At 36.2% G+C, this 144179-nt stretch overlaps 1 pseudogene; it reads left to right on the forward strand.

Moving 5' to 3' along the window:
- Positions 1 to 90087: 90087 nt before the first annotated feature.
- Positions 90088 to 90579, forward strand: LOC127490923 (S-adenosylmethionine decarboxylase proenzyme pseudogene; annotated as a pseudogene).
- The last annotated feature ends 53600 nt before the right edge of the window (positions 90580 to 144179 follow it).

The raw sequence follows: 144179 nt of genomic DNA on the forward strand, positions 1-144179 counted from the left end.
GCACCAAAAACATTCCATAGGGAAAGAACCTGATGTAAAGGCAACAAAACTGCCCTTATGCTTGTTTGGGTTGTCGAGCCAGCCCAAGGATTGGTTAGTTAACGTAATGCACGGGGAGGTAAAGTTCACCTCATCCCTGCTTGGCAAAACTTCAAAGCAGAAGGAGCCTTCCAAAGCAGTAGAAAGATTTAAAGCACCAGTTTCGGACAGGGGCTTATCTACGCTGGCAACTCCAAACCTGCAAACAGAAGTATTATCAGCGAAAATTATAGGCAAATACTTAGAGGTATTTGACAAAGGCATGAGCCAGGGTAGGGCTCTGAGCAGCCCCAATACACTCCCTGATCCTGACCCATAACAGCATTACTAAATATTACAATGCAAAATATTCTAAACAGCATTATTGGTTCTATTATTATGAATTGCAATTATCAACAGTAAATAAGCAATCAATACTCCAAATGGCATGTGAATAGTACCACCCTGAGCATGAAGTATAACATTCCCCGTAGGCGAGCTGAGGATATTATAAAATCTTGTGAAAAGTGTGTAGTTTCCATGGTTCCCAGAATTCCGACAGGCACCAACCCCCGCGGCCTTAAGCCGTGTCATATTTGGCAGATGGATGTTACTCATATTCCTTCTTTTGGATGGCAAAGTTGTGTTCATGTGACGGTGGACACGTATTCAGGCGTGGTTATGGCCACGGCCCTGAATAAAGAAGGAACACAAGTTATTCAACACTGCTTGCAGTCCTTTGCAGTCTGGGGAATTCCTCAGGTCATCAAAACTGATAATGGACCAGCTTACACGTCAGCTCGCTTTGCTACCTTTTTAAAGGAATTTGGCATTGTACATTTAACTGGCATACCATACAACCCCCAAGGCAGGGCTGTTGTGGGACGTACTCATTTGTATCTCAAAAATTTAATTAATAAACAAAAAGGGGGAATCGGGGAATATGCAGTATCCAATAAAGATGCCTTGGCTTTAGCATTTTAAACTATAAATGTTTTAAATAAAAAGAAAAATGGCAAAACTCCAGCGGAAATACACACTCAAGTAATGGATAAAGAATCAGTACAATGGATTATGTGGTACTCTTTGGCTTGATCAATAACAGTACAGGCAAGCAAAAAGCGCGAGTAGTGATCAGCTAGCATATTGCGCCGGCTAAGTGGTCTCGGTAAATTTGAATGTGCTCTTGTATGCCCAATAAATATAGGATGGTGCCTTTGTGTTAACAATTTTTGAATTTCCGTTAAATAGGCATATATCATGGACAATCTGGAAATACTGCATGCTTTATCCAATAATTTTACTACATTAACCACATAAGCACTATCTGATAACACATTTAAGGGACCCTTTTCTTTCCGTAATACAGTTGCAATAATGGCTAACTCTGCATGTTGGGGAGAGGGAGACGCAGTTAGCACAAAATACCGCTGATCGCCAATTACCGCGGCTCCAGTTCCCCCTTTTGCCCCATCAGTAAACACTGTGGGGGCCCCTTCTATTGGATGCTTGCACACCTTTTGTACCTACACAATTGGATTGTGCATGCAAAATGAAACAAAAGGGTGAGTTGGATAATGATTGTCTATTTCTATGTGTAATACCAAAGTTATATATGCCCATGCCCAATTCTCTCTTGTCCACGCTTCCACTGCTTCCTTGCAAAAAGGTATGACACATCATACAGAATGTTTCCCTGAGATCTCCATTGTCTTTTTTATTGTGGTTAATATCAAGTCTGCAAAGGCTGAACTCTGAGTGTATAGCACTCAAGGTAAATGTGAATGTGGATAAACAAATAATAAAGGGCCTCCTTGCCAAATTACTGCAAAGGGATACAATTGTTCTACAAACACTAAGATTTCTAAAGGCTGTGATAAATCACATCTTTGCATTTGGGTAGCCTTAAGACTTGTCTCAACCTTTTGTAAAACTGCAGCTGCCTCTGGAGTCAGCTCTCCTGGTGATGTAAGTTGTGAATCACCCTCTAAAATTCTAAAAAATGGAAGCATTTCCTCAGTAGTCAACTTACAATAGGGTTGTATCCAATTTAAATTTCCACATAATTTTTGAAAATCATTTAAGGTTTTTAGTCCTGTTGTTGCAATGGTAAATTCCAAAGGGGCCACATTTGTTGGCGTTAGCTTAAGTCCTAAATACTGAACTACTGTGTCCTTTTGAACCTTTTCTGGTGCTATTTGTAATCCTGCCTCCTGTAGGCATGAGCTTAATGTCATAAACGCTGCTTCCAATTGATCTTCCCTAGCAGATGTTAATAACAGATCATCCATTTAATGGAAGATTTTTACTTCTGCATGTTGTTGACGAGCAGGCTCTATTGCTTGTGACACATACAATTGGCATAAGGTGGGGCTATTGCCATGCCTTGAGGGAGGACCCTCCACTCATACCTCTTATTTGGATTTTGATGATTTATGGCAGGCACAGTAAATGTGAATCTTTGGGTATCCTTTTCATGTAATGGTATACTAAAAAAACAATCCTTAAGGTTGATTACAATCAAAGGCCAATCTTTGGGAATCATGGTTGGTACTGGTAGACCTGGCTGCAATGCCCCCATGGGTTGCATTTGTTGATTTATAGCCCTTAAATCATGTAGTAGACGATGTTTCCCTGACTTTTTTTGATAACAAAAATAGGAGTATTCCAAGGGGAGGTGGATAGTTGAAGGTGACCTGCCTCTAGCTGTTGTTGAACTATTTCATGTACGGCAGTCAATTTTTCCTCAATAAGGGGCCACTGCAGTATCCACACAGGCTTATCATCCAGCCAAGTTAGTGGCAGCGGCTGCCTTACAGTGACCCCTACGAAAAACCCAGACCTTGTCTTCCTCCCTATTCTCTCAGTGGGGTCCTGAAGTGCCTGTTCAATGAGTTGCCATAACCTAAGTATTTCTACCGGCTCTCCAGCTGCTCTCAACAGTCTCCCTACCCTCTGCCACTATTGCTCATCTAATTCACCACTTTCCACAAACCATGGTGATGTCTTGGCAACGGCCCTAGTGAACACGCATACTGTAGCCGCCTTAACGGGCGTCCCCGCAGTCTTTAACAAGCGGCTCAGTAGCACGCGCAACCTAGTGGTGGACGGAGTATTACTCATTGGAGATAAGAAGAACTTCCGCCTATTTCCCGGCGTTCCTAAACACTCTGTACTCCCGCCTTTTAAGGGACTCCTTTACCCCTTTTCTGGCGCTTAATTCCCCCATCTTCTTCGAGGGAACCGCGGTCTCTATTCTTATTCCTTTACTAACTGAATTTCCGTGCACACGCACACTTACCTTTGTTCCTTGCCTATTCCTGCGATTAGTGAGGCGATCCAAGTCACGGCACCACTTGCTGTTCCCTTGCCCGCAAAGGAAGGATGATACTCGCAGCTAATTGGTCTTCAGTAGACTTTTATTAAGAAAATAACAGCGACAGAGAAAGCATGAAAGGAGGAAGAGAGGAGAGAGAAAAAAGCCCCCTCCTTCCTGGGCACACAGCTTATATACGAAATTCAACCAATCGAAAGCGGGCTCTAGTCCATGCACGGAACACTCCAATCCGCTGCTTGTTCATGCGGTGTGCACACGTCCTCGGGCCAATCAGATGAAGTGTCATGCAGCAGGCAGGCTCGCTGCACAGTCCTCGGCGCCATCTTGTTGTTTACGAGACAGGCTCAACTTCTCTGGAAAGTCCTGACTGCTGGAAAGCATTGCCCTAACCGAAACGAGCAACATCCGCCTTGCAATAAAGACACAACGACAGCTATCAGACCAAACCCTGACATGGGGACCCCATGGCTGGCCAGCCCATGGGGCCCCACAAGTATATACATGGAAATATCAGAAATATCCTCAGACCAAAATCAAGTCACTAAAAGGTAAACTCATTCAAAGGTGGAACACAACAGTCCCAAGTTTGTCTGTCCTCTTGTAGGAGCATCTTATTATCTCCATGAGAATAAACAAATGAATAAAGAACATTACAATTCTCAAATCCTGCCCAGTATGTTGGGCTTATTTGTGCATTTAATAATGTATTTCCACAATTACACCTTGTGCTCTCAAAAATGTACATAGAAAAGTATTTAGGTAAAGGCAGTATGAAGGGAAAGATTATAAAATTATCAGACTTTTCTGAATTCCCTGTTGTAGCCCATATGTTCATATCAACACAATAGGAGTCTACTCCAACTTTTCTTCTACACCAGAGATGTTGTTATAGTTGTTTTTGTTGCTGTTGTTGTTGCATACAATGTGAACTGATAATGTTTATATATTTTTCCTACTAATGGTAAGAAATTAAGGAGGTGATAAAAACTTCACTAATGTTAGTAAAAATCATTCACCATTGATGGTATCTGGAAGTGATGTTTCTGAGGTGGCCTTTCACATCATCTCCATGGATGGAAGTTAGATTAAAAATTTTTGCATGGATATTTTCTTATGTGAGAGCAGTTTTTTATTTAATTTTTTAAATTTATATAAATGGAACAAATTTCATGCATCCCATACATTCACTTTTAAGTACATAGTGACACTTCCCACACCATCCTCCCACCCTCCCTCACTTCCACCCTTTCTGCTGCTTTGTTTCTTATTTTTCTTTCAATTTTTGTGATAATATGCTGTTTTTTTCTTTGAGAACAAGTTTTATCATTAATCAAAGAAGCACCTAAGGAAACAAGCAATAGAGTTGGACACTTAGGCTTATTTATTTATTTATTTTGACAGGCAGAGTTAGACAGTGAAAGAGAGAGACAGAGAGAAAGGTTTTCCTTTTCCCGTTGGTTCACCCCCTAAGTGGCTGCTATGGCCGGCGTGTTGTGGCCGGCGTGCTCTGCTGATCCGAAGCCAGGAGCCAAGTGCTTCCTCCTGGTCTCCCATGCAAGTGCAGGGCCCAAGGACCTGAGCCATCCTCCACTGCCCTCCAGCGAGGGCTGGACAGGAAGAGGAGTGACCGGGACAGAATCTGGTGCCCCAACCAGGACTAGAACCCAGTACCGGCGCTGCAGGTGGAGGATTAGCCTAGTGAGCTGCGGCGCCTGCCTGGACACTTAGGCTTATTTAAAACTTATGAGACATAAGAATATCCTCCGCTTAATACACTAAAATGAAGTGAATCTTTGAGAACAAGTTTTATTGTCAGTGGTCACCCGAGGCTCTTGACATGAACTGCCTAGGCTATGGAAGCCTTGTGAATCCACAAACTTCTTTAAGATTTACACAAGACCATAAGCAAAGTGGAGTTCTCCCCTCCAGTCAGAGAAAAATACATCCTTCTTTGATGTCCACTTCTTTCCACTGGGGTCTTTTCAATTAACTTTATACACATCTGATTAACTTTATGTTGAGTAAAGGGTTCAACAAATAGTATTAAAAAAAAAAGTGTTCTTCAACAGTCAAGACAGTAGTATTAACATGGTAGATTTTTGACTTATCTATTAAGATGCATAGAAAGCCAGTATAGCATATCTGAGTGCCTACATTTTAGTTTTGGTTCCACGTCTTATTACAGCTTCCTGCTAATGTAGATCTTGTGAGGCAGCTCAAGTATTTGAGTTCCTGCCACCCATATGAGGAACCGAGATTAAATTCCTGGCTCCCAGCTGTAGCTGGTCCTAGCTCCAGCTATTCAGGCATTTTTGGACTTCGCCAGCAAATGGGAGATCATTGTGTCTCTATTTCTTTCTCACTGCCTCTACATCTCAAATAAATAACATAATAAAATACATAAATACTATTAAAAACTATGTTTCTGAAAAAGAAAGCAGTGGAATATTTGAGAGGATACAATAAATTATGTAATTGCTACCAATGTCTTAAATCCCATTAATGCGATCTTAAAGCAGCAAAAATAACCTTACATATTTTTAAAGATTTTTTAATCATTAGACATACATACCATTTTTGAATTTTTATAAGCTTATCATTAAATGTTAGTCTTCAGGTTACAAATTATTTATATCTATGGTTGCTATGTAAATTTTTAATTTTAGAGATCAAAATAGTCCTAACCTGCTTAGAATAAGTTAGTTCGTCCTGAACCATTTTTGTTTTGTGTCAGAACCCTTCTAGTGTTCTTTTCTTTTTCTTCCCTTTTGGTTGGTATAATAAATAAATAAGTTATTGTGTCCAAGGAGACTTGTCCCACTGTTTATCAGATAGCAAAACAGCTAAAATGACAATTTTGGTAATAAAAGGTAAGACTTATGTGTCACTAGCACTTTTCTAATCACCTTATATGTTGAGCACATTTAATTTCTTGACATCTTCCTGAGCTATTTTAAACACATGAGTTACATATCTGTGCTAGTATTATCATATTCTGTTCAGTAAGGATGGCTTTAGTCATTTTAATGGATAATTTTTATCTTAAAGCATTCCTTTCCATACTTTCTAATGATCTCCATTAACTAAACTTTGCAAACAATGTAATGCATCTACTTTATGTGTTTTAGGGCACCTTTATGTGTCTTTTTTTTTTTTTCAACACTGAACTATTTTTACATTTATTGGTTTTTGCAAAAGTGTCCCTCCAATAGTTTTGTGAGTATTCACTACCAGCTGAAGGTAATGTGCACAGTCTGTGAAGGACAGGCAAAATAACAAGTGATGACTTGGCACTTGCTGAAAGGAGACTTCGAGTTAAGAGAAACGTTTATAACTTATAATTATCCACTGAGTAAAATTACAAATGTGTTCTATTGATGCTGTAAGCTAATGCTTGAGGTTTCTTTCCCATTAAAAGAAACAGTGTCATCTTCATGTTAATTATAATGAGACTTAATGTACTCATAAAAATTTTTACCTGCTGGAACAAATTTGGGACTGAATAAAGATAGAATGAGAGCTTTAAAGGGCAATAAAATTGCTAAATTTTTACTTATGAAACTTTATAGTTAATAAGATGAAAAAGAAATATAAAAAGAACAAGAAAAATGGAGATATAAACAGATAATCTTATTCCCTAAACTAATTAAATATGATTTGATTATGGCAAAATATGGTATTTTAAAATGTCATTTATTTATGTGCCTTTGAGTTTTGACCTAAAGCCTGTTCACATTAAGCACAATGTAGAATGTAACTGATTTCTTGGATGGTATTATGTTCATCTTTGAATGCAATTCTGAAACAGATCTAATTTTAAGATATCTACTTCCTTGTTTGATTGTACTTTTCATTATATTGTTCTCAGTCCAGACAACTCTCTTAAATTGCACAATATTCTGATGGATTTTCTTTATAATTTGTATGATTGATTTCAAATTTTGGCTTTTAGAATGATAGTTTTATGTGATTTATTTTTTACTAGGGATTTTCTTAAACAAGGATTGTCCATTTTTAGTCTCACTTGCATTTCTGCAATAATAATGCAAGCATTTTGGTATTTACTTATATTTCTTTCCATTTTTTGAATGACAACTTGTGACCATTTCACTGATTACCAGTTGGTAATATAATTATTACATTGTTCCTTGTCAAGTCCATTGTGGAGTTAGCAACATTACATCAGTCAAAATCTTTATATTTTCAGATTGCATAATATTAATTTCATTTTTTATATATTTCACAAATTTCAACTTAAGCCTTAAATTATATTTTAAGTGAATTATATTCTTCACCAAGCATATTGACTTTGCAAACTTTATATGATAGATTTATGAAAATAATAGATCATCTTTATGGAATCTTTGGCCTCAAATTCGTGACCTCATTCTGATTCTCAGAAAATATTGGGCAACTATTCTCAAAAAAATGGTATATATATCCACATTTGATTTAAATGTGTCAAAATATTTTTAAAATGGCCGATTTGAAAACTAATACAATAATACAATTTTTATTAAAAAAAGAAAACATTAGACAAACACCAATTAAGCAATAAAACCACTAATAGATCATAACTGGTCAGTATTTTTCAAAAGCATCCACCAGTGACAGGAAGAATTAAGAGGAAGAAAAATTCTTACATCATGGAGAAATGACTGTCAAATTACTAAATGCAATGTGGGCGTCTAGATAGGATTCCTGCATAATGAAAGGACATTCAATAAAATTGGTGAATTTGAAAATATATACATTTTAGTTAACAATATTATGCAAATATTTTCTGTTTTTATTGTATAATAGTTGTATGAATTGTTAACAATAAGAGAAATCCAGCGAAGACCAAAGTGGGGCTCTTTGCTATTACTACAAAATTTCTGTAAGTTTATAATTACTCCTACATTTTAAAATAATTTTAGTAATATAATGTTAATGTATTATATTTTAAAATATTCAGCAGGCCGGCGCCGCTGCTCACTAGGCTAATCCTCCGCCTATGGCGCCGGCACACCGGGTTCTAGTCCCGGTCAGGGCGCCAGATTCTGTCCCGGTTGCCCCTCTTCCAGGCCAGCTCTCTGCTGTGGCCAGGGAGTGCAGTGGAGGATGGCCCAAGTGCTTGGGCCCTGCACCCCATGGGAGACCAGGATAAGTACCTGGCTCCTGCCATCGGATCAGCGCGGTGCGCTGGAAGCCCTTTCTCTCTGTCTCTCTCTCTCACTGTCCACTCTGCCTGTCAAAAAAAAAAAAAATCTAAAAAAAAAAAATAAAATAAAATATTCAGCAGTTACTAATATAAAATGACACAGTCCTGAATTTTCGTTTTGAAAAAATGCTTACAGTATGCTTCATACTGTGAGATAAGAAAGGAAAACATATCTACAATTTCTACAACAACAGAAAGAAAAGAAATAAAGCAATGGTAGTGGGAAGCTAACCTGATCACTGGGAGTCAATGTCTGGGAGAAGGCACACTTCCACATGCCAGCTTATCTTCTGCATGCAGGACTGGTATTACCCATGCAGGATAGTGACCCTGTCCATTGTATTTTGTGGTAATAGTGAGCCCTATTCACGCTAAGGCCAAGTGAATGATTGTCTCAAGTTGACAGAGGAAAAGGCTATTAGTTCCTTTAAAAAGAGGTGAGCAAATTTTGCTAAGCAGAAATCTCTGCATTGAGCAAGTTATGCAGAAGCAATTTCAGATAGGAGTTGTCATACCTCACAAGATTCAGGGAGCAGACCTGTGTCATTGACACCACCTGAGTGGGTAGAGATGCGAATGCAAGGTGGTAAGAAGCCCATAGGTTCTTCCAGAAGATCTCACATGGATAGCTATTTCTCTCCATGAATTCTCTGGAGACTTTGGACATTTCTGCCCAGTTTTGCCAGTCACAGTTACAGCATCAATTCATATTTTCTATCTGTCCTATTGGGTAAAGGAAATTCAGTATTTGTGAGAAGTATTTTCCTCATAGAGGTACAGTCATCTGAAGCAATGCTAAATGTTCTCACCATGGCTGCTGGGAAGGCTTACTTCTGTCTCACACTTTCTCCCAGCCCCTACAAACATTTCTTGTTTTAGGCAAAAATCAAAGCTAGTGTCAGTATTATCAGAATAAGTTGTTTATCCACCCAAAGGTGGCAGTATATTTTATCAAATGAATTAAAATTCAAAATATTTTGACTTCATTTGCAGATTGAATGATTCTGTTCCTTCTCTCATTCACTCCACATCTCACCAGTTAAGGAGAAAAACAGGACACCATTTGACATTTTAAATTTCAGGACATCATTAGTCCAGAATCAGGTTAAACAAAAGGCCTCAAATAACACCACATTTAGACCTGTTGGGCAGTTTATAAAAAAACTGTGATGCCCACAATGTACCACAAAACAACAAATCAGCTTGTCTTGGGTAGAGATTTGGGCAACAATATTTTAAAGCAACATTTCAAACAAACCAACAGAACTCTAAAAGATTTCTTCCACAAAATTTTGAATAAAATAAAATATTGTTCAAAGATGTTGTGGAGGCTACTACAGATCAAGGCAAATCACAGCAGAGGAGACCCAAAATATCAATAATCATGTAGAAATTGCTCAAACTCATTAGTAATTAGGAAAAATGCAAATTAAAACAATAATTACCTATAATTTCACACCCATTAAATTAAAAAATTTAAAAATAGCAATAATTAATACCATGATATAAGGCAAAAGAAACTTTCCTATACTGCTGGCAGAGCTGTAAATTGGAACAGTCCCTTTGGAGAGCAATTTCGGACTCCCCAATGAAGTGGAAGATGCACATATATTACAACTCCGCAATTACGCTTCCCCAGAAACAGCCACATGTGCCCAGGCAGATGTGTGCAGGACTGTTCATTACAGGGTTGTTTGTGATATAGAAACATTGCAAATCATCTTAATTTTTGTTCAAGAGAGTAAATCAAGAAGTTGTATTATGGGCTGGCATCATGGTGTAGCAGGTATAGCCACCACCTGCGATGGATGCCAGTTGTGACCTGGCTGCTCCACTTCCAATCCAGCTCCCTGCTAATGGCTGGAAAAAGCATTGGAAGATGCCCAAGTGTATGAGCCTCTGGCACCCTCATGGGAAATGCAGATAAAACTCTTGACTCCTGGCTTCAGCCTGGTGCAGCCCTAGCCATTGCAGCCGTCCAGGGAGTGAATCAGAAAGCTCGCTCTCTCTCTCTCTCGCTCTCTCTCTCTCCCCTTCCTCCCTGTAATTCTGATTTTCAGAATCAATCAATAAATATTTAAATAAGTTGTATTATTCACAGATAGTAATGTATAGTCAGTAAAAATAGGAAAAAGGATTTCTTGTTTTAATGTTAATAATTATTTTTAAAAAATGGGACCAGTATCTGGTCTAGACAATGTTTGAGACATTGATATCCCATATTGGAGTGTCTGGGTTCAAGTCCTACCTCTACTCTTGATTCCTGCTTCCAGGGGAAGCAGCAGGTGATTGCTCAAGTAGTTGGCACTCTGCATGCAAGATATAGATTTAGTTCTTTACACCTGGCTTCATTTTGGTTCTATTTGGGATATTTTGAGCACTTGGAGAATGAACTGGTGGATGGAAAATCAATCTCTTACTCTCTTTCTCTCACTTCCTGTCTCTCTGTCTCTACTCAATCTGTCTCCTCTCATTCTCTGCCTTTCAAATAAATTAAATTTTAAAAACTGAGTAAAAATTAAATTCCTGAGTGAGCATAAAAGATACTAAATACAATTTTTTCATGCAAAAGAAATTGCATGCTGTTTGGAGATTACTACATGTGAGACAAAACACAAAATATGCATGAGAATTTAAATGCCAAATTTAGGATGAAGTTTACCTCTTAGTGGGGACAATGGAGATAAGATTGAGAGGAATGAGTCAGGGGCTTCAACTGCATTTTATTACTTAGATTTGCAGATGAGAAAGTACATATTACATTATTAAATATATTTTCATTTGTCAGAAACAGTTTAGCAAGCAATACTTTGCTTATTATGCATTTTATTCACAGAAAACTTAGTGCCACAATTCTGTACTTTTCTTTTGCAATTTGGAAGTCTCTTAGCTTACATAGATAATAAAATGTGAGGCACCATCTTTTTACATTTTTTAACCTGTATTTAAAATTGCCTAAACCAGAAAGTTTTACTGCACAGGTTTGGATCAAGATCACTGACAGTTCATCTTTTAAACTATAATTATTTCTCAGAGTGAACAAGTAAAAATTAATTTTTTCTTAAAATAATTCCATTACTTTGCTTCATGCTACCTCTAATCTCACAGATATCATTTCTTTGACCACTTCTGAAGAGAGAGAAACTTGCACAGGGACTGAAGAATTTCTCAGCACTACTCACTCGCATGAACGATGCATTAGCAGTCACAGGACATCTGCCAGGATCATTTCTGACTGCTACTCCAGGGGGGGCTCAGAAGAGTCCTCCGGCCCTCTGCCACACTCAGCGTGACCACTCCAGATAATTCTACCTCAAGGGCAGTAATCCAGGATTTCATTTCTAGTTTATTTTATAAGTCAGATGCCTTTTTAAATTGTTTTCTACCCTCCATTCCTGTTAATGAATTATTCACTTCTAGTTTTAGCAAGAGAGTACTATGTTCCTAAAGTTGTATTTATGAAATGCATGCAAATAAGTAAAAAAAAAATCAGTTCAACTGTTAGGCAGTTATTATATGCCATCAAACTTTACAGTGTTACAATGGTGTGTGAGTGTTTGAAAAATGACACTTTAGTGACAGTGAAAAAGTATCCAATTATCTATAATAAACCTTCATAGAAAAGGCTAGTAAGAGAGACACAAAACTATTGTATTTTAAGATTTTATTTATTTGAGAGAGTTACAGGGAAGAGGAGCGAAAAAGACAGAGACAAAGAGAGATGGGAGCGGGAGCGTAGAGAAACAGAGATCTTCTATCCACTGCTTCACTCTCCAAAAGCCTGGACTGGCCAGTCTGAAGCCAATAGCCAAGAATTCCATCCAGGTCTCCCACATGGGTGACAGGGACCCAAGTACCTGAGCCATCTTCTGCTGCTTTCCCAGGTACATTAACAGGGAACTGGATCAGAAGCAGATCAGACAAGATTGCAACTGGCATTCTGATATGAGATGCCTGCTGCAGAAGCCACAACTTAACCCACTGTACCACAACACAGGCCAAAAGCAATTCTGTCAAATAAGCAAATTTCCCTGTCGTTCAGACCCTGAACATGCCACCAACTGGTAATGCAACTATATGGTCAGGTGAGAATGTCTTCTGGTTCTTCAAGATTTCTTTACAGTGCTTCTAAAATTTCTATTAAGTCTTAATTGCTCTGAAAAGTCTCCTTATATACCCACCTGACCACCAAGTGAAGGCAAGAACTCTAGCATAGTCCCGATCCTTTACTAATACATAAGGAAAAATAAATTCTGCTTTAAAATTTCCATGTTAAATTTTCTAAAGTAATTATTTCCCTAGTGAGTTCATATTTTAGGAGTACTTTAAATATAATAACTTAAAATTACTAAATTTTCATGTAATTATGCTCCAGGATTTTTCAAAAATAAATAAACCTTGGAGTTGACAATAGGGAACTTGAAGAAATTCATAGATAAATGGAATTAAAAGATGAATTTAGAAAGGAGGCGATAACCACCGCAGTTCAGATGTTTGGGATGCCTGCATCCCATCTTAAAGTGTCTGGGTTTGAGTCCTGGCTCCTTCCTGATTCCAGTTTCCTGCTAATGTGCACCCTGGGAGGCAGTAGATATTGGCTCCATTAAGTTGGGTCACTGACACCAAATGGGAAACCAGGATCCAGTTTCCAGCTTTTGATTAGTCCTGGCCTACCCCTGGCTGCAGTGGGCATTTATGGAATTAATCAGTGAATGTGAATATGAATGTGTGTGTGCACTCTCTCTCTCTCTCTCTCTTTGCGCTTGTTTGCCTATATGCCTTTTAAATAAAGTAAAATTTATAAAAATAAAAGAAAAACAGAAATAATTGTATTTTAGTTCAAAATATTTTGAAAGTATGGTTAGATTTTTCATAGCATTCATTTTCCATAAAAGTTTTAGAAAACTCTAGTAAATGACTATTTGTGGTCAGAATTCTTTCTTTAAAGATTTATTTATTTGAAAGTCAGAGTTTCAGAGAGAGACAAAGGCAGAGACAGAGAGACAGGGACAGAGACGGAGACAGAGACAGAGACAGAGACAGAGACAGACAGACAAACCTTCCAACTGCTGGTTCACTCCCTAGATGGCTGTAATATCCGGGGCAGAGCCAGGCTGAAACCGAGATCCAGGAGCCACATCCAGTTCTCCCAAATGGGTAGCTGGGGGGCAAACACTTGCACCATCTTCTGCTGCTTTTCTCAGACCATTAGCAGAGAGCTGGATCAGAAGTGGAGCAGCTGGGACAGGAACATGTGCCCATATGGGATGCCAGCATAACAGGTGGCAGCTTTATCCATTATACCAGGACGCCAAACCCTTGGTCAGAATTCTTGTTATGAAACAAATAAAAAATTACTAGCAGAAGAAACTTACAAATATAACTATGTCACAGCATTTTTCAATGTGGAAAAAATTCTAAAGTGAGATTCTAGAATTGACTTTCCACCACATACTGCAGAAGTGGCTAATTAGAAGAGCTGTACCTCCACCATCATCAGAGATCTAAAAATTAAGACAGTGATTCCGGTCCTGAGGTTTCAGAACTCTTTGAAAATTGGCACAAAGATGAAATATCTAATTCTTCAGACATATTTCTAAGAAAACTTTCTACTAGATATATATGAAAGGTGGAATCTAAATTTCATATTTGAACCTTAGCAACAAGGAAGACAGTTTATTGAATTGGAAGCTTGGGTTCAGAGGAAGCTGCTGTACTGGTAAAGCAGAAATTTTTGATGATGTATTTGAAAGAGAGATCTAAAGCTAGAGCGAGAGTGAGAGAGAATGAGAGAGCGCTCTTGCATCTGCTGGTTCACTCCCCAAATTGTTACAACAGCTTTGTCTGGGCCAGGCCAAAACCAGGGAGTCCCTCATGGTCTGCCACACAGGTGCCAAGGGCACGACCATTTGGGCCATCTTATGCTACCTTCTTAAGAACATTAGTGGAAGCAAGAGTGGAAGGCGAGTAGCTTGAACCTAAATCAGCACTTCAATATGGGGTGCTGTTACAGCAGACTGTGGCTTAAACCACTGCACCACAGCACTAGCCCTGTGAAGGCAGAAATTTATTCTGTGGGCACTCATAAAATGTGAAACATGTAATTACCAAAGTAGGCCACAGCACAGATGCGTTTATACAGTTACTAAACAAATTTCCACCGTACTCACTTTTGACTGCCCATCAAGAGTATCTTTGAACATAATATATTGCAGCAGTCCCACATGCAAATACAAACATGTTCATCCTTCCCCAAATGCAAGGCCCTGATTTCATCAATTTCTGAATATAGTTTCAAACCTGCGATTTCTAATCCATGGCAATTCATTTCTAATTTATTAACAGATTCATGCCAATGATCTGTAACCTGTGTATTTAGTAATAAAATTAACCCCAGCTAACATATCCTATATAAATAGAAAGTAGAAAAGCATGTCGGGAAAAATCAGTTAATAGAATTAACACATGGATATTTCTTTGCCCTTCATCTTTTAAACTGCTCCCAAGGGCAAAATATAAACTTCAATTGATTTCTGATGTGATATGATATTCCCTTTGATTTCAATCAGTACTTCAGTTGACTAACGATATCTTGCAGTCATGCACTGCATAATGATATTTCATTTAATGTAGAGCTACCTACAAACCAGTACACCCATAAGATTACAATGGAGCTGGGAATTTTTTATCACGCAGTGATATCATAGCCATTGTAACATCATAGCACAAGACATCACGTGTATTTTTGTGGTGATGCTGGAGTAGGCAAGCCTACTATGTGGCCAGACCTATAAAAGTAGAGTGTATACCATTATCTACAGCATAAAATACTTGATAATGGTAATAAAGTACTATTTTACTTTTTGTCTACTTACTTTACTTTTAAATAGTTTTCTATTATTATTCACCTAGTTAGAAAGAAATTTACTCTGAAATACGTTATACCAGTAGCACCCTCATACCTGGCATGTCTCTTGATTGCATTAATGCATAAAGAGACCACAGTAAGTGACTGACCCATACCATCTAGGTCCGTGTAGCTACAATATATTATGTTCAGTGACAAATTTACCTAATGACACATTTCTCAAATTTACTCCTGTCATTAAGTGATATATATGGCTGTAATTGTTTGGATATTTGATTATTCCTAAAGGATCTGAGCTTCTGTCAGTATTACTAAATAATGGTTGCTGTTATTATATTCCATTAACTTTACCCACTAGAATTTCTTGAAAGCCACTTAGATCCTCTGTCGTTACATCTTTCAACAGCAACAGTTTTTTTTCTTTATTAATTGGGAATGTCCATTCCAGGCAGTATGATAAAGCTCTTTTCCTCTTTGGTCAGTGACATACCAAGCCCAAAATGGCCACTGATAGTAATTTAGCTAAATTCAAAATTCAATAGAAACATGTTAAATCTCCCAGTGGAAGCTGTATTGTTGGTTTTGTTCTACTAGTAAGTAGAACATAGTAAGATCTCTAAGGGAGTGGATCTCTAGGGGCTGGAGTTGTGGGCATAACAAGTTAAGCATCTGCCTACGATGCTGGCATACCATATGGGCACTGGTTTGTATCTGGCTGCTGCACTTCATATCCAGCTCCCTGCTAATGTGCCTGGGAAAGCAGTGGAGGGTGACCTAAGTGCTTGATCACCTACATGGAAGATCTGGGTAAAGCTCCTGTTCTGACTGTTGCTGCCCAGCCCATCATTGTAGCCATTTGAGAAGTGAACCTGCAGATGGAAGATATCTCTCTCTCACTGTCTTTCTCAATTCTGCCTTAATACAGCTTAAAAATAGTGAAATTCTAAATATCATTTATAAGAAAGTCTATATTTCATAAGTTTACCAGGAATTGTAATTGGAAGATGCTAGTGTAGTTTCTAGTGCTTGGAGTTTGGGCACATATTTCTAATGCTATGAAAAACAGTACTACATAGTTAGCAAGAGTACATAGCCCATACCATTCCGGAAAGCCAGAAGTATTACCTCTATGATATTTTAACTATGTATTCTATATAATAGTCCACCATTTTTTAAAGCTAGATGGATTTGTGTGTTGATACATATGGAAAAACTGATGTGATTGCGATCACAAGTATGATTTGTTTCTGACCTTGTTGTAAGGATAGGTTCTTTATTAGAAAAACATGTATTTATTTTCATTTTATTTGAAAGGCAGAGAGATAGAGGGAGAGATATTGAGAGACAGATTGTGAGAGAGTGAGATCTTTTACCTGAGGGTTCACTTCCCAAATGCCTACAACCATGAAGTTGAGACAGGCCAAATCTTGGAGTTGGGAGCTAGGAACTCAATCTGGATATTAAATTCAAGTTGTGAATCTCCCACAACTTACTATTTTCTCTTATACATACTTTTGCATCATAACTCAGGCCCTTCTACTGCCTAAAACTTTGTAGGAGAATACAGTGAATATGGAAAAGAAAAAAAAATACTCAGAAAATACAAGAGAAAATTGTACCTTTCTAATACTATGATATTAACAAGACATTTTAGGAACAAGGTTTTCATCAGATTATAACAGAAAAAAAGTTCTTGAGTTACCTCAATAGCTCAGAGACCACAGTGTAAATCAGAGACTATTTCTCAAATTGACATTATTTTTGATAATCATTAATTTGTGTTACTGTTTGTGGCTGAAGGAATGTGTTGTAAATACATGTTGAATTACTTATGATTCAATAAAATGTACCATCTTTGCTTAAGCATAATTTTTAACCTGAAGAGAGTGATTCAGAGAAGCATATCAGTGCCAGGGTGAGATATTTAAGGGGGTTTTATCATTGATAATGGTCAGTGCTATTAACTAGTTGAAAGAACGCTTTGTTAACCACTTATTATTTATGATTCATACAGAATTTCCATGTATAGTTTTTATGGATCTTTGTTCCCAGAAGTCCCTAGAATATTACTCTTCAATTTGCAACATAAAGTATTAATTGAATTCTAAACTAAAATGTATAAAATAATCCTAGAAATAATGGTCACTTTAGCCTTAATGATCATGATTATCTTCACACTTAATGTCGCCATCACTCATTCTCTTTGTCTTAGGCTCATAGCATACTTCATTTTACATTTTAGGTTTTTTTTTTAATAAGATATTTCTGTTGTCTGAATAAACTGGTTGTATTTTTTATTTGTATTTATTTATTTTAAAGATTTATTTTATTTATTTTAAAAGTCAGAGAGAGAGAAAGAAGGAGAGAGAGAGAGAGAGAGAGAGAGAGAGAGAGAGAGAGAATCTTCCAATCTGCTGGTTCATTCTTCAAATGGCCACAAGGGCCAGGGCTGGGCCAGACCAAAGCCAGGAGCCCGGAGCTACACCCGGGTCTGCCACGTGGGTAGCAGTGGCCCACACACTTGGCCATCCTAGGCTGCCTCCCAGACACATCAGCAGGGAGCTGGATTTGAAGTGGAGCAGCCGGTATTGGACCCAGCACCTATATGTGATTCCAGTGTCACAGACAGTGACTTTACCTGCCACGCCACAATGCCAGCCTCAAACTGGATGTATCTTTATTTGGGTTTATTGCTGGTTGAAAGAAGCAGTATTTATAGGATTTTTCTGGTAGTGTTAGTAACATGTGATAGGACTCCAGCTCTCTGTGGTAATGAAGCATAAAAAAAGCCAGTGTATCAAGAAAATATTATATCAAATTAATCAATATTGAAACAAGAATATCATAGCTTGAAGTTATTTTGACTGACATCTAGAATAATTCATTTATGTTTGTCAGGTGAATAAACTTAGCAATAAATAATTTTCCTCATTAATGTAAAGATTAATTTCACTGTTAACCAAATCTTTCATATTTAGATGACTCATATTTTTCTGTTGCTAAGAGTATATTAATCATTACAGATGAGGGTTCTGCTAAGTCTAATTAGCAAGCAGATAATGCTTCTAATGTGTTTTCTTTGGAGTCATGCTGCTTAATTTTCTACCTTCATCCTATGATGTGTGCCTCTCATTGTATAAGGGTAATGGGGCAAACTGGATAAAAAGCAGAGCACAACTAAGATTTAGCTTTTAATATCAGTGCTCAACTAAGAAAATAACGCAACCTGTACCCTTTTTCTATATCAGCTTTCATATAAGTCTGTTAAATCAGATTGGAATAAATAAACAAAAAGAGAAAAGGTGAGGTTTTTGTGGTGATGCAGCCAGTAATGATGCTGTAGGCAATGCCGGCATCTCAGTTGGGTGCTGGTTCATGTCCTGGCTGTTCTACTTCCATGCTAGCCCTCTGCTAATGCACTGGGCAAAGCAGCTGAGGATGGATGCTGTGTTTGGACTGTTAACCCACATGGGAGACCCAGATTAAGCTTCAGCTTGGCCTAGCATCAGGCATTGTGGCCATCTGGGAAGTGAACCAACAGGTGGGAGGGCTTTATTTCTCTGTCTCTCTGAATTTTGGAGGATTCCTTCCCTTTCGTTTGTTTTGAATAGTTTGAGAAGAATTGGTATGCCAGTATATTACAATGCAAAACCCAAGGATCCATCATCAGGTTTGAGAGAAGCAGTACCTCTAATTCTGAAGATTCTTTGAATGTAGTGCTTCTTATTCCCAAAGACCCCAAGTGTTGTTCCTCCTACTTCTGTATTTTACAAGTGAAAATATAAGTAATATATTAGATGTCTTACTGTCTTATTTGCATAAAGACTTATAAAAAAACATAATACTATGAAATGATTATATTCTTTTTAATATATGATATTTTAATGATCCATGTTTGTAATGCATTTTCTATTATACAACATAATTTAGCAGAGATTGTTTCATTTCAATTTTCCACCTCTCATTTAATGACAAGGACAGGTATTACTAATTCAATTTTAATAGAACATGAGGCTGGTAAAGCAAAATTAATGAATTTGTTCTAAGCTAAATAGTAATTGTAAGAATCATAGTTTCAACTCAGTTCTACAGGTTTCAATTTAGTTCTCTTTGTTTTACAAAATATACATAGTTTACCAGTATACCTGTGATTTTTTTTTCTTTTTTCTTTTGTTTTAAGTAATAATCACGTAATATTTTTGTCAAATCATCACTGGCTTCAATGTAACAGTCAATTGTTTAATTATTTGAAATTAAATGATGTTTAAAATTTGAATCAAAAATCAATTCATAGATTATTCATGGGTTAAATTTTTCTACATACATGCCTGCACACTAAACAAATGAATAAAAACATGATAAGAAAATGTGTACATCCTAATGCTGCTGATTATTTTTAAGAACAACAACAAAAACAAATGAAAAATGTTCATATTTGCTTTATTCAGATTCACACCTAGAGGAGTATCTAAGAATTCAATGGCAAACGTAAATAAATAAATACAGGGGCCAAATGAATTCAGAGAGACAAACAACAAACCTGGTAACTATGTGTCTATAGCTTTTATGTGAATTCCATTAAATGGCATTATCTTACATAACTAAAGTAAGACTCTGAGCAACTTTTATAAAACAGCTTTTATAAAACTATCATTGCTTGATAGCTTCTTAAAAGTTATAATAGTGTATAAAATAGAGGGCATTTTAACATTTCTCTTAAGTGTACATGCCCTGAATTACTAACTTACCAAATGTGACACCTAGAAATGTGGCTTGCAATACATGTCCATCTGTGCTTTCATAATTCTTTCTAGTGATTTTGGCTTTGTCAGCTGTTTGCTTTCTCTGCTATACTAGATTTCCAACTGCTGAGTTGGAAATTACATTACAGTGCATTACAGATGCTGGGTGCATTGCGTATGGGAAGAATGCTGCCCATTTTTCAGATGTGCAAATCAAGTCCTGGATGAATAAAGCAGCGTACCAGAGGTTATACAGCTAGAGAATAAATGAACCCAGATGTCTCTTGAACTCAGAATTGCTGACATACATTGGTCTTACAGTGCCATATCTGAAATTATTTATTCAATTTCCACATTTTTATTGGCTGATCACTCCTGGACAAATTTCTAAAGCTGGAAAAGTAGATTTTTTTTCTATTTCTCATTTCAGAAAAATTCTGCTTCTTTTGCCACTTTGATACCTGAGGAGATCACAAATGAAAGGGGAAGATAGATTGCAAAACCAAAATTATGAGACATTTAATTAAGAATTAAAGCAGTAACTTTCTCTTTTCCCCAAGTCCTAAAATGAGAGAACTTCTTTGTTATTAATACATTCCTTAACTATTTTATAATATTTGTGGGTAATATTTTATGACATAGAATGTTTCAGAATATTAAGAAGTATAACTACTGTGATATTCTCTGTATAACATGGAATCCCTGTAAGGAAATTTTAAATTTCCTGTAAGGAAATTTTGAATTTTAAATCCCCGTAAGTGCAAAACTCAGGCAGAAAGTATTAATGACTTAATTTTACAAATGAGAAAAAGTAATTCCCATTGAAGTCAATAAATTCCCTGAAATCAAGTACATATATAGACTCAGAATTCAAATACAAGTTTGCTTCATGTATATTAAGTATACAATCTTAACAATGTTGTTTGATTGCTAATGATATTAATTATATACAGTGGATAGCCTTGGGTGATCACTGACATCATACATAAGAGTGTTAATTGTTAAATTACCAACAGGAGTCACTGCGCACTAACTTCCCACGCAGGACTTCTGCACTCGAAGAGTTGTATTATGAGAGTTAACAGTAAAACTTGTTTCTCAAAGATTTATTTTGTTTTAGTGTATTAAGTGGACATTAGTTTTAGTATATTAAGTGGATATTCCTATGTCTCATAAGTTTTAGCTATGCCTAAGTGTCCAACTCCATTGCTTGCTGTCTTAGGTACTTCCTTTTTTTTTTTTTTCTTTTTTTTTTTTTTATTTTTTTGACAGGCAGAGTTAGACAGAGAGAGACAGAGAGAAAGGTCTTCCTTCCGTTGGTTCACCCCCCAAATGGCCACTATGGCCAGTGCGCTGCGCGGACCCGAAGCCAGGAGCCAGGTGCCTCCTCCTGGTCTCCCATGCGGGTGCAGGGCCCAAGCACTTGGCATCCTCCACGGCCCTCCCGGGCCACAGCAGAGAGCTGGACTGGAAGAGGAGCAACCAGGACAGAATCTGGTGCCCCAACTGGGACTAGAACCCAGGGTGCTGGTGCCGCAGGCCGAGGATTAGCCTAGTGAGCCGTGGCGCCAGCAGGTACTTCCTTAATTAATGATAAAAACTCATTCTCAAGGACTTACTTTCTTTTAATGTATTAGGTGGAGGATATTCTGATGTTTCATAAGTTATAGTTGTGTCTAAGTGCTCGAAAAAGATGTATCAATCTAGGATGCTTCTCTAAAGTTACTTAAGTTTCTTTAAAAAAAAAAAAAAGTGAAATTAGCTTTGAGATGCATTGACTTTGAACAGCCCTTATCTCAACTGTTGAGGAATAGTTTTTTTTCTTTTTTTTTTTGTGCAAATTGTTGAACTCTTTATTTAGTATAGAGTTGGTCTTCTGTGTATAAAGTTAACTGAAAGTGAATCTTAGCTGACAATGGGACTGGGAATGGGAGAGGGTGGAAGTGAAGGGGTGGGAGTGTGAGAGGGAGGGCGGGTATGGTGGGAAGAATCACTATATTCCTAAAGTTATATTTATGAAATGTATGAAATTTATATTCCTTAAATAAAAGGTTTCTTTGAGGAAAAAAATTTAAAAATTATATACAGTGTCAAGTCCAATGGTGTATCTACATTTAAAATTTTCATTTTCCATAAAAATATATTTAGAACAAATTGACTTTCAAAAATTATAGGTGGACTTTCAAAAGTCTGGAGATGTTATTGCTTTTTATAACATTGATAAGTAAGTCACTTCAGCAATGTAAATAATTATTCAGCTACAAAAATATGAAATTATACCATTTGTATCAAAATAGATGCAAGTAAAGGACATCAAGTTGAGTGAAATAAGCTGGATCCAGAAATACAAATATCCCCTTTATATGTGGGAGATAAAATATTTTTAAAAATTTTAAAAACAAAAACAGAATGAGTGTGTGTATCAGCATTTCAGCAAATATTGTTTCATCAAGCTTTGTTTTATATCTTTCTCAAACCAATGGTTAGACATCATACAGTGTTTTAGTTTTGATTATCTGTGTTTATTTTAAAATTTGCTGTTTATGGTTAAAATGGGGATCTTTTCAAAAGATTACTTCTTATAGCTCTTGCCTATATTACCACTGAGCTTTTTCACGTTTTACTTTTTGAATTTTTTTTTTCGTGGAGTATTGAGAGAGAGAGATAAAAGCAAAAGAAAGAAAAGGGCCAGTGCCGTGGCTCAATAGGCTAATCCTCCGCCTAGCGGCGCCAGCACACCAGGTTCTAGTCCCGGTCATGGCGCCGGATTTTTGCCCCTCTTCCAGGCCAGCTCTCTGCTGTGGCCCGGGTGTGCAGTGGGGGATGCCCCAAGTGCTTGGGCCCTGCACCCGCATGGGAGACCAGGAGAAGCACCTGGCTCCTGGCCTCAGATCAGCGTGGTGCGCTGGCCTTGGTGGCCATTGGAGGGTGAACCAACGGCAAAGAGGCAAAGAAAGACCTTTCTCTCTGTCTCTCTCTCTCACTGTCCACTCTGCCTGTAAAAAAAAAAAAAAAAAAAAAAAAAACCCTATAAAGGCATTCAGATGGAAAAAAAAAGAGAAAGAAAAGAAAGGGAGGGAGGAGGGAAGGAAAGGAGAGAGGGAGGGAGGGAGGGAGGGAAATATTGTATTCTTAGAATTGTTATCTAGGAACTACATTGAAATCTGTTCTGTTTATATGAATATCACATTTGTTATATATTAATGTTAGCCGTCGCAAAACACACCGAACACCAGAGTAAGGGAAAGGATTTATTGGGGAACACCCAACAGACTGGAGTGAGGGGGCGGCGAAGAGAAAGAGAGAAATAGAGTATAAGAGAGAAACAGAGAGGAGAGGAGCTAGCAAGGAGAGAAGAGAGATGAGAGGAGCCAAGAGAGAGAGCAACCAAGAGACCAGAGAAGGAGGCTAGAGAGAGGAACCGAGAGAGCACAGGAGAGAAAGGCCAAGAGAGCAGGAGGGAAGAACCAAGAGAACAGGCCCTTTTAAAACTTCGCCAGAGGGTGGGCAGGGAAGCAGGAGCAGCGAATCTCATTAGGATGGGGGTGGAGCCTGGCTCAGGTAGCTGGGCCATGAGGCCACCTGGCTAAAACTGCACCAGTTTCCTAACAACATTAAGATGAGAAGTGATAAGTGTGCTGTAGTAATTATCTTGAATTTTCTCCGACTCTGAGGATCTAATGTATTAATACATTTCTTTTAAAGATAAGTAAATTTCCAGATGCTGGCATTGTGGCATGACAGAGAAAGCTACAGGCCGGAATGCCAGCATCTAATATGAGTGCCAGTTTGTGTCCAAGCTGCTCTGCTTCTGATCCAGCTCCGTGCTAATGGCCTGGGAAAAGCAGAGGAGAATTGCCCAAGCGTTTTTGGGCCCCTTGCGTCCATGTGAGTGACCAAAATGAAGCTCCTAGTTCCTGGCCATTGCAGCCATCTGGGGAGTGAGAGTGGGTGGACGAGCTCTCTGCCTCTTGCTCTTTCTAACTCTTTCAATTAAATAAATAAATCTTTAAAAAGTAATAAATAAATAAATAAATGCATTTTCCCGATGAAAGAAAAAAGAGTGCTTCCATCCACTGACTGGATATTCAAGATTACGAGTTACATTTTAAATAATTCAAACTATCACATTTCAGAAAAAAAGTTAAGTAAATTTAGCCACAAAGAATCAGCATATCAAAGTTGATAGAATATAAGTAAATACATTTACTAAGACTATCAATATTAGAATCATCTTACCTAGGAATAGTGATAACTAGCATACATTAACCTCTACCCTCTTACGTGAGAAGGTGTTCTCAACCTTTTGTCAATGACTTGTGTCAGTGGTTTTTACTCTTGCCACATTCTCAACTGACACCTCTTCTTTCATCTACCCAACCCCCCAACCAAGTTCTTTGAAAATAATTCAATGTGCATTCTATGTGATAAAGAAATCCGGGCTAGTCCCTCTCTATAAAAATTTCTTCTAGTACTCTTTATAAGTTTTATTTCAGTATTGGTTTCATTATTATTATACTCTGTTACTCAAATGAATAAAAACCTATTCTTTGGTTTTTCTAGAATAATTGTTTTATGTTTTAGAATCCACATTCCTACTCAGCAGTGGGAGAATATAAAAAAAAACAAATTAATAAATAAGTTATATTTATGGGCAAATTTTTGTAAATTTTTATTTAAAACTATTTCAGGCTGACTTCTTAGTCTCTCTCAGTACTGCAAATAAACCAACAAACAATATAAATAAAAAATCTTTTATTTATATATTTATTTATAATAAAAATTATTATAGTTTTCACCACTATTCAAATCATGACAAGATCCTTAGATGCTTACTGACACCATAAATAAGAGTGTCAATTGTTAAATCAACAACAGGAGTCACTGTGCACTTACTCCTCAAATAGGATCTCTGTCCTTAATGTGTTGTACTATGCGAATTAATGGTAAAAAATAGTCTTCAAACAGTACTTTATACTTTGTGTTTCTGTGTGGGTGCAAACTGTTGAAATCTTTACTTACTATATACTAAATTGATCTTCTGTATATAAAGATAATTAAAAATGAATCTTAATGGAGAATGGGATCAGAGAGGGAGTAGGAGATGGGATGGTTTGCAGGTGGGAGGCAGGTTATGGTGGGAAAAACTGCTATAATCCAAAAGTTGTACTTTCAAAACTTATATTTATTAAATAAAAGTTTTCTAAAAAAATAAAGGTATTTATGGTGTAACACATGGTAATTGTCAGATCTAGAATATTAAAACTCAAACTAGGTCTAAAAGTTGGTGTGACAGAAAATGTTTTTATTTTTCAGATTTTGTTCTTTATAGTATTGATAAAAACTTTCCTTTCTCAAAAACCATCCTGCACTGCCTTCCCAGGCCACAGCAGAGAGCTGGACTGGAAGAGGAGCAACCGGGACAGAATCTGGCTCCACAACCAGGACTAGAACCCGGTGTGCCGGTGCCGCAGGCCGAGGATTAGCCTAGTGAGCCACAGCACCAGCCTCCACATAAAGTTTGATTTACTGCTTATCATCTATGGGTTATATAGAAAATAAAACTTCTAGATTCAATAGTAACTTATAAATTAAATGTAATGATACATGAGGAATTTTTTAATATACTTACCTTATAAACAACTGTATAAGATACTTATGTTAGAAATAATTCAACAGGTAAAGAAATCACAAATTTGATATTACTTTTCAAAAATGCATACTTTTAATACAAGACATCAGATGGTAGATTATGAATACTAACAATCATGCAATTTCTTAGGATATGCAAATTAATTTCTAAAATAACTTTACTCAGCTGCAAAATGCAAAATAACTTGGTTCTCATAGGTGTTGTTAAGTTTAAATTATTCCAGTAAAGCATTTTATAGATTATTTTAAAAGTGTAACAATTTTTAAAATCTGATGTGCTCCGCATGTAAGGAAAAGTGTAAAAGTGCTGGTGGTGAAGGAAAGCCAGAAATGAACTGTTTCCTTTAATACATACTCCATTATTCTGATATTGCCTCAATTTCCATGATGCACCCACTTAAACAATTGTGCCTTCTCTAGTCTTAATCAGATGCCATGAGTTTGCCTGGTGCATTGAACTTTACTCACATCCTTCCACGCTATTACTAACCTGTTTATGGATAATCAGATAAATGTCCCTTTTTGGTTCCATTATCAGATATGTGTTATACACTCTTTTCAACTTGATGTTTGCCTCATGTGTTCTCCTTGTTTGAAATGCAGTGTAGTATAATGGTTAGTGTACCTGCATGTCAATTAATCTTTGATGTGAAATCTCAGCTATGACAGTTATTGAATATAGAAGCCTAGCTAATTTCCACATGATAAGGCTCAGAAGATTAAAAAATATTTACAAAATAAGGCAAATTAGAAATACTCAACACCTGTATTTGGGTGCATTTTATTTCTGAACTCTTTCTGCTTTGGTGTTAAGAAACTGAAAGAGCATGTTTCTATATGTGTATGCATGCACATTTGCATGATATAATTCAAATATTGCCGTGTTTCTGATCTTACTAAATTATTAGGGCATTAGATGACCTCATATGGAAAGCATGAACTGTTTATATATATATACACACTAACACAGCAAAAAAGTCATTGTTTCAACATGCACTATTTTTTTTTTTTTTTTGACAGGCAGAGTGGACAGTGAGAGAGAGAGACAGAGAGAAAGGTCTTCCTTTGCCATTGGTTCACCCTCCAATGGCTGCTGCGGCCAGCGCGCTACGGCTGGCGCACCGCGCTGATCTGATGGCAGGAGCCAGGTGCTTCTCCTGGTCTCCCATGCGGGTGCAGGGCCCAAGGACTTGGGCCATCCTCCACTGCACTCCCTGGCCACAGCAGAGAGCTGGCCTGGAAGAGGGGCAACCGGGACAGAATCCGGTGCCCCGACCGGGACTAGAACCCGGTGTGCCAGCGCCGCAAGGCGGAGGATTAGCCTAGTGAGCCGTGGCGCCGGCCTTCAACATGCACTTTTAACTAAATGAATTGTGAACTCAATTTTTAAAATGTTTTGACATTTGTGTGAATTATATATAATCTTTTAAATCATATATTTTCTTTTTTAAAGATTTTTTATTTATTTATTTTAGAGAGCCACAAGCAGAGAGATGGAGAGACAGAGAGAAAGGTCCTCCATCTGCTGGTTCCCTCCCTAAATGGCCACAAAGGTCAGAGCTCTGTTATCTGAAGCTAGGAGCCAGCAGCTTCTTCTGGGTCTCCCACGTGGGTGCAAAGGCCCAATCATTTGGGTCATCTTCCACTGCTTTCCCAGGCCATAAGCTGAAAGCTGGATAAAAATAAAGCAGCCAGAACACAAACCAGCACTCATATGGGATGCCGTCTCCTGCAGGCAGAGGCTTAGCCTACTATGCCACAACGTTGGCCCATAAATCGTATATTTTCAGTCAACACAATAAATATATAAATGACCATCCATATCCTTCTTCCCTCATTGCGTGTATTATGTTAACATAGAACATAGGGGTATTTTTAGATCTTGATGTATAAATAACCATAAATACATATTATTGTATACATCATCAACTCTCTAGAAACACTTAGAATTGGTTCATTGATGTGGCTTATAAAAATGATGTTCAAAAATTTCAAGGAAAATGCATATTATGAAAAAATATGTATAGATTTCAGAAAATATTTTGTACTAAAATAAAATTGCCTCTTTTTTAAAAATGTACTTCCTTTTTGTTCGTTTATTTGAAAGGCAAAGAGACAGAAAGAGAGAGACAGAGAGATTTTTTCATCCACCATATCACTCCTCAAATGCCCACGACTACTAGGGCTGGGCCAGAAACCTGGAACTGAATCTGGGTCTCTTATGTGATAGATAGGGACCAAGTAGCTGAGCCATCCCCTGTTGCCTCCCAGGGCATGTGAGAGGGAAGCTGGGACTGAAATCCAGGCACTTGGATATGACAAATGGGCATCCCAAGTGGTGTGTTAGCCATTGTGCCAAATGCCCACCCCTTACTTACCCTTTAATTCTATTTTCCATGAACTCTTTGAAATCCCCTCAGAAGTTTAAGTTCCTTATGAATGTTGGGATTTATTATCACTTTTTACATTGCATTAGAGAGGACAACTGTAGCTAATATATTTACAAAAAGGGAAAGTCTTCAATGACTCTGGGAAATAGCTTTTTTGTGGCATCAAATGTGAAAGAATTTGTAGAGAGGTATTAGGACTGGCTCTTCTTACCTGAATATCTTATTTTCCTCCAATAGGAAGGTACTTTCTGTGAAATTTTTAGAGGAATGACAATAATCAATGAATTATTTTGAACATGACTTAGTTTATGCAGATGTTATTTCTGAGTAATAACTGGTTGATCCATGCTGACACTAAGAATTCCAATAAAACAAATATGGTGAATAATTTAAGGTTGTACCAATCTTTAAAAACATTTGACAAATGTTTCTCCTAACTTGTCCTAGACCGGGAAATGTACAGCATAAATAAAGAAGAAATAATTTTGCAAAATAGCATCGTGTTGCTTTTCAAATCTCATTATTATCACAGTGGTTTATTCCTTTTGAGAAGATTCCTACTGCATAACAGATAGGAATTTTCCTGTAATTGTTCATATCTCCTTCTGCTTAGCTGGTAAAGTCCTTTGCATGAGCAGGGTTCCCACTCACCTCTTTTTGTTGTTGTTGTTTTCAGTGTGTACCAGGATATGATATGATAGAAACGCATTTATATACAACTTCCAGTATTAATTTCATTTTCAAAAAACAAAATAAATAAATGCTCTGCTTTTGAATAAGGCCTTTATAGGTCTGCAAATTCTTCACTATAGATATCTTACATTAAAATATTCCTATAGAAATTTAAAATTAAAGGTTTTTGCTCTGTTATAGTTAATGAATTTAGTTTTGTTTTTCTCAGGTAACAAAATACTTCATTCTCATCAAAATACATATCTCTAATTAAATTTTCTTTTTTTTAAAGATTCATTTATTTGAAAGTCAGAGTTACACAGAGAGAGAAGGAGAGGCAGAGAGAGAGAGAGACTGAGCAAGCGAGAGGTCTTCCATCTGCTGGTTCACTCTCCAATTGGCCGCAACGGCCACAGCTGCCAATCCAAAGCCAGGAGCCAGGAGCTTCCTCCGGGTCTCCTACATGGGTGCAGGGGCCCAAGGACTTGGGCCATCTTCTGCTGCTTCCCCAGGCCATAGCAAAGAGCTAGATCGGAAATTGTGCAGCCAGGTCTTGAACCAGCGGTTGTATAGGATGATGGCACTTCAGGTGGCAGCTTTATCCACTACACCACAGTGCCAGCCCCAGATTTTCTTGTCAATAAAGTTATATTCCCAGTTTTCTTTTGAATAATACTCTTCCTGAATTATTTAAATAACTTTCAGACAATAAAATTTATGTTCCTTCCCATATAGCTTTGTATTTAGTTTAGATCTATTCATAAATATACTCTAGATTGCATGTACAGTTTTCTTCTGGAAATGTTCCCCAAAACTCCTTAAGATGTCAAATTCATCAGTTTTATAGATATCATATTTTATTCTTCTTCTGAGATTCTAATTCAATGTTATCCATCTCCAGTTTCTATTCAAACCAGACAATGGACCATGGCTAAAGCCAAGAGCCAGGAATGCAACCCAGGTCTCCATGTAAGTGACAGGAATCCAATTATTTGAGTTATCACCATTGTCTCCCAGGGTCTACACTGACAGGAAGCTAGAATCAGGAACTAGAGACAGACATCAAATTCAAGCCTTTTGATGTGGGATGCAGGTGTCTTAACTGCTAGGCTAAATGCCTGCTACAGTGCAAATGCTATGTGAATAGCTGTTCTACTCTATTGTTTATAGGCTAATGACCAAAAAATAAAGCCTGTTTATTCCTCAGTCACAGATGCATGCATATTTTATATAAAGTATATATATATATATATTTATCAAACATTCAAACATTCAAGTGATATATTACATATGTTTGTTCAAATATTTTCAATTAATGGTTGGTTGAATTCTTAGATATCCACTGGTTGAGTAATGCAGCCAAATACATTAGGATTACAGTTTGATCTTATGGTACATGAGATAAGAATGGCATTTGCCCTTCTAGATGTTTAAAAAATCAAAAGAATGTAACTTATAAATGAAAATTAAATTAAAATGTCAATGTTCACTAATAAAGATTTACTGGAACATGGTATTTCTCATTTTCTTATTATATATGTGCTAAAACAATAGCATTAAATAATTGTGACAGATACCTAAGAATAGTATCTAAGTGTTACTTTCATTTTTATTACAAATCTCAATAATGCAGGTATAGTTTAGTGCTCTGAATATCAAGTATATTGCAATGATACAGAATTTTGCTTACTTTTCATTACCAGTGTGTACTTATAATGTCAAAGCAAGAAAGGAAGAAAAAATTGGGTGTTTAAAGGCATAATATCATTTTAATTGCCCTGTTATCAAATGAGAGTCAAAGTGTTATTTTTTATTCGATGATGATATAACTATGCTAAACATATAATAAGATTTGCCATACTAAGCACCCATCACAATATTTCAAGCTTCTAGAAGTCAATGAAAAAAAATTAGAAAATGTAAGACAACTTCCTAATAAAAGTAAAAAATAAAATACAAACACAGCACCATAAGCCATATCCATTCCTACTTACCTAATTTAATAGCCAGATAGGAAATAATTATCCATGGTGAAATAATTAAATCATGTTGGATTATAGAAACTGAAAGAATATATTTAGAGAAAATAAACTGTTTAAGTAATTAGTCTTTTAGGGATAAATTGGAAGCAACATTAATAGTCAAAAATGAGGAAATCGATTTTGAGTGATTTTTCTTTTTTTTTTTTTTTTCTGAGTCACCAAGTGTTTTGATTCCTCTGTTTATTCATGGGGTTTATACTGAGTTTGAAGTGAGTGAAGAATTACCTTCTGTCATTAATTAGCATTGAGGTAGCTGGTTTCCAAAATGTAAAAAAAAAAATTAACTGAATAAAACATGAAGTAGAATCTACTAAGATGTATTACAATGAATGATGATATAACTATGTGTGGAACAGAAAGAAGCTTATTTGGACACTGTTACAAGGCTTTTGAAAATATGAGGGTACTGCAAAAAGTTCATAGAAAATTAAAATGTTTATTTTGATACAAGGAAAATTTTAAATCCATGCATACTTTTCTAAAAATAATATTCCCATCATCTTTTAGAAGACTCCTTATAAAGAGTTATATTTTTATTTTTATTTTTTATGTGTTGCCTCAAGGGTGTGTGTGAGTGAGTAGGAAGTTAGATCATAATCAGAGGAGGTAGGACTCAAGCCAAGCACTCTGATAAGGGGTACAGGTTTCCCAAATGGTATTATAATGTTGTGTTTTAGATTATATACATAAACAGATATATATATATATATATATATATATATGTATGTTTTTTCTGTGAACAGTTTAAGATTTGTGCATGGTACAATTAAGCCAAATGAAGTCCATTAGCTAAGTATGGATGTTAAGATTTTTTTCTTTCTTAAAAATCTTAGTTATTAAGGAATACAAACTTTATGAATTTCATGCATACAATTTAGGAACATAGTAATTCTTCCTACCCTACCCATATAGTCGGGTCTTACTGAAGTAAGACCTTTCTGAGTACCCTGTTCAGTGCTCCATGAGTTATCTGATTTTTCAGTTTGGCAGGCACTGCTCCTTGCCCTGTGTGAATATCATGGCCCATTTTCTCTAATCTGTTTGTACATTCTTTCCTTGACTTCTGTTACCTTCCTCTCATGCATGCATTAATTTCTCTTAGTGCAGAACTCTTGTCTAACTTGTTTGTTCTGGGAGCACTATCTGACTATTTCAGTGGTCTCTCCTTTCATCCATGTTTCCTCAATTTAAGTTGCACAAAAGCTTCAAATGCGTCCCCTCCTCCCTTTGCCTGAACACTTTCTCAGAGCAATAAACTGGTGCAATCTCAGAGCTCACTACATTAGTTTTTCATCTCTCAGCAATCATTATCTTTCACTGCCTGATGTCCAATATCTTGAAAACCATTTCTTACTTTATCTGTTTTAGGTAGGAGGTTAAATTCATGCTTTGCTCTCCATCTTGGTCAATTGTGAAAGAGCACCTAGTGATTATTGATTAAATGTCAGACATTGTGTATAAAAATTATAGTACTTTTGGATGATGACTTTGACTCCTCCTGGAGTGACTTGATACATTTCTTTTGGAAAGTATATACGGTAGAGTTGGTTCCTGTTGATCAAGTCAGAAAATAGATCGTTTCAAAGTTAGACCTTTGAAATCTATTTTTATTTTTGGTTACTCCTTTCTCCTAGATTATATTCTTTCATAATTTTCAAGTTTGATCCATGCATATTTACCAGTTCTCCTCTTTACACAGATCACAAATTGCTAACTTCTGTGTCCAATCCCATGACAATACCCAAAGCGCAGCCTAGACTGAGCTTCATCTCTGTTGCCTTTTTCCTTAACTGTTCATTGTTTAGTTTCTTTCAGCTTAAATAGCTTCCTATTTCTTAGAGAAAGAAATATAAAAATGTTGAGAATACTGATCTCATTTGTGTGCCTTTTTACTCTATGATCTCAGCCCTTCCAGTACTAGCTGCTGTGGTCCTCTTCAATTTCTAATTTTTTCTACCCATCTTGGTTGTCCTAAGGGAAAAGTTTGATTAAAAAACCACTCCATTACAATGAGAACTATCTCCTTCTTAACATTTGTTGCAGTTATATTCTGAGTTTCATATTTAATGCTATACCTTTGTCTAAGCTTTCATTATCAGTCATGTGGATAATTACTACAGTCTGATGATGCATCTTCTTGTTTATGGTTTTATATTTATTAATGCTTTCCTTCACATTCCTTAGCATTGACTCCTTCAAATGTTTTTCTTCATCTAACATGGCATTTTAAAATATATCATATGATTTCTTCCCAACCTACATCTCCAAGAACACTAAAATTTACTGCTGAATAAAGAAGCCTCCTGTTGCATGTTTCTCAAATTTTAGACACACTACCACATTAGTCAAGACATTTTTTGCCTTCTACCTTCCACTCCTTTAATTCACTTTATAATCATAAATCTACATAGTTTCCAATACTCAATTTACCTTTCACTTTCTATTTGTTATCTTCATCAGTGAATAATGACCCTTTTCACTTGTGCTCAATTAACAACCAATAACTTCAAACTAGACATTTAAAAAGCTAATTAAACATTTTTGTCATGGACACGATGATTTTATATTAAATTTACTTCTATTAAATTATGTAAATTTTAATATAAAATATGGTTATATTTAACTTGATATTTCTTATCCTAATTTTGTAGCAAATATATAAACTTACTTATTGGATGTTTCCCTATATCCTTCTTTTGTTTTATTTATTAACCAATAGTAATCATATATATTTATGGAGTATAATATATTTTTATAAATGCATACATTTTAATGATCGTATTAGGACAATCAGCATCCATTGCTTCACATAGTCAAGGTTTCTTTGTAGTGTGAACATTCAGAAGTCTTTCTTCTAGCTATTTAGAAACATACAGTATGTTATTGTTAACTATTAAACTCTACTGTGCAATAGAACACCAACAGGATTGTTATTTCTTTAAGCATAGGGGGGCAAGAATAGAAATTTGATTTTTGTCTCCTCGGGACTGTATTAAATGAATGGAATAAAATGATACATTACTGGTAGCCAGCCTCCAGTGTGTCTCCTAGTGATACCATCTCTTACATGTATACTTGCCCTGCTGTTAAATCTGGACTGGATTTTCTGGCCAACTTCTAGTGAATAGAATAAAGCAGAAGTGACATAGTATGGGACTCAGCATTTAAGTCCTGCTGGCCTTTGCAACAAATTGTCTTTTTTTTTTTTTTAGATCGATTATTTATTTGAAAGGCAGAGTCACAGAGAGAGAGAGAGAGTTAGAGAAAGAGGTCTTCCTCCTGCTGGTTCACTCCCCAGATGGCTGCAACCATCAGGCATAGGCTAGGCTGAAGCCAGGAGCGTCTTCTTGGTTTCCCACGTAGGTACAGGAGCCCAAGCAGTTGGGCTATCCTCTGCTGCTTTCCCAAGCACATTAGCCTGGAGCCTGATCAGAAGTGGAGCAGCCAGGATCCAAACCAGCACCCAAATGGGATGCCGGCACTGCAGGCCAGGCTTTAACCCACTGCGCCACAGCACTGGCCCCACAACTTGCCTTGAATCATTCATTGTCAAGTAAACTCACTGACATGTTGTGAGCAACTGCCTGGAGAGATCCAGAGAGTGATCCAGACCAGCAAGTATATGCGTGAGCTTTGATGCAGATCCCATTGCAGCTTTCATGATGACAGCATCAGGCTTGACTGTAATCCCAGGGGAGATCCAAAACCAAAATTAGGATAGTCCAGGGTTTCTGTCCCTAGGAAGATGAGTGAACAATGATTGGTTTTGCTTTAAACACACAGTTTGCGTATAATTGATTATACAGTAATATATTGGAAACAGGTCACTCTTATGAGGGGTAACATTTTCACATATAGTTCCTCATTTCACACTCAATAAGCTGTGGGGATTTATCATTTATCTGTTTTTGAGGAAGAATTTGAAACATTTGGAAGAGTGTAAGTGATACCATTCTAGAGTGTTTTTACTTTATTAAAATTGCATCTCATATCAGCCATTAAAAGAAATACTACAGAGAATTGTGAGAGCATGTCAAAAAACACAGTAGATACCACTATTTTTAAGTAATGGACTGCAAACTTTTATTGGATCAATAAGCTGATAACATATGACAGAAATTCCTTGAAGCTGTGCTTAAAATTCCAGGGCAACATACAGAAACATGATTTTACAGAATAGGTATATTTAAATTTATACTACTGCTGAACAACCTAGTTTAGTATAAAATTAAAGGTATATGTGAGTATAGTAAGTGTATTGACATACAAAATTCACCTTACTTTTATAAATATATGAACATAATAAGTCAAATTTATCAATCTCTCTAAACTTCATAAATTTTAAATATTCATATAAACATGAACTACCTCAGATCCATCAAGTTCTTTTATTTAGATGGCCATTACTTTGTAAATTGAAAGACTGTCATGTAAATATACATAAAACAGCTATAAATCAGAATGAAGCAGGACTTGTATAAATATGTAAATTGACAAAGAAACTAGAAACCCATAGTATGCTTGTATTCCAATTAACAGGAAGTTGATTGCCAACCTGATTCAAGTATATGAGCGTGGCTGTCTCCTTAAAACTAATGGCTCCCTCTGGCTAACCATGAGTGGGGTTACCAACTGTTAAGTGTGGGTAGCCTGGTCAAAAATGTGCTGTACATTGTGATTTAATGCTATAACTAGTACTCAAACAGTATTTTTCACTTTGTGTTTCTATGTGGGTGCAAACTGTTGAAATCTTTACTTAATATATGCTAAACTGATCTTCTGTATATAAAGAGAATTGAAAAATGAATCTTGATGTGAATGGAAGGGGGGAGGAAGAGGGAAAGGGGAGGGTTGTAGGTGGGAGGGAAGTTATGGGGGGGGAAGCCATTGTAATCCATAAGCTGTACTTTGGAAATTTATATTCATTAAATAAAAGTTTAAAAAAAATGTGCTAGAGCAGTCTAAACATAACAACTATTAAAACTTTGAGAATGAAGAATGACTTTTTCCTTTACCTAAGGTTCTGAAAATGAAGTGAAAGGGGAAAGAAAACAAGACCCTCTCTGTAGGGCGACATAATGCATCAAAGGGTTCTTTCCGCAAAACAAGATATCAGGTGTGAGTGTGGTATAAGAAAAGCTTCATTTGATCTTATTATATGAAACTGAGAAAACTAAAACTGACAAGAGGACCAAGATCTTTTTCTATATTTTCTGGTAGACAACCTCTAATTTTCTTGTTTCTATAGTGATAAACTGAATACAAAAATACAAACAAAAGAATCATTAAATGTCAAATGAAAATTGTCATTTATAAAGTACCAATCATCTTAAAATTCATAAAGTATCCACTTGAACACTTTAGAAATATTGACAAAATGCATATGTTTTATGAGGTATCATTTCATAAACAATCATGCTTGTATGAAAGTTGCTAGACTTGTTGAATTTATAAAATCTAGGGACTTTGAGTTAATTTTAAAAACTGATTTGTTTTGCTATAAGTTTCTCTTTCCTTTAGTTAAATGTCATCTGAGGTGCAGTCACTAAGCTGTAATTAAGATGAAGGGAATTGCAAATATAAGACACTCATTGCTGGGGCCGGCACCGTGGCTCACTAGGTTAATCATCCACCTGCGCCGCTGGCATCCCATATGGGCGCTGGGTTCTAGTCCCGGTTGTTCCTCTTCCAGTCCTGCTCTCTGCTGTGGCCTGGGAAGACAGTGAAGGGTGGCCCAAATGCTTGGGCCCTTGCATCCACATGGGAGACCAGGAAGAGGCAGCTGGCTCCTGGCTTCGGATTGGCATAGCTCCTGCCATTGCGGCCTCTTTGGGGGGTAAACTATCGGATGGAAGACCTTTCTCTCTGTCTCTCTTTCTCACTCTCTGTAACTCTGTCAAATAAATAAATAAATAATCTTTAAAAATTGCTCCTTCCTGATCCAAGACATTACTTTAGTATTTTGGGGGGGGGGGTGCAGGGAAAATATACAGAAATACAAAACCTTGTAGTACTCCAGCTTAGAATTTCATACCTCTTGCAAGAGATTCATAGCTAACACCAACATTAAAGCATCCTAGGATTGTTTCTTTCCCTGAACTGCTTTAGACTGATAGTTTCAAAACTTGTGGAACAATTACCATGGCAGAAGAAGCGGAATCAGTTTCAACTCTGCAGAATGTAATGCATTTGCTTGAGACAGTTCTTTTTCTTTTTAAATTAGCATTTGTTGACTTGAACAATCAAGATGAAGAAAATAATAATTTTCTACTCTAGTGAGCAAAACATTCAGGGGGGCCTACTAGTTTCATGACAAGAAAATTGCTATGCCACTGACAAGCATATTACTAGAAAAATAGTTAAACTAAATTTTACATCAAGGCTCAAGTCAACAAACAAGTTTTCATGTTAGCCTTTGATTGAGAGATGAAACCATGAAAAATCAATAACCTGTTTGAAAGAGTAAAAGATATGATATTAAAGTGATGCTTGGTATAGAAATGAATCTTGAGAATTTCATATATCAAAAAGAAAAAGTTTGTCTATAATTTATTTCACTGCTATGCTTTTCAAATTTCCACATAAGCGTTACAAACAGAATTTGTGAACAAGAATGAAGTTTGAAACTTTCTAATTTGAAAGAATTATTTTAATTTGATGTGACTAGGATATCTGGTAAACCTCTGCATGTCCACTTATCTTCATAATCTCTGAAGCACAATGTAGAATTATTTATATCCTTTAGACTGCAATCAGCATTTTGAGAGAGAACATTTTGCTTCTTTTGTGAATTTTGTTCCCTCCTAAGTAAAAATATTACAGGCAAAATAAAACAGATAATTATTTCATGAGAGAAGAAGAACATGATGTAAATAACCTAAATTACAATAGAATCCACTCTGGAAATTTTTTTTAAAAATGGCACTGATATTTTTATTTAATTTTTGTTCTAGCCAGCTAAAGTTTGCTTTTCAATTACTTGTTTAAATTGAAAGCTTGTGACCCAAACGCCTGGGCCAGATTTGTATTTTAGATCTCTAATTTGCTGTGTATGCATCACTTGGAATAGATGCAGGAGGATAGAAGTGACTAAAGTCACCTGGGCCTGATGGCTTATCAGAGGCTCATGTAGCCAAGCAACAGGGGGATAGTTATTTAAGAACCACTCAGTATATTGAGAAGTCTGTTGTGGAATAAGACACGGCAAATACAAAAAAGAAGATAATTTTATCAGTTCTTGAGATTACTATATGTCTTTCTATTACATCTGTAGAAGCCACTTTCTAATGTACAATTGAATAGTTATAAAGGGCATTATAAATTAAATTTTCTTAATATAAACTGGTATTGCTATGAGTTAATATTCACAGTTGAATATTATAGAATATCAGTATTGATAATTTGGCTTAAACATTTTGGGATTTATTTCAGGTAAAATTTTGATATCATGTTCCCAATTTAAGATGAGAGCTGTGTGAGATTGATTGACTAAAGAGTTAGAGATAGAATACACATCCTATCTTTTAGTCAGAGATTTGAACCCTACTTTCTCCCACTCCCAATCCATAAGTGTATGTTACAAATCCCCCAATGTACAACAGTAGCTGAGTGTAATAATGAACTCTATATACCATGTATTTTCCTATACACTTACTGTTATGGATACAGTAGGACATTTCTCCCTCCTCTAATCATATAACGGTTGATAGATTAAATGTGAGGATTTAATCTAATTATGGAAGCTAGGATGTAGAGCCGGTGATAGATTATGAGGTCATTGGGTGCATGCTCTGGGAGTATAGGTCTCATGAAAGATTAAGTTGAGTTGAAATTCTGCCAAGGCGCTTTCTCTCTGTTTAATGGCTCATCATGTGATCATAATACCTCCACACTCACCAGGACTAGCCTCCATAGATGTCAGACTGTCAGGCTGCCTGATCCTAAGGTATAATTTCCAAACTGTAAGCTGAAATAAACTTTTCTTTCCCTTTCTCCTCTTGGATATTTTAGTTAAAGTAAGGAGAAGAGGACTAATACCCTACCTATGATAAAATTTAATTTATAAGTTAGGCATAGTAAGAAATTGACAATAAGTAATGATAAAATAGAACAATTATATCAATATACTGTAATTGCAAATGTAATTAGGTGCATACGGATTATTAAACCATGATGATGTCTATAGATGTATCCTTAGTCAATTTCGACTCTAATGAAAATGCAGCAGTAGCGGGCATTCCAGTGGCACAATCGGTGGCATGCGGTACTTATAAATGTGGCAGTAGCTTTCATCAGCAGATATACCTTCTCCATTAACTTTTGTATTTTTCAGCCTTAACTACATATTCCTGGGTCTGTGTAACCAACTCAGTGCAATAAATGCCTTGGTGCTGCTTCTTTCAGGGGATTCCTTGCTGAAATCTTCACATATGTTCAATGCCTTTTTTTTTTAATTTATTTGACAGATAGAGTTAGACAGTGAGAAAGAGAGAGACAGAGAGAAAGGTCTTTCTTCCATTGGTTCACCCCCCAAATGGCCGCTATGGCCGGCGCTGTGCCAATCTGAAGCCAGGAGCCAGGTGCTTCCTCCTGGTCTCCCATGCGGGTGCAGGGCCCAAGGACTTGGGCCATCCTCCACGGCCTTCCTGGGCCAGAGCAGAGAACTGGACTGGAAGAGGAGCAACCAGAACTAGAACCCGGCACCTGTGTGGGATGCCGGCCGCGGAGGCAGAGGATTACCCAAGTAAGCCACAGGGTGGGCCCCTTATGTTCAATGCCTTCTGATTCAACATGTTGTTACCAAAAGAACCTTTTTTGTTCATGTCTTCCACCCACCAATATAATGTCTTTTCCATTTTAACTAAGCAGTTACATGCTGCAGGCGTAACTTTTGCAGTTTGATATGCAACAAGACAACCAGCACAAATTTATTTTTCCTTCAAAATTATTTCACAAATAGAGGACTCATTCTTACCATAGATCATAGCAGCGTCAGTTTATGATATTTTTTCTTAATAAGTCAAAAACATTCATGTTTTTACTTAATGGAAGCACTTTATGGCTTCTCGTTGGGATAGGTGAACAGACAGCATCCCTACTTTGTAGGGTTGCTTGAACCATAATCTCAACAGTCAATCTGACAACCAATGTAAGTGGTTAATGGTGGATGGCATTACAAGAACATGCAGGGCAAAGGGATGATTCATGTTATGGACAGGATGCAGCAGGACTGAATGAGGTTCTTCATGTTATTACAAAAAGTGTGTGATTTCAAAGCTTATTGTTTATTTTTGATAATCTCCTTTTGGTATTTTTGAATCAACATTGACAGCAAGTAAGTTAAACTTTGGAAACCAAAATGATATATAGGGAGAAACTAACATGTAACTATTATATCATATTATTATCTTATATATTATTATATATATTATCATATATTATCTTATATTCTAATGCATAGAGTATTTGATGAAACAGACTCTTACAAAGGATTCATAAACAGTCAAAGACATTGGCTTATTGCAGCGATTTCCAGAGAATTTTGTATGCAGCCTTTGGGTAGTACATCCATATATTGAAGAATGGACAAAAATGTAGGCATATTAATTCATGTTTATTGTATAACAAGAGATAATAACAACTTACTAAGATAAAATAACATTTAATATACAGATTACAGTGTGGCTTTAATTATTTGAAGCATTCTGTGTTTGGGTAATTAAGTTATACTAAAAGAAGAGTACAAGATTGAGCAAGATTGACAGGAGCGCCCTCAAAATCTATTTACATTTGGTTAAGTTGATTTTTATGTTTTATTTTCTTTTTCAACTAAATTTACTCCTATGATTGACACACAAAAATAGTATCAGTAATTTAAGCACAGATATGTGGATGTGTAATTTAAACATATCAAACCATTCTACTAGTTGAATAAGCTAATTTAAAAACATTTCATAAGGTAACAACAAAGAAGAGTATTCTAATTAGATCTGACAACTAAAATGTCCAAATATTTTGAAACTGTCAATGAATGTTAACTCCCACTTAATTATCAGAAATAAAATGAAAATTGTGTTTCATGTCAAGCAGGAGTAAACTGAACTATGACAAACAGTGTATTAGAGGAAATACCTGTCTGTACTTAGGAACTTTGAAGAAGGCTTGGAGTTCTAGGATTCGTTGTTAGTAGTAGAAGACTCTTTCTGGGCCCACTTACATTAAGGACACAGGGGTTAGTTACTAGGTAGGCCAACAGTTGTAGCTTCTTAAATCGAACTACTCAGAACCTGCAAAAAAAAAAAAAAAAAAAAAAAAGAGAGAGAGAGAGAGAGAGCTTTGTCAGTAGTCTATTTTTTTTTTTTATCTTTTATTTAATGAATATAAATTTCCAAAGTACGTCTCATGGGTTACAATGGCTTTCCCCCCCATACCGTCCCTCCCACCCACCACCCTCCCCTTTCCCACTCCCTCTCCCCTTCCATTCACATCAAGATTCATTTTCGATTATCTTAGTATACAGAAGATCAGCTTATTATACCTTAAGTAAGGATTTCAACAGTTTGTTCCCACACAGAAACATAAAGTGAAAAATAATAGATGATTTTTTTTAAATGATGATGAAATCAGATCAGACCTATTGTCATGTTTAATCCCAGTGAGAGTCAAGTTGGGAATTGATAGTTTCTTTTTTTTTTTTTTTTTTTTTTAACAGAAGATCAGTTTAGTGTACATTAAGTAAAGATTTCAACAGTTTGCACCCCCATAGAAACACAAAGTGAAATATACTGTTTGAGTACTCGTTATAGCATTAAGCCTCAGTGTACAGCACATTAAGGACAGAGATCCTACATGAGGAGTAAGTGCACAGTGACTCCTGTTGTTGACTTTACAAATTGACACTCCTGTTTATGGCATCAGTAATCTCCCTATGCACCAGTCATGAGTTTCCAAGGCTATGGAAGCCCCTTGAGTTCTCCGACTCTTATCTTGTTTAGACAAGGTCATAGTCAAAGTGGAGGTTCTCTCCTCCCTTCAGAGAAAGGCACCTCCCTCTTTGAAGACCTGTTCTTTCCACTGGGATCTCACTCACAGAGATCTTTTTGCCAGAGTGTCTTGGCTTTCCATGCCTGAAATACTCTCATGGGCTTTTCAGCCAGATCCGAGTGCCTTTAGGGCTGATTCTGAGGCCAGAGTGCTATTTAGGACATCCGCCATTCTATGAGTCTGCTGAGTATCTCACTTCCCATGTTGGATCACTCTCCCCTTTATTTATTCTATCGGTTAGTGTTAGCAGATACTAGACTTGTTTATGTGCTCCCTTTGACTCTTAGTCCTTTCATTATGATCAATTGTGAACTGAAATTGATCACTTGGAATAGTGAGATGGCATTGGCACATGCCACCTTGATGGGATTGAATTGGAATCCCCTAGTATGTTTCCAACTCTACCAATTGGGGCAAGTCAGCCCGAGCATGCCCCAAATTATACATCTCCTCCCTCTCTTATACCCACTTTTATGTTTAACAGGGATCACATTTCAGTTAATTTTCAACACTTAAGAATAACTGTGTGATAATTACAGAATTAAACCAGTCATATTAAGTAGAACAGACAAAAAAAAATACTATGAGGGATAATGTATTAAGTTGTCCATTAGCAGTCAGGGCTATGCTGATCAAGTCACCATTTCTCATAGTGTCCATTTCACTTCAGGAGGTTTCCTTTTTGGTGTTCAGTCAGTTGTCACCGATCAGGGAGAACATATGGTATTTGTCCCTTTGGGACTGGCTTACTTCACTCAGCATGATGTGTTCCAGATTCCTCCATTTTGTTGCAAATGACTGGATTTCGTTGTTTCTTACTGCGGTATAGTATTCTAAAGAATACATATCCCATAATTTCTTTATCCAGTCTACCATTGATGGGCATTTAGGTTGGTTCCAGGTCTTGGCTATTGTGAATTGTGCTGCAATAAACATTAGGGTGCAGACCGCTTTTTTCTTTATCAATTTAAACTCCTTTGGGTAAATTCCAAGGAGTGGGATGGCTGGGTCGAACGGTAGGGCTATATTCAGGTTTCTGAGGAATCTCCAGACTGATTTCCATAGTGGCTTGACCAGTTTGCATTCCCACCAACAGTGGGTTAGTGTCCCTTTTTCCCCACATCCTCGCCAGCATCTGTTGTTGGTAGATTTCTGAATGTGAGCCATTCTAACCGGGGTGAGGTGAAACCTCATTGTGCTTTTGATTTGCATTTCCCTGATTGCTAGTGACCTTGAACATTTTTTCATGTGCCTGTTGGCCATTTGGATTTCCTCTTTTGAAAAATGTCTATTGAAGTCCTTGGCCCATCTCTTAAGTGGGTTGTTGGTTTTGTTTTTGTGGAGTTTCTTGATCTCTTTGTAGATTCTGGTTATTAACCCTTTATCTGTTGCATAGTTTGCAAATATTTTTTCCCATTCTGTCGGTTGTCTCTTCACTCTCCTGACTGTTTCTTTTGCAGTACAGAAACTTCTCAATTTGATGCAATCCCAATAGTTGATTTTGGCTTTGACTGTCTGTGCCTCCCGGGTCTTTTCCAGAAATTCTTTGCCTGTGCCAATATCTTGAAGGGTTTCTCCAATGTTCTCTAATAACTTAATGGTGTCAGGACGTAGATTTAGGTCTTTAATCCACGTTGAGTGGATTTTTGTGTAAGGTGTAAGGTAGGGGTCTTGCTTCATGCTTCTGCACGTGGAAATCCAGTTTTCCCAGCACCATTTATTGAATAGACTGTCCTTGCTCCAGGAATTAGTTTTAGATCCTTGATCAAATATAAGTTGGCTGTAGATGTTTGGATTGATTTCTGGTGTTTCAATTCTGTTCCATTGGTCTATCCATCTGTTTCTGTACCAGTACCATGCTGTTTTGATTACAACTGCCCTGTAGTATGTCCTGAAGTCTGGTATTGTGATGCCTCCGGCTTTGTTTTTGTTGTACAAGATTGCTTTAGCTATTCGAGGTCTCTTGTGCCTCCATATGAATTTCAGCATCATTTTTTCTAGATCTGCGAAGAATGTCTTTGGTATCTTGACTGGGATTGCATTGAATCTATAAATTGCTTTTGGGAGAATGGACATTTTGATGATGTTGATTCTTCCAATCCATGAGCATGGAAGATTTTTCCATTTTTTGGTATCCTCTTCTATTTCTTTCTTTAAGGTTTTGTAATTTTCATCGTAGAGATCTTTAACGTCCTTGGTTAAGTTTATTCCAAGGTATTTGATTGTTTTTGTAGCTATTGTGAATGGGATTGATCTTAGCAGTTCTTTCTCAGTCATGGCATTACTTGTGTATACAAAGGCTGTTGATTTTTGTGCATTGATTTTATATCCTGCCACTTTGCCAAACTCCTCTATGAGTTCCAATAGTCTCTTAGTAGAGTTCTTTGGATCCTCTAAGTACAGAATCATATCGTCTGCAAAGAGGGATAGTTTGACTTCTTCCTTCTTGATTTGTATTCCTTTGATTTCTTTTTCTTGTCTGATGGCTCTGGCTAAAACTTCCAGAACTATGTTAAATAGCAGTGGTGAGAGTGGGCATCCCTGCCTGGTGCCAGATTTCAGTGGAAATGCTTCCAACTTTTCCCCATTCAATAGGATGCTGGCTGTGGGTTTTTTATAAATTGCTTTGATTATATTGAGGAATGTTCCTTCTATACCCAATTTGCTTAGAGTTTTCATCATGAAAGGGTGTTGAATTTTATCAAATGCTTTCTCTGCATCAATTGAGATAATCATATGGTTTTTCTTCTGCAGTCTGTTAATGTGGTGAATCACATTGATTGATTTGCGAATGTTGAACCATCCCTGCATACCAGGGATGAATCCCACTTGGTCTGGGTGGATGATTTTCCTGATGTGTTGTTGTATTCTATTGGCCAGAATTTTATTGAGGATTTTTGCGTCTATGTTCATCAGGGATATTGGTCTGTAATTTTCTTTCAGTGCTGCATCTTTCTCTGGCTTAGGGATTAAGGTGATGCTGGCTTCATAGAAAGAATTTGGGAGGATTCCCTCTTCTTCGATTGTTCTGAATAGTTTGAGAAGAAATGGGATTAGTTCTTCTTTAAATGTCTGGTAGAATTCAGCAGTGAATCCATCTGGTCCTGGGCTTTTCTTTGTTGGGAGGGCCTTTATTACTGTTTCAATTTCTGTTTCAGTTATGGGTCTATTTAGGTTTTCGATGTCTTCCTGGTTCAATTTAGGTAGGTTGCATGTGTCCAGGAATCTATCCATTTCTGATAGGTTTTCCTGTTTGCTGGCATACAGGTCCTTGTAGTAATTTCTGATGATTCTTTTTATTTCTGTGGTGTCTGTTGTTACGTTTCCTTTTTCATCTCTGATTTTATTGATTTGGGTCTTTTCTCTTCTTTTTTTAGTTAGTTGGGCCAATGGGGTGTCAATTTTGTTTATTTTTTCAAAAAACCAGCTTCTCGCTTGGCTGATTTTTTGTAATGTTTTTTTGGATTCAATCCTGTTAATTTCTTCTCTGGTTTTAATTATTTCTCTTCTCCTACTAGATTTGGGTTTGGTTTGCTGCAGTTTTTCTAGGTCCTTGAGGTGCGCTGAAAGCTCATTTATTTGGTACCTTTCCAATTTCTTGATATAGGCACCTATTGCTATAAATTTGCCTCTCAATACTGCTTTTGCTGTATCCCATAAGTTTTGATATGTTGTGTTGTTGTCTTCATTTACTTCCAGAAAGTTTTTGATTTCTCTTTTGATTTCTTGAATGACCCAGTGTTCATTCAGGAGCATGTTGTTCAGTCTCCATGTGTTTGCATACTTTCTGGGGTTTCCTGAGTTGCTAATTTCCAGCTTCATCCCGCTGTGGTCTGAGAAGCTGCATGGTATGATTCTAATTCTTTTAAATTTGCTGAGATTTGCTTTATGTCCTAGTATGTGATCAATCCTAGAGAAGGTTCCATGCGCTGCTGAGAAGAATGTGAAGTCTGTAGATGTAGGGTTGAAAGTTCTGTAGATATCTGTTAGATCCATTTGGGCAATAGTGTCAATTAAATCTGCTGTTTCCTTGTTGATCTTCTGTCCGGATGATCTGTCTATTTCTGAGAGTGGAGTATTGAAGTCCCCCAGTACTATTGTATTGGAATCTAAATCTCCCTTTAAGTCCCTTAACATATCTTTTAAATAGACCGGTGCCCTGTAATTAGGTGCATATACATTTATAATAGTTACATCTTCCTGTTGAATTGAACCCTTAATCATTATATAGTGTCCCTCTTTGTCTCTCTTAACAGTTTTTGTATTAAAGTTTATTTTGTCTGATATTAATATGGCTACACCTGCTTTTTTTTGGTTTCTGTTGGCATGGAATATCTTTTTCCAACCTTTCACTTTCAGTCTGCATGCCTCTTTGTTAGAGAGATGTGTTTCTTGTAGGCAACAAATAGTTGGGTTGTGTTCTGAGAGCCAGTCAGCTAAACGGTGTCTTTTAACTGAAGAATTCAGACCATTAATGTTCAATGTGACAATTGATACGTAGTGACTTTGCCCTGCCATTTTCCCGGAAATATTTTCTAGTATATGCTTTGAGCTTCCCATGCTCTTTTACTGGTAGGTGTTCTTCCTTTCCCTTCTTTCATATTGATGGCCGTGTTTCTGAGTGTAGCACATCTTTAAGTATCTTTTGCAGGGCCGGACGAGTGGCCACAAAGTCTTTCAATTTCTGTTTGCTATGAAAGGTCTTTATTTCACCTTCATTCACAAATGAGAGCTTGGCAGGATATAATATTCTGGGCTGGCAATTTTTCTCTCTTAGCACCTGTGCTATGTCTCGCCATTCCCTCCTAGCTTGTAGGGTTTCTGATGAGAAGTCAGCTGTGAGTCTGATTGGAGATCCTCTGAGAGTAATCTGACGTTTCTCTCTTGCACATTTTAGGATCTTTTCTTTATGTTTCACTGTGGTAAGTTTAATTACCACGTGTCGTGGTGAGGATCTCTTTTGGTCATGTTTATTGGGGGTTCTATGAGCTTCCTGTACTAGGATATCTCTGTCCTTCTCCAAACCTGGAAAGTTCTCTGCTAGTATCTCACTAAAAAGGCCTTCCAATCCTTTCTCTCTCTCCATGCCTTCAGGAACTCCTAGAACTCGAATGTTGGTTTTTTTAATAGTATCCTGTAGATTCCCAACAATATTTTTCAGGTTTCTAATTTCCTCTTCTTTTCTTTGGTTTGACTGTATGTTTTCCTGTGCTCTATCTTCTAAGTCCGATATTCTCTCTTCTGCTTCACCCATTCTGTTTTTAAGGCTTTCTAATGTGTTTGTCATTTGATCTATTGAGCTCTTCATTTCATTTTGATTTCTCTTGACTATTACACTTTCCTGTTCTACTAGTTTCTGAGTTTCATTTTGACTCTTCCTTAAAATTTCATTTTCACGAGAAAGATTTTCAATCTTGTCCATTAAGGATTTCTGTAGTTCAAGGATTTGCTTTTGAAAACTTCTAAATGTTCTTATCATAAATTTTTTGAAATCCGTATCTTGCATTTCTTCTATCTCATCATCTTCATACTCTTGGCTTGGGGTGTTTTGCTTGTTTGGAGGCATCATAGTGTCATCGTTGATCTTGCTCCCTCTATTTCTGTGTTTGTTACTTGGCATAGTTAATTCTTCTTGTGTCACTGTGCGCTTTTTTTTTTTCTTTTTTTTTTTTTTATACTGTGTCCGTGTTAAGTGGACTGCCTGCTGTTGGAGGAGCCTTGGAGGCTTGAGATGGGTGCGGCCTGAGAGCTCTGCCTGGTTCTTCCAGGTTAAGGGTGTGCAAAGGTGACACCCTCAGGTTATGTGTGGTAAATCTCTCTCTTTTTATTTATTTATTTATTTTATTTATTCAGGGGGTAAGTAACACTGCAGGGCAGGGCTGTGCAGAATTGATGGTATTTAGCTTCCAGTCTTTGGCTCCTCTGGACTCCCACTGGGTTGCCTAGGCTACTGAATTGTAGTGACTCAGTTCCTTAACTCTCCCCCACTGATATGTAAATCCAAAGAGGAGGCCTGCTCTTTGTCTCTTGGGAATTCTTCAAGTCTGGCAGCCTTGTAACCTTTGCAAGGTTAGGGGGAAGAGAAACCCCGAAGCTTTTTTTTTTCCTTCTTTCCGGTAGTGAGTTTGCTGCACTTTCCGGCCCCCCTCTAGATTCTGACCCCCGTTTCCCCACCAATGTCTCGGGTTATTGAGCTCACCTCCCCTTCCAGCGCCGATGTGTGGACTCGGAGCCCTGAGCGTCTCAAGTCTCCCCGCTGTTTTCTGTGTGGCGTGCACTCTCCTTGGAGCACTGTTGCGCAGACCCTGGGGCTTCTGCAGCTGGGTCCCACGACTTTGCTTCCGTGTGGTGGGCGACCTTGTTCTCCCAGTAGGTTGTCCGATTCACGCCTGCTCCATTCAGAAGGGTTTCCCCTGCAATTTTTGTTTGGTTCTATTTTCTGTGGCTACCGTAACTCCCCTTTTATTAAACTAAATTTTCCCGGACTATCGGTGCGCGCCCTCACTATTCCGCCATCTTGGCTCCGCCCAGTAGTCTATTTTTTATTTACATTTTCCATTACTTGGGAAGAACCCTTTGTTTTCACCACTAACAAAAACACTATATGAAACAAATTTGTATCCAAGGAGGTGAATGCTGAACGTAACTCAGTTTATAATCATCCCTTTGAATATAACATCTTTTATGATCTTCAGGATATCAGTAAGAGCTGTAAAAACTGAACATCCAGAATATAAACTTTATAAATGGAGAGCAGGAATTTATAACAGTCATATAGGGTAACTGTTAAATGTACTGCTTTTTTGTGACTGGCATTGTGACACAATGAGTTAAACCACCAATTGCAGCACCCGTGTCCAATGTAAGAGTGCCAGTTCAAGTCCCAGCTGCTCCCTGCCAATCCACTCCCTGCCTGAGAAGGATATGGTTTAAGTGTCAGGTGCTTACCATTCATGTGGGAATCATGGAATAAGTTCCAGCCTCCTGGCATCAGTATGGCTCAAACCTGATTGTTGTGGCCATTTAGGGAGTGAAACATCAGTGGAAGATTTCTCTATCTTGCTCTTGCTCTCTCTGTGGCCCTGTCACTCTCTCCCTCACTGTTACTCTGTCAAATAAAAATATAAATGAATAAATCTTAATGTAACAAAAAGTACTGTTTATCTTTTCCTTGTTCCTGTAAGTTCTATTCAGTATATGAGTTGTCATGTCATTACTAGGTCAGAAGGACAGTATCTGCATACATGGTGGGGCTTCAAAAATTTCATGGAAAATGGTATTAAAATATATGTTTATTTTGGTGCAAAAAGTTTTCTGAAATCTGCGTGTATCTATTTTCATAAAGCACATTTTCCATGAACTTTTCAAAGTGTCCTCATATATTAAATAGATATATTTTGCTTTTTTACTCAGCAACTTTGGTTGGTAGATATTTACAATAAAACATTTTGGAGATTGCTGATCTATGATGGCAATTTGAAGGTATAAATGGTGTTCCAAGTTTTTATTGTTAAACTTCACCAACTTTTTTAGCCTCATGTTTCCCTCTCATTCTTGCATTAGGTTAGGAATCACGTGAAACCCTTCAGCACACAGGATACCTTCACAACCCCAAGCTTTGTGATGATGGAAAATCCTATGATACAACAATTAAAATTTCTCTACTTTTTCCTAAAATCATCCAAAATGTCAAAAGTCCATGTTATAAGGAATGTATATTTATTTGCATTTATATTTTTATCTGAGAGACAGAGAGACAACTCCTATATGCTAGTTCACTCTCTAATTGTCCACAATGGTAAGCACAAGGCCAGGGCAAAAGCTAGAAATTGAGAACTCAATCTAACTCTGCCATAGAGATGACAAGAACCCAGTTACCTGAGCCATATCTTGCTGCCTCCTGATTGAACATTAGCAGAAACCCAGAGTCAGGAGCTGCAGCCAGGTTTTGAACCCAGTTTATCCAATGTGGAATATTGGTATCTTAACTATTAGACCAAAACTATTTATAAAAATATGAAATGAAAATATGGTTTTTGGTTTATTATCCTGTTATCCAAACCTATGAATTCATATAAAATGTCCTAGGAACTAAAAGTATAGGAAGCTCAAAAAGAAAGAATTTTAAAATATTATACGATGAAGTCTAATAAACGTTAAGGAAAGAATATCTTTGAATATTTTATGAATCAGCAACAAATAAAGAAAATTTAGAACAGTGGTAAACATTATTAAAAAGCTCCGATATAAAAATGATTGTGGTGTCTGTGCAATGATTGTTAAGTGTCTGCAAATGTTATTTTAATAATTTCAGTAATAGGATCCCCTTTGTTTTAACTTGTCTGTAGCATTAGATAGAGACGACAGAATAAAGGCTCTTTTGCAAGTAGTTACACTCAGATGACTAAATAATGTCTAAGGTGAAAATGAGCATGTACTTTTTGTGGTTTTTTAAGATTTATTTTCTTTATTTGTTTTTATTTAATTTGTTTTAATTTTTATTTGTTTTATTTATTAATTTCCAAATTACAGTTTATGGATTACAATGGCTTTCCCCCAATAATTTCCCTCCCACTCACACCCCTCCCATCTAACACTCCCTCTCCCATTCCATTCACATCAAGATTCATTTTCAATTTTCTTTGTATATAGAAGATCAATTTAGTATATATTAAGTAAAGATTTCACCAGTTTGCACCCACACAGAAACACAAAGTGTAAAATACTGTTTCAGTACTAGTTATAGCATTACTTCACATTGGACAACACATTAAGGACAGATCCCACATGAGAAGTAAGTACACAGTGACTCCTATTGTTGACTTAACAATTTGACACTCTTGTTTATGGCGTCAGTAATCTCCCTAGGCTCTAGTCATGAGTTGCCAAGGCTATGGAAACATTTTGAGTTCGCCGACTTTGATCTTATTCTGACAGGGTCATAGTCAAAGTGGAAGTTCTCTCCTCCCTTCAGAGAAAGGTACCTCCTTCTTTGATGGCCCTGTTCTTTCCACTGGGATCTTACTCGCAGAGATCTTTCATTTAGGTCTTTTTTTTTTTTTTCCCCAGAGTGTCTTGGCTTTCCATGCCTAAAATACTCTCATGGGCTCTTCAGCCAGATCTGAATGCCTTAAGGGATGATTCTGAGGCCAGAGTGCTATTTAGGACATCTGCCATTCTATGAGTCTGATGTGTATCCTGCTTCCCATGATAGATCGTTCTCTCCCTTTTTGATTCTATCAGTTAGTATTAGCAGACACTAGTCTTGTTTGTGTGATCCCTTTGACTCTTAGACCTATAGTGTGATAAATTGTGAACTGAAACTGATCACTTGGACTAGTGAGATGGCATTGGTACATGCCACCTTGATGGGATTGAATTGGAATCCCCTGGCATGTTTCTAACTCCACCATTTGGGGCAAGTCTGATTGAGCATGTCCCAAATTGTACATCTCCTCCCTCTCTGATTCCCACTTTTATATTTAACAGGGATCACTTTTCAGTTAAAATTTAAACACCTAAGAATAATTGTGTGTTAATTACAGAGTTCAACCAATAGTACGAGAACAAAAAAAAAATACTAAAATCGATAAAGTATTACACTGTACATCAACAGTCAGGACAAGAGCTGATCAAGTCACTGTTTCTCATAGTGTCCATTTCACTTCAACAGGTTTCCTTTTTGGTGCTCAGTTAGTTGTTGCCGATCAGGGAGAACATATGATGTTTGTCCCTTTGGGACTGGCTTAATTCACTCAGCATAATGTTTTCCAGATTCCTCCATCTTGTTGCAAATGACCGGGTTTCATTGTTTTTGACTGCTGTATAGTATTCTATAGAGTACATGTCCCATAATTTCTTTATCCAGTCTACTGTTGATGGGCATTTGGGTTGGTTCCAGGTCTTAGCTATTGTGAATTGAGCTGCAATAAACATTAAGGTGCAGACAGCTTTTTTGTTTGCCAATTTAATTTCCTTTGGGTAAATTCCAAGGAGTGGGATGGCTGGGTTGAATGGTAGGGTTATATTCAGGTTTCTGAGGAATCTCCAGACTGACTTCCACAGTGGCTTAACCAGTTTGCATTCCCACCAACAGTGGGTTAGTGTCCCTTTTTCCCCACATCCTCGCCAGCATCTATTATTGGTAGATCTGAATGTGAGCCATTCTCACCGGGGTGAGGTGAAACCTCATTGTGGTTTTGATTTGCATTTCCCTGATTGCTAGTGATCTTGAACATTTTTTCATGTGTCTGTTGTCCATGTGGATTTCTTCTTTTGAAAAATGTCTATTGAGCTCTTTGGCCCATCTCTTAAGTGGGTTGTTTGTTTTGATGTTGTGGAGTTTCTTGATTTCTTTCTAGATTCTGGTTATCAACCCTTTATCTGTTGCATAGTTTGCAAATATTTTTTCCCATTCTGTCAGCAAACCAGACCCAAATCTAGTAGGAGAAGAGAAATAATTAAAATCAGAGAAGAAATCAACAGGATTGAATCCAAAAAAAATTACAAAAAATCAGCCAACGGGGAGATGGTTTTTTGAAAAAAATAGACAAAATCGACACCCCATTGGCCCAACTAACTAAAAAAAGAAAAGACCCAAATCAATAAAATCAGAGATGAAAAAGGAAACGTAACAACAGACACCACAGAAATAAAAAGAATCATCAGAAATTACTACAAGGACTTGTATGCCAGCAAACAGGGAAATCTATCACAAATGGATAGATTCCTGACACATAAAACCTACCTAAATTGAACCAGGAAGACATAGAAAACCTAAACAGACCCATAACTGAGACAGAAATTGAAACAATAATAAAGGTCCTCCAAACAAAGAAAAGCCCAGTACCAGGTGGATTCACTGCTAAATTCTACCAGACATTTAAAGAAGAACTAACTCCAATTCTTCTCAAACTATTCAGAACAATCGAAAAAGATGGAATCCTCCCAAATTCTTTTTATGAAGCCAGCATCACCTCAATTCCTAAGCCGGAAAAAGATGCAGCATTGAAAGAGAATTACAGACCAATATCCTCAATGAAGATAGATGCAAAAATCCTCAATAAAATTCTGGCCAATAGAATGCAACAACACATCAGAAAGATCATCCACCCAGACCAAGTGAGATTTATCCCTGGTATGCAGGGAGGGTTCAATGTGCGCAAAACAATCAACGTGATACACCACATTAACAGACTGCAGAAGAAAAACCATATGATTATCTCAATAGACGCCGAGCAAGCATTTGATAAAATACAACACCCTTTCATGATGAAAACTCTAAGCAAACGGGGTATGTAAGGAACATTCCTCAATACAATCAAAGCAATTAATGAAAAACCCACGGCCAACATCCTATTGAATGGGGAAAAGTTGGAAGCATTTCCACTGAGATCTGGTACCAGACAGGGATGCCCACTCTCACCACTGATATTCAATATATTTTTGGAAGTTTTAGCCAGAGCTATTAGGCAAGAAAAAGATATTAAAGGGATACAAATTGGGAAGGAAGAACTCAAACTATCCCTCTTTGCAGATGATATGATTCTTTATTTAGGGGACCCAAAGAACTCTACTAAGAGACTATTGGAACTCATAGAAGAGTATGACAACGTAGCAGGATATAAAATCAATGCACAAAAATCAACAGTCTTTGTATACCCAGGCAATGCTATGGCTGAGGAAGAACTTCTAAGATCAATCCCATTCACAATAGCTACAAAAACAATCAAATACCTTGGAATAAACTTAACCAAGGGTGTAAAAGATCTCTATGATGAAAATTACAAAACCTTAAAGAAAGAAATAGAAGAGGATACCAAAAAATGGAAAAATCTTCCATGCTCATGGATTGGAAGAATCAATATCAATATCAAAATGTGCATTCTCCCAAAAGCAATTTATAGATTCAATGCAATTCCAATCAGGATACCAAAGACATTCTTCTCAGATCTGGAAAAAATGATGCTGAAATTCATATGGAGACCAGGAGACCTCAAATAGCTAAAGCAATCTTCTACAACAAAAACAAAGCTGGAGGCATCACAATACCAGATTTCAGGACATACTACAGGGCAGTTGTTATCAAAACAGCATGGTACTGGTACAGAAACTGATGGATAGACCAATGGAACAGAATTGAAACACCAAAAAACAATCCAAACATCTACAGCCAACTTATATTTGATCAAGGATCTAAAACTAATTCCTGGAGCAAGGACAGTCTATTCAATAAATGGTGCTGGGAAAACTGGATTTCCACATGCAGAATCATGAAGCAGGACCCCTACCTTTCACCTTACACAAAAATTCACTCAATGTGGATTAACGATTTAAATCTACGACCTGACACCATCAAATTATTAGAGAGCACTGGAGAAACCCTGCAAGATATAGGTACCGGCAAAGACTTCCTATTTTCTTTATTTGAAAGACAGAGTTACAGAGAGAGGTAGAGACAGAGAGAGAGGTCTTCCATCTACTGGTTCACTTCCCAGATGGCCGCCATGGCCAGAGCTGCGCCGATCTGAAGCCAGGAGCCAGGAACTTTTTCCAGGTCTCCCACGTGGGTGCAGGGGCCCAAAGACTTGGGCCATCTTCCACTGCTTACCCAGGCCATAGCAGAGAGCAAGATCGGAAGAGGAGCAGCCGGGACTAGAACTGGTGCACATATGGAAATCCAGCACTTCAGGCCAGGGTGTTAACCTGCTACACCACAGCACCAACACCAATCCTTTTTTAATAACATACAAGAAAACTGAATGTGAACACTGAATGCCTCTCAAACTTCACTTGAACTGCAACTGGAATGTGGTAATATTGAGAAAATGTGAACTTAGAAGACTTGGACAAACTCTAAAAAGCATAACTTAGGTCCCTCAGTGATTTCATGAAGGAAACCCCTGTTTGCCTAAACTATATCTATCAGTTTCAGTGAGAAATGAGTAAGCATTGCATCCTTTTAAAATCACTGGTTTGGGGTAACTAGTATATGTTATTGCAAGGTTCTTCATAACAAGAATAGTGTCATGCAAACCAACATGGATGGATTTCTCACTTGTTTCTAAATACTGTGTTGGAGATTCACTGGTTATTTATTTCTTAGAAAGATGATTAACTTTCATTCTATTCAATGATAAGTATCTTTTTAAATTTTATTTTGGAAAATGGAAAAGAGAGACTAATATGTACATATAATACTACTATAGGAAATAATGTGATAAGTGATGTTAAATAATTGGGGAATATTGCCATTGAAATAGATTGCTTATGTACTCACAACATAAAAAACAATCCTATTACTATAAAATACATGATCTCATTTGATAGTACCAATTTTAGATACAGTTGACCCAAACTGGATGCTATTTCTTGCTACCTAATTCTCTTTCTAATTTATAGATAGGTTTGAAGCTCATTTTATATAAACTACACATTATACATTTTAGCATCTTACAAAACAATCTTTATATTGTTTTTATCTTAAAGGAAAATAGGCCACCTGTTTCTCTTTCTTTCAGTGTCATATTGATTGCATCATATAATTTGTCTTTTCCAATATTAAAATGAGAGAAATGAAAATATTTTTAAGAATCTATGATTCTGGTAGTTGCCAATATAACATATATAGAAAAAACTTATATATGATTTTGATTAATGCTTAAAGCAATTACTGCATACAAATCTTGTAATTATAGAAATGATTATTATAATAGGATAGAGATCACAGAAAAAAATCTGAGTAAATCGATTGCCTATTTTTAAAGTAGTATCAAATATTACTATATAATAACCACAATAAAGTATTCTAACTTCCACTCCATAAACATACAGACTTCTGGTTTAATTTTAAAGTTATTTCTAAAGGTAATAAATTAGGATTATATTGGTTTTCTTTCATCGTCCTTCCATTGTATGAGAGATTTTAACAAGCTATTCAAAAAGATGTGGACATTCTATTAATTTATCAGTGATAAAATTGTGCTTTTTTTACGAGTTAGAGTGTACCTTACAATTCTTTAGTTCCATGTATTAATTGAAAAGGGAAGACTAGTTCTGATCTAGTTTATCTACTTCCTGACAATCTTTAATCTTTCTGAGGACACAAATCCAGACAGGTGGCACAGACTATATTAGCTCATTAGTATAATGTGAAATTGAATAATTATGCTCAAGCCCAGTTGCAAATGTTATATATGGTTCTTGAGTAATAAAGCAGCGTTAAGACAAAAGCTGATGGAAATGACTTGGGATGACAATATCAAATTTGACCTATAAACATCTGTCTGCCTTTACATAAACATATGCTACTTTGTACTTTGGCTCCTTTGCATTTTTTAATCAAAATGCACAATCAAAATATGGTGTGTATAGTATTGATGTGTATCTGTGTTTGTGTATATGAGTGTTTGTGTGTGTGTGTAGATGTGTATACAAATACAATCTAGATTGGGTAGAAGTTTATAGCAAACAAAGTGATACTTCTTTTTTATTGTGTGATACTTATATAATTAAATACATATAAAATAACGTTCAGACATATATTATGCATAATACTAAAAATGTAAACCAATCCAAATGGCCATGAATAGACATAATGTTGTATTATCACATAATGGAAAATGAGCAAACAAATAGATAGGAGCTTTAAATATGTTGGCATTGTTTCAACCAGTATCTTGAACTGTGAATAAAAAAGAAAACATTTGGGATAGCGATGTACCTAACAGTTAAGAGGTTCATATCCTAAACCAATAACTGGGTTCAATGCCTGTTCAGACTCCTGACTCCAGCTTCCTGCTAATGCAAACCCTGGAAAGCAGCAAATGATGCCGCAAGTAATTATGATCTTGCCATCCACGTAGGCCACCCAGATTGAAGTCCTGGTTTAATCCCAGCCCTTGCAAGGAATAAACAAGAGGTTGGAGGCTTTTTCACTATCTTTATAGCTCTGCTTTTCAAGTAGATGAAAATAATCAAGTAAATATTTAAAAATAAAATATTCTTATAGAAAAATGAAATATAAAATATTTGTTTCTTATTGTTATTTGAAAGTTTCTTGCTATTTAACAATTAAGCAATAAATCTGACTTTTAAAAATTTGTACATCAATTTTCTATTAATATTTTATGTCGGGAAACTAATTTCTCTATATTTTGTCTCATTTTATTTATCTTATACTGTTTTATTGAAGAAAAATTAACCAATAAAAATTGAATTACCTATATATAACTTGTAACATGGGACGTTTTAATACATATATACATTGTGAAATATTATGATCAAATTAATATCTACATCCTCTTACATGATTTACTTTTATATGTGTTTGATTAAAATTCTTTTTTCCCCTTTTTTAAAAAAGATTCATTTGAAAGGGTCACAGAAAGCAATGGGGTAAGCCGGCACCACGGCTCACTAGGCTAATCCTCCGCCTTGCGGCGCCGGCACACCGGGTTCTAGTCCCGGTCAGGGCACCGGATTCTGTCCCGGTTGCCCCTCTTCCAGGCCAGCTCTCTGCTGTGGCCCGGTAGTGCAGTGGAGGATGGCCCAAGTACTTGGGCCCTGCACCCCACGGGAGACCAGGATAAGCACCTGGCTCCTGCCATCGGATCAGCTGCAGAGCGCTGGCCACGGCGGCCATTGGAGGGTGAACCAATGGCAAAGGAAGACCTTTCTCTCTGTCTCTCTCTCTCACTGTCCACTCTGCCTGTCAAAAAAAAAAAAAAAAAAAAAAGCAATGGGGTAGGACAGAAAGAGAGAGATCTTCCATCCACTGATTCACTTCCCAAATGGTTACAGTAGCTGGGGCTGGGCCAGGCCAATATGGCTCTATATTCTCTGAGCAAGTATACAGTTCATCGTATCTATGTTCAACCTGAATATTGATATTATTTCCTGTGGGGTATATAAGAACTTAATAAGAAAAAACCATCTATGAGGAAGCAGGCACTTATCATACACTAAAACTACTAGTTCCTTTATTTTGGACTTCCCAGACTACAGACCTATAAGAAATCATTTTTGTCTTTTATAAGCCAGATGGCTTGTGGCATTTTCTTAAAGCAGCCTGGATGGACAGACAGAGAAAAACTCTTAGAATGGTATGAAAATGAGAAGGGATTTATATGCCTTGCTCGGAATTTTACAGATGGAGCATTTGTTAGCCATAGAGTATTTATAGTTAACAGCATCGTCTTTATTATAGAAACAGTTGGAGTGATTCTTGAGAGGAAAGAGCTAAGGTGAAGACTCAAAGAAATATCATCATTAAATTAATAGAAAAATAATCAAGTAAAAAGTAGTCCTGTATACACAGATAGTGAGCAGGGTGGGTGGTATCATAGAATCCAAATGAGAAATTTATTTTAGGGAAAAACATATGATCAACTGTATTGAATGCAGTGTGTTGGAGATATAGTTTCAAATACCCATTATTCTTGTAAATACACAATTTACTGGTAACCTTTTCCAGAAAAGCTCTACCAGGGCTGGGGGAAATATACAAATGTTAGTGGATTATTGGATTAAGAAATGTATGTAGGGGCTGACATTGTGGTGTAGCATGTAAAGCCACCACCTACTATGCTTGTATCTCATATGGGCACCAGTTTGAATCCTGGTTCCAATCCAACTCCCTGCTAATGTGCCTGGGAAGCAGAGAGGATTGGCCAAGTGCTTGAGCCCTTGAACTTATACGGGAGACTCAGATGAAGCTCCTGGATCCCCAACCAATGTGGCCATTTGGAGAGTGAACCAGCAGATGGAGGATCTTTCTCTTTGTCCCTCCCTCTGTCTCTCTGTAATGCTATCATTGAAATAAAAGAAAATGAATCTTTTGAAAAAGAGAAATGTATGGAAAATGATGAAGGCACCATACTATAGACCCTGGAAAAAATTTAATAGTGAAATTATGTGTATATTATCCCAAAAAACATTTGAGAATATTTGTATCTTGGGGAAAAGAGAAAGTACCCAAACTAAGTAAGGTTTAAGATGTCAAAGAAACTTAAGAAGGGAGGGGCCATACCCATACTTTTCTTCCTGGGATAACTGCTTACTTCTGTGTGCAGATAAGCATAAAAGTTAGGGATGGTGTGGAAGTCAAACAGAGAACTGCTTGGGCTATGCTTCATAATTTTCATATCCTCTTGTTCTAAACATGGGATAAAATTTTCAAGTTAGTCACTTAGCTCTGCAAATACCAAAAAGTTCTTTCACTGAAGAATATGTTTATCTTCACGCTCATGGTCTGGTTGCTGATGTGCCATGCTGAATACAAATCTAAACAATAACAAACTAAAAACAAAACCAAGCAAACATGTGTTCCCTTGTGTGGGATACTGAAAATAATTCCTGTTCATTTTGGAACTTTGTGAACTATTTGGGGGTGGCGTCACCTTAGGTAAAAGTCTGACCACATGCGACTCTTTTAATAACTTAGGAAGTGACAAGAGATAGCAAATTCCTGATGTGAAAAGCCATAAAAAGACAGACTTGCACATGCGCCTCCCTGTTTCTGACCTACTCCATTTTCCTTTCTGCATCTGACTAAACTCAGGTAAAGGCAACAGCTGCTCTGAAGTGCTACAGCAGCTTGTGCGCGGGCACTTCTTACCTATTGTGAATGAAATTGACTGGAATCACACAGTCTACATCAATTTCCCACCCGGTAGAAATCAGTTCTTGCAGGCAAGGGGGCTGTACTACACTTGCTCTGCAGCTGGCAGTCCCACAGAGCTAAGGTGGAGGGAAAATAGGAGATGACTTACTGCTAGTGAATGAATGTGCCCTGGGTGGGTGTGCTCACCTGCTTTGGGAATTGGAATCAACATCCTACATAAGGAGAGCAGAGCAAGCGAAGTGAAGAGTTCGTTGCTTGAATCCTCCAGCTCCATTCTAACTCATAACTAATGAACTAGCATCACGCACAGCAGTGCTATCTTCCGCAGGCAGCAATTATGTAAGAATAGCATTCCAAACTGGGTATCTCTGTGCCTGGCTAGCACAGAAGCTGCTAGTGCAGGAAGAAGCTTTTCACACAGATGTTAGCTAGAAAATAGATGGATGGAAGTGTCTGCAGCTTACTGAGATCACAATAAGACAGGACAAAGATTTAAATTTAAAATCCTTAAACTAAGGCACAAGATGATTTGTGCTGCAGATATTTTTTTTCTTTGTGACTCATGAGATTTCTAAATGGGTAGATGTCAGTTAAAAACAAAAACTGGAGTGATCTTGGTAGCCAATCTTTGTGAGGTCTCCCAATAACTGGAATTGGAATTTATTTCAAAGGAGATTCATGTACTACCACTTTGTGATTCTAATCAATAATAACAGGAAATGCACAAGAATCAAGCATATATAAATACTTCTTAGGTGATTCTTTTGCCCAGTGAATTTTAAGGGCTTCTAGTATGTACTAATCATAGTAAATGACAAAATGAGATAATTATGGAAAGAGAATTAAAAGATATTTTCATTTTAAATTTTTATCATTTTTGACTAGTACCAGTTAAATATACTCTAATGCAAGAAAGGGAATAGGGAGTAAAATTTACATGGATAAAGAATAGTTACAAGACTATTTTTAGTTAGCAGAAATTGATGTTTCTTTTTGTATAGATGTACAACTAAGACAAACATTTGAAGACATGTAGTAATTGCTACCAAACTCTAAGCTTCTTAGAACTGCCTATTGGGAAAAAAGGTTCAAACATCCTACTGAAACTATGAGACCACACCAAATGTTAGGGAACTCAAGTTGTACCTAACCAGTTCATCACACACATAGCAAATATAAGTGCCTCCCTCCTTTCTTAAATTAATAATACCACCCTGTTTACACCATTACTCAGGTTCAAACTGTGCCTTAGAACCTGAGTCAGCATGGCTTTCTCTTTTCCTAATACCCAGTTACATGTGCTATAGTTTGAATGTGTGGTAAAATAATCCCCAGTGAAACAGTCTTGGGAAAGGGGACTAAATAAGAGGTCATTAGATCCTGAGGTCTCTTTTACCGTAGCAGTGGGTTACTCATTGGTAGAGTGGTTTGTTATAAAATGAGCTGCGTTCCCTTCTATTCTCTTGTTTCATTCTGTCAGCCCTTTTTCTTTCTACGGGATGTTAAGAATGCATGATGTAAGATGCCAAGGTCAGTCTCTTCCCATTCTTCAGAACAGAGAGTCAAGTAAATTTCTAATCAGAACAGTTACTCAATGTGTGATGTATTATAATAGCAGCATAAAAGGAAGTAAGATAATAGATAAGCACAATCAAGTAAATGTGTTCTCATGGAAAATAATTTACTTATTATAAAAACATAAATTATACCTTCAAAAATGGAATTTCACAGATTGTAGATATACAGTAGCCTGTATTCATTTAGTTTGAAAAAGTCAGATATAGACTTATATCTTGCCTTACATAACAGTAATAATTATCAAGGTTTCATTATGATCTTGTAAATGAATAGTCATGGCTTTCATATGAAATGCGAATATGATCAGAGTTGTTGAACTCAGGGGGCTTCCATAGCCTTGGCAGCTCATGACAAGAGCCTAGGGTGATTACTGATGCCATAAACAAGAGTGTCAATTGTTAAAGTCAACAACAGGAGTCACTGTGCACTTACTCCTCATGGAGGATCTTTGTCCTTACTGTGCTGTACATTGAGATTTAATGCTATAACTAGTACTCAAACAGTATTTTTCACTTTATGCTTCTGTGTGGGAGCAAACTGTTGAAATCTTCACTTAATGTATGCTAAACTGATCTTCTGTATATAAAGAGAATCGAAAATGAATCTTGATGTGAATGGAAGGGGAGAGGGAGTGGATAAGGGGAGGGTTGCGGGTTGGAGGGATGTTATGGGGGGGAAGCCATTGTAATCCATAAGCTGTACTTTGGAAATTTATATTCATTAAATAAAAGTTAAAAAAAAATAAATAAAATGTATATACTCAAGAAACAAAAGGTATTGTCCAAAATATCTCCATCATTTCAATCACTTCATAGAAAATTAACTCCTAAAAATATTCACCAAGGGCCTGGCATTGTGGGACAGTGATTTCAGCTTCCCTCTGAGATGCTGCTATCCCATATGAGCACAGGTTTGGGTCCCAGCTGCTCCACTTCAGATCTAGCTCCTACCAGTGCACCTGGGAAAACAGTAAAGGTAGCCCAGGTGCTTGGGCTCCTGCCAAGCATGTGAGAGACCTGGATGGAATTCTAAGCTCCTGCTTTGGTCTAGCTGAGCCCCAGCCATTTGGAGAATACACCAGCAGATGGAAGATCTCTCTCTCTCTCTCTCTCTCTCTCTCTCTAATTCTGCTTTTCTAATAAAAAGAGTTTAAAAATATTCAGCAAAACAGGACAGACAAGTTAAAATATAATAGTTTAAGAACTCTACAGTTTTCGAAATTTAATTAACTAAACAAAAAGCAGAATGCAATATGAAAATCTAAATTTAAAATATTTAGATATATATAGCCTTATTAATCAAAGGGTTTGGTGAGTGTGCACCCCTGCCTCTGCTATATGCACAGCCAAATAAGGAATTTATACATTGAAATAAGCAATTTTTGTAATGTTCATCCTGAACTTGCTGTAGAATCAAACAGGAAAACAAAGTGTAGCCAATTATGTAGTCATGGATCTTTCTCTTTTGAGGCATATTTTATTGATACTTATATTCCAAATATTAGCGTGTTAAATACAGAGCAGTTTCAGTGTGGGAAAGAACGGATAGGACATACTTTTTATGCACGGTTTTTATGTCTTGTGTAACTGCTAGCATAATTTGCATACCCCTAAAGGCATTAGGAGTAGAATATATGAAATCAAATGAGAGGAGTGACAAAGATACTATCTTAAATGTTTTGAATCTTAAAACAAATCTCCCTAACCAAAAGGGTACATTTCAGGGCCACCACCGCGGCTCTCTTGGCTAATCCTCCTCCTGCAGCGCCAGCACCCCGGGTTCTAGTCCTGGTTGGGGTGCCAGATTCTGTCCCAGTTGCTCCTTTTCCAGTCCAGCTCTCTGCTGTGGCCCAGGAGTGCAGTGGAGGATAGCCCAAGTGCTTGGGCCCTGCACCTGCATGGGAGACCAGGAGGAAGCACCGTAGTAGCCATTTGGGGGGTGAACCAACGAAAAAAGGAAGACCTTTCTGTTTTTCTCTCTCACTAACTCTGTCTGTCAAAAAATAAAAAAAATATATTTAAGAAAGAGTACATTTCATGATAATGTGCCATAACCTCAGCTCTGAAATTATCCCTTGTGATGTGTTTTTTAGCTCAACCCTTACCACGCCGCAATCAACTGGATCACATTTTACCTTCCTCCTCAAATCTTACATTCAGAATCTTTCAGCCTTTGCTCAACATTATTCTTTATTTTTAATTTAATTTACTTATTTTATTTCACTGGGACACTGAGCAACAGAAAGAGAGAACCCACCCCCCAACACATATTACTTCACTTCGCAAATGTTTGCAATGGCTGGGACTGAACCATGCCAAAGTTGGAAGGCAGGAATTCAATCAACACTGTCTATGCAGAAGAATCCAAGTCCTTGCCTCATCACTGCCGCCTCCTGCGGTCTGCCTTAGTAAAGATGGACTTGGGAGCAGAGCTGAGTAGTGAACCCAAGCACTCTGATGTGGGATGTGACTGTCCCAACTGGCATCTTAACAAGTTAGCCAAACATTCATCCCTACACAAGAGCATTGTGATAATTTTTTCTCTACTACCAATCTCTGAGTTCTTGAGTGCATGAATCAAATTTTGTTCATTTGTTGTCCTCAGTTTCTACAGTGTATTTTGTATATATTAGGCAGTTAACAAAATTTTATAGAAGGAATAAAAGAAACCATTTGAAAAAGAATCCCAAATATTAACAAAGTATATATATTGTGAAAAATAGAGATTGCACCCCCACAGAACTTCTTCTCTAGGGTCTACAACCAAAACTCATTCGGGGATTAGGGGTACAGAGCTCTTTACTAATACCACTTATGTTTCAATTGTGACACAATTAACTGTATTCAGAGTATACTGTATGTGCCTTGTGCTGGATTTATTTAAGTCTCAATCAGCTACACTTCACATCACACTTTGAACACTTGTCAGCCACTGTTGAGCTGGAAAGAAATAAAGATGGAATCTTGTTACATTTTCATCATAGTATTTTGAGACTTAAAATTGTCGATTATTAAGAATAGGAGACAAAAATTACACTAAAATAAAATTGTAAATTTAAATAAAAGCATGAGTAATACATTTTTACTTATTTAATCTAACTCACTGGGGTTGCCTTTGCCTCCAAAGACAAATACATAGTATGAGCTCCAAAAGTACTGTTGACTTCTGTGAACAGTATGCACAAAAATTAGAAATGATGATGCATTTAAACACGTGAACTGACTTTAGTTTGCAGTCTACTTCATGTTAGTTCATATATGAACTTTACTGTCCATTTTAACGCTAAAAACCTTTGTATAAGTATTAAAAGTCAACAATTGCTATGCCTAAAAGTAAATGTTAAATCATATTTTCTAATCTGTGTATGTTTCTTACTCTAACTGATCTTTGTATCATTTTCTTTTGACTGTTTTTTTTTTTGGGGGGGGATGTCTAGGCTGGCATTTTCCATCTCTCCAATCTCACTTGTCACACATTAAAATTATAGGAAAGAATGGAACATGCAGTGATAAAACAAATCAGCCAAGCATTTCCCAGAGAAAACATACAGCTGAAAAGGAGAAACATGCCCTGTCCTAGGGGAGAATATTCTGTTCTTTAAAACTCACTTGCAATACAACACTACTTTTGGATACTCCATTTTCTCTCTTTCATAGATTATGAACAAAGGCTAGGAAACAGAAATATTTAAGCATATATACATTTATTCTATTAAAAGAATAATTCATAAAGAGACAGTTTACCTTCAAATAGAAAAATACATCAAGGTCTAAGATGACCACTTCATTATAAAAGAGTGAAAATAAATGACATGGTATAGTTGCTGAGATGAGAGATACATGTCTCCCATTTCTTATCATTACTTGCCAAAAGGTTCAGAGTCTGAGTGAGCCCCTAGTCCCTACACCTGGTCCTTATTTGCAGATTGAACTTTGGGAGCCTCCACAGCCAGTCATCTCTAACATTTACCTCAAATCCACAGTAAAAAGTAGAGCAAAACTCCAGCTCTTGGAGGGACCAGTACGCAAGTGAGCTTTGGATCTTGCCTATGATGTCAGAGCGAGGTATACTATGAGATCCATCACGTGATAAAGCCAAAAAAGTCTCTCTTCTCTGTCTGATGCTCATAGACTGAGCCTCTAGACTTGCCCAGCATTAGATAGAGACCTATGGTCTCCTGTGCTCAACTCATTTTAGCATGTGTCACCATGCCTGTTGTGCAGCTCAGGACTTTGTGGGGACCAGTGACTGTGGGAATTAGGTGTGAATTAGCCTTTTACCAATCTGGGCAGCCAGGTGGCTGCCTGAATCACCTCCACCAACCTTGAACAGAAAGCCAGGAACCATGGGAATGTGTCTTGGGACTTAAGTTCTGGGCTGGTGTAACACAATACCAGGAAGATCCTAACAGTTTTCAGCCATAGGCAGGTACCTGTGGATGAAGCTTCTGGATTTGTTACAGTGTCAGGCAGAGAGCTGGTCACTCAGGAGCGAGAAATCTGTTTTTATGTGAATCACATTAATCTGATGTGTGCCCAGTGTGCATCCTCAGGGTTACACAGGGCCGAATGACTGTGAGACCCATGTTTGACACATCCAGCTCTATCGTACCAGCTGAGGAACTGCCTCTATCGTGACTCCTACAGTCCTGAGCAATACAGCAAGAAACCTCAAGACTGTTTTTGGATTAAGTACTAGGTGGGTAAAATCTAATCGTTAGCATATCCTAATGGCCTCTGTCAGTAGGTTCCCGCAGACTGTCTCTGGACTTGCTCAAAGTCCAAATGGAGTTCCATGATCAATCTTACACCTTAAACTAGCACCAACAGGTGTGGCTAGTAGGAATGGCAGTGGACAATGAGTTGACTTCAGCTTCAGGCAGACCATAGTGGAGTGGGTTTTACTTAGTGAAATAATCCTGTCTCAAAAAGACAGATATCATGTTTCTCCTGATTTGTAGTAACTAATAGATCACCTAAAATGTAATGTATTGGAGTGAAGTTGACATTTTGAGATTCGATGATTGTTTACAACACTTGTCTCTACTGTTGAGGAAAAGTGTTTTGCTTTTGTTTTTTCCTTCATGCTATTTTTTGAACTCTTTGTTTAGTGTGGGGTTAATATTATGAGTATAACATAAACTGAAAATAGATCTTTGTAAAATTTAAGAGAGAAGGAGGAGGAAGAACAGTGGGAGTATTGGCAGGAGGGAGGGTAGGGTGAGAAGGAACACTATGTTCCTCAGCCTGTATATATGAAATACATGAAATTTGTAAACCTTAAATAAAATTTTAAAATAAAATAAACTATACTAAGTGAAAAGGAGGGTTTGTGATAAGAAAAGACATTTGGGAGGCTCTGCAGCTGGAAATACCGTATTTCTTTACCAGGATGGTTGGAATATGTTTGTTGACTATGCAATTGTTCATGAAACTGAGTGTTTGTATTTTGTGCATGTTTTGTATGAGTGTTATTCTTCACAATTAAAAAATAATAATTTTTCTAAACTAAAGGTATTGAAATATCTAAGTACTTACAGTAACAATGGTGTCCACTTCAGCTCATATAGCTTTCAGTAAAACAATAATGAACAAAAACCAAAAAAGTTGCAGAATACCTCATCTGGTTTCACCAAATATGAAGCCAAAATGATCAGTACAAATAAAAAGTTACATTGTTGTCATTTCATTTTCTTCAGGTAAATAAAAATGACATCCTCTATGAGACATTCCAACACATCAAACAAATTGGCATGTTTTTAAAAGTTTGGCAATCCAATGATTATTTCAATGTGAATATGAATTAATGACATTTTGCATGGTTGGAACAGAGACACTAACCCTGAATTTACAGTGGGTAGAGTCTGGGAAGAGGGGAGAGGCAGGTTTTCAATTGCTTACCGTCAGCCTGTATGTTGGCTTCCCCAGAACAACCAAAGAAGTTACAAAAAGAAGATAGAAGGAACCCCTTTTCCTCTGAACTTCACGGAATCCCTGGATCTTTACCACCACACATGTTACCTTTAAATTTATATTACAGTACAAAAGCAAGATTTTTTTCTTCAAGTTACCTATGTTGAAGCCTCATAGTTCCTATTTTTGCCCTGAAATGAAGGATTTTTCTAAGCATCTGTGGAAGTATTTATGCTGGTCCCCCACCTAAAATGCTATCTCAAAATGAGATTCCATTTACCTACCCTCAGAAGACCCTCTCTTTCCATTCAACTAACTTCTCTTCTTCTCTTTCTCACTCTTCTTTTTTTCCTTGGATTATTTTGTCCATAAAGTATACTATATAAGACCTTAACTAAATGCTGAGAATACAGAAGTGTAAAAATAGATAATTTTCTAATAAAACTGACAGCCTGGATTGGAGATTTCTTATGAAGGAAAAGTAATAACTATTCATAAAGATCAATGCATTTTAACTTCATTAAAAAAAGATTCCCAGTTTCTTCTGGGTGATTCTTGATATCTTCTTTGAAATTATTATGGTATCCTCAACTTTCATAACACTTATAGCCTATATGTATGTGTGTATATATATATATATATATATATATAACTGTATTCTAAGGAAAATACAAGTAGTTAATGAATCACTCACATGCCTTTAATTAATTGTGCTTTCCTCCATTGAGATTATGATGAAGACTAACAACTTACAATGAGACACAAAGAAAACATTGTGGGAGAGTGTCAGACTTAATGAATTTTTTTTTTGAAAATTAAAGTGATAATTACAGGGTTACTTGTAGACTCATAAGATCCTCAATAATATATGAATTACATCAATTACATCAATTACCTCTAATAGGGAAAGCAGTGGAGGAAGCATGGGATGGCTGAGAAATAATTTATATTGCATGAGTAAACTGTTCCTTTAGCTCACATCAAGAGGTTTCATGATTATACAGCCAGTGGCGAAATGAATAGAAAATAAGAATTTTCACTTACAGAAAACCGCTTTCTGTAAAATTTTTAAAACTTTTAAATTGTTTTGTCTAAAGAACACCTTCTACTTGGCTTTCAGTCACTTGTAAAATAGACTTCTAAAATAAATAGAGTGATATAATTTCGTTTTACTTTAAATTTATTTACTCCTTATTGTGTACCTATAAGATAGGTAGACTAAACTCTTATTTCTTGGTGAATGTAAACTTATTACCACTTTTTGCTTAAATATGAAAATTGACCCTTCAGTGTGGAGTGACCTAGCAGTCAGAGTAACACTGATTTTTCTTTCTCTTCATCTTCTACTTTTTGTCAGAATAAAAGTATCTGAATATAAATGAATCACTGCCTCTCAGTTTACACTCAGGTTGTACCTGTAATATTAGGGTTGTGCCAAGAAAAATAAAATCCCTGCTATAGAAATAAACAAACAAAAATCATTGTAAGTCTTTTATGATTCTAGCCTAGGCAGTGCTTTTCACCTTGGCACTGATTTCACTGGGCTCCACTGTAACTTGCGCACATTTCCTTTTCCTTACTTCAGTGAATCCCCCCCAGCCCCACCCAACTATATCTTTACCTAATATTAATGGATTGTGAGTGGAAAAATGGCTCTATGTGGGGTAAGCCTTCTGGTCAATTAAACTGTAAAAATAGCACAAGGAATTTCTATGTATTATTTACTAAGATGGCCCAATTTTTCCACCTTTTACTGTTTGCCTTGATGCTAGATAAATCATTTTATGTTGATGGTTTTTATGCTTTCCTTCAGCACCTTAAACTTTTGATTCCACTCTCTTCTTGCTTATCTGATTTCTGACAAGTCCACTGGAGTTTTAACATGTCTCTCTATGCATGAGATTCCACCCATTTTTGCTTCATTCTAGATATTCTCTTTGTCTTTATTTTTTCTTTGTTTGATTATACAAGATCCTTTTGGGGGGAGGAAGAAGAAGAACTGTTCCTTCTTGGTGCCTTCTGAGCCTCCTGGATCTGTTATGATGCCTTTCATTACTTTTACAAAGTTCTTGGCCATTATTATTTCAAGTATTTTTTTTCTGTTGCTTTCTTTCTTTACTTTCTAGTAATCCAATTACATATATGTTACACTGTTTAGATCATTCCATAGTCTCTTAATGTTTTTGTTTGCATTTGGACTTATGTTTTCTATCTGCATTTCAGCTTGAGTAGATTTCATTGAACGATTTGATTCATTTCTCTGTCATATTAAGTTTATTGAGAAATATTGAAAGCATTTTGGTTACATTATTTCTTACTTTAAGTACTTCCCTTTGATCCTTCTTAAATTCTTTTCTTTCTGCTCACTTTTTCCAACCTGTTCTTATATGTGGCTTATATTTTCATTTAGAACTATTAACATATTAATGATAATCATTTTAAATTTCTCTTAACTAACTCCAAGAACTGTGTCATACCTGATTTTGTTGATTAATTTGTCTCTTCATATTGAAAGATTATATTTGTTATATTTTGCCATGTTTTGTAATTTGTTGTTGAAATACTACCATATATAGGTTAACTGAAACTCATCTGTATTCACACTTCCCTGTAGCAATTTAACAAAATTTTCATTTCTACTAATTTATTGATTGTGTTGTGATTAAGATGATCTTGGCTATATCTCTTTGGATGTGACTGCCTCTGCAGATTTGGAAATAGCAATTTGCCCTACCATAATATTTTCCTTGTAGTTCAAAGCAAAGTTGTCGATTTTCAGTTGTTTTCAGCTTTGTCTTGTTGTAAAGGTAAGAATGACAACTTTCAAATATTTTAAATGGCAAAGATAAAATTTAAATTATTCTTATCAAAATTTATTTATAGTATCTACTGACAATTATCTAAATCATTCTTTATTTTTGTCATTGTTTTTAGGGCGATCCAAATCACTTCAATAAAGAAATTCTATCATTAAAATTCAATTACTTCATAGGTTTTTTAAAGCAAAATGTAAATATGAAGTCCATAAAGCTTAAGAATATATTTTTATAAAATTTAAATGAACTTATAGCCCTATGTAACTTATAATCATCAAAATAAAGAACACTTACATCACCCCACAATATTTCCTAGGATCAACGCTATAAAATCAATACCAAATGAAAATATCTATTGCATTTTTTCTTTCATGAGTAATTTGAAATCTTTAGAATTTAATACAAGTTCAATAAAAAGTATGTATAATTTATGGCTAATTCTTTATCTCATCATATCTTTAAGATTCATCCATGTTGCTGGATACTCTATATGAATAGATCATTTCATTTTAGTGCTGAAGAGTATTGAAGTGTATAAAAGTTAAAAATAGTGTTTTTTCATTCTTTTAGTGGACATTTAAGTTCTTTTAATATTATAGAAACTACAAAATAGAGCTGTTATTAATCTTTATTGTGTTTTCATTTTTCTTGAATAAATAACTAGAAGTGAACTAGGTGGATCATAGACTATGTGTTTAAGTTCAGAAAAAATACCAAAATGTTTAAAAAGATTTTTGATTTTACTTAAAAGGCAGAATTACAGCAGAAGCGGGGAGAGACAGAAACAGATGTCTTCCATTTTTGGTTCACTCTCCAAATCACTGCAAGGGCGGGGGCTGGGCCAGGCGAAGCCATAATTGAGGAGCTCCATCTATGTCTCTCATATGGATGACAGGGGCTCTGTCACTTGGGCCATCTTCCAGTGCTTGTCCAGGAGCATTTGCAGGGAGCTGCATTAGAAGTGGAGCAGCCAGCACTTCAACTAGCTGTACTACAACACTGGTCTCAAAATGTGCTTTTTGATATATGGTTTGCAATTGTTTATCTAGACCACAATCTATCTTTTTATATTTTTCACAATGTCTTATGATGGTAAGATACTTTTTAATGTGGTGAAGTATAATTGATCATTTTGCTTAATGATTTATGTATCCAAAGTAAGAAACATTAATCCACTGCAGATCTCAAAATAATTTTCTGACTTTTTCCATATAGGTCAATATTCAGTTTTGCGCGTGTGTGTGTGTGTGTGTGTAGGCTTGTAATACAAGATATAGATAGAGATTCATGTTTTCCGTTTGAATAAATATTTTCTGATTTCCCATTTGCTGAAAGGGACTTCCTAATTTGCACTGAATTACTTTGGTGATTTAAAAATTAATGGGTTTATCAAGTAAATGTGAATCATTTTCTGGATAATATTATGTTCTATCTATCTAAGTAATGCTCAAATATGTAACCTACAATTGCCATTGTTAGAAAATAATTATCTCAAAATAATAACCTGATTTTCCCTCTCATTAGTATAAAGAAAGAATAAACTGAAAGCAATCAGAATGGAAGAAACAAACAAGCAAAGCCAAAAAAAAAAATTACAGCTTAGTTAATGAAGTATCACATAGGAAAATAATAGAGGAAATCTACAAAGAGCAAAGTTAGTCTTTTGAAAGAGCAAAACAGGTGGCAAAATTTTACAAAAACATTGCACCGAAAGCAAGAAGATTCAAATACTAAAATAGGAATGAAAGATTAAAAAAATGCAGATTTTAGAGAATTAAAAATAAAATAAGTAAAACTATGAACAACTGTATAACAAATTAGCATATGCAGATAATAATGATATATATTCCATAAATAAAAAAATGATCTAAAATGACTGAAAAGGAAGTTTAAAATCTGAATAAACTTTTAAAAGTAAAAGAGGAAACTAGCAATTTAAAAATTTTTCATGAAGAAAATTGCAAATCTGGTTGACTTCACTGGTGAATTTTACAAACAATTGAAAAATCAATCTAATCCTATATGAACTGTTTCAAAAAGAAGGTAATGGAGCAATTCCCAACTTATTCTGTAAAATAAGTATTAATTTGATTTAACATCAAATGCATGACAAAAAAACAAAATTACTGCCCAGTATTCCATTAAATGTAAAAAATACAAAAAAATTTTAAGTAATACACAAAAATTTGAAAAAGTCAACTACAACAACATATAAAAATGATTCTATATGTCATGACCAAGTGAAATCTGTTACAAGAATGCACGTTTAGTTTAGTATCCATTTCAAAAGTGTAATATATTATCATATTTATTAATAATAAGATAATAATGCAAAAAATCTCAAGATCATATCATATATCAAGAAAAATTATGTTAAAATTGAACATGATTTCATATACACATTATCCACTAAACTTGAAAAGAATTAAACTTCCTCAACCTAAGATAGAACATCCATAAAACCCACTGTTATAATAACAACTAATGGTGAAAGATGGAAAGATTTTTTTTCACAAGAACAGAAACATGAAAAGAAAACCTGTACAAGTTATTTCTACTCAACATTGTAAATGATATTCTTAGCAGAGAAATTAGACACAAAAAATAAGTAACAGGCATTCTGGTTGCATTTGAATAAATAAAATTCTGTCTATTTGCGGGTGATAATCTAGTTTATAGAAAATCTTAAGGATTATACTTAAACATAAAACTGACAAATGAATTCAATACATTTGTAGCAAACAAGGTTAATATACAAAAATCTATTTATTTCTAAATACTACTAATAAACACCAAAAATGAAATTAAGAACGAAATAACATTAACAAGAATAAGATACTTAAGAATACACTGAACAAAAGACCAAGTCTTCTACCCTGGAAACTTTAAAGCATCATTGTAAGACATTATTTACCTAAATAAATGTGAAGATATTTCACATACATGAGTGAAAACATTTCACATACATTCATTAGAAATTATAATTCCAGGCCGGCGCCTTGGTGCAGTAGATTAATCCTCCGCCTGCAGCGCCGGCATTCCATATGGGCGCCAGTTCTAGTCCCAGCTGCTCCTCTTCCAATCCAGCTCTCTGCTATGGCCTGGGAAAGCAGTAGAAGATGGCCCAAGTCCTTGGGCCCCTGCACCCGCATGGGAGACCAGGAAGAAGCACCTGGCTTCTGGCTTCAGATGGGCACAGCTCCAGCCGTTGCGGCCATTTGGGGAGTGAACCAACAGAAGGAAGACCTTTCTCTCTGTCTCTCCCTCTCACTGTCTGTAACTCTACCTCTCAAATAAATAAATAAATAAAATCTTTAAAAAAAAGAAAAAAATAATTCCTATACTGACAACAGATTCAAGGCAATTTTTATACAAATACCAACTGAATTTTCTGAAAATATTTCAGAACCATATATCTGACAAGGTGTTCATAATGAATATGTAAAATCTGTTATAACACATCAATAAAAAAGATTTAAAAAACTTTTTTTAATTTATAAAGATTTTAATAAACAATTTTTGAATGAATATGTAGAAGTGGCTATTGAGGCCATAAAACATTTCTAGATATCCTATGTCTTTATGGGGATCTAAATTGAAACCACAAAGACGAATTAGTTCATTGAAAGCATTAGGCTCCTAAAATTAAAATAGTTGATAATAACAAGTTTTTACAAGGAGTTGAAAACTGTGAAACTCCATTCCTTACTGCTTAGAAATGTTAAACATTTCTAGTGCAGCCACAGTGTAGTCTGGTAGTCCTTTAAAATGTTAAACATGTATTTTTATGTATGCTTAGCAATTCTAGGCATATGCTGAAAAGAAATGAAGAGATATATTTCCACAAAATCTGGTACATAAGTTCCATACTGAAATTATTCATAATAGCCAAAAAGTGAGGGAATTCAAATTTCTATCACTTGATGAATCATAAAACAAAATGTGATATTCCATAAAACTGGAAACCATTTAGCCTTGCAAAAGAATTGAGTACTAATATATACTACAACATGGATGATCACTGTAGATAGTCTTAAAATTGAAAGAATGCTTTTAAAAAACACCACATTTTGTATGATTCCGCTCATAAGAATTTTTCAGAATATGTAAATTTTTAGAGGTAGAAAGTAGATTACCAATTGCCAAGGGCAACTGAGGAAGGTTGGAGAGATGAGGTGTGTGTGTATATATATATATATATATATCACATATATATGTATACATATACATATATATGATTTCCTTATAGAGCAAAAAAAATTTACAGTTACATTATGAACACAGTTGTACAATTTTGTGAATGTAAAAATAACTATGGATGTCAGATTTTAAAGGATGCATTTTATTTTATGGGGACTTTATGTTAATAGAACTGCTCCGAAAAAGATTACACTGAACCTGTCAAATGATTTGTAGAAAATTTATATCTTTGCAATATCAATTGTTTCTAGCCTTAAATATAGAGAAAACTTAATTACTTTAGTCTTCTTAAATTTTATCAACAGTTTCTTTTTTTGAATATAGAGAACTTGAAATTTGTTGTTAAGCTTATTCCTAAATACTGACTTAATTTTGATGCTATTTAAAGTGGATTTTTTTCTAATTTCCTAATTTTACTTTTGTTTGCTGTTAGTATATGAAGATAACATTGATTATTGTCTAATTGCTTTCTATAACTTGATAATCTCAATTTGCCTATAAGTTTTACAATTTTAAGATACTATCAGATTTTCTGCAAAAACTGTCTCATTTAAAAATAGAGACAATTATCTAAGTTTCTACTGGCCTGTATACTTTTTAAAATTTATTCTTGATTTAATGCTTGGGAAAAAACATCCAATAAAAATCTTGACTGGAAATGGTAGATGAACATTCCCACACTATTTTCAACATTAGGACACAAGCATTTGACATTTTACTCACATGTGCAGTATTAACTGTAGAATTTTCTTAGCTAACTTTTATCAGATATAGGGCATTTATTTAATTTCCTTGCTATAATTCGTATAAAAATTAGTGTTGAATTTGATAAATGCTTTTCTGTATTTCTTGAAATAATCATGCTATTCTTTTTTATTTTAGTAAATTGTATTCTTTGATTTTTCAATTTTTTTAAAGATTTATTTTATTTTATTTGAAAGACAGAGTTAAAGAGAAAGGCAGAGACAGAGAGAGAGGTCTTCCAGCCACTGGTTCACTCCCCAGGTCGCAATGGCTGGAGCTGCACGAATCCAAAGCCAGGAGCCAGAAGACAGGAGCTTCTTCCGGGTCTCCCCCATGGATGCAGGAGCACAAGGACTTGGACCATCTTCTAACACTATCCCAGGCCACAGCAGAGAGCTGGATTGGAAGTGGAGCAGCTGGGACTAGAACCGGCGCCCATATGGGATGCCGGCGCTTCAGGCCAGGGTGTTAACCTGCTGTGCCACAGTGCTTGCCCCTGAGTTTTCAATATTTAAAAAAAAAAAATTGCATTCTTGGAGGAAAACCTACCTGATCCATAACATATCATAATTATGGTATTTTGCTAAATTTGGTATGCTGTATTCATTTAAGAATGTTCAAACTTATATTCAAGATATACAGGTTTATACTATTACTTTCTTTAACATTCTGGACATGTTAATACTGATTTTAAATTGAACTCATAAAAAAATTTGGAAGTATTCTCTCCACTTTGAAAGGATTTTCAATTTTATTTCTTTCTTAAATATTTCACAATATTTAATTCATCTGAGTTGGTTTTAGGGAAATTGTTTTATTACAAATTCATTTTTTGTAAATATAGAACATTTTAATTGTTTTAAGTTTATTTTATTTTAATTTTTAATATGGTTCAATTTAGGTCTTTGATTATATTTCCTTTCCACTTTTTTTTTCATTTTTCCCCCTTTCCTGCTTTCCCTTGCATAGATCTTGGTATTATAGTATGTATTTTAAGTTTATCATTCAGTATTATAGTTTATATTTTACCTTATCTGATATCAAAAATCCTAACCATATTTATTTTCACTCACCGTTAGTTCATTATGCTATTTTTGTGATGCACAACATGTATACACATTGTGAAAGCCACAATACATTGTTCTGATTTTTCCTGAAAGAGTAAATTCAAGAGAAATAATTAAGTGAAGTAACATACACAATATTTTGTATTTATCCACATCTTTAGTGCCGCCAATGTTCTTACTGTTTCCTGTAGTTCACTCTCTCCTGTATGACTTTCCTCACTATTCCGTGTTGTCCTGATATTTTTACAATAGGGAATGGAACTATTTTTCAATTATATCAATAAGACACTTTCTGTTTAACATATATCATGGGTATTAACCTTGAAAAGTTAGTACTATTTATGACATCGTGGTCAAATGACTTCTTATACCTGCTTTTCCCTTTGAATACAGCATTATACAGTTCTGGTTCAATTAACTTCCCTCAGAGTTCATAACTAGGCAAGATGGAATTTATAATGTAGTTCTAAGTCAAAAATAGTTAATTTTGTTATTCTTTCATCATGTGATTTTCTTACATTTTCTTTAATTAAATGATTGTTTAAAATAGCTTATTAAATTTAGAAATGAAAATTATCTACTACTAAAAAATCTGCAGGTCTTGCTTAAGACTATTACATAATTATTAACACTTGTTTAGATCTAGTATTCTGTACAGTTGTATTCTTTATCTCACCTATTCTTGAAACTCAGTCATATATTTGACATTTTTAGTCACTTATTTTTATTTTCTATTTGAAGTGCAGCATTTTTAGTTACTTATTTTTATTTTCTATTTGAAGGCCAGAGAGACAAAAAGAGGGAGGAGGAGGAGAAGGAGGAGAGAGAGAGAGATAGAGGGGAGAGAGAGAGAGGAGAGATAAGAGAACTCTAGTTGGTTGGTTCAATCTCCAAATGCCCACAACAGCCAGGTCTGTGTTATGTCAAAGTCAACCAGGGTCTTCCAGGTGATAAATAAAGTTGAGATTATTATCAGGATGTATAGTTTATTGCCCCTTTCCTTATTTCCCCAAACTAATCTGATAATACCTCAGATTATAATAATAATGATATAGTTATAACATTAACCAATTGTTTACAAATAATTCTGTAAAATTTCAATAATGATTAAAATTTTTTCTATGGAGGGGAGATTTTAGAGTCTACATTAGTACTTCATGTACTGCCTTCCATGACAATGGTATTTTGCAATTTAGTTTGTGGTCAAATATTCAGGTAATATGATTCACTTTTTATTTAAGATAGAAATATCTCAACTGATGATCATGCTGTCATAACTAAAACTCAGGTGCCCATGTATTCAAAAAATAAGCTGTCACGTAATATGAAAGAATATTTCAAGTAATTGTAGTGAAATTTAAGCATGGTAACCACTCACCTCACTATGTTGACGTACAATATTTGACATATGGAGAGAGATTAATAAAATAAAAATTTAAGACTATAAACATAGGTATTTGGCTCATTAGAAATATCTGCAAGAATAAGAAAAAATACTAAATTCAACTACAATTATTTAGAAGCAAGTATACATCTTTACTGTTCTCATACTGAATTTATCAATGTGTTTCGACATTGGGTTGACACAGCCTTAGGCTGTTTTCTCATTTTTTCCTATAAAATAGAAACAATGCTGCAATAAAAGAAGATGGCTGCTGTTTTAGTCTACGTGCAAAGATAAATTACTTTAAACACTTGGATGCATTTCTTTTCTCCCCAACACACCCACACATTCCTACAATCTACCCAATGATAACTTTATTGTAAATTGAGAAGTTGAAATGTAATTGAGAGTTGTACCCTATTATGACATGTTGGCAGCAACCTTCATGAAAATTGTATTTGTTAAAAATGGCTTACTCAGACACTTAGGAATCTGAGACAAAAGTATTTTGAGTCTATAGTCTCTAACATTACCCATTTTTTCAGCAAATTCCTAATGCCCAAGAAAAACTGAAGCCAGTTGTAAAATATAGGAAGTAACTTACACTTAGAAATACATTCTGTTGTCTCCAGTCTTTCAGAAACTTTAATTTCATCAATAGTCATTTGCTTCACTAACAATTACTCCATACTTATATAGTTGCACTCCTGCCCTCAAACTCAAAACTTACCTGTATAGAATGTGCTTGTTTGTCACCTCAAACTAGCTATGTGCAAAATTTAACTCCTCCACATCACCCACTAACATGCGTCTGCTTCACCGCTAACCCAGTTCTGTCACTGCAGAATTTCCAGATGACTTTCTAGATTTTCTGTCTAAAAAAGTTGAAATCATATAATATATTCTTCTATTTTTCAAACTTTCTTGTTCTCCATATACCTGAATCCTGTTATTTCTTTAAAGTATGCACAGCTGCTGAAATCTGTGTTTAACATGGAGTTGGTCCTCCGTATATAAAATCAAACTAAAAATGAACCATAATGAAGAAGGGCATGGGAGAGGGAGAGGGAGGTGGGATGGGAGTCAGGGTGGGAGGGTGGGTATGGGGAAAAGAACCACTATATTCCAAGAGTTGTACCTATGAAAAATGCATTCTTTAAATAAAAATTTTTAAAAAATGAATTGTGTGTTCCTAAAATAAATAAATAAATAAATAAATAAATAAGCCCAAATTTGATCCTTCTCTATGTCAAGGAGAGATTTTAGGAACACAGTAACCAACTCCTTATAACTAGATAATTGCAACTGCCTAAAGTTTAGCTCCTTTTTTCTAGTTTAACCATATAAATAACTTATTTAATCTACTACTATAATAGATTATTAGAATAATGACTTTCAAAAATAATGGAGTTCACAAAAGCTATTTTTATTAAGATTTTTTGTTTATTTTTTACAGTTTGAATTAACATGAAATTCTTGTACACTTTATGAGACATAGAGAAATATTTGAGTGGATACGGACAGCATAAGCCAATCATATCAGACAATTTGTCCTTCCAATTCCTATATTGTGGGCTATAATTATACTATGATCTGTGTAACAATGAAATCCATAATTTTCACTTGGCTGCATTTTGGTATACATTAGCACATGTCTCCCATCCTCTCACCTTTCCCAGCCCCTGTTATTCATGCTTTTAAATTTGTACTAACTATATATATATATATATATATATATATATATCTAATATCGTATGTTATATATGTACATATATATACATATATGTATATTTAACTTTATTCTGTACTATTTTTTTAAATTTTATTTATTTATTTATTTATTTGGAAGGAAGGTGGAGAGAGACAGAGAGAGAGAGAAATATCTTTCATCCACTGGTTCCCTCACCAAATAGCTACAACAGCCAAGACTGAACCAGACTGAAACCAGGAACCAGCAACTCCATCAGTGTCTCCCGTGTTGTGGCTGTGCTCAAGTACTTTGACCATCTTCTGTTGCTTTCCCAGACTTATTAGTAGAGAGCTTGGTTATAAGCAGAGCAGCTGGGACTTGAATGGGAGCTTGATATGGGATGCTGGCATTGCAAGCATCAGCTTAATCTGTTGAGCTACACTAACACTGGTCCTTCACTACTTGTTTTTCTGTGTTTGGCGTATTTCACCTACAGTGACCTTCAATTCCATTCACTTTATTGCAAATGTCAGAATTTTATTCTTTTTTTTTTTGAGTGTCTAATACTCTATCCATTCACCATTGATTTACATTAAAGTTAAGTCCATATTTTGACTGCTTTGAACAGCACTGCCACAAACATGGGAATATAGGTACCTCTTTCATGTGCTGCTCTCATGCCCTGTGGATATATACCCAGAAACAGAGCTGGGGCTGGGTCATAAGGTAAACCTATTTTCAGTTTTTGAAAACTTCCATACTGTTCTACAAAATGGCTTAGTGGGGTGGGTTACTGAGATCAACGATTTAGTGTTTCCACTTCTCAGCAACTTCATCAGCATCTGCTATTTTTTGTCATTTTGATAATAGTCATTCTACCTGGAGTGAGATGATACCTCATTGTGTTGTTTACTTGAATTTCTCTGGCGCATAGAATTCTGAGCGTTTTTTTGTATTTTTGCTGGTCATTTTATTTTGTCTTCTTAAATATGTCTACTTACATTCATTGTTTATTTCTCAAATGGATTATTTTGTTGTTGAATTTTTTGAATTTACTATATTTATTAATATTCTTAATATTAATCCTTTATCAGATGTGTAGTTGCAAATATTTTCTCTCAATGTTCTTTGCCCTGTTTATTGTTTCCTTTGCTGTTAAGAAACTTCTTAGATTGATAAAATTCGACTTGTCTATTTTTGCTTTTATTGCTTTGCCTTTGAGATCTTATCCAAAAAATTACTGCCTGTGTCAGTGTCTTGAAGTTTCTCCTAATAATTCCTTTATCTTTTTAAAAGATTTATTTATTTATTTAAAAGGTAGAGTTACAGAGAGAGGGAGATACAGAGAGACAGAAAGACAGAGAGAGAGAGAGACAAATCTTTCATCTATTGGTTCACTTCCCAAAAGACCGCAGTGACTGGGACTGGGTCAAGTCAAAACCAGGAACCTGAATCTCCATCCAGGTCTCCCTTGTGGATGGCAGGGGCCCTAGCACTAGTACCATCCTCTGCTGCTTTCCCAGACACACTGTAGCATGAAGCTGGATCAGAAGTGGAACAGCCAGGACTCAAATCAGTGTCCATATCAGACTCCGATTTTATAGGTAGCAGCTTAATGCAGAGTATCAGTGTCAGCCCCTTCTAGTAGCTGCATAGTTTCTGATTTTATATTTAGATACTTGATTACTTTTTAGTTGATTTTTATATGGGCTGAGAACTAGGACTACTGTATCAAACTTCTGCATGTGAAAAATTAGTTTTTATAATTCTTGAATATATTTCTATTCTTGCATATTTTAGGAAGACAAATATTTTTCATCAAGACTTTAGTTATTTGCAAAGGATCTAGTGTTTACCCCATTATGATAGCCCTGTTTTAAAACACTAGTTAGGAGTGGATGTTTGCCCCCATTGTTAAGACACTGCTTTGAATATCCATATTTCATAACAAACTAACTGGATTTGAGTTTCAGCTCCACACCCAATCCCAGCTTCCTACTAATGTGCACAGTAGGTGATGGCACAAACACTTGAGTCTAGTTGTTGAATTCCTGGATCCTTCATTCAGTTTGGCATAGCCCTAATTGTTGTAGCTATTTGGAGAATGAATCAGTGGATAGGAGATAACTTGGATTCTTCTCGTTTTCTCTTCTCTGTTAAAATAGTTTTTTTGTGTTCTGTTATGAATAAACATGATATTGCAATGTTTTCCAGTATTAAAAGTTTTCAGTAATACATGAAATTGACATTTCTTTGAATTGCTTTAGTTTTCTTTTGAGAGATTATAATTTTAATTATATTAATTTATATTGTTCTATATTCTATATCTGATGCTATAACTGAAATCCATTAAAATGTTTAAATATTTAAAATATTTAAATTGAATTTTTCTGTATTTCACATTTATTAATAAATTACTCATATTATTTATTTTTCTAATTGATTATTTTCTGAGATGACATTTTAAAAAATTTCTAATTCTCTTTTGTTATTTCTTTTTTTTTAACTTTTATAATGAATATAAATTTCCAAAGTACAGCTTATGGATTACAATGGCTTCCCCCCCATAACGTCCCTCCCACCCGCAACCCTCCCCTTTCCCGCCCCCTCTCCCATTCCATTCACATCAAGATTCATTTTCAATTCTCTTTATATACAGAAGATCAGTTTAGCATACATTAAGTAAAGGTTTCAACAGTTTGCACCCACATAGAAACACAAAGTGAAAAATACTGTTTGAGTACTAGTTATAGCATTAAATCACAATGTACAGCACATTAAGGACGGAGATCCTACACGAGGAGTAAGTGCACAGTGACTCCTGTTGTTGACTTAACAAATTGACATTCTTGTTTATGGCATCAGTAATCACCCTAGGCTCTTGTCATGACTTGCCAAGGCTATGGAAGCCTTTTGAGTTCACCGACTCTGATCATATTTAGACAAGGCCATGGTCAAAGTGGAAGTTCTCTCCTCCCTTCAGAGAAAGGTACCTCCTTCTTTGATGACCCATTCTTTCCACTGGGATCTCACTTGCAGAGATCTTATATTTAGGTTTGTTTTTGTTTTTTTTTTTTTTTTTGCCAAAGTGTCTTGGCTTTCCATGCCTGAAATACTCTCATAGGCTTTTCAGCCATATCCAAATGCCTTAAGGGCTGATTCTGAGGCCAGAGTGCTGTTAGGACATCCACCATTCTATGACTCTGCTGTGTATCTCGCTTCCCATGTTGGATCGTTCTCTCCCTTTTTTATTCTATCAGCTAGTATTTGCAGACACTATTCTTGTTTATGTAATCCCTTTGACTCTTAGTCCTATCATTATGATCAATTTTGAACAGAAATTGATCACTGGGACTAGTGAAATGGCATTGGTACATGCCACCTCGATGGGATTCTATTGGAATCCCCTGGTATGTTTCTAACTCTACCGTTTGAGGTAAGTCAGCTTGAGCATGTCCCAAATTATACATCTCTTCCCTCTCTTATTCCCACTCTTATATTTAACAGCGATCACTTTTCAGTTAAGTTTCAACACTTAAGAATAATTGTGTATTGATTACAGTATTCAACCAAAAGTATTAAGTAGAACAAACAAAAAAAGTACTAAGAGGGATAACGTTTTAAATTGTTCATCAACAGTTAGGGCAAGGGCTGATCAAGTCATCGTTTCTCATAGTGTTCATTCCACTTTAACAGGTTTCCTTTTTGGTGCTCGGTTAGTTGTCACTGATCAGGGAGAACATATGATATTTGTCCTTTGGGGACTGGCTTATTTCACTCAGCATGATGTGTTCCAGATTCCTAACAGGGATCACTTTTCAGTTAAAATATAAACACCTAAGAATAATTGTGTATTAATTACAGAGTTCAACCAATGGTACTAGAACAAAACAAAACAATACTAAAATGGATACAGTATTACATTGTACTTCAACAGTCAGGACAAGAGCTGATCAAGTCACTGTTTCTCATAGTGTCCATTTCACTTCAATACGTTTCCCCTTTGGTGCTCAGTTAGTTGTTGCCGATCAGGGAGAACATATGATATTTGTCCCTTTGGGACTGGCTTAATTCACTCAGCATAATGTTTTCCAGATTCATCTATCTTGTTGTAAAATGACCGGGTTTCATTGTTTTTGACTGCTGTATAGTATTCTATAGAGTACATATCCCATAATTTCTTTATCCAGTCTACTGTTGATAGGCATTTGGGTTGGTTCCAGGTCTTAGCTATTGTGAATTGAGCTGCAATACACATTAAGGTGCAGACAGCTTTTTTGTTTGCCAATTTAATTTCCTTTGGTAAATTCCAAGGAGTGGGATAGCTGGGTTGAATGGTAGGGTTATATTCAGGTTTCTGAGGAATCTCCAGACTGACTTCCACAGTGGCTTAACCAGTTTGCATTCCCACCAACAGTGGGTTAGTGTCCCTTTTTCCCCACATCCTCTCCAGCATCTATTGTTGGTAGATTTCTGAATGTGAGCCATTCTAACCTGGGTGAGGTGAAACCTCACTGTATTTTTGATTTGCATTTCCCTGATTGTTAGTGATCTTGAACTTTTTTTCATGTGTCTGTTGGCCATGTGGATTTCCTCTTTTGAAAAATGTCTATTGAGGTCCTTGGCCCATCTCTTAAGTGGGTTGTTTGTTTTGTTTTTGTGGAGTTTCTTGATTTCTTTGTAGATTCTGGTTACAACCCTTTATCTGTTGCATAGTTTGCACATATTTTTTCCCATTCTGTCGGTTGTCTCTTCACTTTCCTGACTGTATCTTTTGAGGTGCAGAAACTTCTCAATTTGATGCAATCCCAATAGTTAATTTTGGCTTTGACTGCCTGTGGTTCTGGGGTCTTTTCCAAGAAGTCATTGCCAGTACCTATATCTTGTAGGGTTTCTCCAATGTTCTCTAATAATTTGAGGGTGTCAGGTCATAGATTTAAGTCTTTAATCCATGTTGAGTGGATTTTTGTGTAAAGTGAAAGGTAGTGGTCTTGCTTCATGATTCTGCATGTGGAAATCCAATTTTCCCAGCACCATTTATTGAATAGACTGCCCTTACTCCAGGGATTGGTTTTGGATCCTTGATCAATTATAAGTTGGCTGTAGATGTTTGGATTGATTTCTGGTGTTTCTATTCTGTTCCATTGGTCTATCCATCTGTTTCTGTACCAGTACCATGCTGTTTTGATAACAACTGCCCTGTAGTATGTCCTGAAATCTGGTATTGTGATGCCTCCGGCTTTGTTTTTGTTGTACAAGATTGTTTTAGCTATTTGAGGTCTCCTGGTCTCCATATGAATTTCAGCATCATTTTTTCCAGATCTGAGAAGAAGGTCTTTGGTATCCTGATTGGAATTGCATTGAATCTATACATTTCTTTTGGGAGAATGGACATTTTGATGATATTGATTCTTCCAATCCATGAGCATGGAAGATTTTTCCATTTCTTGGTATCCTCTTCTATTTCTTTCTTTAAGGTTTTGTAATTTTCATCGTAGAGATCCTTAACGTCCTTGGTTAAGTTTATTCCAAGGTATTTGATTGTTTTTGTAGCTATTTTGAATGGGATTGATCTTAGCAGTTCTTTCTCAGCCATGGCATTGCCTGTGTATACAAAGGCTGTTAATTTTTGTGCATTGATTTTATATCCTGCTACTTTTTTTGAATATGTTTCAAGCTCACTTCTTACTCTTTTCATGACTTAAGCTGTTCTTTCAGACTTTCAATTATTTTTGTATTAATTTAGGCTCAATTTGAAATAGCAGATTATATTTTAAAATTTGTTTTATATGCATATTCTACTACATCTTTATTTTATTAATTTTTTATTTTGTTCTGTATCATTTTCTTTATAGTTATTTCTACAATATTCAATAATAATTATCTAATGACTCATTTTTAAGTGAGATTATTGTTTCTGTATTTTTTAGAAACTAATTATGGACCACCTTATAAGAATTCCACCACTCTTGACAGAACTTTATTCTTCTATTATTTTTATAAAATTAGGTATGCTCCCATACTTTATGAGATATCTCTCCTCTGAACTACTTTACTGTCTGTCCTGTGTCTCTGTCATGATTCTTTCCATATTTCTAATACTTCTTCCTCATTACAGGATCTTATCTTACATGTAAGTTTTGACTTCTTGGGTTTTATGACCCATAGTCATATCATAATCACATCCTATACCATTATATACATTGTATATGCAATTATATTTTTCAGGATGAATGAAGTAGGGGACTAAGGCAAGTGTTAATACTCATAAGAGTCAAATGCACAACTTCCTTCAAATGATATTGTCTTCAACAACCTTTTCTCAAAGCCTCTCAAGTTTATGATTGGCTTTATTGACAGCTTATATTATTCTATTCATTACATATTTCTAAAAGTACACTCTGATGCTGACTCAACAAAAATCTAGTATTACATGATATTTGTATAACTGGAAATTTACATTTAACAAATTGCCATTATATCAGGAATTTAACATCTTTTCTGATACAAACTTCATTTTTATCTCTTGTGACCTGTTTATGTAAGGCAGATATCATGTTAATTTCAGCTTGCCTTTATAAAATATAATACATTCCTATTTATACATTGTAAGCTTGAGCTATTAAATTCATTGCAAAGATACCACATTTATTATAAGTTTTATAATCCACTTTGAACAATTATTGGTCATTAATGCAAATTTTCCCTGCCTCACCCTTGACAGTGTGTATTCTACTTTTAAAAGAGCAGCAGAGTGATCTTTCAAAACGGTAAATCAACAGACTGTGCTGCTCTTTTGCTCCAAAATATTCAGTAGCTTCAACTTTCACCCGGAGCACAAATAAAATTCCTCTCTACCTCTCTAATTGTCCTAGAACATCCAACCTTCCATCTTCTCTCTAATCTTATCTCCCACGCCCTCTTTTTGCCAGCAGGGCCAGCTTCATTGGTATGCAACCATCTTTAAATATGTACTATTTTTAGTATTTTATGTCAAATGCATAATCTGTCCAACTGACTACTTTATCATGTCTTGAATATGCCATTCTTTAAAATCTTTACATTAGTACTATTTTCTAGAATGCTGTTCTGTTCTCCTAGAAAATTGCCTAATCATCTTGCTTAACTCTGTGAAATTTTTGTTCAAATGTCCAATGTAATTGGACACCCTGTTAAAACCTAGAGCCATTCTCATAAGATTAGCCGCTTAGAATTTCAGATTCCTTCTTATCCTGCTTTATATTTTGACTCTATAACCTTTACTGCCTTATAATTTACATACTTATTATAGGTTGGGTTCTGTGGATAGATAGGTAGGTAGGTAGATAGATAGATATCTCCCACACACACATACACACATATATTTCCATTTGCTTGTCTGCAGAACACACCAAGGCAGGGGTCTTTACATTTCTTGCTGATATATTTCAACTATATACACAATGTATGATATGAGTTGAATCTCACTAAATCTCCGTTGGCTAAATGAATCAATTCAGCCCACTAAATTAGCATTTAGCATTTGTAGCCCACTCATTTAAGGGTATGTCAAAAAGCTTGTTAAAAAGCGAATTAAAAATTTAGTTTATTTGTTACAATGATTTTCTTAAATCTGTACTTTTTCATAATTGCATTGAACTTTTATTCACAGAGTGACATAGAGAAAGGGAGAAACAGATGCAAAGATAGATAGAAACTGAGATTTCCCATGCCCTGATACTCTTTTTTTAATAGAAACTTTAAAATATATAAATTTCAAAAGTACAACTTTTGGATTATAGTGGTTCTTCCCCCCATAACCACCCTCCCACCCGCAAACGATCCCATCTCCTACTCCCTCTCCCGTCCCATTCTTCATTAAGATTCATTTTTAATTATCTTTATATACAGAAGATAACTTAGTATATACCAAATAAAGATTCCAACAGTTTGCACCCACACAGAAACACAAAGTATAAAGTACTGTTTGTAGACTAGTTTTACCTTAATTTTCATGGTACAACATATTAAGGATAGAGGTCCTGCATAGGGAGCAAGTGCACAGTGACTCCTATTGTTGATTTACCAATTGACACTCTTATTTACAACGTCAGTAATCACTCGAGGCTTTTGTCATGAGCTGCCAAGGCTATGGAAGCCTGTTGGGTCCACTAATTCTGACATTATTTAGACAAGTCCATAGTCAAAGTGGAAGTTCTCTCCTCCCTTCAGAGAAAGGTACCTCCTTCTTTGATGGCCCCTTCTTTCTCCACCAGGATCTCACTCACAGAGATCTTTCATTTAGGTCATTTTTTTGCCACAGTGTCTTGGCTTTCCATGCCTGAGAAACTCTCATGGGCTTCTTAGCCAGATCTGAATGCCTTTAGGGCTGATTCTGAGGCCAGAGTGCTGTTTAGGGCATTCAACATGCTATGAGTCTGCTGTGTATCCCACTTCCCATGTTGGACCATTCTCTTATTTTTAGTTATATCAATTATGATTAGCAGACATTGGTCTTATTTATGTGATCCCTTTGACACTTAATCCTATTTTTATGACAAATTATGAAATTAAACTGATCACTTTAACTAGTAAGTTGACATTGGTACCTGTCAACTTAATGGGATTTGGAGTCCCATGGCAAGTTTTTAGCTTTACCTTTAGGGGTAAGTCTGAGGGAGCATGTGCTGAACTGTACATTTCCTCCCTCTCTTATTTCCACTCTTATTTTTAACAGGGAACAATTTTAATTGGATTTAAACACTTAAGAATAAATTTGTGTTAATTAAAGAGTTCAAGCAATGGTATTAAGTAGAAAAAGAAAATACTAAAAAGAATAAAATAGTAAGCTGTTCCTCAACAGTCAAGACTGATCAAGTTATTTCTTCTCATTCTTCTCATAGTGTCAGTTTCACTTCTACAGGTTTCCTTTTAGGTGTTCAGTTAGTTGTCACTCTTAGATGGCTGCAACACAGCCAGGTCTGGGCCTGACCAAAGTTGGGAGCCAGAAACTCCATCTTGGCTTCCCACATGAGTGACAGAGGCCCAAACACACAAAGGCCATCTTCTGCTGCCATTCCAGGAGTGTTAACAGGAAGCTGGATCAGAAGCAGAGTAGCTGGGACTTCCACACTCCAATATAGAATGCTGACATTCCAAGTGGCAGCTTAACCTGCCACGCCACAGTGTTGGCCCACTGTAATATCAGTGTCACAAGGACCAATGAAGTACACAATATATAACAAAATACTTATTTTACATGTAATGTTAGAAAATTTCACCAAAATGTATGTTCCTATTTAATACATGGTTATTATATGTCTGTTCAAAGTGTTACATTGATTAAATTATATAGTATTCATAAAACTTTATGAGGGAGTGCTATTTTTATCTCTAGAAAGTAACTAATTTCTCGATATTCAACAGAATTATAGAGCCAGAAAACAGTGCCTAGTTTGACTCCATAGATGTCCTTTGTAAACCTTTATATTGTAGCTGCCTCTTACATCATGAATACACAAGTGAAGGTCTCAAGAAGAGGTGATTTTTTTCATATTGGTATATAAGAGATAATATGGCTTTAAAAGGTCAAATTAAAAAGAAGTATATAAATATGCAGTATCATGGATTCAGATTAATAAATGTCATGAAAATGTTTCTCAAGAAACATAATATGGAAATAAAAGAGGAAGTCTTTACTATATTTTATTTTCTTTTCCTGTGCTTATCTCTAAGATGATATGGTATATCATGTCCTTATCTCTGTCTGCTTACCAAAAGAATAAAAGAATTGTCAATTGTCTGTAATCCATGGGAAATATATAATAATGGATAAGATCTTCCTGACTAATCTGAGTTGGGAAAAAGAGACAATTGATAATTGAAATTTGAAAATTAACACAAACTTTACATGTAACCCATGGCTCCATGTTCATTAAAAAATACAGTTTTCAGCGTATGCAATGTAGCCTGAGACATTTAACCTGTGCTGTCTCCATTCTCCTTTATGGGGAAGCGACAGACTACAAGAGACTGAGCTGGTTCACTTCTTCTACTACCAGACTCAATGTTCAACTTCACTCCTTCCCCACCCTTCTCCATCCACAAAAAAAAAAAAAAAAAAAGGAAATTATATTAATATTTTTGTTTTAAAAGTTAATATAAAATATGGCAAAAGCAAAGAAGGAACATGAACTTTTTTAAAAAAATATTGATTAATTTATTTGAAAGAGTTACACGGAGAGAGGAGAGGCAGAGAGAGAGAGAGAGAAAGAGAGAGAGAGGTCTTCCATCTACTGATTCACTCCCCAATTGGCCACTCTGGCTGGAGTTGCGCAGATTTGAAGCCAGGAGCTAGGAGCTTCCTCTGGGACTCCCACGTGAGTGCAGGGGCCCAAGGACTTGGGCCATCTTCTACTGCTTTCCCAGGCCATAGCAGAGAGCTGGATTAGAAGTGGAGCAGCCTTGTCTTGAATTGGCGGCCATATGGGATGCTGGCACTGCAGACAGCAGCTTTACCTGCTATACCACAGTGCCAGCCCTGGAACATGAACTTTTGAGCTTGGGTAGAATAATCAGTAACAGCAGTGTCATGGGAGGGAGAAGAGATTTAATTTAGTTGATTTTCTGTAATTATTATTCACTAGTCTCATAATTTTGGAAAATGCATAGTTTTTGAAGGGACAGAGACACTGCTAGGGGTTTGCTTCTCCCACCAGCAAACAGATGCAAATGATGGATCCGGGATTCTTCACATTCTCACGAGCTCTGAGTGAGACACATTTGAAGGATGCACCATGTTTGTCATTAAGTGTGATGAAAAACTGAATAGCAGTATGCTTATGTACTTAGTGACTGTAGCATGTTTGTCTCCAAGAGATTTCATTTTGAATACATGTGGTGTTATACTCTTGCCAAAAGCATTGGTTCCCCCTGTTGAAGTTCCCAGGAATTACTCCAGGTTTGTATTAGTGGAAAACTTCCTTTGTTTCTGTAAGAATTTCATAAAGCCTTCCCATCCAAAGTACACAGTGCAATTTACAGGAAGAAATAAGGTCCCTTAATGCAATTTTCCCAAAAATAAACAGCACACCTTATGGGACATAATGAATTCTGTGCTGATATTTGTGTACTCTGAATTTACCAGAGTCAGGTGATCACTTAGCCAGATCAAACCCTGGAAATTCTGAGTAGTGGGCCTGCACCAGCAGCTAGGGGCCAGCTCTACAAGAAAGATGGTGTTAGTGCCAAGGATGTCAAGTGTGAACGTGGAATTTGTGACCCGATATTGGGAGCTTTCATTGATGTCAAACTGTTCAGTCATTGTGCATATTTGGTAAGTGGAATGATTTCAGATAGAACTTATTAAATTACTCACATCATTCTAGAATCAAACTTTTAGTATGGCAGCTTTGAAACTAACTTGGGTCAGACTTCCTAAGTTGACAATATCTGGAAAGTTGTGGAAGTCTTCAAGCCAAGAAAATTTCCATGTTTGTTCATCAGAGTTCTAAATTTCACAAAGTGATTATTTCACTCTTGAAGATTGAAGGTTTTAAACATCTTGACTGCCAGACTCCTATGTTCAATGATTACATTTTTTGTCACCAATATTTCTAAGCAGCAGCCTTAACAGCAGAGTTGGCTGAGAACATAAAGAAAAAACTCAAAAAGAGAGCACACAGAGAAGATGGTGCATGCTTTGTAGCTACTGATACCGAGAGCCATGCTTTCCATAACAACACCCTGCAGTTGTTGAAAGCCCTAGATGTAATGATAGTATGATCATTTTGAATTGTGTGTATTATTATATCAAGGAGTTAGATATCTTGTATGAATTCTGTCTTCTGTGTTCAGGCATTCTATGTCTCTCTTGCTGTGACATTGAAGGGAATGTAGAAAAAAAAAGTCTTTTACTATATGAAACTGAATGACATGTGTGACAACAATCCAATTTGGTTTACGAATAGTTTGAGATTTCTACAGGTATTGACCAAAATTCGACCCAGACAAAGCTTTCACCTTCATGAGTTGGCCGTAGACTGAGCATTCTGGGATTTTTCTATGCTCTGGCTGTCCCGATTTGACAATCAGTTACCTTCAGTTTCTAGAATGTATTCTCTACTGTTTCCACTTCATACAGGTGTTTCTTTTGCAACAGTAATTATTTCCCCCCTAAAGTGGATTCCTCTAAGAAAGTAATTGCAGTTACTCCTTTGGCATATGACTATTTTAACATTATTGCTTTTTGCATTTGTACTTATTATTTCTGTCTCAAGCCCCTCCAAATAAAGCAATATGGTATCAAGCAAAACAATAGCAACAAAAGAAATGCCATTTCCTAGAGTAAAAAGTGTTAGTATAAATGCATGAGTATTTGTTAGAATTATTAATAAAGAGGATTGTTTAAACTTTGTTATAAATGAGGTTTAAAATACAACTTAATTTCAAGACATATTTCACTTTAATTTCTCACTTCTTCTTGTGTATTTCTGCTGTGCATCACCAAATACTTAATTGTAATTCGGTCTCATGCTTTCTTTACATTTAGAGACTTTTTCTACTAGTTTACGCTTGTGAAAATATTTAAGTGATACTTCAGTGTAAAATTACAAGAAAAACCACTCTATATACTCTGTTTCAGCAGACTTCATCTGTAACTCTGGAGGCCTGTGCAAACTGATAGTTTAAGTAGTAGAGGAAAGATGCAAAATGAAATTCTATCAAGAGCTCACATTTCCAAATCAGATTGCTGATAGAAGCATTCTCCCATTTCCTAGAGACCAAGAAATGTCCCAGTTTACTGAAAAAATGTCTGACATTCACGACAGTGTTAGAGACTGATTCCAAAGCAAGCAATCTGAATTCACAGCTGCTTGATAGTCGGTATCTGATTGGTCTTAAGCTGAAAGCTACTTGAAATCTAAATTGAACATGCTCTCATGTACTTGAATAAATCCAGATTTTACACTGAAGAACAAATCAAGTAGAGATTCAAATTATAAACAGAATCAGAAAAAATGATTCAGTTTTTGGTGATATCAAGATTTAAGGCTGGTGCTGCAGCTCAATAAGCTAATCATCCTCCTGTGGCACCAGCACACCGGGTTCTAATCCCGGTTGTGGCGCCAGATTCTGTCCCGGTTCCTCCTCTTCCAGGCCAGCTCTCTGGCCCAGGAGTCCAGAGGAGGATGGCCCAAATCCTTGGGCCCTGCACCCGCATTGGAGACAAGGAAAAGCTCCTGGCTCCTGGCTTCAGATTAGCGTGGTGTGCCGGCCACAGTGCACTGGTCGCAGCAGCCATTGAAGGGTGAACAACAGAAAAAGGAAGACCTTTCTCTCTGTCTTTCTCTCTCACTGTCCACTCTGCCTGTCAAAAAAAAAATATTTAATACCTCCGTAGAGATCAAATTAAATGTTACCTTTAAACTTCACGGCTAACTTACAGACTAGTTTAAACATTATTTGTTCTTACCATTAACAAAGCATTTATCATTAGAAAATTTATTTCATTTTACCAGATTTCAGTTATTTGATTTTAAAAATAATGATGGATATTTTTACTTCCATATGAAATTCATTAGAGATGTCATTCTAAATCTATCATAGGATAATTTTATTTTTAAAATATTCATGAAGAAAAAAGAAACATATTTATAATTTTTTTAGAAAATTACTGATGTTAATATAGATTTTTAAATATAAAATATATATTATATAACATATATAAAACCATATGTATTTGGACAGGGAGGAAATGATGCAATCACCAGGGACAATCATCAATAAACCCATCAGATACATCTCCTTGCTAAAAGAAAAGAATCAAATCATTAAATATAAATTAAAAACGTGCTAGGCACCAGCATTGTGGTGAAGCAAGCTAAGCTGCCACCTGCAATGCCAGCATCCCCTATGGGCTCCAGTTCAAGACTCATCTGCTCCAGTTCCAATCCAACTCCTTGTTTATGAGTCTGGGAAAACAACAGAAGATGGACCAAGTGCATGGGCTCCTGCCACCCATGTGTAAGGCCCAGAAGAAGTTCCTGACTCCTGGCTTCAGCCTGGACAGCCCTGGCTGTTGTGGCCATTTGGGGAGTGAACCAGCCAATGAAAGATTCTCTTTGTGAGTCTCTACCACTCTCTTTGTAACTATGCCTTTCAAGTAAATATGTAAATCTTTAAAAAATGCTAAAGATTTTTAGGGAAGTGGGAAAAATCAGAAGATACATAAAGAGATAGGCATAAAAACAGAGTTGAAATTATGCTCATTTTTGCTATAGGCTTTGCTTCTAACTCTAAGATCTTTAGAAATCAACATAGCTCTATATTCCACAAGGAGTGTGGGGCCAAAGGTTTGTACTTATTTCCTGCATTGCATCCTCTGTATATTTACTACATGAATTTTGGGTAAGGCAGAGAACTTGTTAAGCACCAGGAATCCTACTTATTCTCTGAAGATACCTATAAAATACAGTATAGTTTGATTTAACCTGATTTACAATTATAGACATCTGGAAAGTGAATGGTCATGGTGAAGTACTGTGTATTGCTTTAAACAATTAACCCAGTTACAGCATGTTGTTTCAAACCAGAGCAGTTCTGCTTGGTATAAAAACTGATTCTATGATAGCAAATGAATCATATGGAATATCAACTGAATAGTGAAATCATTTCATGGTGATATCCATTATGATTTCCTGGTGAACTTAGTATGAAAGGTAGTCAACTGAGAATATCATCATTGGTTAATCATTCAACACAATAATAATTCAATAGGAGAGATAGAAAGATATTGAAGACAGAATCCACAACTAACTATAGCAATGTTTCATGATACTTTCATGATTTTTGGATGATTTTTTTCAAGATTTTCTGTTTTATAGACACTCAAGTACCTGAATGCTAGTCAGTGGATTATGACAGTTCAAGGACTGATGAAATTCCTGAATGTCGGACACAGAAGGGCTCTGGGGCCAAGATGCACTGTGGGTTGACATTCTATGTACTCATTTATATTGTAATGAAATGGGTCCACATAATATCTAACAGACCAGGAAAAATAACTTTTTTTTAAAGAATCACATCCTTTTATCTCTTCTCATGCCCTTACCCTCTCAGGTTACTTAGCTTGTCAGGACAATAAATAGTTTCTACCACCTGCTATGCCATGCTCAGTGGGTGCTTAGTAAGGTCAGGAAACCAAACAAACAAGAACACAAGAATGAAAGAAAAACACTTCTATAAAAAGGCATAAGTGTTGGAAAATGGAAAGATATATATGCTATCTTCTGGTATAATTTGCAAAGTTTGCTTTATGCAACATTAATTTTATATAATATTTTAAATTGAAATAACCCATGCAAAAGATGCTATATTCAAGTAAGTACAGAAAATCTGCCTATGCCTATAGTTTATAAGGTATATTTGCACATCCAATGCGTTAACTGATGAAAAGAAGAAACTTATTTAACTTTGCTTAGCTATGTGATTCCCACATGTGTTTGATCATCAAAGGCTTGCTATCATTTAATCCCGATTAAGCAGCTGCTCAAATCAAGGTTTTGCAAAACATACTTCAGGAAAACATGGTTTGGGTTAGAGAGTAAAGTGTTGATTGTTGCCTTCCAAAATGAAAGTTAAAACAGCTAAATATATTCAAAAGATAAAGATTTTTGTATCTGCTGTCTCATGAATATATTCACTCATTTAAAAAATGTAAAAATAAATCAACAGTCTGTGAGTTCATCTTAGTCAAACTGGACTATCTACCACTCTTTAGCTAGATTGTGCTTTCATACCTTACATTGAAATTTAAGAACAATAACAAGACAACAAAAGACACTATTATGTTTCTCACAACTACATATACGTACTATCAAGTAGGGTATAGCTATAACCTATTTTTCCTATCTTCTTTTTTTTAAGATTTATTTACTTATTTGAAAGGCAGAGTTACAGATACGCAGAGGCAGAGAGAGAAAGAGATGGAGAGAGGTCTTCCATCCGCTGATTCACTCTCAAATAGCCATAATGGCCAGAGCTGGGCCTATCCAAAGCCAGGAGCCAATTTCCCACGTGGGTCCAGGGGCCCAACAATTTGGGCCATCTTCCAATGCTTTCCCAGACCATAGCAGAGAGCTGATTCGGAAGTGGAACAGCTGGGACTCGAACTGGCACCCATATGGAATGCTGGTACTGCAGGCGGTGGCTTTACCTGCTATACCACAGTGCCAGCCACCTATCTTCTTAAAGTATACCACTATTCATGTCAGTAAGAGAGGAAGCATGGTTCACATAGGGAGTGAGACTGACAGAGGGATTTACACTGATAAATCACCTATCTGTGGATTCAATCGGCTGACCTTACAAATAGTGTGAGAAAGTGTTTGAACACCCATGTTATTTTTTGAGAGCAGGAATTTGGAGGCTGTGTGGTCTTTAGTCGGGAACCTCAGATCTAATTTGAAATTGAAGAGAAGTGTTTACCTCAATTCTTTTTATATAAATAAAAAGAAGCAGCCTACCGTGATTTCTAAACAAAGAAAAGCCTCATTTTTTTAAAGATTTTTATTTATTTATTTGACAGGTAGAATTATAGACAGTGAGAGAGAGAGAGAGAGAGAGAGAGAGAGAGAGAGAAAGGCCTTCTGTCTGCAGATTCACTCCCCAAATGGCCGCTACGGCCGGCACTGTGCCAATCTGAAGCCAGAAGCCAGGAGCCTCTTCCAGGTCTCCCACGTGGATGTAGGGGCCCAAGCACTTGGGCCACTGCCTACCTGGGCCACAGCAGAGAGCTGGACTGGAAGAGGAGCAACCTGGACTAGAACCCGGCACCCATATGGGATGGTGGCGATGCAGGTGGAGGATTAACCTAGTGTGCCACGGTGCTGGCCCCCAAAAGCCTCATTTTTTAAAGATGTTTTCTTCGCTCTCATTTCCACTATGTGTTCAGTTTTTAGAAAGGTGTTCATTAACCTTGCTTTGCAATACATAGTACTAAACATCTTTTTATACCATCTTCCTCTTATTCATAGAAGATACCTCTGTGTCTGGGAAAGTCTTGATAGCAATGGACAAGATTCAGTCACCATATAACAGAAGAGATAAGTAAATTAAAACAATTATAAAAAACAATTAAATGGAAATATATACAGGGTGGGAGAAGGAGTATGGATTAGAAACATTTACATTATTTCTAAAAATGATTAAAATAGGAATAATCAGAGAAAAAAGAAAACAGTATGTTGTACCTGGGGAATTATATGAACATAATCAAAGATACGAAGTGTTTTTAAGTGAGCAACTACAAAGTTGAAAAGGTCAAATATGACACAATAATCTTTTTTAAAATGATTTTATTTATTTATTTATTTGAAAGGCAGAGTTACGGGGTGGGGGGGAGTGGGGTAGGAGAGCTCTTCCATCCACTAGCCTAAATGGCTGCATTGGCTGGGGATGGGCCAGGCCACAGCCAGGAGCCAGAAGCTTCATCTGGGTCTCCCTCATGATTGCAAGGTGCCAAGCACTCAGGCCATCCTCTACTGCTTTCCCAGGTGCATTAGCAGGGAGCTGGATTGGGAGTGGAGCATACGGGACATTAACTGGCACCCATGTGAAATGCCATTGTTGCAGGTGATAGCTTAACCCATTACACAACAATGCCAGCCCCAACACTAGATGTGTGATTGAGTTAAATGTAGTACTGTGATATAATGCTGAAAATACATAAATACAAGAGAGGAAAGTATGATGTGCTCTTTGTAGGGTGTTGTCTTCTGGAAGCATTCGTTTAATGTCTAGATTGTACAGGGGGTGTAGAAAGTAAAGGAAAATTCTGGCCTATAAGCACAAAATTGACAGTTTTTAGCATTGGGGGATCACTGAAAATGTGATAGAAGATTAGATAAAACATAGAGGTAATTCTAAATTCTTAATTTGAAGGGATCAGTAGGTAATATATTTAGCAAATATGAATATATAAAATGCATTATAACTAATTTTAACATCTTATTTCTACATTTATATATATATACCTCTTAAAGCATATTTTGACTTAAGAAGCACAGTAATTTAACATAAAGAAATAATTCAAATATTGATAGAAAAAGAAAACACTTTTCAATAGTTTACCAGAATTACCAATGAGCCCACAAATTATGAGTGTTTCGATAGTCCTACTTTGTTATTTGCTCTTCAGTATGAACAGGGAAAACTTCTCATTTCTGTGTAGTAAATGGTCCTATATGTGAGGTGATATTTTATGTAGAATGTTTGATGAAACATGTTGAATGGTTGCTCTTATATTAGTATGACTCTTTGATATTTTTAATCAGGATAACTGCTCTTCCAATGTGTGGACTTACTGAACTATACAATTAGATCTAGATGGCACAATTTATTTTAAGAGGTAATATGACATAATGGAGATTACCATAGACTTCGAAATTTGAGGAATCAAGCTAAAATAATAAGTAACTTTTAGAGTAAAAAAATATACTTAAGCCAGTGTCCTCAACTCCATCTGCACATAAAATTTAAATGTAGTTTACTTCTAAGTCAACCCAAATCAGAGATGGAATATTTTTAAGACTCCAGAAGTTTTTTTATTTTCTTTTCTGGTCATTACTCAGTTTCTAGGTTATTCTTAATTTTATTGATTTCTGTTAGTACTTTAAGTTCTTGAAATTGTATAAATTCATGCAATATACACTTTTGTATCATACTTCTTCTATCTATGGAATTAATTCATGTTATTCTTTATATCGGGATTTTAATCTTATTTGTATGTGTGTGCTATTCCCCTACTTGAATATACTACTTTCCTCCATTTTCTTGTGAAAATTTTTCAGTTGTTTTAGTTTGTAAATACTGTGAATAAATCTTTTGTGAGTATTATTATACATGTGAGAATACTTCCAAATTGTTCATAGAAAATGAAATTTAAAATTTGTTAGTTTGGGTGTAAAATATTTTGTAATTCATGCATATGAGTATCTTCAAAAAGTTTATGAAAAATACATATTATGAAAAAACCTATGCAATGTTTTTGCATTAAGTAAATTTATCTTTTAATTCTATTTTCCATGAAATGATTCAAGTACTGTAATGACTTTGAGAAACTATGCACTCATGTCTTTGAGGTGCATAGTAGAAACTGATTTGCTGAGTCATGATGTAGACATGTGATTAGCATTATAGACACTGACAGACCATTTTTGAAGTCTTTCAACCAGTTTATTCAGCCACCAAAAGTGAGAGTTACACATCCTCTATATCCTTACTAATAATTAAGATTTTAGCTATCTTGATAAGTGACACTGTGGTACATTATGGGAGAAGTAATATATATTTCCATGCTGAGGGTTGATATGGAAGCCAGCAATGTGGCATAGTGGTTAAGGCCGCAGTCTGCCATTCTGGCATCCCATATGGACACTGGTTCATGTGTCCTATCCACTTTAGATCCGGCTCACTGCTAATGGCCTGGGAAAAGCAGTAGAGCACCATATCACTACTTTCAGGTGGAAGTGAAAATGTAATCTTGCCCCGTAGTCCACATTAATACTATGTGGGAGTCCTTGTTACACCAGGAAGGAGTAGATGTTTTGGCACACAATTCAGTCACCCTGACACCAGTCCTGTGGGGTTAGCGATAGTGAGATGTGTGTTGATCTGCAACCTGGAGACAGTGGAAATCTGGGATCCAGAGTCTGATTTTGCTGGCTATGTTAGGATGGTGGTAAAGCCTTTTCTCTGGTGTTTTTCTTCTCTGCACATTGTGTGAAGGTTTCCTGTTTTCTAGATTACCATTTTCCTAGTCCTTTATTAAAAAACTGTTGTAATTTATTGAGACTTTCATCTCTACCTGTTGGCATTTCTCATTACCTTTTTCTCCATGCCCAAGTTCAGAATAAATGAAATAAAAGAAAATCCAGGGCAGATGTCACTATGTCATTCCTCAGCCATCAAGGCTTCTGAATTACCTGCATTTTTCTTCCACACTACACAATAGGTATTTTATGTTCATGTATAATGTCTAAGGTTTTAATTTTACTTAGAGAAATAAAGGAAAAGGTGTCTATCAATGCATAAATATATACATGCACATATACATGTGTGTATATAAAATATGTATACATGTCCATCTTTATTTATTTATATACACCATTATATAATAAAGTAAATTATCATAGTTGACTTTGGAGGTAAAGGAAGAAAATGGAATTACCATTCAAATATTAATAAGATTTGAGTCCCAGCTGCTCTACTTCCAATCCAACTCCCTGCTAATGTGCCTGGGAAAGCAGTGGAGGATGGACCAAGTGCTTGGGCTCTTGCATCCATGTGGGAGACCCAAATGAAGCTCTTGGCTCCTGACTTTGGCTTGGTTCAGCCCATGGAGCTGTGAATGAACCAGTGGATGGAGTCTGTCTTTCTTTATCTCTCTCTCTTTCTCTCTTTCTCTCTCTCTCTGTAACTCTGCCTTTAAAAAAATAAATAAATAAATAAATCTTTATGAAACATTGTGTATTAGTTACTCCATCAGTTGCTGATGTCTTCCCTTGATGGAACTTCAGAGAATCAAAATCACTTCTGGGATTATAATTTAGAGGTCACGGGTGACAGAAACAGGATTATCAATTCACACAGTTTACGCTGATCTCAGCAGAGGGAGATTTACTGGATACATTGAAAAATAGCAACAACATCATCACTCAAACAATATATTTCACTTTGTGTTTCTATGGGGGTGCAAACTGTTGAAATCTTTACTTAATGTATACTAAACTGATCCTCTGTAAAAAAAAAAAAAAAAAAAAAAAAAAAAAAAAAAAAAAAAAGAAATTATCAACTCCCAACTTGACTCTCACTGGGATTAAACATGACAATAGGTCTGATCTGATTTCATCATCATTTAAAAAAAATCATCTATTATTTTTCACTTTATGTTTCTGTGTGGGAGCAAACTGTTGAAATCCTTACTTAATGTATACTAAGCTGATCTTCTGTATATTAAGATAATCGAAAATGAATCTTGATGTGAATGGAAGGGGAGAGGGAGTGGGAAAGGGGAGGGTAGTGGGTGGGAGGGACGGTATGTGGGGGAAGCCATTGTAATCCATAAATCGTACTTTGGAAATTTATATTCATTAAATAGAAGTTTAAAAAAAAAAGACACACAGAATGGGTAACCAGTTCATAGAAAGAAAGGTTAATTAATAGCAGAGATGGTAAGGTTACACTGAACTCAAAGAAAAAGTTCTTTTTAAGGACACTACTGAAAAACAGAGTGTAAAAGGATTATAAGGGTCAATAGGCTCGGATAACAGAGAAGAGTTAGATTTTGTTATCTTGTAGACTGCAAATTTTTTAAAAGTCACTAAGAGATGACCACAGATATGTACACAGATATTTTGAACCCTAGAGTCACTGAAGGATGATATTAATGAAAAAAAATCCACTTTCTTAAAATTTTAGTTTTTTCAACTTTTTCATATTCAAATGAGTCTGTTGTATCTATACAAGTGTATATACTTGCACCTATTATTACCATAATTGCTCTTTCTTATCTTGTGAATTGTCCGTTCACAGTGTGTTTGTCTATTATAACATTAGTATTTTCATGTTATTTTGGACATCTAAGCTTTAATGATCAAACTCATTTTTATTTAATACTTGTATTCATAAGTATTTGTAGCAAAAAAAATTTTTGTGTGGCGCAGAAACCAAGATGACAGCTAAATAAGATGTTCCAAATGACCACATCCCCACAGAGACACTGATGTGAACAGCTATAGACACACAAAGTCACCTTAACAAGAGCTATGGAAGCCAGATGAGTGGCCTTGATTGGTCATAATCATAAGTCACATGGAAGAAAACAAGAAGGAAAGCATTACTGTGTCACTATTCCCCTAGATTCAAGGAGAATGGCTCAGAAAGATACTTCCTGATTGGGAGAGGAGAGTGAACTTAATCCCATGCCGGTTCACCGTGAAAAAAAAATCAGCAGACTGAGCTGCCCCTAGGCTGAAACCTGTTCAATGACCATTTGGAACCTCCACACCCAAGTGCCCTCTCACTCTTTCTCCAAATGCCATCAGAAAGTGAAACTCCAAATTTAGGACTGTGGCTTGGAGCTCACAGCCTGTTTACCACGCTGAGACCTGGTATCTGATAAAGCCCAAAGGCCTCCACCCCCTGAAAAGGAACTCTCAGGTTGAGCCTCTGGACCTGCCCAGCATCAGGCAGAGACCTGCTTTCTGGTCAGAGTCATATTAGTGTGAAGCACTACCAGCCCTTGGTGAACTTGATGGATTTCTCAGGAGCCAGAGACTGTCAAAGCCAAGTGTGACAAGCCTAGGCCATTCTGGGCAGCCAGAAAACCATGTTTGTCACCCTCTCTCAACTTTGGGCAGACAAAAGGTATCCACAGGACTATATCTTAGAACTCAGTATTGGTCCAATGAAACCCAGCCAGTGGAAAATCCTAGTTGGTATAATTCCTAGGCCATTGCCTGTCCACAGAGCCTATTGATTGGCCCCAGAATCAGTCAGAGATGAGCACTCTAGTGAGACAGACTTGTTAATTGTATCACCACCAGCCTCTTCTGGGCCTGGTGTGAACTCCCATGACTGTATTAGGGCTTGGTGATGGTAGGATCCAGGTGTGGCCCACATAGGACCTGCCTGTGTAAAAAAATTGCAAGACTGTTTTGAGACTCAGTGTCTTACTGATAAAACCCAGCATTGAGAGAATCCTAATGGTTCCTGTCTCAGCCCAGTGCATGCAGGCAAAGCCTCAGAACCTGTAGTGCCTAGCAGTATCACGGTCCTGTTTGAGCAGGACCCCACCCTGTATCACCCGTGGCTGGCAGGTGTGGCATTGAGCAGTGAGCCCACCTTAGCAGCAAATGTATAATAGCTAGGTAAGCATTGTTTCTGCTCCCTGACTGTGCTAGTCTAGATGGGCTGTGGGTTCCAGAGGAGATCTAGCATGATGACATTGGTGAACACAAGACAAGGAATCTGAGCTTACCACAGGCCCAGGAAGAGGCCTGTAGGGACAGACTTCTCATTTTTATACACTCCCCCAGTTCATACTGAATGATGCATCACCTGAAGATTTGGGAAAATTAGTGTGTGGGAAATATTGTAGAACAGAATCAATAAAAATATATCAACATCAGACCTGGGGCAAACTTTAATTAGGGTGCTATCTAGTGCTGAAATAGCACAGATATCTATAAATTCTGAGAAAATAAAAAAGAATGCTTGAAATTTCCAGGACAGCCACAAAATTGAATTACTAAAACTAACTTTTCAATATGCAATGCTATTTTACACTAACAAGTACCAAGAACTTCCAGAGAATCATGACCTCATGTAAAGAAAATTATATGGTGCCAAAAACTATTTAGGTATTAAAACTTCCAGATATTAGGATAAAAACCAAAAAAGCTGTTGGAAGAAAATTCAATTACATTATATGCTTTTTTTTTTTTTTTGACAGGCAGAGTTAGACAGTGAGAGAAGGACAGAGAGAGGGTTATAGGCAGTGAGAGAGAGAGAGAGACAGAGAGAGAGAGAGACAGAGAGAGACAGAGAGAAAGGTCTTCCTTCCGTTAGTTCACTTCCGAAATGGCCGCTACGGCCAACACGTTGCACTGATCTGAAGCCAGGAGCCAGGTGCTTCTCCTGGTCTACCATGCGGGTGCAGGGCCGAAGCACCTGGGCCATCCTCCACTGCACTCCCTGGCCACAGCAGAGAGCTGGCCTGGAAGAGGGGCAACCGGGAAAGAATCCAGTGCCCCAACCAGGACTAGAACCCAGGGTGCCAGCGCCGCAGGTGGAGGGTTAGCCTAGCGAGCCGCGGCACCAACCATTATATGCTTTTAAAAATCATAAAAATTAGGCCGGCGCCGCGGCTCACTAGGCTAATCCTCCGCCTAGCGGCGCCGGCACACCGGGTTCTAGTCGCGGTCGGGGCGCCGGATTCTGTCCCGGTTGCCCCTCTTCCAGGCCAGCTCTCTGCTGTGGCCAGGGAGTGCAGTGGAGGATGGCCCAGGTGCTTGGGCCCTGCACCCCATGGGAGACCAGGAAAAGCACCTGGCTCCTGGCTCCTGCCACCGGATCAGCGCGGTGCGCCGGCCGCAGCGCGCCGGCCGCGGCGGCCATTGGAGGGTGAACCAACGGCAAAGGAAGACCTTTCTCTCTGTCTCTCTCTCACTGTCCACTCTGCCTGTCAAAAAAAAAAAAATCATAAAAATTATATTCTTATAAAAAACCTCTCTGTACCTAAGATAACACACATAGACTGAAAGTGCAAAGATGGAACAAGATAGTCTATGCAAGTATAGAACTCAAAGAAAGCAAAATTAAAGGCAAAAATATCAAAAATGTCAAAAGGAGACATATAAATAGCCAACAGGTACATGAAATGCTCTACATCACTAATTATCAGGGAAATGCCAATCAAACTGAGAATGGATATCGCCTCACTCCAACTGGCATGAATGTGATGGAATGGGAGGGAACCTTTGCACACAGTTGGGTGAGATGTAAACTAGTACAGCCATTATGGAAAACAGTATAGAGTCGTTGTCAAAAACTAAAAATAGAACTACCATTTGACCCAGCCAGTCTATTTCTATGTGTATATCCAATAGAAATGAAATCCATCTGTCAAAAAGACATCTGCACTTAGATGGTTTTTTTTTTTTCAAAGAGTTATTTATTTGGAAATCAGATTTACAGAGAGAGAAGGAGAGGCAGAAATATTTATTTTCTTTTTTTTTAAGGATTTATTTATTTGGAAGGTAGAATTACAGAGAGAGAGGAGAGACAGAGAGAGAAATCATCCATCTGCTGGTTCACTCCCCAAAAGGCAGCACTGGCTAGGGCTGTTCCAGCCAAAGCCAGGAGCCAGGAGCTTCTTCCAGGTCTCCCACATGGGTATAGGGGCCCAGGGACTTGGATCATCCTCCCCTACTTTTCCAGGCACATAATCAGGGAGCTGGATTGGAAGTGTAGCAGCCACGACTCCTGCCAGCACTCAAATGGGATGCCAACCCTGCAGGCCGTGGCTTAACCCACTGTACCACAGCTCTGACTCAAGACAGAGATCTTTCATCTGTTGGATCATTATCCAGGAGGACACAATGACCAAGTCAAAGCAAAGAGTTTCATCTGAGTCTCCCAGGTGGGTGTCAGGGGCCCAAACACTTGAGCTATCTCCCACTGATTTTCCCGGTCATTATCAGGGGGTTGGACTGGAAGTTAGAGATGCTGGGACATGAACCGGTATTCACACGGGATGCCAGCGTCACATGTAGCAGCCTAACTCACTAAGCCACAATGCTCCTCTGCCCAAGTTAGCTGCAGTGCTGTTCACAATAGCCAAGACATATAAATAACCAAAACGTTCATCCACCAATGAATGGATAAAGAAAAAGTGAAATACACACAAAATTGAATATTATGCTCTTGCAAAAAAGGCAAGTCTTGTCATTTGCAACAACAAAGTCTCTTTTTTCATCATATGTGGAAAAAAAGTAATTTTCAATAAACAAAGGGATAATCTCAGCATTCAGGATACTAATTAACTACGGAAACAAAAGGAAAAGAAAGGAAAGGGAGGAGCACAGAGAGTTACCATTATTTACAATGTTCTACTTCATATATTTGCTGATAGTTCATGGATGTTTGTTCTATCTTTATTGCCAATATATTACATTTTTTTAAATAAAGATTCATGTATTTATTTGAAAGTGAGAGTTACAGAGAGAGAAGCAGAGACAGAGAGAAATCTTCCATCCTCTGGTTTACTCCCCAAATGGCTTCAACAGCTAGGGCTGGGCTGGGTGGCAGCCAGAGGCCAGAAGCTTCTTCCGGGTTTCCCACATGGGTGGCAGGGGACTAGGACCTTGCATCATCTTCCACTGCTTTCCCAGACACATTAGCAGGGAGATGGATTGGAAGTGGAGCAGCTGGGACTCAAACCAGTGCCCGTATGTGATGCCAGCACCGCAGGTGGTGGCTTAACCTGCTGCGCCACAGCACAGGCCCCAACATTTATTTTTCACATATACAACAAATAAAAAATGATAAACCACTGTTAAAGGTATGTACATTTTTATTAATATAAAAATCCTTTAGGGCTGGCATTGTGGCACAGTGGGTTAAGTTGTCGCCTGCAAAGCCAGCGTCCATATGAGCACTAGTTGCAGTCTCGCCTGCTTCACTTCTGATCCAGCTCCCTGCTAAAGCACCCAGGAGAGCACAGGAAATGGCCCTAGATAATGTGCCCCTTCTACCCACATGAGAGATCCAGATGGATTTCTAGGCCCCTGGTTGGTCCAACCCTGGCCATTGCAGCCACTGGGGAGTGAACCAACAAACAGAAGATTTCTTCCTCCTTCTGTCTCTCCCTCTGTCTCTTTAACTCTGACTTAAATATAAGTAAATGAATCCTTAAAAAAAAACTTGTAGGTAATATGACAGATACGTGTTAACTGATTGATCCACCCAGAACTTTATATTAAAAATTTTGCACCAATAGAGGGCAAAGGAGATAAGTAGTATCATTCCAGAAAGTTAACCTAGTCAAACTTACTGCTGACCTTGTTGAGATATATTATCTCATGATAGGAAAACCAAATAGATTGTATATAATTTAATATCAGATTTAATTTTTATGCATGTCATACACAGTAAAGAAGGTGTGGCCTATAATGGCTTTGTTCACTTTCTCCATGTGTATTTATTTTTAAAATTTCCAAGAACACAATAGAGAAGTCAATTGGTAGTCCCTTCACTAACTACCCCAAACAGACTTTTTTTTTTTTTTTTTTTGACAGGCAGAGTGGACAGTGAGAGAGAGAGACAGAGAGAAAGGTCTTCCTTTTTCCATTGGTTCACCCTCCAATGGATGCTGCGGCCATTACACCGTACTGATCTGGTGGCAGGAGCCAGGTACTTATCCTGGTCTCCCATGGGGTGCAGGGCCCAAGTGCTTGGGCCATCCTCCACTGCACTCCCGGGCCACAGCAGAGAGCTGGCCTGGAAGAGGGGCAACCGGGACAGAATCCGGTGCCCCGACCGGGACTAGAACCCGGTGTTCCGGCACCGCAAGGCGGAGGATTAGCCTAGTGAGCCGCAGCGCCGGCCAAACAGACTTCTTGACTTGAGGTATACAAAGACACAAACACATGCACAAAAATGACAATACTGTCCAAACACAGGACAAAAGAAGATGCTATTGCATATTGGCAAAGTAATTGATATGTTACATCATAATGACCTTGTTCCGTAATTCTTGATCAATAAAGATAAATGTGGTGTGTATGAAATATGCAGTATTGATGCTAGGAAAAATTCTTTCCCAAATAGAATGCTTACATAAACATTAAAATATGAAAAAGATTTAATATCTAATATTTCATTTAGTAATCTTTGAAAGCTCATGACTAGAGATTTTATGAACTTGTATTTAATGTAAATACACAAGAGTAGAATATGCTTCCTAGAAGAGAAAATAAATTCTTTAGATTTTACTATCAGCTGAATTCACATCAGATATAAATCCCCAGACTTAATAATAATAATTACTTAAGCATGGAATCAAGTAAAACCAAATTATAAATATAACTTTATATTTAAAGAGTTTAAATTATCTGCAACTTAGAAATAAATTTTTCAAGTTGTTTTCTATAGATATATTAGCACAATTAAGAAATTTTGTATCAGTTTAATTTTTTAGAAAGACTTCTAGGAAACAGAACTGTTCAATAGCTATATTGTGCTTTTTTTCTTCCTTATCTTTGCTAAATTTATATTGAAGAAAACAAAATTGTACCTCAATAAAAGTATTGAGCCTGCATATTAGCCTCATATTTATTTGCAAATTGAAAAATAGTATTCCCCTTTCTACAAAGTGAATTTTCTACTCAAGTTGTAGAACAAGCAGAGTTTTTACAGACAGCTTAAAGAAAATACATACTGCTTCATAATTTGTAAGTAATACAGACTTTCACATTTCATGTACTCTGTCTTGTGAATTTTCAGATTTCAGCATAGAAAGCCCTTACATAATATTTGATAACATTTCTAACAGTACTGATATTGTAGAGTCATTAATCATATCCATACTGCAAACTATTAACTTCTCTTATTTGCCTTGGTTCAGCGAATTTTGTAGTTTCTAATTTTCTAGGTAATCAATATATATATATTTAGTATTTAATTTTGTGCTTAACCACTGATATCTTACTATTTTTTAATTTTTTTTCTATAAATGGAGCCAGGTTTTCACATTTTTAATTGCCTTGAAAATGTGCATACTTTGTTTTCCTCTAAGATATTTTCATAGTGACATTTCATTGAATAAAATGGATTTTTTCAATATAGTATCTGTGAACTACCTTAAATGCTTAGATTTAATTTAACTAAAATTAAGTGAAAATTAAAATGTTTCCTCAGTTAGAATATTCAAATTTGAAGTGCTCAATAGCTGTATATGTCTCCTGAGCACCCAACTGGACTTTTCAGAAACATGTTCATAATTACATTACAACAAGAAAAAAAAAGTAAAAATGAGTGTATATAAGTTTCAGGTTATACTGGCAAGAGTGCAATGGTGTATCTGGAAATGCTTGAAATGTCACAGTCAACCAGTCACAGGGAGATTAGAGAATGAAATGAATCCGTAGAGAACTAAAGTTCTTTTAATGTCAAAGGAGGAAGTTGTCTCAGGTGTGTATCATGCAAGTGACTTCAGAAAATTCAAAAGACTGAAGTGGGTAGAGGGAGACAGAGGATTGCACATTTCAATACTTGTTAACGTGTAAATGCTTCCTGACAACTTCTCCATTGTCCACAAATGCTCCCCAACCCACCCCCCCCCAAAAAAAAAAAAAAAAAAAAAGCTTTCTCTAGCCAGGAAATAAAGGAAAGTCAGAAATCAGGGACGCAATAATATCAGGGCTACCTTGCTTCAAATGAAGGGTGAAAGAGAGCAGCGTTTTATCCATTTTCTCATGCTATGGTAGTAGAAAAACTAGACAGTTAATTTCTCAATAGGTTATTCTGCCACATTAAATTCTTAATAAATCACCCTGCCACATCATGTAATGGTTTTTGCTTTAAATCTCCATTGAATGTATATGAGGATTGTGCTTGGTGGAAGGCAGGGAAGATGAGAGGCGAAGAGTGCCCTGTTCAGTGAAATATATATTAATAGACATTCCCACTTGCATCATAGAATAAGTGAAGTGAAGTAGTCATAAAAGGCTATTTCTGAGACCTTTGGAGCAGTGAGATTTTATTGTCAGATAATATAATGACCATCAAAGCCTAGTGTTTATCCACATAGTCACACAAAATTGATCCTCAAATTTATATTTACAGTTATAAACCATTGTGTGGCTATTCTTTTGTAAGATGGCATTTTTAAAAACATGAAAGGTATGATTTCTTCTTTTGTAATGCTTGTTGCTACAAGACCCACCCTCTGTCTCTCAAGTATTATTGAAAGTTACAGTTACATGATTGGGGTAGCTGGGATATTTCACAGTATTACATGGGTCCAATTTGTGTTCTATTTTTGATACTTTGACGATAATAAACAACATGTGCCTGAATTATAAAACAGTTACAGAATTTCTGAATTCCTCCCCCCATTGTCACCCAGATTCCATTTTGTTAAAAGAAAAGATAGGCAAACTGTTGTTTCAACATTTATTCTCACCAATTCAACCAAGTTAGTAGAACATGTAAAGCTTTGGAGAGAGAAAATGAGTTTATTAATGCTCAACTCACTGGTACAAATTATTGGGAATATTTGCCAAAATGGGAATTGACATTGACCTCTTCTGTTGGGAGGTTTCAAAAGCCACTGAAATTCTTAGGTCCATATCAGAACTGCCACAGGAGGAGACTATGGTAAAATTACTCTTGAGAAACTGGTATCTCTCCTCAGGTTTGAGTGTGTCCCCCCAGGCTTCATGTGTTGGAAACGTGCACACCAGTGTGGCAATGTTAAGAGGTGGTGAGACTTTAGCAGGTGGGGTCCAGGGGGTTATTGGGAGCAGTGTTCTTAGAATGGATTAAGTAATTCTTGTCGGAATCCAGTTAGTTCCTGAGAAACTGAGTTATAATTATGTGAACCTGACCCCTGCATCACTCTGTGACTCTCTCACCACGTGATACCCCCCTCTCACACGCATTCTCAACATAACACCATTGGTTCTGATGTGTTGTAGCTGAGGGCTCCCTCACCAAAGCCCACCAAAGCAAGCATCAGTCTGTTCAAGCTTTTGCCTCCCAACTGTGAGCTAAATAAACCTCTTTTCTCAATAGAAACCAGACTCAAGCATTTTGTTATAGCAATATAACAGACCAAGACTGCCTGTTTCCTTATTGAGGAATTTGGAAGACGTGTAGTGTCCTGGATGAATTATGACTAGCAGGGAAAAGAAAATGAGAATTAGAAAAGCAGTCCAGGTATATAAATTGCTAGGCTAAGCAGATGCCATAAAATGTATTTCTGTCACGGAAGGACAGACTTTGTAGTATGCATATCCTTAGCATGGCAGCTTTGAAAGAGTCCACCAAAACACCCATGAGAAAGTCAACATTTTGATGGTAAACAAAATAGAGGAAATATTAGTATGAAAGTGTTAGAATTTTCAATTTTTCTATACCAAATGGATCTTATCAGAAAGCTATGCCTCTCATGGAGTTGTACTAAAATATAGTATGAAATCTAAGATAAAAAAAATAGCAAGAATCTAGAATGCTCCAAATATTTTGGAAAATTTAAACAACTTTCCCCTCGATTCATTTGGTATAGAAACTCTTGAGCCACATTTTCCTAATGAAAATGAGGTTCATATTAAAATAATGTTGACATGATTTTTATAAAAATATAAAGCATTAAAGCAGTGATTTTATAGGGTGTTATTATACTAACTATTGAAGAACTGATGCAGTTCTCCTAACCTTCTAACAAAAATATTTACCATTCAAAATGAATGAAAACTCAGAAATAAAAATGGAGGTTTTTTTAATCATTTAGTTACCTAAGTCATTGGTTATATTTTCAAATTCTCTTTTTAATGTTAAAGCATACCTCTAGAGGGGAGTGTTTGCCACCACTGTTCAGATACCACTTGGGACACCTGCATTCCATACCAGAGTATCTGATTCTAGGCTCATCTCCACTTCTGATTCCAACTTCCTGCTGATGCACATTCTGGAAGGCAGCAGTGATGACTCAAGTATTTGGGTCTCTGTCACCCACATGAGAGACCCAAAATTAGGTTTGTGGGTTTTTCCTAGCCCAGCTCCAGCAATTATAGCAAAGCATATGAAAGATCTCTTTCTGTCTGCATGTCTTTCAAAAAATAAAATAAATAAACATTTTTAAAATAAAGCATAGCTCTAAATAAAAGAGATGTCTGCACCTCAATGTGTATTGCAATTCACAATAGCTAAGACATGAAATCAACCTAAATGCCCATCAACAGTAGACTGGATGAAGAAATTATGGGATATGTACTCTATAGAATACTACACAGCAGTAAAGAAAAAAATGAAATTTGGTCATTTGCAACCAAATGGAGAAATCTGGAAAACATCATGCTGAGTGAATTAAGCCAGTCCCAAAGAGACAAATATCATATGTTCTTTCTGATCGGTGACAACTAACTGAGCACCTAAAAAGAAATCTGTTGAAGTGAAATGGACACTGAGAAACAATGACTTGATCAGCTCTTGTCCTGACTGTCAAGGGACAACTTATTACTTTATTCCTTTTAGTATTTTTTGTTCTACTTAATACCTTTGGTTGAACTCTTTAATTAACACACAATTATTCTGAGGTGTTTAAATTTAACTGAAAAGTAATCTCTGTTAAATATAAGAGTGGAAATAAGAGAGGGAAGGGATGTATAGTTCGGCATATGCTCAATTGGACTTATCCCTAATGGGAGAGTTAGAAATGTGCCAGGGGATTCCAATTCAATCCCATCAAGGTGGCATGTACCATGCCATCTCACTAGTCCCAGTGATCAATTTCTGTTCACAATTGATCATAATGAAAGGACTAAGAGTCAAAGGGATCACACAAACAAGACTAGTGTCTGCTAATACTACCTGATAGAATTAAAAAGGAGAGAACAATCCAACATGGGAAGCGGGATACACAGCAGACTCATAGAATGGCAGATGTCCTAAACAACACTCTGGCCTCAGTATCAGCCCTTAAGGCATTCAGATCTGGCAAAAAAGCCCATGAGAGTATTTCAGGCATGGAAAGCCAAGACACTGTTGCAAAAAAAAAAAAAAAAAAAAAAAAAAAAAAAAAAAAAAAAAAAAACCTAAATGAAAGATCTCTGTGAGTGAGATCCCAACAGAAAGAACGGGCCATCAAAGAAGGAGGTACCTTTCTCCAAAGGGAGGAGAGAACTTCCACTTTGGCTATGACCTTGTCTAAATATGATCGGAGTTGGCGAACTCAAAAGGCTTCCATAGCCTTGGCAGCTCATGACAAGAGCCTCAGATGATTACTGACGTCATAAATAAGAGTGTCAATTTGTTAAATCAACAACAGGAGTCACTGTGCACTTACTCCCCATGTAGGATCTCTGTCCTTAATGTGTTGTACTATGTGAATTAATGGCATAGCTAGTACTTAAATAGTACTTTATACTTTGTTTATGTGTGGGTACAAACTGTTGAAATATTTACTTAGGATATACTAAATTGATCTATGTATAAAGATAATTGAAAATGAATCCTGATGTGAATGGGATGGGAGAGGGAGTGGGAGATGGCATGGTTGCGGGTGGGCAGGAGGTTATGGGGGGAAAAGCCACTATAATTAAAAAGTTGTACTTTGGAAATTTGAATTTATTAAACAAAAGTTAAAAAACAAGGCATAGCTCTAATTTTCTATTTAATTAGGTTTCATTTTATATTTTTCCTAATTGGAAATCCTGATGTATATTAATTTTATCATTTCTTAATATTTAATATTCCGTATTTTTTCACTTTAGTTTATTTTTTCATTACCACCATGTTAAATGCTTTGTGATACAAATTATTTTATTTAGTTAATATTGAGAATCTATGCATGATTCAAATATCTTGGAACATGTGGAAACATTTTTTTCTAAGTACTACAATACATACCTGATTCAGTTCCCTGTGTTCATATTAGTACAGAAACTGAATAAGGTACAAGTGACAGTGGCTATTTAAGACTATTACTAATAGGTGACATTCCTATAACAAAAGAGGAAACTACCTATGGATCCTGAGAATATTAACTTCTTCTAAGATCAACTTTTACAGAAAGCAGGTATGTCAATCCAACTCAAAATAATTTTAAAGACTTCTGTAGATTCTTATGTAGCAATGACAATTTGGTCTGTGACATTTCAGCGTGTTTGCAGGTTCAGCAGTCGTGCACTTTGATGAAGCTTCCTGGAGTAACTAATAACACCAAGGCTGCAGAGGTCTCTGGCACATGTAGGGAATCATTCCTCCATTCGTATTTACTACAAGGCCTGCTGTGTTCTGAACTGTTATTTAGAAATGACTCGATATTTATCTACTAGGATTTGGATTTTTATTTTTATAGTTTATTGAGGTAAACTATAAGGAGATTAATGGGATGACATTGTCTCACATAAAATCTTAAAGTTGGCATGAATATTGGATAAATCACTGAAATTAAACAATATTCTTGAAAAGCAGTAAATAGAATAAAGTATTAGTCACGGCAAAAGAGTTTGAGAATTCTTTCCCTAGGCAGGGCTTTTGCTGTAATTTAAAAAAACTACATAAATATTGGCGGTTGAACGTGTACACCACAGGTGGAAAGTCTCTGATACATGGTATGAGAATGTATTTGCTGAGAAATTTAAAGAATTTAGGCATAGGTGGAATTTCTATCAAAAGAATGTAAAAATCTTACTTATTATCATTTATCCCAAATAAGACTGATGCTTACCCAATTTATTTAAGAGATATTGCTCTAACAACATTCTCAATTAGAATAAAATTGGTAATCTATATCTCCGAGTTATTTTCTAAAGAAACTGGCAAAATGAAAGCATGTTTTGATGTGCCTAAATTTACTTGGTATTCGCTCTCCGTAGATACTAAGTTTCTCATTGGTTTCTGTTACTTATCTCTTATTTTGGCTTCTTTTATTAATCTTTTGTTGGTGAAGCAAATAGTGTTTTGTAATCCAATATTTCTATTTCTGAATTTATAATCCTAATGTTAAATGGGATGATACTCAACCAAAGGGATGACTTAGTCCTGGAATCTATCATAATGTGGGGATTTGCCTGGAATCCTTTGAAACATTTCTACTTCGTTCATTAGTTAATGTGTTTTGAAGCAAAAATAGAAGAAAATGCTTTTTAGAATAGATCTCTGGGAAGGGTGCTGTGATGTAGTGGCTTAAACCGCAACCTGGGATACCCAAAACCCATATCTGAATGCAGGTAGAGTCCTGCCTATTCCTCTGCTTCTGATCCAGCTTCCTGATAATGCACACTGGAAGGAAGCTGGTGATGTCACCCTCATGAAATACCCGGTTAACGTGTCCAACTCCTGGCTTTGGTCTGGCCCAGCCCCAGCTTTTTGTGGACATTTGTGGAGTGAACCAGTTAAAGGAAGAGTTTCTCTCTCTCTTTTTCTTTCTCTCTCTCTCTCTTCCCTCCCTCCCTCTTTTCAATCATTCTCCTTTTCAAGTAAATAAATCTTTAAAAAGAATAAATGCCTAACTCATTGCAATCTCTGAACACTCAGCAAGTAGTGTTTAAAGACTGTTACACTTGAAGCAGAATCTTAAATATTTTGTTTAAAATAATTGTGTATGAACTATAAGTGTTATATTTAAGCAATTGACAGTATATTTAAGAAGACAATGCCATTGGAAGATTTTATAACATAGCAAGCAAAAATTAACTGGATAGGAACCTCAGGGGTGGAGGAAAAATAGAAAGATGTCTCACAGTATGTATAAGATGAATTATTTATTTTAGATGAAGGGGAAAATAATACTACATAGAGACAAAATAAAGAAGGGGGCTTAATACCTTTCTCTCTGTCTCTCTATCACTATCTAACTCTGCCTGTCAAAAAATAAATAAATAAAAAAATTAAAAAAGAAGGGGGCTTAAACTGATATAATAATTTGCTCAATGTCATGCCATACTAATTTTTATTATTAAGTTCATTATCAAAGCCTTTTGGAATTAATGTGTAGAATGAAATTCAGTCATAAGACAAGTATGAACTAAGGCTTTTAGCTTATAGATTTTATAAATGTCCAAAATAACTATGAAATATTAAAAAAAGATTGGTAGGAGGTATTTGAGCACAGTAGTTAAGATGTCCCTGGGGAGGCCTACATCCATTCTTGGAGAACCTGGATACAAATGCAGGTTCGGCTTCCTATTCCAGCTTCCTGCTAATGTGCATCCTGGGAAGCAAAAGTGATGGTCAAGTACTTGAGCTCCTGTGATCCATGTGAGATACCTGTGTCGGGTTCCAGCCTCCTGGCTGAAGACTTGACCGACCATGGCTGCTGTCAGCCGTCCATATGAGGACATAATAAGGGAGTGATCATCCACAAAGTGAGACCCTCATAAGAAAGCGAATCAGCCAAACACTTGACCTCCATCTTTAAGAGGATGATGATATGAAATTCTTCCCAGAAAGAAGTTCAGATATGGCTGAGGAGTGGTCAGTGACTGAGGAGGAAAAACAGTGTTTGAGAGTGGCTTTGAAAGCCAGAAAACAAATGTTCTCAAAGGGAATGTTCAGTTGTATCAAAAAGAATGCAGTTGGATACACTGAAACATACCATTGGATCTGGTGTTGTGGCGGTCCTTGGTGGAGTAAACAGGGTTTTGAAATTTTAAGTGAACAAAAATATGGTTGAAATGAGCTGAAGGAAAAATCATAGGCTGATGACAGGAAACTAGAAGAATCTATAGAAAAACATAGGAATATTATATTAGACCAAGAAATAATTCCAAGCTGTTTATTCATATCAGATCACTAAATTCTTTTTTTTTTTTTTTTTTTTTGACAGGCAGAGTGGACAGTGAGAGAGAGAGACAGAGAGAAAGGTCTTCCTTTTGCCGTTGGTTCACCCTCCAATGGCCGCTGCGGCCGGCACACCGCTCTGATCCGAAGCCAGGTGCTTCTGGTCTCCCATGGGGTGCAGGGCCCAAGTACTTGGGCCATCCTCCACTGCACTACCAGGCCACAGCAGAAAGCTGGCCTGTAAGAGGGGCAACCGGGACAGAATCCGGCGCCCTGACCGGGACTAGAACCCAGTGTGCCGGCGCCGCAAGGAGGAGGATTAGCCTACTGAGCCGCGGTGCCGGCCACGAGATCACTAAATTCTTAAAGGCAGGGGCACTTATCTCTCTCTCTCTTGGAACAGAGTAGTAACAAGTGAAATATCATGCTTACTGAATGAAGAGTGCAGTGTGTAGACACAAATGACATGTGTCTAATGTAAGATTTCATGGGATAGCCAGACTCTATTACAAATTGAAAACAGAAAAGAGAAAGATTACAGAGAAAATACCGTTTGAATTTCAAAGAATAAAATGTGGAAGAATACTCTGTGTTTAGATTGTGATGAGACAAGAAATAATAATAAGAATGATTATGTGCATTATTTTCATTTTAATCTTCACTATTATTGCCTGACTTATTTAACTGTGTTTACATTTTATGTAGATTTACTTCTATGAGCTTAGAACAATTTGAATAGTCTATGTTACCATTCTAAAACACATAAGAAAAGGTAGATCAGAAAAGCAGTATTTGATTACATTCAGAAATAAAAGACTCACAAAATAAAGTAAAAGTGAAATTTTATGGGTCAGTGGATTGGCACAGTGAGTTTGGCTGCCATCTGTGATGCTGGAATCCCATAGGAGTGCCAGTTTGAGACCCAGCTGCTCCACTTTCGATCCAGCTCCCTGCTAATGTGCCTAAGAAAGCAGTGGATGATAGCTGAAGTGCTTGGGTCCCTGCAACCCACATTGGAGACCCAGATGTAGTTCTTGGATCCTGTCTTCAGCCTGATCTAACCCTGTCCATTGCAGCAATTTGCAGAGTGAACCAGCAAATGGAAGATCTCTCTCGCTGTCTCTCTCTCTCTGTCTCTCCTTCTCTCTATATAACACTGCTTTTCAAATAAATAAATAAATCCTTTTAAAAAGTAAAATTTTAAGTACATGATGAAGTAAAAATAAATAATTTAAACTCGCCTATATTATGCATTTGTTGAACTATGTTACTTGTTCTGTGTTTTTGGGAATTCAATATTATCAATGATATAACCATGGGCCTGAAATAAGCAAAGCATATATAAATTCATGTGCATTCTAAGATACATTCACATGCCATAAATATCATTCTGCAAATATGTAGGATAACTTTCTGCCTATAACTATCAAACTTTATTTTGAAGACTGATGCTTTCTAAAGTTAATGTGCTCATTAATACTAAAATTCACTGCCAGCATTGGAGCAATTTGAAAATTATCTTATTTTCTGAGTCCATGAATATTTAAGAATTCCCCTTAACTATACATAGTTGCTTTGAAGTTAAATGGTGATGTCTTGCCATCATGTCTTATAATAATATTTTTAGAACATGCTCATTACACGGAGAAAAATTACATTTTAAATACTGTCAATTTACTAAGTCATTTGTTAATTTCCTCTTTTGCCTGCATCTTCTCTTATAGGATATTATATTAACAGGAGCTCTTGGGCTTAAGAAATCCTACTTTACTTTGGGGGTGTCATGTTTTTCTTATTCTTGGTTCTTGGATTGTTGCATTTGTTGTTCCACATTTGTGGAGATTCTCATTGGTTTGTATTTTCCCCCCCTGCTGTGTCAGCTTTTATCATTGTACTATGACTCTGTACATAAGTGGATTGTTTGTTTTCAGTGAATCTCTAGAGGTGTGGCCAGAGAGTTCTGTTCAGTTCTCCAGAGTCAAGGGGATGCCTAAGGTGGCACACTCAGGTTTGGCGTGGTAAATCTTCTCTCTCTTTTTTTTTTATTCAGAAGATATATTTATTCTGCTCAGCTGAGCTCCTTTCCTCAAAGGAGACCAGTGCCTGAGCACTAGTCCCAGTGGATTTAATATTCGTCCACTCTGTCCCAAGGACCACACAAAGGTTCTGCACAGTCCTTAGTGTAAGTTCAGTTTCCCCAGCAGTGTCTCTCACCAGGTAACCAGGAAACCCTGAGCATGTGGAGTCTCCCACTGTGACTGTACAAAGTCCCAGCCACACCGTGAGTCCTCCCTCACGCCCTCAGTTTTCTTCACAGTCCTGGTACAGTAGCCTCACACAGTCACAAGCTCCTAGCTCCCCCGTAGTTCTCCCCACCAGTCAGGAGTCTTCTCTTGGCTTGTTGCTGGGCACAGGCACGAGCTGGTGCAGCTATTACGAATGTCCATCTTGTTACAGGATGCCATGGTAAAAGTGATCCAGGAGAGAGAAATGTGTCCATCCTGTTTTATTTTTCTTTCCTCCTCTGGTTTGGCTGGTACACTATCTCCATGGGGCTCCAAGCCAGTTTACTTCTAGGCTCTTCCTGCAGCTTTTTCTCCAGTAGCTTGGGCTGCAGAGGTCTGGTCTCACCTTCCAAGGCTGGTACTAGGCTCTCGGCTGCTGGAGTCCTGAGCCATGGGTGCCCACTCCCTCCACATAGGTCCACTGTGTCCCTCTAATTTTTGTAGAGCTTCCTCTGCCATTTTCTCCCTAACTCTTCCCTGAGATTACACTCTCTCTACTTTTTTAAAACTATCTAAAGTAAGCTGCCTCCCTACTCCTCCATTTTGGAACCGCTGCAATATTCAGTTTCTTTAAAACATTTTATTATCCCTCAATGATTTTAATTTTATTATTTTCTTCATGCTTTCTAAAAGTATTACTTTAATTATTGTAACACTATGTAATATGGTGTCTGTAATTCCTTACTTTCATATATTGGATTTAAGGATGCTTCCATCATTATTGTTCCTCAAAAAATAAATTTTGTGTTATATTATTTTACATCTAGGTTCTTTAAGTATACTTGCATTGTTGATTTTATTTTTTATTTTTTATTTTTCATTTTTCATATAAAGTGTAATTGAAGCCTGTTTCTTGAGAACATTATGTAGATAAATTAGAATGTATTCCTAAAATTCTAATGCTAATGATATTACTAATAATAGGTGATTTACTTGTATTTCTTGTACTTCTTGATATTTTTGAACTGTATTTTTTCTCTTATCTTGTGTCTGCTTCCATCCATTTTTTCCTTTTTAATTCTTCCATGTTTTCTTGGATTTGTATTTCCCATATTCAATATTTCCCTAATTTCTTTCACATTTGACAGTTTATTTTTTATTAAGGTCACATTTATTTTTAAATTTTCATCAAGTTTTTTCTAATGAAGTAAGAAGCATTTTAAATACATTCTACTGAAATGAAACAAGGACATTTCTTTACTTACTGCTTGGATGTTGAATTATTTTTTGACAAAACATTAGTTACCATATTTATTATTCCTTGCATGCTAGTTCTGTTTTGTTTTTGCTTTATTTTGTCCTTTCATCAGTATTTCATTCATTGTGAGCTCCTGAGTGATGCCCTTCATGTGTCTGGAAAGATGTTGGTTTCCCTATTACTTTATATAGATATGCAGTTCTAAATTGGCAATTATTTCCCTTGTATACTTTAATATTATCAAACTGTATATATATATACATAGAGTGTGATAATTTGGTGCAAATACTCAGTGTGTGATGATCAAATAAGGTTCATTAACGTTACCATATCCTTAAACATTTTTAGGAAATATGGTTAGCACTTAGTAATTGTACATGTTTGTAAATGAGTGACATTTTAATAAATATATAAGATGTGTACTAATCAAATCAAGGTATTTCCCGCTTCCCTCTCTGTATCATTAATTTATGCTAGACACTTTGCATTCCTATTTATTCATAAAATACATAATGGGAAGGGCCATATGGTTGTCACAGCAGTAAGCCCTCTTTTTCCCCATCACAGTGCTTGGGTTCAATTGTCAGCTCCACTCTCCATTGCAGCTTCCTGCTAAGTCAGGGTGATGGTTCAAGTAGTTGGGTACCTGCCCCCTGTGAGAGAGAACCTAGCTGAGCCACCACACTGTGCTGCTGAACATGCGAATCCATTCCTTCTATCTGTTTTTGTTACCCATTATGCAACTTCCCTTTCCTCTCCCTATCTCAGCATTCCTAATCTCTAGAAATAACTATTCTGTCTTCAGACTGACATTTTTTAGGTTCCGTTTATGAGCAAGATATGCAGTAAATATACATATATATATATATATAGAGAGAGAGAGAGAGAGAGAGAGAGAGTCTGGCTTATTTCACTTAACACAATGTCTTACAGTTCCTTCTGTTTTGCTGCAAAAGATAGGAAATCATTTTTTACGGTTCTTTTAAAACTTTACTTCTCGATTGTCCTCCCTATTATTCCCCTTCAGATCTCCACTTGTAACCTCTGAGCGCAGCAACTTCATCACTAAATTACACTTCTTATCTTACCTCTTATCTTTTTCACTGAATTCTGGGTATTTACCTCAGTACAACTTTACATCAACTAATTCTCCACTCAGCACTGTTCCATCTAGAAGTAATCACATTGGATATTTGTTGTTCTTTAAGCCTATAAATTTCTTATTTTCACCTTTTCAATTGATTTTATATTCTAGTATTCATCTACCTTTTAATTATTGACAATTCAGTTTATAAATTTTATGTATTGCAAATAACTCACTTTTCTTTATCTTTGAAGATATGCAATACATATATACTAAAGCATTTTTCATGCTTTTTTTACTTTTACTTTTTTTCATGTTGACTGAATAAAATTAAATCCAGTTGCTTTATTATTGTTAGTTTTCTTCGTGTACTATTTTTAAAAAATACTTACTTTATTTGAAATACAAAATTACAAAGAGAGAGGGAGAGACTGAGAGATACATCTTTATCTGCTGGTTTACTCCCCAGATGGCTGAAACAGCTGGAGCTGGGCCAGGCCAAAGTCAGGAGCCAGGAGCTTCATCCAGATCTTCTACATAGGTGACAGGAAACAAAGTGTACTTGGGCCATCTTCTGTTGCTTTCCCAGGAGTATTAGCTGGGAGCTAGATCAAAAGTAGAGCATCCAGGAATCAAACTGGCCCCTGTATGGGATACTGGCTTTGCAGGCAGCAGCTTTACCTGCTGCACCACAGTCCCAACCACTTCATATACTGTTAAAATACTTCATATACTGTTAAAATAAAATATGTAAAATGCATATACATTTAATGGAACAAAAAGCTTACCAAAAAAGAGTGAATGCTTGAATTATGTCTTTGTGTGGTCATGCTACTAATAGACATTATGAATAATTCTGATTGTCACTACAATAGAGTTGAGCTATAGAGACTATGGGTATGAAGTGAAATTTTGTGAAAAACTGTACAGTACTGTTAAGTAAGTTTCACTTGCACAATCAGTTCAATACTTAATATATGTAAATCATACATTTTGTTATATTTTTATTGTTTAATTATTATATTATATTCTGGGCAATGTAAAATTTTATTTGTGTTCATTTAATTCTCATGCCAATGCATTAATTGAATGTTGTTATTAATACCATTTTTTTCATAGGAGGAAGCTGAGGCATAGACAGGATAAATAATTCCACAAGATTACACAAATAATACATTGCAAAGGAAGTACTTCAATTTTCCAATCCCCAAGTCTACGTTATAATTTGCACTACATTTATTTTAACTCAACTTCTTGAAATAATTATATTCAATAAACTATGATATTTTTTTGGCTTTGTTAAAAAAAGATGAAACTCAGTTATTCTAATCATAATTTCCTAGAAAACAACAAATTCCAAAAAAGATACAGCATTTTACTCTACTGTTCATGTTTTTACACTGAATTAAAAATTAAAACCATCAAACTAAAGTTTTAAGATAATATTTTCTGCAGTCTTTTACAAATGAGCTAACTTATATGGGCATATTTACTTCAACTTTTACCATAAAATTATAGTTCATACAAATTTATATTTGATTTAGTGTTCTTCAGTAAAAGCTAATACTAAGTAAATATGACTATACAGACTAATATAATATGATTTTATAAGCAATGGAATGCATTTGTACAAAATACACCATATGTTTATATCCCCAAGGGCAAAGTTTTCTGAGAGATGCAGTGAAGTCAGAGGGAACATTTGACAAGGATAATTTTAGATAGATTTCTCACTAACTTCTAGTCATTAAAAATAAAACAATTAGTACAAAGCTGCATTACACAAAAAGTATTGGTGTGTTTCAATTTTTTTCTTTTTTTATGGTGCCAATTTTAAATACAAGTTAATTTAAGAAATTGCATTTTCTGCTTAGATACGGTGCTTATAAAGTGCAATCTTACCATGTATGTGAGAAATCACAGGCATTTGCCCCTCAGATGAAGATAAACACACAAATATTTAATAACCATCAGCTTATTTTACTGTAGGTCATCCATAGTGCAGAGTTTTAATGGAGAAAGTCAAAGACATTTTCTTGATATTAACACAATGTCTAATCCACTGTGTTTTACACTGCTTTTTGTTTATCATTTATTTTAATGAGTTGGCATAGATTCTTCAAAAATATGTTCTATTTTATAAAAAAAAAAGTTGCTATAAAATATCCTTTTTTTTTTTTTTTTTTGACAGGCAGAGTGGACAGTGAGAGAGAGAGACAGAGAGAAAGGTCTTCCTTTGCCGTTGGTTCACCCTCCAATGGCCGCTGCGGCCGGCGCACTGCGCTGATCTGAAGCCAGGAGCCAGGTGCTTCTGGTCTCCCATGGGGTGCAGGGCCCAAGCACCTGGGCCATCCTCTACTGTACTCCCAGACCATAGCAGAGTTGCCATGGAAGAAGGGCAACCGGGACAGAATCCGGCGCCCCGACCGGGACTAGAACCAGGTGTGCCGGCGCCACAAGGCGGAGGATTAGCCTAGTGAGCCACGGCGCCGGCCCAACTATAATCCTTTTAATACCTTGAAAGAGAAAGATTATTCAGAGAAACATTCTTTCATCATGAAAAGCTTTTTTCAATAAAGAACAGAGGATTGTGGCAAAATGAGCACTATAATATTTTATCTCCTCAAATGCTCTTATGAAATAGAATGATTAATAGTAAACAGAAATCTGTGTACAAAGTTTACAAAGTACTCCACAACCCCAACATGCAAATGAGTGGGAAAAAAACATAACAATGTCAAGTCCTGCATTATCTCGGCCTTTGTACACATAGATGCATAGGAAAACAACAGGCATCTCAAGTTCTAAGCGAAGGACATTCACCAGGGGCCAATTCGAAGACAGCAGCTAAAACTGGGAGGCACTATAAATGCCATAGACGCCACTAGAAAGAACATCTTCATCCTGGCTAACTGAAGTTTTGCAACCTTTGCCAATATCTCTGTTCTCTACTCCTGTCAATCCCGATTCTACTCTCTGCCTCCTTCAGGCTGACATTTTTAGATTCTTCATATACAAGAAACCATGCATAGTATCTTTCTGTAACTGGCTTGTTTCAGTTAGTACAATGCTCTCCAGTTTCATCCAGTTCAAAATTTCTTTTTTTCTTTAAGGCTGAATAACATCATATTGCATACGTATATTAATTTGCTGTACTTTGGATGATTCCATATCAGGGACATTATGAATAGTGCTGCAACAAACATGGAAATGTATATATTATCTTCTTTTAACATACTAATCTTGTTTTCTTAGGGTTTATACCCAGAAGTAAGATTGTTGGATTATTTTATTTTATACATATTCCATACATATTAAAAAAAAACTCCATTTTAAATGGTTTAAATATAGAAACATAAATCTTGACAATAAAACTACTAGAAGAAAATGGAAAAGGTTTTCTGGATATGATACTAAAAGCACAGTGTACAAGAGCAAAAATAGATAAACAAGATTGCATCATACAAAAGGTCTTCTCCAGGATGAAGAAAACAATCAGTAGAGTGGACAGTCAACCTATGGAATGGGAAAATACATTTGCAAATGATATATCTGATAAGTAGTTATTCAACAAATACAGGGAGTTCAACAGCAAGAAAACACTCAATGAAAAAAAAAATTGAGCAAAGGACCTGAATAAACAGCTTTCAGAAGATACACAAAGGGTCAAAATTTTAAGAAAAAATACTCAACATCACTAATGATCAGGACAAAGTAAATTAAAACCACAATGAGACATGACTTCACATCTGTTTAGAATGGTTATCACCGAAAAAAAAGGTAAAAAGAGTTGCTGAGGAGGTGAAAGAATGGGAACCCTTGTACACTGAACATTAGTGGCATCCTAAATTGGTACATTACGGGAAACAGTATGGTGTTTTCTCCAAAAATTAAAAGAATTTGTGATTTGGGGTATTTGTATAACTAATGAAGTGCTCTTTTCTCTAATATCCAGGATTCATGAGATTTTTTTCTCCATGAATCTTCAGGCTGTAAAACATATTTAAAAGAATATTCTAATAACCCCTAAATAATTGTGAAAACAGGTCTTTAAAAAGATAATTTACTGAGCTGGCATTAGGATGCAGCTGGTTAAGCCACCATCTGTGATGCCAACATCCCATATCTAAGAACTGTTTTGAGTTCTGGCTGCTCTGTTTCCACCCAGCTTCCTGCTATGCTCTCTGGGAAATCAGCAGATGATATACTTGATAAACCTGGTCCCTGACACCCATTTGGGAGACCAGAATGGAGTTTCTGGCTCTCTGGCTCTTGGCTTCCTCCTGGCCCAGACCTCTCTCCCTATATCCTCTGTAACTCTACCTTTCAAATAAATCAATACATCTTTTTAAAAAGTTGTTGAGCTGTATTATTTGGATAACATTGTTAGTACAATAGACTTACCACATACGTTATCTCATGTCCTATGAAAAATAGTATTAATAGATTTTGCATAACAACTCACTGGTTAATTATTTTATTTCAATCTTAAAAAGATATTCCCTTTATGTTTTAATGATGTATTATTAAATTCCTTTTCTCAAGTCATTGGCAACTATAGGTGGCAATTGGCAAACTCAACTGTCAAAATTAACACTTGTTTTTTCTTCATTATTTTGCTTTATTTTAATTGTAGGCAGGATTTTGTAAACCCATCATATTTGAGGGGATTTTCTGTATAATCTAAAGGTGAAAAAGCAAAAATGGAATTGTGTGTTGCAAAGGTCTCTAAAATCACTGATGCCATTCTAGAAAATTACGAGAAGTGAACTATTTAGTGCTTATAAAAGCATCAGTTAGCAGAGCTTGAAGATCAATATTTCAGAATTTCCACTCAAAGTCAAAGTAAATGATTTTATGGCATATTAGTCAGCACTGTTGTAAGCTTTTTAAAATATATGAGGCCATAAAGGATGTCAAATGAGATACAGGAGGAAAACATACTGTGTGAAAAAGGAAATATTCCTAAAAGATACAGATGCTACACAGAACCTACTTTTCCTCTATGTTTAGGAGTTCTTCTTTTTTTTTTTTCAGAGGGAAGAGGTAGCATTACCTACTGATAGTTCTTGTAGCTACAGTTGTAAATTAAAACCCACAGTTTTCAGCTCTGATATGAAAGATGAGAGTGATTCACAATAACTGGCCATTAATACACTGTGTCTCCCAGATGGTTTACTAATACACCTCTTGAAAACTGCTGATCAGAACAATGATAGTCATTCATCTTAGATGTTCATTGTCCTTTGAAATTATCTTGTTGCACAAAAGTATTTTAGGTGGTACATGAGGACTTTCAAAAAGAAGAAATTCCACAAAAATGTTGGGCATTTATTTATGTGTAGGCTGTTAATTTGTGTATAAAAACATTTTTCTTAATATTTAAGACTTGAATAATAATATACAACCTCCTGAATATTAATTTCAGCTTCAAACCTTGACCCCCTATAATATCCATCACCACAATAAACTTTAATTTCCCTATGCCTACAAAAATAAAACATGGGAACATTCCCTGTGTACTTGTCAGCAGACAGGAAGCAAATAGTATCTGTAGTGTCAGGTATATAATAGTAGTTCAAAATGTTGTGGAAAAATGCAAGTAAAGATAGGTTTATTTTGGTGCAAACAAACTTTGAAATCTATGTGTAGTGTTTTTCAACTCTTTTTTTTTTTTCTTTCTTTTTGACAGGCAGAGTGGAGAGTGAGAAAGAGAAACAGAGAGAAAGGTCTTCCTTTTTGCCGTTGGTTCATCCCCCAATGGCCACTGCGGCCGGCGCATCACGCTGATCCAAAGCCAGGAGCCAGGTGCTTCTCCTGTTCTCCCATGTGGGTGCAGGGCCCAAGGACCTGGGCCATCCTCCACTGCACTCCTGGGCCACAGCAGAGAGCTGGCCTGGAAGAGGGGCAACTGGGATAGAATCCAGCGCCCTGACCGGGACTAGAACCCAGTGTGCCGGCGCCGCAAGGCGGAAGATTAGCCTATTGAGCCACGGCGCCAGCCAAAATCTATGTGTAGTGTTTTTCATATTGCATGTTTTCCATTAAATTGTTGAATACTTCTTATAGCACCTGGAACAAATTAAGGACTAAAAGTTTTAACTTGTGTTTTTACTTTGTAATGTTGTTATAATGCATATATATTATTCAGCAGTTACATCTCTAATTACATATATCAGTTTATGTCATTTTCCAGCTTAGTAAACTGGTTGTAGTATTTAACAGACATTTAATTTCTAAAGCGTTCAGAACTAATTAACATAATTTCCTAATAATTTTGTGATATAATTACCAACAAAATAGTTTCAAATTTACAAAGGATGTACAACATTAAAAATATCACAAATGGAGAATATATATGTGATGCAAGTACTTCCAATAAGTTAAATTAAAGTATCTGAAATAATTAAGGCTCAAATATTTTTGTTAATAGGTAGATTAGATGATGTAATTAGGAAAGTTGTACTTCTCATCTCAACAGAAAGAGAGGTGAGGTAAGTTTATTGGAGACATTCTAGGATCTGCTATGCAATCAAACTGAAATAAGTAAGCCCAGTTCAGGAAAGATTTTTGTAATCAATCACCATTAAAATCAGAGAGACAAAGTCATTGTGTGTTCAGTTATTTATATGTAAGTATAAGTGAAAAAAATAACAATTTTTCTTGGTAATTTTGTGTAAAAGTTTTAATACAACCATCCCAACACCTAAAGAAAATTAATCCATAAATGTAACCACTGAATTCACAACACATTCAGTTATCCTGGGTTTATGGATTACTGAAACAGTAATTTATGTATTCATTCTAAGTATACCTGCCACTCTAAAATGAGTGTCATCTTTCTTTCTAAGTTTATGAAAATGATCTGTACAGCTAAATCAAAAATCCTTTAAAAGAGGATCTCTAAGAGATGTTGTAATGAATTATAAAACATGAACTTCAAAGGGAGATAGAAGGGTGCTCTTTATATCTGACCAATTTTTATGTACTATGAACACAAAAGAAACCTATGGGTAAAAATAAAGTCATGGGGCCGGCGCCGGCATCCCATATGAGTGCTGGGTTCTAGTCCGGGTTGCTCCTCTTCCAGTCAGGCTCTCTGCTGTGGCCTGGGAAGGCAGTGGAGGATGGCCCAAGTACTTGGGCCCTGCACCCGCATGGGAGACTAGGAAGAAGCACCTGGCTCCTGGCTTTGGATCGGCACAGCGCTGGCTGTAGCGGCCATTTGGGGAGTGAAGTAATGGAAAGAAGACCTTTCTCTCTGTCTCTCTCTCTCACTGTCTATAGCTCAGCCTGTCAAATAAATTAAAAAATAAATAAATAAAATAAAAATAAAGTCAGAAATTTGTGTAGCATAGGAACTATTCCCTTGACATAACAAATAATTTCTAAAATAATTATTTGATATCTCGAAGTGATAATGTATAGAGATATTAAACACTGATTGTGGTAGGTGCAATAGATTGGGTCTGTCGTAGGATGGACTATTGCCTTAGAATTCCTCAATAAATTGTCTGGGAGAATTCTCTTCTGGTTTTCATGGTCAAAGGAAATCTGAATCAAACTAATGTTTTCTTCCTTAATAGAAAAAATTTTTTCAGTCAAATTATTTTTGAAATGTTTTCCTTTTTCTTCTTAGATTTTTATATGTGTTTCTCATTTTATTTCATTACATTGGATTTCCTTAGAATAAATCATTTTCATACTAATTTTAGGTAATGTTTTAGTTTAGGAAATATTTCTGATTTTTTCATTTTTTCTGTACACTGTATTTTCTGTCTTTGTGTCATGTGCAGGGAGATGGGGTACCATTTTCTTTATTCCACACCTACCAAAATTCTACAACTCACTTTTATACGTGCTGTGGTTCCACTGAATTTTAGAGAATCTTGTCATGTTTGCTTCTGATGTTAGTGTTTCACTTTTCCTTACAGATTTAATGTGTGTGATTTTTTATGTCCTTGACACCTTTTTTTAATGATTTAATTTTCTTTTTAAAAAATCAGCTTGTCCTTTCTGTCATAGTCTGTTAACCTTTGTGGCTTTCTTTTCTCTCTTGAAAAATGTGACTAATCTATCTTTTTGGAAATGCTAAAGATTTTGCCTATACTTTTAAAAATCTAGTAAATTAGAAATATGTAATTCTCAAGGCTTTTTCAGGTATTATCCACTTCCTTTTATGAAAATTTTTCAAATATGTATCTTTTAGAGGGGGGTGGTCTTCACACTTTCAAATGAACAAAAAAAGAAACTCAGAATTTGTAACAGGTCATATAAAAGTGTTGGCTTTGATCCCTATCTACATCCTTGCTAGCTGAATCACTTCACTCAGGGTGGGGGGGAGAGAGACACGGCAAAATGATACATACAACTACTTCCATTTTTTTTTCCATTTCTTTTTCACTAGGCATCAACATTTTTCATATCTTCCCTTCATGTGTTATCCAATTACATAATTAGATCCAATTAGATTATTAGAGCCAAATTTACACTCTCATCTCCCTCCCTTGCTCTCCCTCAACTGTTCTCTCCAAATTTTCTCCAAATTCAGCTACACACTAAAGTATTCTGACTCTTCTCATTTCAAAATCACAACTGTTAAATTTACCTGAGACCTTGACAGTCTTGACTTAAATCACATCTCACTCTCTGAAAGAGTTATTTCTTTTTTGTTCTGTTTCAAAGCATCCATTTATCTCTTCCACCTTAATTTCCTCAAATGACCTTACTGCCTACTTATTTCATTGGAGAAAATGAAGCAGTTACAAAAGAATTTCCATATGGATTCACCATGACATCTACCAAGCATCCTGCTTCATTACCCACTCGCAAAATCATTTCCCCTGTTACTACAGAGAAGTTATCAGTGCACTTCTCTATGGTCAAGTCCTCAACATCAACACTGGTTATCATGACCTCTGGATTATTGAAATTTTTCTGGATCAATGTTCCTCCCTGTTCTGAAAAAAAACCTTTAAAGAAATACACCATCCCACTATCTACTTCCTTTCTTCATGCATTCATGAAACTGTCCAAGCCATTATTCAGTTTTTCACCCCAGCAGAAAAAAAAAAAAAAAACAGATAAAGATCAACACGATTTCCTCATTACTTAATCCAATAGTCAGCTATAATGCTTCATTCTATTCAAACTATTTACTGAAACAATGCAATTGAATATCGCTTCTATAATTTATTTTGTTTATTTGAACTTCAGAAATGCACCTTTTTATCTTATTAATCATTTTCAGACTAATATCGTTGTTTCTAATTTCACCAATCCTATAATATTGCTGTATCTCAGAAATCAACCTTAGGCTTTTTCAGTATCTACACTAAATCCTGACTTAGCTAATTTAGTCCCATGGCTTTAGGTGTCATTTATTTGTATCTATTTTATTATCTTTCCTTTCACTAGAATGGAAGTGGTATGAGCACATGACTTTATTCTATTTGGTGCATTTCCTCCTCTAGAACATTTTCTGCACACAATTGTTGAATGCATATATGAATAAAAAAGGATAAATAAACGAACTCATAGCCAAGTTCTAAGCATTGGAAAGACTTTAATATAATGTTGATCTGGTCAGAAGAGTTTTTATCAACTTCATGAAGAAGAAATTCCCTTGTTTCTCTCAGCATAATACAGAGATGTGAAGGAAAGGATGTATTAGCCATCTTCTCTGTAACTTCATATGACCTTGTATTTGTACATAATGCATTTGTCCCTTTGGCTATCTGAGATATTTTTGAAAACTCATGGGTTTCCACGTGGAAATATAGGATTGAATGACAGTGACTGCAGAAAACAAATATGCAGTGGCTTCATAAAATTCATGAATGAATTGATTTCTTAAATTTACGTTATTTGAAAGGCAAAATGACAGAGACAGAGGGAGAAATGTACGGGGGAGAAAGAGAAAAATCCTCTGCTTTCCTCTCAAAATGCACACAACAATTAGAGTTGAACTAAGCAAAACATAGTAGCCAGGAACTCCATTCTTGTCTCTAACATGGGAAGCAGGAAGCCAAGTACTTGGACCATGATCTTTTGCCTTCCCAGGCACATTAGTAGGAAGTAGAATTGGAAAAAGAACAGTATGGACTTGAGTCAGTACTCCGATGTAGTATGTGAGTGTCTCAAGGGTAGCCGTAACCCTGCTGTACAAAAACACTAACCCTTTAGACTTATTTTTTTAAAAAACAGAAGCTGGAATCCAGAGAACCTGTGTGAAATGTATGTTTAAGATGTAGGAAAAGAGCAGAAGAAATGTGAAGTTGGATCTAGCTGAATATACTCATATGAACCTATTAATTGGAGACTCTGCATTTGTTTTGCTACACAGGGAGTTTGTTATAGAGTTCATGCAGTTTGATTTGTTGATTGGTTGAAATAAGGGGCAAACAATCTCCCATTATGAGTGAATTGGAAATACTTGATTTTGCTTGGTTCAATGTAGAGAATGAGATTCACAGGCTTATGAATATTGGAATGTTAGATTGTATTTGTCCTGTAAGACTTCGTCACCCACACTGGATGTGTCTAGAAGACATACTTTTCATCAAGACATTTAGATATTAATTTGTGAGGGAGCTCCAGAATCCTTGTGGAGCTCAGTGTTTTTTTTGTCTGCAGGTCACACTCAATAGTAACAACCACACCCACTCAGAGATGTAATAGAAGTAACTGAATCCAGGTGTGATAGGGGCCAAGTGGCAGCACTAAATCCCAAAAGCAGGATGAATACAGTTCTCATATAGACAACAAAATCCAAACACTGCTCAGAAGAGTGCTAATCACATAGACATATGGTGATAGTAAATTAATAATGATATTGCTAAAAATAAAGTGATAGTAGGTGTAGCTTCTTACTTAATCTGGATAGACAGAAAAGTTCAAAATTAAGGAAACAAAAGAAAAACTCAAATCAGAAATACAGGAAGTCACGGTTTCTTAATCAATTTCCAGATGTAAGAAGTTTATTGACCAAGAAGTCTTTGAATGGAATGGAGGCCAACCAACTCTTTAGAAAGTACCCCAGTTGGTATACCACTGAAAATTTAAATTCTAGTCTCTCTATCAGGCTCCCAAAGGGACCTCTGACCTTTTACTACAGGTAAATGCACTGGTATAGAAGGAAATAATAAGACCATTCCAGACTGCTGGACAATGACCTAAACTGACGTTAATTTCAGGAAATTCAGAATGACTCTGTTTATGGGGTCTAAGCGAATCAATGGAATTTTAACTCAAGTCCATTTCAGAGTAGGTCCACTGCGTCCTGAAACTCATACTGTAGGTATTTCCCCAGCCACAGTATAAAGCATTGGAATAGACATAATTAGCAGCTTGCAGATTACCTTTATTGATTCCTGACATATGGAGTGAGGTCTACTATGATAAGAAAGGCAAAATGAAAGCCATGAGAACTGCCTGTGCCTAGGAAAACAGTAAAAACAAAAGTGATGTCAATGTCTTTGAGAGAATACAGAAATGAGTGCCACCAGAAGGATGTGAAAGATGCAGCATCGTAATTCCCATGACAGCCTTATTCTGTGCTCCTATGTGGCTTGTGCAAAAGGAAGAAAGATCCTGGAAAATGACAGTGGATTATTATTGGAAAGCTTAACCAAGTGGTAACTCCAACTACAGCTGTTATGCCAGATGTTTTTCCATTGCTTGAGCAAATTAACATATCCCCCTGGTAACTGTTATACAGCTATTGATCTGGCAAATCCATGTTACTCCATAACTCTCCATAAAGTCCGCCAGAGAAGTTTTCTTTCATCTAGACTGGCAAGAAATGCACCTTCACTGCACTACTTCAGAGACATATTAACTCTTTAGCTCTGAATCATATTTTAGTTCACAGGGATTTGTTCATTTCATTAAAGACATTATGTTGATTGCACAAAGTGAACAAGAAATAGCAACTCCCCTAAATTTATTGGGGAAGATGCATGTGGTTTAGAGTGTAGGAACTCAATTTGACTAAAATTCTAGGCCTTCTTCCTCAGTGAAATATCTAGGAATCTACTAGTATTAAGCGTGTCAAGATCCCCTTTCTAAACTAAAAACATAACCTCTTAAATTGGGCCCCTCTTATAATCAAGAAAGAGTCATAGTCTATAGTGTACTAGTTGAATCATGGAGGCAACATATTTCTTCATACTTGACACATTTACAATGTGAATTGAAAATCTGCTAGTTTTGAGTGCAGACCAGAACAGTAGAAGGCTCTGCAGCAGGTTCAGGCTGCTGTACCAGCCACTTAAGCCTTATGAACCAGCAAATTGTGTGATACTTTGTCAGTGGCAGATTGATAAGCTGTTTAAACCCTTTGTTAGAGCCCAATGGGTTAATTTCAGTTGGAGTCCTATGATTTTACAGCCAGATGCTGCTATCCTTCACAGATAACTATCCTCATTTTGAAAGACAAGAGTTGACCTAACATTATGGTTTGGTAAAATATAAATGCTTAACCATTTGTCACCAAATTAATGTGAGATCCAAGCTTCCCATCATGAACAGGGTGATCCATCTACAACAAAGTTAGATAAGCATAACCCTCTACCATCATCAATCATATAGAAATGGTTCATATTAGGAGTCTTCAAAAAGTTCATGTAAAATGAAGGTTGTGGGGCAAAAATCCATGGATGAATTTCAAAAAAAATTACCAAAACAAAAATCTTTTGACTCCATTTCCCATGAACATTGTGAATTGATTGCCTTTGATTGAACTCAGCAAGCCCTGAAGGCACAAATAAATTACAGAAGGGAGTGAACCAAATACTCATGATCCCAATTCCTACTAAACTGCCTTCTATCTTCCAGTCTGAACTGATGGCATTCTGGGAATTTCCCTCTGATAACTGTACAGGCTGATAAAACTAAAAATCTAGATCTTTGAAAAAGATTCTAGGTTTGAGAGAGAGAGATGGAAAACTCAAATAAAGAATAGAATCTGAAATCATCGAAAGGAAAACATTGAAGGGAAGTGTCCAGACCAACAAAAGTAGGTGGTAGAGGGGAATACCTTAGGTCTAAGCAGCACTTCAGCAATCTTGTAGATAAAAAGGAACTGGCGCTGAAAACAGAACAAAACAAAGCAGTGACGGCTAAGCTCATGAGTTATTGAGTGATTCACCCTTTCTGAACTTAATTTGTCTCTTAGTAACATTTTACTTGAACAGAAATTATTTTTTCTACTAAAATATACAATAATGTAATTCAAAGAATTAAAGAATAAAAATTATTTCAAGTACTATCAGAGTGTCCTAAAGTTGTTAGGCCTAATTGGTAGTAACTCTGATAATAAAAGAAGAAAGAGAAGAAAAGATCAAGAAATATAAACAGAATGTAGTGTCAAGGAAATCATGAGAGAATACTTTTAAGAAAATCCATTTTTCCTATTTCTTCTGGATATGAAACACAATTGAAGGTAGAAAGCAAAAGTTGAATGCACTACGTTTTGCCATCTCTGCACAACAGCCTATCTTTCTATTTTAAAGACAGGCGATTGCAAAGAAAATAAGACAGCATTTAAAAACAATGATTCTGGCCTCATTTGTGAGTTAGTGAGTATACTACATATGGTAAAATTCATTTATTTATTTGAAAGGCAGATAAATTGAGTCAGAGACAGACACAGAGATATTACATCTGCTGTTTCTCTCCCCACGCCACCCTCAAATTCTCTGGACAGTCAGGACTTGGCTAGGTTGAAGCAGGGAACAAAGACTCCATCCAGGTCTCCCAAATGGTGTCAGGGACCGAATTACTTGAGCTACCTCTTGCTGCCTTCCAGGGTGCACACTGGCAAGAAACTGGAAGTAGAAGTAGAGCTGGTACTTGTACCTAGGCCCTCCAATATGGATATAGGCACCCTAAATGGCTTTGAGAAAAGAGAGAGAGAGAGAGAGAGAGAGGGAGAGAGAGATATATTTCTTTATTCAAAAACACAGAGTGATGGGAAGAAAGTGGAGAAAGATCTTCTATTGCTGGTTCACTCCACAAGTGCTCACAACACCCAGGGCTTCCACTGGCCTGAAACCAGGAGTCAGGAACCCAACACAAGACTCACATATGGGTAGCAGGGACCCAAGTGCTTGGGACATTATCTGCTGATTTTCCAGGTGTATTAACAAGAAACCATATAAGAAGTGATGGGATTCGGTGTCACAAGTGGCGACTTAACCTGCTGTGCCACAATACCTGCCCCTCTAATGACTTGTTTTAAATTAAAAAATATATATATTTATTTGAAACGCAGAGTGACAGAGAGAGAGAGAGGGTAGAGAGTGAGAGAGAGAAATATCTTTCATTTGCTGGTTGAGTCATTCCCCAGATGGCCACAACAGCCAGGCCTAGGAACCAGGAACTTCATCTTGGCGCTGCATGAGTGGAAGGGGCCCTGGAACTTGGACCATCTTCTGCTGCTTTCCAGGTGCATTAGCAGAGAGCAGGATTGGAAACAGGGCAGCCAGGACTCCAACCGGTGATCCATATGGGATGCTGATATTAAGGCTTAACCTACGGTGCCACATCTTTGCCCCCACCCCACTTGTCTTATTAATTCCTGTGCCAAATGCCACCCCAATGTTTCTTTTAATATAGACACAGCTGGAAAATGTTATAGCTATCCACTATATAATTTTGTTTTGCACAGATTTAGAAAAAATGATATACACATATTGCAAAATATTTAATTATAATGAATTTTCATTTTTTATTTATTATTTAATTTTATTTTTATTTGAGAGAGAGAGACAGAGAGAAAGTTATTCCTTTTTCCGTTGGTTCACCCCCCCAAGTGACCGCCACAGCCAGCGCGCTGTGCCAATCCGAAGCCAGGAGCCAGGTGCTTCCTCCCGGTCTCCCCTGCGGTTGCAGGGCCCAAGGACTTGGGCCATCCTCCACTGCCTTCCCAGGCCACAGCAGAGAGCTTGACTGGAAGAGGAGCAACTGGGACAGAATCCGGAGCCCCAACCGGGACTAGAACCTGGGGTGCCGACGCTGCAGGCGAATTTTTAGTTTTAACTGCCATTTAGTTATTCAAGAGTCACCGTCTTGAATTTTTATTCTCTTAAGATATATTTTAAAACAAAAAGTTATAATTGAATTTTTAGATGCTTTCTGTTACTCAGAAAACAGAACATTAAGAACACTAGGAAGGGCAGACATTGTGATGCCACAGGATAAGTCACTGCTTGGGGGGTCCACTCAAGCGTGACTGACTGTGAATCCTGCCTCTGTTTCCCATTCAGCTTCATAACAATGCACTTGGGAGGCAGAAAATGATGGACAAATTATTTGTATTCTTACCACTTGTGTGGGGTACTCAAATAGAATTCTGGGCTCCTGGTTTTGGCCTGGCCCAGCCTTAGCTGTTGCTGGCGTTTGGGGAATTAACCAATAGATGAAAGGTCTGCCTCTCTCTCTCTCTTTCTCTCTCTCTGATTTTCAAATAAATAAATCTCTTTTTAAAAAAGAATAGTACTAATCATTGGCTCATCAATTCCTCGTATTGTTGCTTATTATATATAGAAATAATCTAAATTGGCATATCTTTATGTTTAAGATGTTCACCACAGTATTATATAAAAGCAAATAAATAAGATTGTTTTTGAAATTTGATTTCTGAAAGTACAATTGACTTTCCTGAACATTCATCATAAAAAATAATAAAGGTTGTGATGTATATTTTGTTATGTGCCAAATGCTAGAATATTATGAAATAACAGAACAGTATTTGTTAATAAATTTAATATGTAGAAATATTAAAGTACTAAACCCTAAAGAAAAAATATATTTCAGTAACTCAAATATGTAAATAATGACAGATAACTCATTTACTAAGTGCCCATAATATTCTAGCTAAATTCTATATACTTATATTAATTTATTCAGTGTTCATAATAACCTTATTTGTGGATACCATTGTTTTTTACTCAGGGTGACTCTATCGGTTCTTACTACTAGTATTATAATTTTGAAAGTCATAACCTGTGGTAGAAAAAAATCTTGCAGTATGTCATACAACTATTAAGTAGTAGGATGAGAATTTATAGCCAGACAATATGTCCTAGAGTCTGTGCTATGAACCACTAAATTACATTAGAAATACATAACAAAAAGAAAGACTGAATAGAAATATCCTAGACTTAGGGTGTTAACAGCATTTATTCATCTCACCTTCTCAAGGGCTTCAGAGTTCTCATCTTATCCTCTCTCCCCCTCAACATGAATCTCTCCATTTATGATGATTCATTCCCTATAGTCTACTATCTGAGATAGAATGATATTGCTTCAGTATCTACCATCTTACAGAACCAAAATATCTGCAAAAAATTACATTTTAATTCTGTCCATTTCAGCAAAATCTTGGAAGAGTTGTAAATATTTGTTCATTTCACTTTTTTACTCATGGAAGAATTTGTCTTGGGTCAAGTTAGCCAGATTGGAACTTATCTCCCTAATTTTCCTTCTCTGCATGGCTCTAGTTTAATGGGGCCATAAGAAACATTATAATTGATATTTAGTTGGTAGAAATGAACTCATGTAGATTTTGGTCCAAGAACAACAGACAGGGAATGCAGTACTTCTACAGCTCATGCAGGTGGTTTTTTAGTGGTGGCTGACTTGGTGGTCATGAGCAGTAACTGGGCCCACAGCATGTACCCTCACCTCCTGCTTCAGAATCTCAGACTCCTGGGGCCAGCATTTTGGTATAGCTGGTAAAGCTACTACCTGCAATGTGGGTATCCCGTATAGGTGCCAGTTTGAGTCCTGGCTGCTCCACTTCTTATCTAACTCCCTGGGAAACCCCTGCACTTACATGGGAGACCTGCAAGAATCTCTTGACCCGGCCCAACAGTTGCAGCCATTTGGAGAGTGAACCAGCAGATAGAAGACCTCCCTCACTCTCTCTGTAACTTCATTTCTAATAAATCAAATAAACCTTAAAAAAAGAAAAGAATTTCAGACTCCCAAGCCATGCACATTCTTAGCTTGAAGAAGCATACTCTGTATTAATAAAAACACCATTTGTCCCCACAGGACAGTTCCATCCTGTCATTTAAGCTGATTGCTTAGAGAGGATGAGAGACCAGTATCAGTATCATTGTATACCTGTCCATTAATCTTTAACCCACATCCAAACTCAAATCTTTGGACTTCCAGTTTTTGCTTGTTTACCCACTTCACACCAACTTTCCCATAGCAAATGCCTGACCTGCTAACTTTAGACAACAGCTTCAGACATGAAGAATATAATGAGTTTCCACTCTATTTTTAAGGTTCAGTCACTAGAACAAAATATTATTTGTGTAAGGGACTCTGTTTCTCTGATCAAACCTTGACTGATACAAATCCCTCCAAAAATGCATTTTGCTTCAATCAATTCAATGAAATATGTTCAAAGATCATGCATTTCCTATCCTTTATTTTCAGAACTCTGTGTATTTGAAGCATTCTATTATGTTTTCAGTCACATTCTCAGAATTTTCCTAGTACTACCCCAACCTTTCATTATTCTCTATTGACTTGCCCTTTTCAGTTTAGTGTTTCAAGGCCAGATTCTCATTTTTGTCTATACCCTAAGTAGATGGCTTCAGTTCCACAGGCTGATAACCTCAACATTTATACCTCCTATTAGATCCTTGAACTACAAACTTGTATAGTTAATCAACTTTATTAATATTTGTACTTACATGTTCAGTTGTATGCTCAAATATATGTGAAAAATAAAATTAGCAATTCTTTTCTCCTCTCCCCACCAAAACTATCTAGGCCAAATCTTCTTTATATCAGCAAATGGTGTAGTTAACCTAGTTACTTATTCCACTCACCTAGAAGTTTTCCTTGTGTTTTTGTAACTTTAGTTCTAATTTCATTAGATGTGAATGGCTTTATATGAGAACAGAGTAGGGGCCAAAAAAATATTGCTTGGTATCATTCAACTTGCATAAAAATATGACTAAAGTTGATTATCTAGCAAATAAATTTGGTGAATATTTGTAATAAAACAAATAGACAAAATAATGTATAACAATAACAATAGTAATAATATTACCATATCTCCTTGAACAACTTTATGAATGAATAATTTTAAAGTAATTATGATAACCCAAAGAGTATTTATAATGGAATAGTGTGATAGGTTTAAAGATAAGATTATTTTGGTGATAAAAATTTTTAAAATCAACATATATGAGGGATTTCAAAAAGTTTGTGAATATATATTATGCAAACACTGCATATACAGTTCAAAAAACTTTTTGCACCAAAATAAATTTATCTTTTAACTTCATTATTCCTTGAATTTTTTGAAGTACCTGCATATCTATTATGCGTTATATGGTATGTTTTAATCACATCTACACACATGGATTTTGAACACTGATGTTTCTGGAATTTTCTATGTGCTTGTGTCATTAATAAATGAGTAAAGTTGTAATCCTTATATAAATATGAGGGAGAAGATTAGCTTTAATAGAAAACTGGTTTATTGCTCTAACTCTATTCCTTACACATGTAAAACTTGGTAAATCAATTTACCTTTCAAAGTCAGTTTTCACATTAATAAAATGGAGACAACAATATTTTCTCTAGCTTGCTCACTGACTGGTTTATATATATATATATATAAAAAATATATACATAAGCACATTTTAATGTTTTTTATTTACTTTTATTTGAGAGAGAGAGAGAGAAAGAAAGGGAGAGACCATAGGAAGGTTCAGTCCCCAAATACCTTTTGTGCCAGGTTGAAGCTGGAAGCCAGGAACTCAACCAGGGTAGCAGAAATCCGGCTGCTTGAACCACCATTGCTACCTCCCATGGTGTTCAGGCACTGTGGTAGGAGATGAAGGCATTTCAAACTTTGTGTGAACTTTGAAGTAAAATGTCCATCTCAAAGGCTATTTTTAAATTATCAAACTTGTATTATAGCTTCTGTAATACTACTCAATAAAAACCGCAGTCTCCCAATACTGTGCTTTCATTACTAATTTAAATTTCCCATATTAAATACCTAGTTTCAATATCTAAGAATTTCTAGGTAACCCCAAATGACTTTCTAGCTCCTGCTTTTCTCTTTTTCCCATTTTTCAATCAATGAAAGTACAAAACTTAAAGACAGTAGTTCTGGCCATGAGTAATTATGTAGTTGGTATATCTGGTAGCTTATTCCCGGAGAAAAAAATTATACAAATGAGATCACAGAATATATGCAATATATAATGACTTCCAGATGAAGCAGGGGGATGTCATGGGTGCTCCTCAAAGGCCCCACCTTGATTCACTGAAAACTGGAGCCAGCATTTACACATTTCCTTTCCTAGGCCCATTGCATAGCCTGCATGTGCCTCCTCATGTCAATGTGGCCTTTCTCCTCTAATTGTGGATGAATTTGCTGGAACATCCTAGCTCTAGAATTGACACTCTGATAATATTCAACAATAGTAAGATAAATGAGTGCCTTTCCTTAGAAATGGCTTTGAATTTAGCACTTTATATGAGCTATTTAATTTCATTTTTAGAAATTTCTATATAGTGGATCATTCTAATTATTCAGGGCATATAACTGAGGTAGCCAATTTTATATGGAGAAATAACTATATATTTGAGAAATGAACATCCTATTGCTATATGACTTCCTGACTTTAATTCACTAACATGTGCTGGACACAGATGGATGGACAGATGATAGCAGGTAAGTAAATATACATAGGTATATAGGTAGGTGGGTAGATAGATAGATAGATAGATAGATTACATGTGCATATATATACATATTAATGACATCAATGTATATAATGTTATATAAAGATGTATAGCATATACATATGCACGTAGATATATAACATTTACAAGTTATTTCTGTCAGTTGTTAGAATCACTGAGTTTAAGCCAATTGTACTGTTTTATTGTTATTTCTCTACAACATAGAGAAGAAGAGAACAAGGACACCATGTTAGATTTATAAAGAAATAATGTCAAAATGGTTAATGTAATTCACCAGTTCAATAAACTGGATTATATTTTAGTAGGACAAAAGATCAGCAAAAGCCTATTTATATTCATTGGCTGAAGGCTGAAACAGCAACCAGGTAATGCTTATCCTATCTTTAGGCTCATTAGCTGTGGCTATTATATTTGTTGGGTACCATAACATCCATATGTTTCTGGACAGCTCAGCTGATTTTCCTCTATGTAAAGATTAGATAATAATGGATAGCAGGTGAAAATTCCAATCACTAGTCAAGGTCTGAAGTCTATTGTGTTGCTAGTTTTTGTCTATACTTTCAAAACTGTTGATGTCTTCATAACAAAAACCTTGAAACACAGGCCACATCTCACAGAATGACAGCAAGAAGGGTTAGGGATGCTTTATATTTATTGTTTCATTTTTACTTAATCTTTATTTATTTGAAATGGAGAGATGGAAGTAGAGATGGAGAGCGAGGAGAGTGAGAAGATAGAGAGAGAGATTACCAATCTCAAATACTCACAACAGCTAGGGCTGGGACAGTTTGAGCAGGAGCCAGTAAGTCAGTCCAAATCTCCCATGTGGGTGGGAAGAGATTCAAATACTCGAGCTGCCTCCCACAGTACCCAATAGGATGAAGCAGAAATGCAGGCACTGGGACATGTGATGCAGAATCCCAAGAGCTGTCTTAAACACTGCCCCAAGTGTCTGACTGTATTTCTTATTTTAATAATGTACTCATCCATTCATCTACACGCTTGGATGATGTAGTATTATGCTTCACCCCCCTGATAAGTACATAAGAAAGTCAAAGATGGGACTCTAGAAACCTTATGTTTTTTTCATTAGCTTGGTATATTTTTTTGGTGTTACAATAGCCATTATCATTTTCTTGATGAGAATATTATAGATATTCTACAGAAAATTCTACAGAAAAGTAGTACTCACTTTATGGAAAACTGAATTCTTTTTTTAACTTTTATTTAATGAATATAAATTTCCAAAGTACAGCTTATGGATTACAATGGCTTCCCCCCCATAACGTCCCTCCCACCCGCAACCCTCCCCTCTCCCACTCCCTCTCCCCTTCCATTCACATCAAGATTCATTTTCGATTCTCTTTATCTACAGAAGATCAGGAAAACTGAATTCTAATATGCCATCCCCTATTTCATCTAATCAGATAATAGATTCATGTTTTTATTTTGTCTGATAAAGATGTACTCACACATGCAAATATACACAGATATGTGTAAATATATGAGGTAACTTCAAAATGTTCATGGAAAACCGAATGAAAAGATATTTCTTTTTGTGCAAATTTTTGAAAATCCATCCATTGCTTTAAATAATATGAATTTTGCATGAAATTTTTATATCCCTTTATCTGTTCTTAATAGTAGAAGTGGAAATCACATAAAGAACTAAACTAACCTATACTTCCAAAGTAGTGACACCACTATACCATTGTAATGTGTAGTCAATGATACTGTTTCCTTTTTTTGGCAGTTGTAATTTACACTACATTCTCCTTTTATATGAGTCAAAGCATACTTTTGGCTATGTTGGGCCTTGGAAATAAGGCGCAATGTATTATTAGAAATATTTCTTATTGCATACCCCCGTGTATGTGTTTTTCTGTGTGTACCTTTGATAAAGATGATATTAAGTCTGTCTTCTCTATACATTTATGTTTCAACCAAAATATAGACTTGTGAAAATCATTCTCATCATGACATTAGGCATTGATTAACTGCCTGCTTGTAAATGCCACTCTGGTGGCTACTGAACAATGAAAATTGATTGTAAGTGGCTTACCCCCTAGGATGTTGCACTATGGCATGTACTTCTCTCTGCACTCATATGTCAAAGAAACGTGGGGAGTTAGAATAAAAACATCAAATCCTGAATAGCTTGTGAAGTACCTCCCGAATAGAGTGGTCAAATGCACACGCATGTCAGTGAATTTTATAGTCAGGGATTGCAAGTACATAATTAAGGTGAAGATCAAGGACAGTAACTGTGGGAGCCTGCTGTTCTGATGAGGTGATGATTTACTAACTTAATTATTTCAGAATATTCTGAGGAAAATGGGGGTGTTTGCTCTTTAATGGATGTTGCTCTAAGATGTGCCACTGAGTATTTGCTGACATACACAAATAATTATATCCTGTTCAGTTTAAAAATGTGTCAGGTTATACACAGAGAGTTCAAGTGAATATCATTGGATTCCCTTTGCTTAATTACAAAATGTGCATATGATGCCATTTTTTTTCTGTGTGTTTCACAGCTTTGGCAGTCAGGGAACCAAGCGCACCGTACCGAGAAAAATTGAATTTCTCTAAATTATTCGATGTCAGAAACACACAAATACATGTGAGTTGGAAACACTGCATTTTTCATAGTGTCAACTGGATCCTAGAAACAAACAGTACCATGAGCTAGATAAAAAGGGTGACATATTTTGTCTTTGATTGGAAAAGAGAATATAATGGCAAGCTTTTATAAGTACATGTACATATGTATAAACATCTGTATTCTGCAAGTCTTAACACACAACATATTGATGCTTTCCACCTCAAGAGTATTTGGGTGCATTAGGTGATCATATTTTTATGATCATTAATTAATAGGGAAAGTGAAAACTTCAAAGGTTTCTCATCAAAAGCTCTAATTTCCTGTAAAGGAAAGTCTAATTCTACTTTTACTTTATTTTAGAGTTTGCTTCCCCTTCTCTGTCCATGTCTCTATCTCTGTTTCTCCCTATTTTAGCAGACATGTTGTCAAGATAGGGAGGATTTATTTCAAATCCATCATTATTAAAAAAAATAAGAAACACAGAAACAATGAGACCCATGTTCAGCTAAATGAGCCTATAATTATGCAGAGAATATGGCTAGTTCCCATTGGATTGTTATTTTAAATATTAGTTGACTTTAACTGTAGTCTTTCAGTTATCACTTCAGCATGATTTGAGGGAACAGTTCTTTCAAAATTCTGTCCCATTTAAAATAAGAGATTTATTTTATTTTCCAAAATCCTTTTGTTTTTTATAAACATTATAAAATATCTAGAGCTGCAGCAATAAATGGATTAAAGTAGTCTGAAAATTAATTAAATTGGTTCATTCATGTAAAAGGCCTCACTAATCGCTTTGTTCCTAGTAGAGAACACAACCTTAACATCAGGATTACAGAAATACTGATGGGTGGAATGACTAGCTTAGTTTCTTCACCGTTTTGTAGTCTTGAGTGATCGTCATAAATGCACCCCTCCTGGTAACCATAGGAACAGCATCCGCAGTGATTTCTTGAAGTGGAAGAATATCTAGTGCCTAAAGACATCCATGAGGAAATATATGAACATAATTACACCCTAATTATTATATATGATATCTCACATTGTATATTAGATGTTAATGTCCTTTGTGCCTGAATGAAGAATTAGATTTGTGACCTTTCCTCCACTGATGATTCTGATGGATGATATTGAAAGCAGATTCTTCAGATTTGGAGGGAAGAAAACTAATGAAGGCAATAAAGGCTTTTAATTTTATTCATGATGGAGCTTGTGAGTGAAAGCTGTTTTAAAAATCCTACCTTACTTCAGTGGCTTCAAATACATCTGTCATGAATGAAAACTCACCTAGTGGTTTGTTGCTTCTATAAGCCGGCACTCGATTTTAGAAACCCCTCTGCAACATTTGCCGTACCATTATGAGGGACATCAAGTACCTTGAAAATAATGTGCTAATTAGTCCAAAAATATCTCAAGTGCTGTTATGTAATTTGACTGTTAATATTTTAATTAAGTTTTAATAATTTGCTGTTTCCTTTTATGTGTACTTACTCTCTATATCAAAATGCTATTCTTTCTTCAAAAAAGGAAGATATTAAGTGATAATTAACTTTCTAGCCCCAAAGAAATTTATATTTAATAGAGATTTGTGGTGGCAAATTCTTAATTACTTCATTGTTTAGTCATGTTTTGTGAATTGATGCGGACCATTAAGACATCTACCTTTAGGATCTGGAAGTAATTCATATTTCTTATCACACAATTTTATATTAGCATTTAATGGGGATAATATAAATGAGTTATTCATAATTAATTTTAATGTATAAGAATTTGATGAGCATTGTGTGATAAATTTCCTATGGCATAAGCTTTTAGAGATTATTCCAACAATGTTGGAATCACAAACTTTATAAATTCTCTAACATTACTTAAGCTAACAATTTAAAAAATGAAGCTATTTATTACCAAACATAGTTGATCAGAATTTTATAAATTCTGCCTATTTTGGCAGAAGAACAATGTCTTACATCTAGCATTACAACAGAAGTAATTAATGAAAGAATGCATTATATTTATATCATGGATATCTTTCCTCCTTATATGCCATTGCATTTGTATCATTGTTTACATCTTTAAAAATCTACCTGCGCTTGGTCAGCGCCGCGGCTCACTAGGTTAATCCTCCGCCTTGTGGCTCTGGCACACCAGGTTCTAGTACCGGTCAGGGCGCCAGATTCTGTCCTGGTTGCCCCTCTTCAAGGCCAGCTCTCTGCTGTGGCCAGGGAGTGC

The sequence above is a fragment of the Oryctolagus cuniculus genome, chromosome 11 (genome assembly GCF_051225735.1).
Source record: "Oryctolagus cuniculus isolate XC-2025 breed Fujian yellow rabbit chromosome 11, ASM5122573v1, whole genome shotgun sequence".
Classification (NCBI taxonomy): Eukaryota; Metazoa; Chordata; class Mammalia; order Lagomorpha; family Leporidae; genus Oryctolagus; species Oryctolagus cuniculus.